A 144179-nucleotide genomic window follows, 5' to 3' on the forward strand; every position below is an offset into this window, starting at 1 on the left:
TTCCTTTCGGGAGATACATGTGTTTCTTCAACTAGGTGAAAAAGGCCTATTAGGAGTATGAGAGCCTATCTTCACCTAGAAACGTCTAAGTTGCAGGAAGTATTCCCTTCAAAACCTTAGTCAATTCTCATAGGAATACATGTGCTACATGCTACTGCTTCAAGCACAGATGGTTTTCATTAGAGTGATACATGTGTTTTGTCTCCTTAGCAGAAGAGGCATGTTTGGAATGAAATGAGCCTTTCTCCACCTTGAAATCTATGATTTGGAGGAAGTATTCCTTTCCAAAACTAATTCAGTTTTCACAGGGAAGTAATGTGTTAGATACCCCTGCTTCTAACACAGAAGGTGGTCTTTGGAGAGAACCCTGTGTTTCTTCAGTATAGATGAATATTCCAATTGGAAGTCAAAAGAGCCTATCAGCACCTGGAAACACCTAATTGGCAGGAACTATTCCATTGAAATCTAACTCCATTCTCACAGCGAAGCCATGTGCTAGATACCACTGCTTCTAACACAAGTGTGTTTCTTTTGAGAGATACAGGTGTTTCATCAAGACAGCCAAATAGGCCAATTTGGTATAAAATGAGCCTAAGTCCACCTTGAAAATTCTGATTTGCAGGAAGTATTCCTTTCCAAGACTAGCTCAGTTCTCATAGGGAAACAATGTGGGACATGCTCTTCTTTCTAACACAGATGTTCTCTCTTGATAAATACATGTGTTTCTTAAGTTTAGTTGAATAGGCCTATTTGGAACAAAAGGAGCCTTTGTCCACCTTGAAAATTGGATTGGCAGGAAGTGCTCCTTCTCCAAACACACAAAAATCTCACTGGGAAACAATGTGTTAGATGCTCTGCTCTAACACAGATGGTTTTCCTCCATAGACAGATGACTTTCATCAACTCAGCTGAATAGGCCCATTTGAAACAGAATGACCATTCCTCTGCCTAGATAACTTTGATTATCAGGAATTCTCCCCTTTCAAAACTATCTCATTTCTCACTGGGAAACAATGTGGGTAGATGCGACTGCTTTTACCACCCATGGGTTTCTTTCGAGACATATATGTATTTTTTTCTCTTATGTGAGTATGCCTCTTGGAAGCAAAAGGAGCCTATCACCACCTTGGGAAACCTATTTGCAGGAAGTATTCCGTTCAAAAGCGAACTCAATTCCCACAGAGAAACATTGTGCTAGTTGCTTCTAAGTTACGTGGTTTTCTTTGGAGAGTTTCATGTGTTTCTTCCATTCAGTGGAATAGGCCCATTAGGATCATCAGAGTCTATCTCCACCTAGAAAATCTAAGTGGCAGGAAGTAGTCCTTTCAAAAAGTAATTCAATTCTCAAAAGGAAATAATATGCTTGGTGCTCCTGCTTCTAACACAGCAGCAGCTATGTATCTCTTCAGAGAGATACATGTCTTTCTTCAACATAGCTGAAGGGACATATTGGGAACCAAATCAGCCTTTCTCCACCTTGAAAACTATGACTTGCAGGAAATATTCCTTGCAAACCCGAACTCAATTTCCACAGGGAAGCAATGTGTTCGATGCTTCTAACACAGAAGGTGTTCTTGGGCGAGAAACCTGTGTCTCTTCAGTAAAGCTGTATAGGCCAAATTGAAGTAAAAAGAGCCTATCTCCACTTTGAAACAGCCAAGTTGTGGGATGCATTTCTTGAAAAACTAACTCAATTCTAAAAGTGAAACAGTGTGCTTGATGTTCCTGCTTGTAACACAGATGGTTTTCTTTTGAGACATACATGTGTTTCTTCAACTGAGATGAATAGGCCTCTTTTTGCCCAACACAGGCTATCTCCACCTTGAAACCCCTAAGTTGCAGGAAATACTCCTCCAAAACTACCTCCATTTTAGGAGGGAAACAGTGTGCAAGGTAGTCGTGCTTCCAACACCGATGGTCAATTTTTGAGATACATGTGTTACTTCACCCTAGCTGCATATGACTATTTCGAATAAAGTGAGCCATTCAGCACCTTGCTGGAAATATTCCTTTCATACACTGACTCAATTCTCAAAAGAAAGCAATGTCCTAAATGCTACTTCTTCTAACACACATGGTTTCCTTTCCAGACATATTTGTGCTTCATCAACTCAGCAGTACAGGCCTGTTGGTTGCAAGGAAAGCCTATCTGCCTATCTACACCTTGGGAAAACCCACTTCTCTGGAAGTACTCCCTTCAAAAACTAACTCAGTTGTCACAGGGAAGCAACGTGATAGATTCCCCTGCTTCTAACACAGAAGGTATTCTTTGGAGAGAGACTTGTGTTTATTCAACTCAGCTGAATAGGCCTATTTGTAGCCAACAGAGCCAACCTCCACCTTGAATATATCAATTCCAGGAAGTAATCCCTTCAAAAACGAACTCGATTTTCACAGGGAAATAATGCGCTAGATGTTGCAGCATTTACTATAGATGGTGCTCTTCGGAGAGATGCATGTGTTTCCTCAACTTAGCTGAACAAGCCTGTTGGCAACAAAGTGAGTCTTTCTCCTCCGGGAAATTTCTGATTTGCATGAAGTAGTACTTTCAGAAACTACCCCAATTCTCATAGGGAAACAATGTGCTAGATGCTGCAGATTCTAACACACACGATTTCTTGGAATATGGACATATGTTTCTTCAAGTCAGCTGAATAGGCCAATTTCGAGCAAATGGAACCTATGTCCACCTGCAAACAGGTAAAGAGCAGGAAGAAGTCCTTTCAAAGACAAACTCAATTCTCACTGGGAAATAGTGTGCTAGATGCTCTGGCTTCTAACACAGATGGTTTCCCTTTAGCAAGGAATGTGTTTCGTCAACTCAGCTGAATAGGCCTTTTTGAATCACATGCACATTAATCCACGTTGAGAACTATGATTTGCAGGAGGAATTCCTTCCAAAACCAGCTCAATTCTCCCTGGCAGGCAGTGTGCTCCATGCTACTCCTTCTAACAAATATGCGTTTGTGTCTAGAGATATGTGTTTCTTTCATTGAACTCAATAAGAAAACTTGAAATGAAAAGAGTGTATCACCAAGTTGAAACACCTACGTTGCAGGAAGTATTCCTTTCAAAAACTCATTCGGGTTTCACAGAGAAGCAAGGTGTTAGATACCCCTTCTTCTTACACAGAAGGTGTTCTTTGCAGAGAAACATGTGTTTCTTCAGTACAGCTGAATAGGCCAATTTGAAGCACAAAGAGCCTATCAACACCTTGAAACACCTACGTGGCAGAAAATATTCCTTTCAAAAACTACCTCATTTCTCACAAGGAAACCATGGGTTCAGAGCCCCTGCTTCTCTCAAAAATTGGTTTCTTTGGAGAGATACAGGTGTTTCATCCTCTCAGCTGAATAGGCCTATTTGGAACAAAGAGAGCCTATCTCCACGTTGAAAATCATCATTTGCAGGAAGGATTCCATTAAACACTAACTCAACTGTAACATGGAAACAATTTGCTAGGTGGTGCTGCTGCTGAAACCGTTGGATTTTGTCAGCAGACACCTGTGTTTCTACAACTCATCTGAATAGACTATTTGGAAACGATGAGCCTGTCTCCTCCTTGAAAATTCTGATTTGAAGGTACTTTTCCTTTCAAAAACAAACTCAGTTCTCACAGAGAACCAATTTGCCAAGTGCTGTAGCTTCTAAGATGGTTTTCTGTGGAGAGATTCATGTGTTTCTGGAACTCAGCAAAACAGGCCTATTAGGAGCATCAGAGCCTATCTCCACCTAGAAACATACAAGGTGCAGGAAGTATTCCATTCAGAGCTAATTCAATACTCTCCAGGAAACAATGTGCCACATGCTCCTCCTTCTAACCCAGATGATTTTCTTTAAGGAGATACATGTGTTTCTTCACCTTAGCTGAACAGGCCCAATAAAATAATGAGCCTTCTCCACATGAAAGACTATTACTTGCAGGAAGTATTCCTCTCAAAAACTAAGTTCTCAAAGGCAAACAAAGTGCTAGCGCTCCATCTTCTAACACACATGGTTTTCTTTGGAGAGATACGTGTGTTTCTTTACTTTAGCGGAATAGGCCTGTTTGGAAGAAAATGAGCCTTTGTGCACCTTGAAACATCTAAATTGCAGGAAGTATTCCTGTAAAAACAAACCCAATTCTCCCAAGGAAACAATGTGCTGGATGCTCTGCCTCGAACACTTATGGTTTTCTTCCAGGGACACATGTGGTTTATCACCTCAGCTGAATAGTCCCATTTGAAACAGAATGCACCTTCCTCTACGTATATAACTATGATGAGTAGGAGTTCCTCAATTAAATATTGACTCAATTCTCACAGCTGAATAGGCCTACGTGAAACAAAGAAAACCCATCTCCACATTGAAAAACACAAGTACCAGGAAGCATTCCTTGAAAACCTAACTCAATTCTACCAGGGAACCAAGGTGCTAGATGTTCCTGCTTGTAACAAGATGGTTTCCTTTCGGGAGATACATGTGTTTCTTCAACTAGGTGAAAAAGGCCTATTAGGAGTATGAGAGCCTATCTTCACCTAGAAACGTCTAAGTTGCAGGAAGTATTCCCTTCAAAACCTTAGTCAATTCTCATAGGAATACATGTGCTACATGCTACTGCTTCAAGCACAGATGGTTTTCTTTAGAGTGATACATGTGTTTTGTCTCCTTAGCAGAAGAGGCATGTTTGGAATGAAATGAGCCTTTCTCCACCTTGAAATCTATGATTTGGAGGAAGTATTCCTTTCCAAAACTAATTCAGTTTTCACAGGGAAGTAATGTGTTAGATACCCCTGCTTCTAACACAGAAGGTGGTCTTTGGAGAGAACCCTGTGTTTCTTCAGTATAGATGAATATTCCAATTGGAAGTCAAAAGAGCCTATCAGCACCTGGAAACACCTAATTGGCAGGAACTATTCCATTGAAATCTAACTCCATTCTCACAGCGAAGCCATGTGCTAGATACCACTGCTTCTAACACAAGTGTGTTTCTTTTGAGAGATACAGGTGTTTCATCAAGACAGCCAAATAGGCCAATTTGGTGTAAAATGAGCCTAAGTCCACCTTGAAAATTCTGATTTGCAGGAAGTATTCCTTTCCAAGACTAGCTCAGTTCTCATAGGGAAACAATGTGGGACATGCTCTTCTTTCTAACACAGATGTTCTCTCTTGATAAATACATGTGTTTCTTAAGTTTAGTTGAATAGGCCTATTTGGAACAAAAGGAGCCTTTGTCCACCTTGAAAATTGGATTGGCAGGAAGTGCTCCTTCTCCAAACACACAAAAATCTCACTGGGAAACAATGTGTTAGATGCTCTGCTCTAACACAGATGGTTTTCCTCCATAGACAGATGACTTTCATCAACTCAGCTGAATAGGCCCATTTGAAACAGAATGACCATTCCTCTGCCTAGATAACTTTGATTATCAGGAATTCTCCCCTTTCAAAACTATCTCATTTCTCACTGGGAAACAATGTGGGTAGATGCGACTGCTTTTACCACCCATGGGTTTCTTTCGAGACATATATGTATTTTTTTCTCTTATGTGAGTATGCCTCTTGGAAGCAAAAGGAGCCTATCACCACCTTGGGAAACCTATTTGCAGGAAGTATTCCGTTCAAAAGCGAACTCAATTCCCACAGAGAAACATTGTGCTAGTTGCTTCTAAGTTACGTGGTTTTCTTTGGAGAGTTTCATGTGTTTCTTCCATTCAGTGGAATAGGCCCATTAGGATCATCAGAGTCTATCTCCACCTAGAAAATCTAAGTGGCAGGAAGTAGTCCTTTCAAAAAGTAATTCAATTCTCAAAAGGAAATAATATGCTTGGTGCTCCTGCTTCTAACACAGCAGCAGCTATGTATCTCTTCAGAGAGATACATGTCTTTCTTCAACATAGCTGAAGGGACATATTGGGAACCAAATCAGCCTTTCTCCACCTTGAAAACTATGACTTGCAGGAAACATTCCTTGCAAACCCGAACTCAATTTCCACAGGGAAGCAATGTGTTCGATGCTTCTAACACAGAAGGTGTTCTTGGGCGAGAAACCTGTGTCTCTTCAGTAAAGCTGTATAGGCCAAATTGAAGTAAAAAGAGCCTATCTCCACTTTGAAACAGCCAAGTTGTGGGATGCATTTCTTGAAAAACTAACTCAATTCTAAAAGTGAAACAGTGTGCTTGATGTTCCTGCTTGTAACACAGATGGTTTTCTTTTGAGACATACATGTGTTTCTTCAACTGAGATGAATAGGCCTCTTTTTGCCCAACACAGGCTATCTCCACCTTGAAACCCCTAAGTTGCAGGAAATACTCCTCCAAAACTACCTCCATTTTAGGAGGGAAACAGTGTGCAAGGTAGTCGTGCTTCCAACACCGATGGTCAATTTTTGAGATACATGTGTTACTTCACCCTAGCTGCATATGACTATTTCGAATAAAGTGAGCCATTCAGCACCTTGCTGGAAATATTCCTTTCATACACTGACTCAATTCTCAAAAGAAAGCAATGTCCTAAATGCTACTTCTTCTAACACACATGGTTTCCTTTCCAGACATATTTGTGCTTCATCAACTCAGCAGTACAGGCCTGTTGGTTGCAAGGAAAGCCTATCTGCCTATCTACACCTTGGGAAAACCCACTTCTCTGGAAGTACTCCCTTCAAAAACTAACTCAGTTGTCACAGGGAAGCAACGTGATAGATTCCCCTGCTTCTAACACAGAAGGTATTCTTTGGAGAGAGACTTGTGTTTATTCAACTCAGCTGAATAGGCCTATTTGTAGCCAACAGAGCCAACCTCCACCTTGAATATATCAATTCCAGGAAGTAATCCCTTCAAAAACGAACTCGATTTTCACAGGGAAATAATGCGCTAGATGTTGCAGCATTTACTATAGATGGTGCTCTTCGGAGAGATGCATGTGTTTCCTCAACTTAGCTGAACAAGCCTGTTGGCAACAAAGTGAGTCTTTCTCCTCCTGGAAATTTCTGATTTGCATGAAGTAGTACTTTCAGAAACTACCCCAATTCTCATAGGGAAACAATGTGCTAGATGCTGCAGATTCTAACACACACGATTTCTTGGAATATGGACATATGTTTCTTCAAGTCAGCTGAATAGGCCAATTTCGAGCAAATGGAACCTATGTCCACCTGCAAACAGGTAAAGAGCAGGAAGAAGTCCTTTCAAAGACAAACTCAATTCTCACTGGGAAATAGTGTGCTAGATGCTCTGGCTTCTAACACAGATGGTTTCCCTTTAGCAAGGAATGTGTTTCGTCAACTCAGCTGAATAGGCCTTTTTGAATCACATGCACATTAATCCACGTTGAGAACTATGATTTGCAGGAGGAATTCCTTCCAAAACCAGCTCAATTCTCCCTGGCAGGCAGTGTGCTCCATGCTACTCCTTCTAACAAATATGCGTTTGTGTCTAGAGATATGTGTTTCTTTCATTGAACTCAATAAGAAAACTTGAAATGAAAAGAGTGTATCACCAAGTTGAAACACCTACGTTGCAGGAAGTATTCCTTTCAAAAACTCATTCGGGTTTCACAGAGAAGCAAGGTGTTAGATACCCCTTCTTCTTACACAGAAGGTGTTCTTTGCAGAGAAACATGTGTTTCTTCAGTACAGCTGAATAGGCCAATTTGAAGCACAAAGAGCCTATCAACACCTTGAAACACCTACGTGGCAGAAAATATTCCTTTCAAAAACTACCTCATTTCTCACAAGGAAACCATGGGTTCAGAGCCCCTGCTTCTCTCAAAAATTGGTTTCTTTGGAGAGATACAGGTGTTTCATCCTCTCAGCTGAATAGGCCTATTTGGAACAAAGAGAGCCTATCTCCACGTTGAAAATCATCATTTGCAGGAAGGATTCCATTAAACACTAACTCAACTGTAACATGGAAACAATTTGCTAGGTGGTGCTGCTGCTGAAACCGTTGGATTTTGTCAGCAGACACCTGTGTTTCTACAACTCATCTGAATAGACTATTTGGAAACGATGAGCCTGTCTCCTCCTTGAAAATTCTGATTTGAAGGTACTTTTCCTTTCAAAAACAAACTCAGTTCTCACAGAGAACCAATTTGCCAAGTGCTGTAGCTTCTAAGATGGTTTTCTGTGGAGAGATTCATGTGTTTCTGGAACTCAGCAAAACAGGCCTATTAGGAGCATCAGAGCCTATCTCCACCTAGAAACATACAAGGTGCAGGAAGTATTCCATTCAGAGCTAATTCAATACTCTCCAGGAAACAATGTGCCACATGCTCCTCCTTCTAACCCAGATGATTTTCTTTAAGGAGATACATGTGTTTCTTCACCTTAGCTGAACAGGCCCAATAAAATAATGAGCCTTCTCCACATGAAAGACTATTACTTGCAGGAAGTATTCCTCTCAAAAACTAAGTTCTCAAAGGCAAACAAAGTGCTAGCGCTCCATCTTCTAACACACATGGTTTTCTTTGGAGAGATACGTGTGTTTCTTTACTTTAGCGGAATAGGCCTGTTTGGAAGAAAATGAGCCTTTGTGCACCTTGAAACATCTAAATTGCAGGAAGTATTCCTGTAAAAACAAACCCAATTCTCCCAAGGAAACAATGTGCTGGATGCTCTGCCTCGAACACTTATGGTTTTCTTCCAGGGACACATGTGGTTTATCACCTCAGCTGAATAGTCCCATTTGAAACAGAATGCACCTTCCTCTACGTAGATAACTATGATGAGTAGGAGTTCCTCAATTAAATATTGACTCAATTCTCACAGCTGAATAGGCCTACGTGAAACAAAGAAAACCCATCTCCACATTGAAAAACACAAGTACCAGGAAGCATTCCTTGAAAACCTAACTCAATTCTACCAGGGAACCAAGGTGCTAGATGTTCCTGCTTGTAACAAGATGGTTTCCTTTCGGGAGATACATGTGTTTCTTCAACTAGGTGAAAAAGGCCTATTAGGAGTATGAGAGCCTATCTTCACCTAGAAACGTCTAAGTTGCAGGAAGTATTCCCTTCAAAACCTTAGTCAATTCTCATAGGAATACATGTGCTACATGCTACTGCTTCAAGCACAGATGGTTTTCTTTAGAGTGATACATGTGTTTTGTCTCCTTAGCAGAAGAGGCATGTTTGGAATGAAATGAGCCTTTCTCCACCTTGAAATCTATGATTTGGAGGAAGTATTCCTTTCCAAAACTAATTCAGTTTTCACAGGGAAGTAATGTGTTAGATACCCCTGCTTCTAACACAGAAGGTGGTCTTTGGAGAGAACCCTGTGTTTCTTCAGTATAGATGAATATTCCAATTGGAAGTCAAAAGAGCCTATCAGCACCTGGAAACACCTAATTGGCAGGAACTATTCCATTGAAATCTAACTCCATTCTCACAGCGAAGCCATGTGCTAGATACCACTGCTTCTAACACAAGTGTGTTTCTTTTGAGAGATACAGGTGTTTCATCAAGACAGCCGAATAGGCCAATTTGGTATAAAATGAGCCTAAGTCCACCTTGAAAATTCTGATTTGCAGGAAGTATTCCTTTCCAAGACTAGCTCAGTTCTCATAGGGAAACAATGTGGGACATGCTCTTCTTTCTAACACAGATGTTCTCTCTTGATAAATACATGTGTTTCTTAAGTTTAGTTGAATAGGCCTATTTGGAACAAAAGGAGCCTTTGTCCACCTTGAAAATTGGATTGGCAGGAAGTGCTCCTTCTCCAAACACACAAAAATCTCACTGGGAAACAATGTGTTAGATGCTCTGCTCTAACACAGATGGTTTTCCTCCATAGACAGATGACTTTCATCAACTCAGCTGAATAGGCCCATTTGAAACAGAATGACCATTCCTCTGCCTAGATAACTTTGATTATCAGGAATTCTCCCCTTTCAAAACTATCTCATTTCTCACTGGGAAACAATGTGGGTAGATGCGACTGCTTTTACCACCCATGGGTTTCTTTCGAGACATATATGTATTTTTTTCTCTTATGTGAGTATGCCTCTTGGAAGCAAAAGGAGCCTATCACCACCTTGGGAAACCTATTTGCAGGAAGTATTCCATTCAAAAGCGAACTCAATTCCCACAGAGAAACATTGTGCTAGTTGCTTCTAAGTTACGTGGTTTTCTTTGGAGAGTTTCATGTGTTTCTTCCATTCAGTGGAATAGGCCCATTAGGATCATCAGAGTCTATCTCCACCTAGAAAATCTAAGTGGCAGGAAGTAGTCCTTTCAAAAAGTAATTCAATTCTCAAAAGGAAATAATATGCTTGGTGCTCCTGCTTCTAACACAGCAGCAGCTATGTATCTCTTTAGAGAGATACATGTCTTTCTTCAACATAGCTGAAGGGACATATTGGGAACCAAATCAGCCTTTCTCCACCTTGAAAACTATGACTTGCAGGAAACCTTCCTTGCAAACCCGAACTCAATTTCCACAGGGAAGCAATGTGTTCGATGCTTCTAACACAGAAGGTGTTCTTGGGCGAGAAACCTGTGTCTCTTCAGTAAAGCTGTATAGGCCAAATTGAAGTAAAAAGAGCCTATCTCCACTTTGAAACAGCCAAGTTGTGGGATGCATTTCTTGAAAAACTAACTCAATTCTAAAAGTGAAACAGTGTGCTTGATGTTCCTGCTTGTAACACAGATGGTTTTCTTTTGAGACATACATGTGTTTCTTCAACTGAGATGAATAGGCCTCTTTTTGCCCAACACAGGCTATCTCCACCTTGAAACCCCTAAGTTGCAGGAAATACTCCTCCAAAACTACCTCCATTTTAGGAGGGAAACAGTGTGCAAGGTAGTCGTGCTTCCAACACCGATGGTCAATTTTTGAGATACATGTGTTACTTCACCCTAGCTGCATATGACTATTTCGAATAAAGTGAGCCATTCAGCACCTTGCTGGAAATATTCCTTTCATACACTGACTCAATTCTCAAAAGAAAGCAATGTCCTAAATGCTACTTCTTCTAACACACATGGTTTCCTTTCCAGACATATTTGTGCTTCATCAACTCAGCAGTACAGGCCTGTTGGTTGCAAGGAAAGCCTATCTGCCTATCTACACCTTGGGAAAACCCACTTCTCTGGAAGTACTCCCTTCAAAAACTAACTCAGTTGTCACAGGGAAGCAACGTGATAGATTCCCCTGCTTCTAACACAGAAGGTATTCTTTGGAGAGAGACTTGTGTTTATTCAACTCAGCTGAATAGGCCTATTTGTAGCCAACAGAGCCAACCTCCACCTTGAATATATCAATTCCAGGAAGTAATCCCTTCAAAAACGAACTCGATTTTCACAGGGAAATAATGCGCTAGATGTTGCAGCATTTACTATAGATGGTGCTCTTCGGAGAGATGCATGTGTTTCCTCAACTTAGCTGAACAAGCCTGTTGGCAACAAAGTGAGTCTTTCTCCTCCTGGAAATTTCTGATTTGCATGAAGTAGTACTTTCAGAAACTACCCCAATTCTCATAGGGAAACAATGTGCTAGATGCTGCAGATTCTAACACACACGATTTCTTGGAATATGGACATATGTTTCTTCAAGTCAGCTGAATAGGCCAATTTCGAGCAAATGGAACCTATGTCCACCTGCAAACAGGTAAAGAGCAGGAAGAAGTCCTTTCAAAGACAAACTCAATTCTCACTGGGAAATAGTGTGCTAGATGCTCTGGCTTCTAACACAGATGGTTTCCCTTTAGCAAGGAATGTGTTTCGTCAACTCAGCTGAATAGGCCTTTTTGAATCACATGCACATTAATCCACGTTGAGAACTATGATTTGCAGGAGGAATTCCTTCCAAAACCAGCTCAATTCTCCCTGGCAGGCAGTGTGCTCCATGCTACTCCTTCTAACAAATATGCGTTTGTGTCTAGAGATATGTGTTTCTTTCATTGAACTCAATAAGAAAACTTGAAATGAAAAGAGTGTATCACCAAGTTGAAACACCTACGTTGCAGGAAGTATTCCTTTCAAAAACTCATTCGGGTTTCACAGAGAAGCAAGGTGTTAGATACCCCTTCTTCTTACACAGAAGGTGTTCTTTGCAGAGAAACATGTGTTTCTTCAGTACAGCTGAATAGGCCAATTTGAAGCACAAAGAGCCTATCAACACCTTGAAACACCTACGTGGCAGAAAATATTCCTTTCAAAAACTACCTCATTTCTCACAAGGAAACCATGGGTTCAGAGCCCCTGCTTCTCTCAAAAATTGGTTTCTTTGGAGAGATACAGGTGTTTCATCCTCTCAGCTGAATAGGCCTATTTGGAACAAAGAGAGCCTATCTCCACGTTGAAAATCATCATTTGCAGGAAGGATTCCATTAAACACTAACTCAACTGTAACATGGAAACAATTTGCTAGGTGGTGCTGCTGCTGAAACCGTTGGATTTTGTCAGCAGACACCTGTGTTTCTACAACTCATCTGAATAGACTATTTGGAAACGATGAGCCTGTCTCCTCCTTGAAAATTCTGATTTGAAGGTACTTTTCCTTTCAAAAACAAACTCAGTTCTCACAGAGAACCAATTTGCCAAGTGCTGTAGCTTCTAAGATGGTTTTCTGTGGAGAGATTCATGTGTTTCTGGAACTCAGCAAAACAGGCCTATTAGGAGCATCAGAGCCTATCTCCACCTAGAAACATACAAGGTGCAGGAAGTATTCCATTCAGAGCTAATTCAATACTCTCCAGGAAACAATGTGCCACATGCTCCTCCTTCTAACCCAGATGATTTTCTTTAAGGAGATACATGTGTTTCTTCACCTTAGCTGAACAGGCCCAATAAAATAATGAGCCTTCTCCACATGAAAGACTATTACTTGCAGGAAGTATTCCTCTCAAAAACTAAGTTCTCAAAGGCAAACAAAGTGCTAGCGCTCCATCTTCTAACACACATGGTTTTCTTTGGAGAGATACGTGTGTTTCTTTACTTTAGCGGAATAGGCCTGTTTGGAAGAAAATGAGCCTTTGTGCACCTTGAAACATCTAAATTGCAGGAAGTATTCCTGTAAAAACAAACCCAATTCTCCCAAGGAAACAATGTGCTGGATGCTCTGCCTCGAACACTTATGGTTTTCTTCCAGGGACACATGTGGTTTATCACCTCAGCTGAATAGTCCCATTTGAAACAGAATGCACCTTCCTCTACGTATATAACTATGATGAGTAGGAGTTCCTCAATTAAATATTGACTCAATTCTCACAGCTGAATAGGCCTACGTGAAACAAAGAAAACCCATCTCCACATTGAAAAACACAAGTACCAGGAAGCATTCCTTGAAAACCTAACTCAATTCTACCAGGGAACCAAGGTGCTAGATGTTCCTGCTTGTAACAAGATGGTTTCCTTTCGGGAGATACATGTGTTTCTTCAACTAGGTGAAAAAGGCCTATTAGGAGTATGAGAGCCTATCTTCACCTAGAAACGTCTAAGTTGCAGGAAGTATTCCCTTCAAAACCTTAGTCAATTCTCATAGGAATACATGTGCTACATGCTACTGCTTCAAGCACAGATGGTTTTCTTTAGAGTGATACATGTGTTTTGTCTCCTTAGCAGAAGAGGCATGTTTGGAATGAAATGAGCCTTTCTCCACCTTGAAATCTATGATTTGGAGGAAGTATTCCTTTCCAAAACTAATTCAGTTTTCACAGGGAAGTAATGTGTTAGATACCCCTGCTTCTAACACAGAAGGTGGTCTTTGGAGAGAACCCTGTGTTTCTTCAGTATAGATGAATATTCCAATTGGAAGTCAAAAGAGCCTATCAGCACCTGGAAACACCTAATTGGCAGGAACTATTCCATTGAAATCTAACTCCATTCTCACAGCGAAGCCATGTGCTAGATACCACTGCTTCTAACACAAGTGTGTTTCTTTTGAGAGATACAGGTGTTTCATCAAGACAGCCGAATAGGCCAATTTGGTATAAAATGAGCCTAAGTCCACCTTGAAAATTCTGATTTGCAGGAAGTATTCCTTTCCAAGACTAGCTCAGTTCTCATAGGGAAACAATGTGGGACATGCTCTTCTTTCTAACACAGATGTTCTCTCTTGATAAATACATGTGTTTCTTAAGTTTAGTTGAATAGGCCTATTTGGAACAAAAGGAGCCTTTGTCCACCTTGAAAATTGGATTGGCAGGAAGTGCTCCTTCTCCAAACACACAAAAATCTCACTGGGAAACAATGTGTTAGATGCTCTGCTCTAACACAGATGGTTTTCCTCCATAGACAGATGACTTTCATCAACTCAGCTGAATAGGCCCATTTGAAACAGAATGACCATTCCTCTGCCTAGATAACTTTGATTATCAGGAATTCTCCCCTTTCAAAACTATCTCATTTCTCACTGGGAAACAATGTGGGTAGATGCGACTGCTTTTACCACCCATGGGTTTCTTTCGAGACATATATGTATTTTTTTCTCTTATGTGAGTATGCCTCTTGGAAGCAAAAGGAGCCTATCACCACCTTGGGAAACCTATTTGCAGGAAGTATTCCATTCAAAAGCGAACTCAATTCCCACAGAGAAACATTGTGCTAGTTGCTTCTAAGTTACGTGGTTTTCTTTGGAGAGTTTCATGTGTTTCTTCCATTCAGTGGAATAGGCCCATTAGGATCATCAGAGTCTATCTCCACCTAGAAAATCTAAGTGGCAGGAAGTAGTCCTTTCAAAAAGTAATTCAATTCTCAAAAGGAAATAATATGCTTGGTGCTCCTGCTTCTAACACAGCAGCAGCTATGTATCTCTTTAGAGAGATACATGTCTTTCTTCAACATAGCTGAAGGGACATATTGGGAACCAAATCAGCCTTTCTCCACCTTGAAAACTATGACTTGCAGGAAACATTCCTTGCAAACCCGAACTCAATTTCCACAGGGAAGCAATGTGTTCGATGCTTCTAACACAGAAGGTGTTCTTGGGCGAGAAACCTGTGTCTCTTCAGTAAAGCTGTATAGGCCAAATTGAAGTAAAAAGAGCCTATCTCCACTTTGAAACAGCCAAGTTGTGGGATGCATTTCTTGAAAAACTAACTCAATTCTAAAAGTGAAACAGTGTGCTTGATGTTCCTGCTTGTAACACAGATGGTTTTCTTTTGAGACATACATGTGTTTCTTCAACTGAGATGAATAGGCCTCTTTTTGCCCAACACAGGCTATCTCCACCTTGAAACCCCTAAGTTGCAGGAAATACTCCTCCAAAACTACCTCCATTTTAGGAGGGAAACAGTGTGCAAGGTAGTCGTGCTTCCAACACCGATGGTCAATTTTTGAGATACATGTGTTACTTCACCCTAGCTGCATATGACTATTTCGAATAAAGTGAGCCATTCAGCACCTTGCTGGAAATATTCCTTTCATACACTGACTCAATTCTCAAAAGAAAGCAATGTCCTAAATGCTACTTCTTCTAACACACATGGTTTCCTTTCCAGACATATTTGTGCTTCATCAACTCAGCAGTACAGGCCTGTTGGTTGCAAGGAAAGCCTATCTGCCTATCTACACCTTGGGAAAACCCACTTCTCTGGAAGTACTCCCTTCAAAAACTAACTCAGTTGTCACAGGGAAGCAACGTGATAGATTCCCCTGCTTCTAACACAGAAGGTATTCTTTGGAGAGAGACTTGTGTTTATTCAACTCAGCTGAATAGGCCTATTTGTAGCCAACAGAGCCAACCTCCACCTTGAATATATCAATTCCAGGAAGTAATCCCTTCAAAAACGAACTCGATTTTCACAGGGAAATAATGCGCTAGATGTTGCAGCATTTACTATAGATGGTGCTCTTCGGAGAGATGCATGTGTTTCCTCAACTTAGCTGAACAAGCCTGTTGGCAACAAAGTGAGTCTTTCTCCTCCTGGAAATTTCTGATTTGCATGAAGTAGTACTTTCAGAAACTACCCCAATTCTCATAGGGAAACAATGTGCTAGATGCTGCAGATTCTAACACACACGATTTCTTGGAATATGGACATATGTTTCTTCAAGTCAGCTGAATAGGCCAATTTCGAGCAAATGGAACCTATGTCCACCTGCAAACAGGTAAAGAGCAGGAAGAAGTCCTTTCAAAGACAAACTCAATTCTCACTGGGAAATAGTGTGCTAGATGCTCTGGCTTCTAACACAGATGGTTTCCCTTTAGCAAGGAATGTGTTTCGTCAACTCAGCTGAATAGGCCTTTTTGAATCACATGCACATTAATCCACGTTGAGAACTATGATTTGCAGGAGGAATTCCTTCCAAAACCAGCTCAATTCTCCCTGGCAGGCAGTGTGCTCCATGCTACTCCTTCTAACAAATATGCGTTTGTGTCTAGAGATATGTGTTTCTTTCATTGAACTCAATAAGAAAACTTGAAATGAAAAGAGTGTATCACCAAGTTGAAACACCTACGTTGCAGGAAGTATTCCTTTCAAAAACTCATTCGGGTTTCACAGAGAAGCAAGGTGTTAGATACCCCTTCTTCTTACACAGAAGGTGTTCTTTGCAGAGAAACATGTGTTTCTTCAGTACAGCTGAATAGGCCAATTTGAAGCACAAAGAGCCTATCAACACCTTGAAACACCTACGTGGCAGAAAATATTCCTTTCAAAAACTACCTCATTTCTCACAAGGAAACCATGGGTTCAGAGCCCCTGCTTCTCTCAAAAATTGGTTTCTTTGGAGAGATACAGGTGTTTCATCCTCTCAGCTGAATAGGCCTATTTGGAACAAAGAGAGCCTATCTCCACGTTGAAAATCATCATTTGCAGGAAGGATTCCATTAAACACTAACTCAACTGTAACATGGAAACAATTTGCTAGGTGGTGCTGCTGCTGAAACCGTTGGATTTTGTCAGCAGACACCTGTGTTTCTACAACTCATCTGAATAGACTATTTGGAAACGATGAGCCTGTCTCCTCCTTGAAAATTCTGATTTGAAGGTACTTTTCCTTTCAAAAACAAACTCAGTTCTCACAGAGAACCAATTTGCCAAGTGCTGTAGCTTCTAAGATGGTTTTCTGTGGAGAGATTCATGTGTTTCTGGAACTCAGCAAAACAGGCCTATTAGGAGCATCAGAGCCTATCTCCACCTAGAAACATACAAGGTGCAGGAAGTATTCCATTCAGAGCTAATTCAATACTCTCCAGGAAACAATGTGCCACATGCTCCTCCTTCTAACCCAGATGATTTTCTTTAAGGAGATACATGTGTTTCTTCACCTTAGCTGAACAGGCCCAATAAAATAATGAGCCTTCTCCACATGAAAGACTATTACTTGCAGGAAGTATTCCTCTCAAAAACTAAGTTCTCAAAGGCAAACAAAGTGCTAGCGCTCCATCTTCTAACACACATGGTTTTCTTTGGAGAGATACGTGTGTTTCTTTACTTTAGCGGAATAGGCCTGTTTGGAAGAAAATGAGCCTTTGTGCACCTTGAAACATCTAAATTGCAGGAAGTATTCCTGTAAAAACAAACCCAATTCTCCCAAGGAAACAATGTGCTGGATGCTCTGCCTCGAACACTTATGGTTTTCTTCCAGGGACACATGTGGTTTATCACCTCAGCTGAATAGTCCCATTTGAAACAGAATGCACCTTCCTCTACGTAGATAACTATGATGAGTAGGAGTTCCTCAATTAAATATTGACTCAATTCTCACAGCTGAATAGGCCTACGTGAAACAAAGAAAACCCATCTCCACATTGAAAAACACAAGTACCAGGAAGCATTCCTTGAAAACCTAACTCAATTCTACCAGGGAACCAAGGTGCTAGATGTTCCTGCTTGTAACAAGATGGTTTCCTTTCGGGAGATACATGTGTTTCTTCAACTAGGTGAAAAAGGCCTATTAGGAGTATGAGAGCCTATCTTCACCTAGAAACGTCTAAGTTGCAGGAAGTATTCCCTTCAAAACCTTAGTCAATTCTCATAGGAATACATGTGCTACATGCTACTGCTTCAAGCACAGATGGTTTTCTTTAGAGTGATACATGTGTTTTGTCTCCTTAGCAGAAGAGGCATGTTTGGAATGAAATGAGCCTTTCTCCACCTTGAAATCTATGATTTGGAGGAAGTATTCCTTTCCAAAACTAATTCAGTTTTCACAGGGAAGTAATGTGTTAGATACCCCTGCTTCTAACACAGAAGGTGGTCTTTGGAGAGAACCCTGTGTTTCTTCAGTATAGATGAATATTCCAATTGGAAGTCAAAAGAGCCTATCAGCACCTGGAAACACCTAATTGGCAGGAACTATTCCATTGAAATCTAACTCCATTCTCACAGCGAAGCCATGTGCTAGATACCACTGCTTCTAACACAAGTGTGTTTCTTTTGAGAGATACAGGTGTTTCATCAAGACAGCCGAATAGGCCAATTTGGTATAAAATGAGCCTAAGTCCACCTTGAAAATTCTGATTTGCAGGAACTATTCCTTTCCAAGACTAGCTCAGTTCTCATAGGGAAACAATGTGGGACATGCTCTTCTTTCTAACACAGATGTTCTCTCTTGATAAATACATGTGTTTCTTAAGTTTAGTTGAATAGGCCTATTTGGAACAAAAGGAGCCTTTGTCCACCTTGAAAATTGGATTGGCAGGAAGTGCTCCTTCTCCAAACACACAAAAATCTCACTGGGAAACAATGTGTTAGATGCTCTGCTCTAACACAGATGGTTTTCCTCCATAGACAGATGACTTTCATCAACTCAGCTGAATAGGCCCATTTGAAACAGAATGACCATTCCTCTGCCTAGATAACTTTGATTATCAGGAATTCTCCCCTTTCAAAACTATCTCATTTCTCACTGGGAAACAATGTGGGTAGATGCGACTGCTTTTACCACCCATGGGTTTCTTTCGAGACATATATGTATTTTTTTCTCTTATGTGAGTATGCCTCTTGGAAGCAAAAGGAGCCTATCACCACCTTGGGAAACCTATTTGCAGGAAGTATTCCATTCAAAAGCGAACTCAATTCCCACAGAGAAACATTGTGCTAGTTGCTTCTAAGTTACGTGGTTTTCTTTGGAGAGTTTCATGTGTTTCTTCCATTCAGTGGAATAGGCCCATTAGGATCATCAGAGTCTATCTCCACCTAGAAAATCTAAGTGGCAGGAAGTAGTCCTTTCAAAAAGTAATTCAATTCTCAAAAGGAAATAATATGCTTGGTGCTCCTGCTTCTAACACAGCAGCAGCTATGTATCTCTTTAGAGAGATACATGTCTTTCTTCAACATAGCTGAAGGGACATATTGGGAACCAAATCAGCCTTTCTCCACCTTGAAAACTATGACTTGCAGGAAATATTCCTTGCAAACCCGAACTCAATTTCCACAGGGAAGCAATGTGTTCGATGCTTCTAACACAGAAGGTGTTCTTGGGCGAGAAACCTGTGTCTCTTCAGTAAAGCTGTATAGGCCAAATTGAAGTAAAAAGAGCCTATCTCCACTTTGAAACAGCCAAGTTGTGGGATGCATTTCTTGAAAAACTAACTCAATTCTAAAAGTGAAACAGTGTGCTTGATGTTCCTGCTTGTAACACAGATGGTTTTCTTTTGAGACATACATGTGTTTCTTCAACTGAGATGAATAGGCCTCTTTTTGCCCAACACAGGCTATCTCCACCTTGAAACCCCTAAGTTGCAGGAAATACTCCTCCAAAACTACCTCCATTTTAGGAGGGAAACAGTGTGCAAGGTAGTCGTGCTTCCAACACCGATGGTCAATTTTTGAGATACATGTGTTACTTCACCCTAGCTGCATATGACTATTTCGAATAAAGTGAGCCATTCAGCACCTTGCTGGAAATATTCCTTTCATACACTGACTCAATTCTCAAAAGAAAGCAATGTCCTAAATGCTACTTCTTCTAACACACATGGTTTCCTTTCCAGACATATTTGTGCTTCATCAACTCAGCAGTACAGGCCTGTTGGTTGCAAGGAAAGCCTATCTGCCTATCTACACCTTGGGAAAACCCACTTCTCTGGAAGTACTCCCTTCAAAAACTAACTCAGTTGTCACAGGGAAGCAACGTGATAGATTCCCCTGCTTCTAACACAGAAGGTATTCTTTGGAGAGAGACTTGTGTTTATTCAACTCAGCTGAATAGGCCTATTTGTAGCCAACAGAGCCAACCTCCACCTTGAATATATCAATTCCAGGAAGTAATCCCTTCAAAAACGAACTCGATTTTCACAGGGAAATAATGCGCTAGATGTTGCAGCATTTACTATAGATGGTGCTCTTCGGAGAGATGCATGTGTTTCCTCAACTTAGCTGAACAAGCCTGTTGGCAACAAAGTGAGTCTTTCTCCTCCTGGAAATTTCTGATTTGCATGAAGTAGTACTTTCAGAAACTACCCCAATTCTCATAGGGAAACAATGTGCTAGATGCTGCAGATTCTAACACACACGATTTCTTGGAATATGGACATATGTTTCTTCAAGTCAGCTGAATAGGCCAATTTCGAGCAAATGGAACCTATGTCCACCTGCAAACAGGTAAAGAGCAGGAAGAAGTCCTTTCAAAGACAAACTCAATTCTCACTGGGAAATAGTGTGCTAGATGCTCTGGCTTCTAACACAGATGGTTTCCCTTTAGCAAGGAATGTGTTTCGTCAACTCAGCTGAATAGGCCTTTTTGAATCACATGCACATTAATCCACGTTGAGAACTATGATTTGCAGGAGGAATTCCTTCCAAAACCAGCTCAATTCTCCCTGGCAGGCAGTGTGCTCCATGCTACTCCTTCTAACAAATATGCATTTGTGTCTAGAGATATGTGTTTCTTTCATTGAACTCAATAAGAAAACTTGAAATGAAAAGAGTGTATCACCAAGTTGAAACACCTACGTTGCAGGAAGTATTCCTTTCAAAAACTCATTCGGGTTTCACAGAGAAGCAAGGTGTTAGATACCCCTTCTTCTTACACAGAAGGTGTTCTTTGCAGAGAAACATGTGTTTCTTCAGTACAGCTGAATAGGCCAATTTGAAGCACAAAGAGCCTATCAACACCTTGAAACACCTACGTGGCAGAAAATATTCCTTTCAAAAACTACCTCATTTCTCACAAGGAAACCATGGGTTCAGAGCCCCTGCTTCTCTCAAAAATTGGTTTCTTTGGAGAGATACAGGTGTTTCATCCTCTCAGCTGAATAGGCCTATTTGGAACAAAGAGAGCCTATCTCCACGTTGAAAATCATCATTTGCAGGAAGGATTCCATTAAACACTAACTCAACTGTAACATGGAAACAATTTGCTAGGTGGTGCTGCTGCTGAAACCGTTGGATTTTGTCAGCAGACACCTGTGTTTCTACAACTCATCTGAATAGACTATTTGGAAACGATGAGCCTGTCTCCTCCTTGAAAATTCTGATTTGAAGGTACTTTTCCTTTCAAAAACAAACTCAGTTCTCACAGAGAACCAATTTGCCAAGTGCTGTAGCTTCTAAGATGGTTTTCTGTGGAGAGATTCATGTGTTTCTGGAACTCAGCAAAACAGGCCTATTAGGAGCATCAGAGCCTATCTCCACCTAGAAACATACAAGGTGCAGGAAGTATTCCATTCAGAGCTAATTCAATACTCTCCAGGAAACAATGTGCCACATGCTCCTCCTTCTAACCCAGATGATTTTCTTTAAGGAGATACATGTGTTTCTTCACCTTAGCTGAACAGGCCCAATAAAATAATGAGCCTTCTCCACATGAAAGACTATTACTTGCAGGAAGTATTCCTCTCAAAAACTAAGTTCTCAAAGGCAAACAAAGTGCTAGCGCTCCATCTTCTAACACACATGGTTTTCTTTGGAGAGATACGTGTGTTTCTTTACTTTAGCGGAATAGGCCTGTTTGGAAGAAAATGAGCCTTTGTGCACCTTGAAACATCTAAATTGCAGGAAGTATTCCTGTAAAAACAAACCCAATTCTCCCAAGGAAACAATGTGCTGGATGCTCTGCCTCGAACACTTATGGTTTTCTTCCAGGGACACATGTGGTTTATCACCTCAGCTGAATAGTCCCATTTGAAACAGAATGCACCTTCCTCTACGTATATAACTATGATGAGTAGGAGTTCCTCAATTAAATATTGACTCAATTCTCACAGCTGAATAGGCCTACGTGAAACAAAGAAAACCCATCTCCACATTGAAAAACACAAGTACCAGGAAGCATTCCTTGAAAACCTAACTCAATTCTACCAGGGAACCAAGGTGCTAGATGTTCCTGCTTGTAACAAGATGGTTTCCTTTCGGGAGATACATGTGTTTCTTCAACTAGGTGAAAAAGGCCTATTAGGAGTATGAGAGCCTATCTTCACCTAGAAACGTCTAAGTTGCAGGAAGTATTCCCTTCAAAACCTTAGTCAATTCTCATAGGAATACATGTGCTACATGCTACTGCTTCAAGCACAGATGGTTTTCTTTAGAGTGATACATGTGTTTTGTCTCCTTAGCAGAAGAGGCATGTTTGGAATGAAATGAGCCTTTCTCCACCTTGAAATCTATGATTTGGAGGAAGTATTCCTTTCCAAAACTAATTCAGTTTTCACAGGGAAGTAATGTGTTAGATACCCCTGCTTCTAACACAGAAGGTGGTCTTTGGAGAGAACCCTGTGTTTCTTCAGTATAGATGAATATTCCAATTGGAAGTCAAAAGAGCCTATCAGCACCTGGAAACACCTAATTGGCAGGAACTATTCCATTGAAATCTAACTCCATTCTCACAGCGAAGCCATGTGCTAGATACCACTGCTTCTAACACAAGTGTGTTTCTTTTGAGAGATACAGGTGTTTCATCAAGACAGCCGAATAGGCCAATTTGGTATAAAATGAGCCTAAGTCCACCTTGAAAATTCTGATTTGCAGGAAGTATTCCTTTCCAAGACTAGCTCAGTTCTCATAGGGAAACAATGTGGGACATGCTCTTCTTTCTAACACAGATGTTCTCTCTTGATAAATACATGTGTTTCTTAAGTTTAGTTGAATAGGCCTATTTGGAACAAAAGGAGCCTTTGTCCACCTTGAAAATTGGATTGGCAGGAAGTGCTCCTTCTCCAAACACACAAAAATCTCACTGGGAAACAATGTGTTAGATGCTCTGCTCTAACACAGATGGTTTTCCTCCATAGACAGATGACTTTCATCAACTCAGCTGAATAGGCCCATTTGAAACAGAATGACCATTCCTCTGCCTAGATAACTTTGATTATCAGGAATTCTCCCCTTTCAAAACTATCTCATTTCTCACTGGGAAACAATGTGGGTAGATGCGACTGCTTTTACCACCCATGGGTTTCTTTCGAGACATATATGTATTTTTTTCTCTTATGTGAGTATGCCTCTTGGAAGCAAAAGGAGCCTATCACCACCTTGGGAAACCTATTTGCAGGAAGTATTCCATTCAAAAGCGAACTCAATTCCCACAGAGAAACATTGTGCTAGTTGCTTCTAAGTTACGTGGTTTTCTTTGGAGAGTTTCATGTGTTTCTTCCATTCAGTGGAATAGGCCCATTAGGATCATCAGAGTCTATCTCCACCTAGAAAATCTAAGTGGCAGGAAGTAGTCCTTTCAAAAAGTAATTCAATTCTCAAAAGGAAATAATATGCTTGGTGCTCCTGCTTCTAACACAGCAGCAGCTATGTATCTCTTTAGAGAGATACATGTCTTTCTTCAACATAGCTGAAGGGACATATTGGGAACCAAATCAGCCTTTCTCCACCTTGAAAACTATGACTTGCAGGAAATATTCCTTGCAAACCCGAACTCAATTTCCACAGGGAAGCAATGTGTTCGATGCTTCTAACACAGAAGGTGTTCTTGGGCGAGAAACCTGTGTCTCTTCAGTAAAGCTGTATAGGCCAAATTGAAGTAAAAAGAGCCTATCTCCACTTTGAAACAGCCAAGTTGTGGGATGCATTTCTTGAAAAACTAACTCAATTCTAAAAGTGAAACAGTGTGCTTGATGTTCCTGCTTGTAACACAGATGGTTTTCTTTTGAGACATACATGTGTTTCTTCAACTGAGATGAATAGGCCTCTTTTTGCCCAACACAGGCTATCTCCACCTTGAAACCCCTAAGTTGCAGGAAATACTCCTCCAAAACTACCTCCATTTTAGGAGGGAAACAGTGTGCAAGGTAGTCGTGCTTCCAACACCGATGGTCAATTTTTGAGATACATGTGTTACTTCACCCTAGCTGCATATGACTATTTCGAATAAAGTGAGCCATTCAGCACCTTGCTGGAAATATTCCTTTCATACACTGACTCAATTCTCAAAAGAAAGCAATGTCCTAAATGCTACTTCTTCTAACACACATGGTTTCCTTTCCAGACATATTTGTGCTTCATCAACTCAGCAGTACAGGCCTGTTGGTTGCAAGGAAAGCCTATCTGCCTATCTACACCTTGGGAAAACCCACTTCTCTGGAAGTACTCCCTTCAAAAACTAACTCAGTTGTCACAGGGAAGCAACGTGATAGATTCCCCTGCTTCTAACACAGAAGGTATTCTTTGGAGAGAGACTTGTGTTTATTCAACTCAGCTGAATAGGCCTATTTGTAGCCAACAGAGCCAACCTCCACCTTGAATATATCAATTCCAGGAAGTAATCCCTTCAAAAACGAACTCGATTTTCACAGGGAAATAATGCGCTAGATGTTCCAGCATTTACTATAGATGGTGCTCTTCGGAGAGATGCATGTGTTTCCTCAACTTAGCTGAACAAGCCTGTTGGCAACAAAGTGAGTCTTTCTCCTCCTGGAAATTTCTGATTTGCATGAAGTAGTACTTTCAGAAACTACCCCAATTCTCATAGGGAAACAATGTGCTAGATGCTGCAGATTCTAACACACACGATTTCTTGGAATATGGACATATGTTTCTTCAAGTCAGCTGAATAGGCCAATTTCGAGCAAATGGAACCTATGTCCACCTGCAAACAGGTAAAGAGCAGGAAGAAGTCCTTTCAAAGACAAACTCAATTCTCACTGGGAAATAGTGTGCTAGATGCTCTGGCTTCTAACACAGATGGTTTCCCTTTAGCAAGGAATGTGTTTCGTCAACTCAGCTGAATAGGCCTTTTTGAATCACATGCACATTAATCCACGTTGAGAACTATGATTTGCAGGAGGAATTCCTTCCAAAACCAGCTCAATTCTCCCTGGCAGGCAGTGTGCTCCATGCTACTCCTTCTAACAAATATGCGTTTGTGTCTAGAGATACGTGTTTCTTTCATTGAACTCAATAAGAAAACTTGAAATGAAAAGAGTGTATCACCAAGTTGAAACACCTACGTTGCAGGAAGTATTCCTTTCAAAAACTCATTCGGGTTTCACAGAGAAGCAAGGTGTTAGATACCCCTTCTTCTTACACAGAAGGTGTTCTTTGCAGAGAAACATGTGTTTCTTCAGTACAGCTGAATAGGCCAATTTGAAGCACAAAGAGCCTATCAACACCTTGAAACACCTACGTGGCAGAAAATATTCCTTTCAAAAACTACCTCATTTCTCACAAGGAAACCATGGGTTCAGAGCCCCTGCTTCTCTCAAAAATTGGTTTCTTTGGAGAGATACAGGTGTTTCATCCTCTCAGCTGAATAGGCCTATTTGGAACAAAGAGAGCCTATCTCCACGTTGAAAATCATCATTTGCAGGAAGGATTCCATTAAACACTAACTCAACTGTAACATGGAAACAATTTGCTAGGTGGTGCTGCTGCTGAAACCGTTGGATTTTGTCAGCAGACACCTGTGTTTCTACAACTCATCTGAATAGACTATTTGGAAACGATGAGCCTGTCTCCTCCTTGAAAATTCTGATTTGAAGGTACTTTTCCTTTCAAAAACAAACTCAGTTCTCACAGAGAACCAATTTGCCAAGTGCTGTAGCTTCTAAGATGGTTTTCTGTGGAGAGATTCATGTGTTTCTGGAACTCAGCAAAACAGGCCTATTAGGAGCATCAGAGCCTATCTCCACCTAGAAACATACAAGGTGCAGGAAGTATTCCATTCAGAGCTAATTCAATACTCTCCAGGAAACAATGTGCCACATGCTCCTCCTTCTAACCCAGATGATTTTCTTTAAGGAGATACATGTGTTTCTTCACCTTAGCTGAACAGGCCCAATAAAATAATGAGCCTTCTCCACATGAAAGACTATTACTTGCAGGAAGTATTCCTCTCAAAAACTAAGTTCTCAAAGGCAAACAAAGTGCTAGCGCTCCATCTTCTAACACACATGGTTTTCTTTGGAGAGATACGTGTGTTTCTTTACTTTAGCGGAATAGGCCTGTTTGGAAGAAAATGAGCCTTTGTGCACCTTGAAACATCTAAATTGCAGGAAGTATTCCTGTAAAAACAAACCCAATTCTCCCAAGGAAACAATGTGCTGGATGCTCTGCCTCGAACACTTATGGTTTTCTTCCAGGGACACATGTGGTTTATCACCTCAGCTGAATAGTCCCATTTGAAACAGAATGCACCTTCCTCTACGTATATAACTATGATGAGTAGGAGTTCCTCAATTAAATATTGACTCAATTCTCACAGCTGAATAGGCCTACGTGAAACAAAGAAAACCCATCTCCACATTGAAAAACACAAGTACCAGGAAGCATTCCTTGAAAACCTAACTCAATTCTACCAGGGAACCAAGGTGCTAGATGTTCCTGCTTGTAACAAGATGGTTTCCTTTCGGGAGATACATGTGTTTCTTCAACTAGGTGAAAAAGGCCTATTAGGAGTATGAGAGCCTATCTTCACCTAGAAACGTCTAAGTTGCAGGAAGTATTCCCTTCAAAACCTTAGTCAATTCTCATAGGAATACATGTGCTACATGCTACTGCTTCAAGCACAGATGGTTTTCTTTAGAGTGATACATGTGTTTTGTCTCCTTAGCAGAAGAGGCATGTTTGGAATGAAATGAGCCTTTCTCCACCTTGAAATCTATGATTTGGAGGAAGTATTCCTTTCCAAAACTAATTCAGTTTTCACAGGGAAGTAATGTGTTAGATACCCCTGCTTCTAACACAGAAGGTGGTCTTTGGAGAGAACCCTGTGTTTCTTCAGTATAGATGAATATTCCAATTGGAAGTCAAAAGAGCCTATCAGCACCTGGAAACACCTAATTGGCAGGAACTATTCCATTGAAATCTAACTCCATTCTCACAGCGAAGCCATGTGCTAGATACCACTGCTTCTAACACAAGTGTGTTTCTTTTGAGAGATACAGGTGTTTCATCAAGACAGCCGAATAGGCCAATTTGGTATAAAATGAGCCTAAGTCCACCTTGAAAATTCTGATTTGCAGGAAGTATTCCTTTCCAAGACTAGCTCAGTTCTCATAGGGAAACAATGTGGGACATGCTCTTCTTTCTAACACAGATGTTCTCTCTTGATAAATACATGTGTTTCTTAAGTTTAGTTGAATAGGCCTATTTGGAACAAAAGGAGCCTTTGTCCACCTTGAAAATTGGATTGGCAGGAAGTGCTCCTTCTCCAAACACACAAAAATCTCACTGGGAAACAATGTGTTAGATGCTCTGCTCTAACACAGATGGTTTTCCTCCATAGACAGATGACTTTCATCAACTCAGCTGAATAGGCCCATTTGAAACAGAATGACCATTCCTCTGCCTAGATAACTTTGATTATCAGGAATTCTCCCCTTTCAAAACTATCTCATTTCTCACTGGGAAACAATGTGGGTAGATGCGACTGCTTTTACCACCCATGGGTTTCTTTCGAGACATATATGTATTTTTTTCTCTTATGTGAGTATGCCTCTTGGAAGCAAAAGGAGCCTATCACCACCTTGGGAAACCTATTTGCAGGAAGTATTCCATTCAAAAGCGAACTCAATTCCCACAGAGAAACATTGTGCTAGTTGCTTCTAAGTTACGTGGTTTTCTTTGGAGAGTTTCATGTGTTTCTTCCATTCAGTGGAATAGGCCCATTAGGATCATCAGAGTCTATCTCCACCTAGAAAATCTAAGTGGCAGGAAGTAGTCCTTTCAAAAAGTAATTCAATTCTCAAAAGGAAATAATATGCTTGGTGCTCCTGCTTCTAACACAGCAGCAGCTATGTATCTCTTTAGAGAGATACATGTCTTTCTTCAACATAGCTGAAGGGACATATTGGGAACCAAATCAGCCTTTCTCCACCTTGAAAACTATGACTTGCAGGAAATATTCCTTGCAAACCCGAACTCAATTTCCACAGGGAAGCAATGTGTTCGATGCTTCTAACACAGAAGGTGTTCTTGGGCGAGAAACCTGTGTCTCTTCAGTAAAGCTGTATAGGCCAAATTGAAGTAAAAAGAGCCTATCTCCACTTTGAAACAGCCAAGTTGTGGGATGCATTTCTTGAAAAACTAACTCAATTCTAAAAGTGAAACAGTGTGCTTGATGTTCCTGCTTGTAACACAGATGGTTTTCTTTTGAGACATACATGTGTTTCTTCAACTGAGATGAATAGGCCTCTTTTTGCCCAACACAGGCTATCTCCACCTTGAAACCCCTAAGTTGCAGGAAATACTCCTCCAAAACTACCTCCATTTTAGGAGGGAAACAGTGTGCAAGGTAGTCGTGCTTCCAACACCGATGGTCAATTTTTGAGATACATGTGTTACTTCACCCTAGCTGCATATGACTATTTCGAATAAAGTGAGCCATTCAGCACCTTGCTGGAAATATTCCTTTCATACACTGACTCAATTCTCAAAAGAAAGCAATGTCCTAAATGCTACTTCTTCTAACACACATGGTTTCCTTTCCAGACATATTTGTGCTTCATCAACTCAGCAGTACAGGCCTGTTGGTTGCAAGGAAAGCCTATCTGCCTATCTACACCTTGGGAAAACCCACTTCTCTGGAAGTACTCCCTTCAAAAACTAACTCAGTTGTCACAGGGAAGCAACGTGATAGATTCCCCTGCTTCTAACACAGAAGGTATTCTTTGGAGAGAGACTTGTGTTTATTCAACTCAGCTGAATAGGCCTATTTGTAGCCAACAGAGCCAACCTCCACCTTGAATATATCAATTCCAGGAAGTAATCCCTTCAAAAACGAACTCGATTTTCACAGGGAAATAATGCGCTAGATGTTCCAGCATTTACTATAGATGGTGCTCTTCGGAGAGATGCATGTGTTTCCTCAACTTAGCTGAACAAGCCTGTTGGCAACAAAGTGAGTCTTTCTCCTCCGGGAAATTTCTGATTTGCATGAAGTAGTACTTTCAGAAACTACCCCAATTCTCATAGGGAAACAATGTGCTAGATGCTGCAGATTCTAACACACACGATTTCTTGGAATATGGACATATGTTTCTTCAAGTCAGCTGAATAGGCCAATTTCGAGCAAATGGAACCTATGTCCACCTGCAAACAGGTAAAGAGCAGGAAGAAGTCCTTTCAAAGACAAACTCAATTCTCACTGGGAAATAGTGTGCTAGATGCTCTGGCTTCTAACACAGATGGTTTCCCTTTAGCAAGGAATGTGTTTCGTCAACTCAGCTGAATAGGCCTTTTTGAATCACATGCACATTAATCCACGTTGAGAACTATGATTTGCAGGAGGAATTCCTTCCAAAACCAGCTCAATTCTCCCTGGCAGGCAGTGTGCTCCATGCTACTCCTTCTAACAAATATGCGTTTGTGTCTAGAGATATGTGTTTCTTTCATTGAACTCAATAAGAAAACTTGAAATGAAAAGAGTGTATCACCAAGTTGAAACACCTACGTTGCAGGAAGTATTCCTTTCAAAAACTCATTCGGGTTTCACAGAGAAGCAAGGTGTTAGATACCCCTTCTTCTTACACAGAAGGTGTTCTTTGCAGAGAAACATGTGTTTCTTCAGTACAGCTGAATAGGCCAATTTGAAGCACAAAGAGCCTATCAACACCTTGAAACACCTACGTGGCAGAAAATATTCCTTTCAAAAACTACCTCATTTCTCACAAGGAAACCATGGGTTCAGAGCCCCTGCTTCTCTCAAAAATTGGTTTCTTTGGAGAGATACAGGTGTTTCATCCTCTCAGCTGAATAGGCCTATTTGGAACAAAGAGAGCCTATCTCCACGTTGAAAATCATCATTTGCAGGAAGGATTCCATTAAACACTAACTCAACTGTAACATGGAAACAATTTGCTAGGTGGTGCTGCTGCTGAAACCGTTGGATTTTGTCAGCAGACACCTGTGTTTCTACAACTCATCTGAATAGACTATTTGGAAACGATGAGCCTGTCTCCTCCTTGAAAATTCTGATTTGAAGGTACTTTTCCTTTCAAAAACAAACTCAGTTCTCACAGAGAACCAATTTGCCAAGTGCTGTAGCTTCTAAGATGGTTTTCTGTGGAGAGATTCATGTGTTTCTGGAACTCAGCAAAACAGGCCTATTAGGAGCATCAGAGCCTATCTCCACCTAGAAACATACAAGGTGCAGGAAGTATTCCATTCAGAGCTAATTCAATACTCTCCAGGAAACAATGTGCCACATGCTCCTCCTTCTAACCCAGATGATTTTCTTTAAGGAGATACATGTGTTTCTTCACCTTAGCTGAACAGGCCCAATAAAATAATGAGCCTTCTCCACATGAAAGACTATTACTTGCAGGAAGTATTCCTCTCAAAAACTAAGTTCTCAAAGGCAAACAAAGTGCTAGCGCTCCATCTTCTAACACACATGGTTTTCTTTGGAGAGATACGTGTGTTTCTTTACTTTAGCGGAATAGGCCTGTTTGGAAGAAAATGAGCCTTTGTGCACCTTGAAACATCTAAATTGCAGGAAGTATTCCTGTAAAAACAAACCCAATTCTCCCAAGGAAACAATGTGCTGGATGCTCTGCCTCGAACACTTATGGTTTTCTTCCAGGGACACATGTGGTTTATCACCTCAGCTGAATAGTCCCATTTGAAACAGAATGCACCTTCCTCTACGTATATAACTATGATGAGTAGGAGTTCCTCAATTAAATATTGACTCAATTCTCACAGCTGAATAGGCCTACGTGAAACAAAGAAAACCCATCTCCACATTGAAAAACACAAGTACCAGGAAGCATTCCTTGAAAACCTAACTCAATTCTACCAGGGAACCAAGGTGCTAGATGTTCCTGCTTGTAACAAGATGGTTTCCTTTCGGGAGATACATGTGTTTCTTCAACTAGGTGAAAAAGGCCTATTAGGAGTATGAGAGCCTATCTTCACCTAGAAACGTCTAAGTTGCAGGAAGTATTCCCTTCAAAACCTTAGTCAATTCTCATAGGAATACATGTGCTACATGCTACTGCTTCAAGCACAGATGGTTTTCTTTAGAGTGATACATGTGTTTTGTCTCCTTAGCAGAAGAGGCATGTTTGGAATGAAATGAGCCTTTCTCCACCTTGAAATCTATGATTTGGAGGAAGTATTCCTTTCCAAAACTAATTCAGTTTTCACAGGGAAGTAATGTGTTAGATACCCCTGCTTCTAACACAGAAGGTGGTCTTTGGAGAGAACCCTGTGTTTCTTCAGTATAGATGAATATTCCAATTGGAAGTCAAAAGAGCCTATCAGCACCTGGAAACACCTAATTGGCAGGAACTATTCCATTGAAATCTAACTCCATTCTCACAGCGAAGCCATGTGCTAGATACCACTGCTTCTAACACAAGTGTGTTTCTTTTGAGAGATACAGGTGTTTCATCAAGACAGCCGAATAGGCCAATTTGGTATAAAATGAGCCTAAGTCCACCTTGAAAATTCTGATTTGCAGGAAGTATTCCTTTCCAAGACTAGCTCAGTTCTCATAGGGAAACAATGTGGGACATGCTCTTCTTTCTAACACAGATGTTCTCTCTTGATAAATACATGTGTTTCTTAAGTTTAGTTGAATAGGCCTATTTGGAACAAAAGGAGCCTTTGTCCACCTTGAAAATTGGATTGGCAGGAAGTGCTCCTTCTCCAAACACACAAAAATCTCACTGGGAAACAATGTGTTAGATGCTCTGCTCTAACACAGATGGTTTTCCTCCATAGACAGATGACTTTCATCAACTCAGCTGAATAGGCCCATTTGAAACAGAATGACCATTCCTCTGCCTAGATAACTTTGATTATCAGGAATTCTCCCCTTTCAAAACTATCTCATTTCTCACTGGGAAACAATGTGGGTAGATGCGACTGCTTTTACCACCCATGGGTTTCTTTCGAGACATATATGTATTTTTTTCTCTTATGTGAGTATGCCTCTTGGAAGCAAAAGGAGCCTATCACCACCTTGGGAAACCTATTTGCAGGAAGTATTCCATTCAAAAGCGAACTCAATTCCCACAGAGAAACATTGTGCTAGTTGCTTCTAAGTTACGTGGTTTTCTTTGGAGAGTTTCATGTGTTTCTTCCATTCAGTGGAATAGGCCCATTAGGATCATCAGAGTCTATCTCCACCTAGAAAATCTAAGTGGCAGGAAGTAGTCCTTTCAAAAAGTAATTCAATTCTCAAAAGGAAATAATATGCTTGGTGCTCCTGCTTCTAACACAGCAGCAGCTATGTATCTCTTTAGAGAGATACATGTCTTTCTTCAACATAGCTGAAGGGACATATTGGGAACCAAATCAGCCTTTCTCCACCTTGAAAACTATGACTTGCAGGAAATATTCCTTGCAAACCCGAACTCAATTTCCACAGGGAAGCAATGTGTTCGATGCTTCTAACACAGAAGGTGTTCTTGGGCGAGAAACCTGTGTCTCTTCAGTAAAGCTGTATAGGCCAAATTGAAGTAAAAAGAGCCTATCTCCACTTTGAAACAGCCAAGTTGTGGGATGCATTTCTTGAAAAACTAACTCAATTCTAAAAGTGAAACAGTGTGCTTGATGTTCCTGCTTGTAACACAGATGGTTTTCTTTTGAGACATACATGTGTTTCTTCAACTGAGATGAATAGGCCTCTTTTTGCCCAACACAGGCTATCTCCACCTTGAAACCCCTAAGTTGCAGGAAATACTCCTCCAAAACTACCTCCATTTTAGGAGGGAAACAGTGTGCAAGGTAGTCGTGCTTCCAACACCGATGGTCAATTTTTGAGATACATGTGTTACTTCACCCTAGCTGCATATGACTATTTCGAATAAAGTGAGCCATTCAGCACCTTGCTGGAAATATTCCTTTCATACACTGACTCAATTCTCAAAAGAAAGCAATGTCCTAAATGCTACTTCTTCTAACACACATGGTTTCCTTTCCAGACATATTTGTGCTTCATCAACTCAGCAGTACAGGCCTGTTGGTTGCAAGGAAAGCCTATCTGCCTATCTACACCTTGGGAAAACCCACTTCTCTGGAAGTACTCCCTTCAAAAACTAACTCAGTTGTCACAGGGAAGCAACGTGATAGATTCCCCTGCTTCTAACACAGAAGGTATTCTTTGGAGAGAGACTTGTGTTTATTCAACTCAGCTGAATAGGCCTATTTGTAGCCAACAGAGCCAACCTCCACCTTGAATATATCAATTCCAGGAAGTAATCCCTTCAAAAACGAACTCGATTTTCACAGGGAAATAATGCGCTAGATGTTCCAGCATTTACTATAGATGGTGCTCTTCGGAGAGATGCATGTGTTTCCTCAACTTAGCTGAACAAGCCTGTTGGCAACAAAGTGAGTCTTTCTCCTCCGGGAAATTTCTGATTTGCATGAAGTAGTACTTTCAGAAACTACCCCAATTCTCATAGGGAAACAATGTGCTAGATGCTGCAGATTCTAACACACACGATTTCTTGGAATATGGACATATGTTTCTTCAAGTCAGCTGAATAGGCCAATTTCGAGCAAATGGAACCTATGTCCACCTGCAAACAGGTAAAGAGCAGGAAGAAGTCCTTTCAAAGACAAACTCAATTCTCACTGGGAAATAGTGTGCTAGATGCTCTGGCTTCTAACACAGATGGTTTCCCTTTAGCAAGGAATGTGTTTCGTCAACTCAGCTGAATAGGCCTTTTTGAATCACATGCACATTAATCCACGTTGAGAACTATGATTTGCAGGAGGAATTCCTTCCAAAACCAGCTCAATTCTCCCTGGCAGGCAGTGTGCTCCATGCTACTCCTTCTAACAAATATGCGTTTGTGTCTAGAGATACGTGTTTCTTTCATTGAACTCAATAAGAAAACTTGAAATGAAAAGAGTGTATCACCAAGTTGAAACACCTACGTTGCAGGAAGTATTCCTTTCAAAAACTCATTCGGGTTTCACAGAGAAGCAAGGTGTTAGATACCCCTTCTTCTTACACAGAAGGTGTTCTTTGCAGAGAAACATGTGTTTCTTCAGTACAGCTGAATAGGCCAATTTGAAGCACAAAGAGCCTATCAACACCTTGAAACACCTACGTGGCAGAAAATATTCCTTTCAAAAACTACCTCATTTCTCACAAGGAAACCATGGGTTCAGAGCCCCTGCTTCTCTCAAAAATTGGTTTCTTTGGAGAGATACAGGTGTTTCATCCTCTCAGCTGAATAGGCCTATTTGGAACAAAGAGAGCCTATCTCCACGTTGAAAATCATCATTTGCAGGAAGGATTCCATTAAACACTAACTCAACTGTAACATGGAAACAATTTGCTAGGTGGTGCTGCTGCTGAAACCGTTGGATTTTGTCAGCAGACACCTGTGTTTCTACAACTCATCTGAATAGACTATTTGGAAACGATGAGCCTGTCTCCTCCTTGAAAATTCTGATTTGAAGGTACTTTTCCTTTCAAAAACAAACTCAGTTCTCACAGAGAACCAATTTGCCAAGTGCTGTAGCTTCTAAGATGGTTTTCTGTGGAGAGATTCATGTGTTTCTGGAACTCAGCAAAACAGGCCTATTAGGAGCATCAGAGCCTATCTCCACCTAGAAACATACAAGGTGCAGGAAGTATTCCATTCAGAGCTAATTCAATACTCTCCAGGAAACAATGTGCCACATGCTCCTCCTTCTAACCCAGATGATTTTCTTTAAGGAGATACATGTGTTTCTTCACCTTAGCTGAACAGGCCCAATAAAATAATGAGCCTTCTCCACATGAAAGACTATTACTTGCAGGAAGTATTCCTCTCAAAAACTAAGTTCTCAAAGGCAAACAAAGTGCTAGCGCTCCATCTTCTAACACACATGGTTTTCTTTGGAGAGATACGTGTGTTTCTTTACTTTAGCGGAATAGGCCTGTTTGGAAGAAAATGAGCCTTTGTGCACCTTGAAACATCTAAATTGCAGGAAGTATTCCTGTAAAAACAAACCCAATTCTCCCAAGGAAACAATGTGCTGGATGCTCTGCCTCGAACACTTATGGTTTTCTTCCAGGGACACATGTGTTTTATCACCTCAGCTGAATAGTCCCATTTGAAACAGAATGCACCTTCCTCTACGTATATAACTATGATGAGTAGGAGTTCCTCAATTAAATATTGACTCAATTCTCACAGCTGAATAGGCCTACGTGAAACAAAGAAAACCCATCTCCACATTGAAAAACACAAGTACCAGGAAGCATTCCTTGAAAACCTAACTCAATTCTACCAGGGAACCAAGGTGCTAGATGTTCCTGCTTGTAACAAGATGGTTTCCTTTCGGGAGATACATGTGTTTCTTCAACTAGGTGAAAAAGGCCTATTAGGAGTATGAGAGCCTATCTTCACCTAGAAACGTCTAAGTTGCAGGAAGTATTCCCTTCAAAACCTTAGTCAATTCTCATAGGAATACATGTGCTACATGCTACTGCTTCAAGCACAGATGGTTTTCTTTAGAGTGATACATGTGTTTTGTCTCCTTAGCAGAAGAGGCATGTTTGGAATGAAATGAGCCTTTCTCCACCTTGAAATCTATGATTTGGAGGAAGTATTCCTTTCCAAAACTAATTCAGTTTTCACAGGGAAGTAATGTGTTAGATACCCCTGCTTCTAACACAGAAGGTGGTCTTTGGAGAGAACCCTGTGTTTCTTCAGTATAGATGAATATTCCAATTGGAAGTCAAAAGAGCCTATCAGCACCTGGAAACACCTAATTGGCAGGAACTATTCCATTGAAATCTAACTCCATTCTCACAGCGAAGCCATGTGCTAGATACCACTGCTTCTAACACAAGTGTGTTTCTTTTGAGAGATACAGGTGTTTCATCAAGACAGCCGAATAGGCCAATTTGGTATAAAATGAGCCTAAGTCCACCTTGAAAATTCTGATTTGCAGGAAGTATTCCTTTCCAAGACTAGCTCAGTTCTCATAGGGAAACAATGTGGGACATGCTCTTCTTTCTAACACAGATGTTCTCTCTTGATAAATACATGTGTTTCTTAAGTTTAGTTGAATAGGCCTATTTGGAACAAAAGGAGCCTTTGTCCACCTTGAAAATTGGATTGGCAGGAAGTGCTCCTTCTCCAAACACACAAAAATCTCACTGGGAAACAATGTGTTAGATGCTCTGCTCTAACACAGATGGTTTTCCTCCATAGACAGATGACTTTCATCAACTCAGCTGAATAGGCCCATTTGAAACAGAATGACCATTCCTCTGCCTAGATAACTTTGATTATCAGGAATTCTCCCCTTTCAAAACTATCTCATTTCTCACTGGGAAACAATGTGGGTAGATGCGACTGCTTTTACCACCCATGGGTTTCTTTCGAGACATATATGTATTTTTTTCTCTTATGTGAGTATGCCTCTTGGAAGCAAAAGGAGCCTATCACCACCTTGGGAAACCTATTTGCAGGAAGTATTCCATTCAAAAGCGAACTCAATTCCCACAGAGAAACATTGTGCTAGTTGCTTCTAAGTTACGTGGTTTTCTTTGGAGAGTTTCATGTGTTTCTTCCATTCAGTGGAATAGGCCCATTAGGATCATCAGAGTCTATCTCCACCTAGAAAATCTAAGTGGCAGGAAGTAGTCCTTTCAAAAAGTAATTCAATTCTCAAAAGGAAATAATATGCTTGGTGCTCCTGCTTCTAACACAGCAGCAGCTATGTATCTCTTTAGAGAGATACATGTCTTTCTTCAACATAGCTGAAGGGACATATTGGGAACCAAATCAGCCTTTCTCCACCTTGAAAACTATGACTTGCAGGAAATATTCCTTGCAAACCCGAACTCAATTTCCACAGGGAAGCAATGTGTTCGATGCTTCTAACACAGAAGGTGTTCTTGGGCGAGAAACCTGTGTCTCTTCAGTAAAGCTGTATAGGCCAAATTGAAGTAAAAAGAGCCTATCTCCACTTTGAAACAGCCAAGTTGTGGGATGCATTTCTTGAAAAACTAACTCAATTCTAAAAGTGAAACAGTGTGCTTGATGTTCCTGCTTGTAACACAGATGGTTTTCTTTTGAGACATACATGTGTTTCTTCAACTGAGATGAATAGGCCTCTTTTTGCCCAACACAGGCTATCTCCACCTTGAAACCCCTAAGTTGCAGGAAATACTCCTCCAAAACTACCTCCATTTTAGGAGGGAAACAGTGTGCAAGGTAGTCGTGCTTCCAACACCGATGGTCAATTTTTGAGATACATGTGTTACTTCACCCTAGCTGCATATGACTATTTCGAATAAAGTGAGCCATTCAGCACCTTGCTGGAAATATTCCTTTCATACACTGACTCAATTCTCAAAAGAAAGCAATGTCCTAAATGCTACTTCTTCTAACACACATGGTTTCCTTTCCAGACATATTTGTGCTTCATCAACTCAGCAGTACAGGCCTGTTGGTTGCAAGGAAAGCCTATCTGCCTATCTACACCTTGGGAAAACCCACTTCTCTGGAAGTACTCCCTTCAAAAACTAACTCAGTTGTCACAGGGAAGCAACGTGATAGATTCCCCTGCTTCTAACACAGAAGGTATTCTTTGGAGAGAGACTTGTGTTTATTCAACTCAGCTGAATAGGCCTATTTGTAGCCAACAGAGCCAACCTCCACCTTGAATATATCAATTCCAGGAAGTAATCCCTTCAAAAACGAACTCGATTTTCACAGGGAAATAATGCGCTAGATGTTCCAGCATTTACTATAGATGGTGCTCTTCGGAGAGATGCATGTGTTTCCTCAACTTAGCTGAACAAGCCTGTTGGCAACAAAGTGAGTCTTTCTCCTCCGGGAAATTTCTGATTTGCATGAAGTAGTACTTTCAGAAACTACCCCAATTCTCATAGGGAAACAATGTGCTAGATGCTGCAGATTCTAACACACACGATTTCTTGGAATATGGACATATGTTTCTTCAAGTCAGCTGAATAGGCCAATTTCGAGCAAATGGAACCTATGTCCACCTGCAAACAGGTAAAGAGCAGGAAGAAGTCCTTTCAAAGACAAACTCAATTCTCACTGGGAAATAGTGTGCTAGATGCTCTGGCTTCTAACACAGATGGTTTCCCTTTAGCAAGGAATGTGTTTCGTCAACTCAGCTGAATAGGCCTTTTTGAATCACATGCACATTAATCCACGTTGAGAACTATGATTTGCAGGAGGAATTCCTTCCAAAACCAGCTCAATTCTCCCTGGCAGGCAGTGTGCTCCATGCTACTCCTTCTAACAAATATGCGTTTGTGTCTAGAGATATGTGTTTCTTTCATTGAACTCAATAAGAAAACTTGAAATGAAAAGAGTGTATCACCAAGTTGAAACACCTACGTTGCAGGAAGTATTCCTTTCAAAAACTCATTCGGGTTTCACAGAGAAGCAAGGTGTTAGATACCCCTTCTTCTTACACAGAAGGTGTTCTTTGCAGAGAAACATGTGTTTCTTCAGTACAGCTGAATAGGCCAATTTGAAGCACAAAGAGCCTATCAACACCTTGAAACACCTACGTGGCAGAAAATATTCCTTTCAAAAACTACCTCATTTCTCACAAGGAAACCATGGGTTCAGAGCCCCTGCTTCTCTCAAAAATTGGTTTCTTTGGAGAGATACAGGTGTTTCATCCTCTCAGCTGAATAGGCCTATTTGGAACAAAGAGAGCCTATCTCCACGTTGAAAATCATCATTTGCAGGAAGGATTCCATTAAACACTAACTCAACTGTAACATGGAAACAATTTGCTAGGTGGTGCTGCTGCTGAAACCGTTGGATTTTGTCAGCAGACACCTGTGTTTCTACAACTCATCTGAATAGACTATTTGGAAACGATGAGCCTGTCTCCTCCTTGAAAATTCTGATTTGAAGGTACTTTTCCTTTCAAAAACAAACTCAGTTCTCACAGAGAACCAATTTGCCAAGTGCTGTAGCTTCTAAGATGGTTTTCTGTGGAGAGATTCATGTGTTTCTGGAACTCAGCAAAACAGGCCTATTAGGAGCATCAGAGCCTATCTCCACCTAGAAACATACAAGGTGCAGGAAGTATTCCATTCAGAGCTAATTCAATACTCTCCAGGAAACAATGTGCCACATGCTCCTCCTTCTAACCCAGATGATTTTCTTTAAGGAGATACATGTGTTTCTTCACCTTAGCTGAACAGGCCCAATAAAATAATGAGCCTTCTCCACATGAAAGACTATTACTTGCAGGAAGTATTCCTCTCAAAAACTAAGTTCTCAAAGGCAAACAAAGTGCTAGCGCTCCATCTTCTAACACACATGGTTTTCTTTGGAGAGATACGTGTGTTTCTTTACTTTAGCGGAATAGGCCTGTTTGGAAGAAAATGAGCCTTTGTGCACCTTGAAACATCTAAATTGCAGGAAGTATTCCTGTAAAAACAAACCCAATTCTCCCAAGGAAACAATGTGCTGGATGCTCTGCCTCGAACACTTATGGTTTTCTTCCAGGGACACATGTGGTTTATCACCTCAGCTGAATAGTCCCATTTGAAACAGAATGCACCTTCCTCTACGTATATAACTATGATGAGTAGGAGTTCCTCAATTAAATATTGACTCAATTCTCACAGCTGAATAGGCCTACGTGAAACAAAGAAAACCCATCTCCACATTGAAAAACACAAGTACCAGGAAGCATTCCTTGAAAACCTAACTCAATTCTACCAGGGAACCAAGGTGCTAGATGTTCCTGCTTGTAACAAGATGGTTTCCTTTCGGGAGATACATGTGTTTCTTCAACTAGGTGAAAAAGGCCTATTAGGAGTATGAGAGCCTATCTTCACCTAGAAACGTCTAAGTTGCAGGAAGTATTCCCTTCAAAACCTTAGTCAATTCTCATAGGAATACATGTGCTACATGCTACTGCTTCAAGCACAGATGGTTTTCTTTAGAGTGATACATGTGTTTTGTCTCCTTAGCAGAAGAGGCATGTTTGGAATGAAATGAGCCTTTCTCCACCTTGAAATCTATGATTTGGAGGAAGTATTCCTTTCCAAAACTAATTCAGTTTTCACAGGGAAGTAATGTGTTAGATACCCCTGCTTCTAACACAGAAGGTGGTCTTTGGAGAGAACCCTGTGTTTCTTCAGTATAGATGAATATTCCAATTGGAAGTCAAAAGAGCCTATCAGCACCTGGAAACACCTAATTGGCAGGAACTATTCCATTGAAATCTAACTCCATTCTCACAGCGAAGCCATGTGCTAGATACCACTGCTTCTAACACAAGTGTGTTTCTTTTGAGAGATACAGGTGTTTCATCAAGACAGCCGAATAGGCCAATTTGGTATAAAATGAGCCTAAGTCCACCTTGAAAATTCTGATTTGCAGGAAGTATTCCTTTCCAAGACTAGCTCAGTTCTCATAGGGAAACAATGTGGGACATGCTCTTCTTTCTAACACAGATGTTCTCTCTTGATAAATACATGTGTTTCTTAAGTTTAGTTGAATAGGCCTATTTGGAACAAAAGGAGCCTTTGTCCACCTTGAAAATTGGATTGGCAGGAAGTGCTCCTTCTCCAAACACACAAAAATCTCACTGGGAAACAATGTGTTAGATGCTCTGCTCTAACACAGATGGTTTTCCTCCATAGACAGATGACTTTCATCAACTCAGCTGAATAGGCCCATTTGAAACAGAATGACCATTCCTCTGCCTAGATAACTTTGATTATCAGGAATTCTCCCCTTTCAAAACTATCTCATTTCTCACTGGGAAACAATGTGGGTAGATGCGACTGCTTTTACCACCCATGGGTTTCTTTCGAGACATATATGTATTTTTTTCTCTTATGTGAGTATGCCTCTTGGAAGCAAAAGGAGCCTATCACCACCTTGGGAAACCTATTTGCAGGAAGTATTCCATTCAAAAGCGAACTCAATTCCCACAGAGAAACATTGTGCTAGTTGCTTCTAAGTTACGTGGTTTTCTTTGGAGAGTTTCATGTGTTTCTTCCATTCAGTGGAATAGGCCCATTAGGATCATCAGAGTCTATCTCCACCTAGAAAATCTAAGTGGCAGGAAGTAGTCCTTTCAAAAAGTAATTCAATTCTCAAAAGGAAATAATATGCTTGGTGCTCCTGCTTCTAACACAGCAGCAGCTATGTATCTCTTTAGAGAGATACATGTCTTTCTTCAACATAGCTGAAGGGACATATTGGGAACCAAATCAGCCTTTCTCCACCTTGAAAACTATGACTTGCAGGAAATATTCCTTGCAAACCCGAACTCAATTTCCACAGGGAAGCAATGTGTTCGATGCTTCTAACACAGAAGGTGTTCTTGGGCGAGAAACCTGTGTCTCTTCAGTAAAGCTGTATAGGCCAAATTGAAGTAAAAAGAGCCTATCTCCACTTTGAAACAGCCAAGTTGTGGGATGCATTTCTTGAAAAACTAACTCAATTCTAAAAGTGAAACAGTGTGCTTGATGTTCCTGCTTGTAACACAGATGGTTTTCTTTTGAGACATACATGTGTTTCTTCAACTGAGATGAATAGGCCTCTTTTTGCCCAACACAGGCTATCTCCACCTTGAAACCCCTAAGTTGCAGGAAATACTCCTCCAAAACTACCTCCATTTTAGGAGGGAAACAGTGTGCAAGGTAGTCGTGCTTCCAACACCGATGGTCAATTTTTGAGATACATGTGTTACTTCACCCTAGCTGCATATGACTATTTCGAATAAAGTGAGCCATTCAGCACCTTGCTGGAAATATTCCTTTCATACACTGACTCAATTCTCAAAAGAAAGCAATGTCCTAAATGCTACTTCTTCTAACACACATGGTTTCCTTTCCAGACATATTTGTGCTTCATCAACTCAGCAGTACAGGCCTGTTGGTTGCAAGGAAAGCCTATCTGCCTATCTACACCTTGGGAAAACCCACTTCTCTGGAAGTACTCCCTTCAAAAACTAACTCAGTTGTCACAGGGAAGCAACGTGATAGATTCCCCTGCTTCTAACACAGAAGGTATTCTTTGGAGAGAGACTTGTGTTTATTCAACTCAGCTGAATAGGCCTATTTGTAGCCAACAGAGCCAACCTCCACCTTGAATATATCAATTCCAGGAAGTAATCCCTTCAAAAACGAACTCGATTTTCACAGGGAAATAATGCGCTAGATGTTGCAGCATTTACTATAGATGGTGCTCTTCGGAGAGATGCATGTGTTTCCTCAACTTAGCTGAACAAGCCTGTTGGCAACAAAGTGAGTCTTTCTCCTCCTGGAAATTTCTGATTTGCATGAAGTAGTACTTTCAGAAACTACCCCAATTCTCATAGGGAAACAATGTGCTAGATGCTGCAGATTCTAACACACACGATTTCTTGGAATATGGACATATGTTTCTTCAAGTCAGCTGAATAGGCCAATTTCGAGCAAATGGAACCTATGTCCACCTGCAAACAGGTAAAGAGCAGGAAGAAGTCCTTTCAAAGACAAACTCAATTCTCACTGGGAAATAGTGTGCTAGATGCTCTGGCTTCTAACACAGATGGTTTCCCTTTAGCAAGGAATGTGTTTCGTCAACTCAGCTGAATAGGCCTTTTTGAATCACATGCACATTAATCCACGTTGAGAACTATGATTTGCAGGAGGAATTCCTTCCAAAACCAGCTCAATTCTCCCTGGCAGGCAGTGTGCTCCATGCTACTCCTTCTAACAAATATGCGTTTGTGTCTAGAGATATGTGTTTCTTTCATTGAACTCAATAAGAAAACTTGAAATGAAAAGAGTGTATCACCAAGTTGAAACACCTACGTTGCAGGAAGTATTCCTTTCAAAAACTCATTCGGGTTTCACAGAGAAGCAAGGTGTTAGATACCCCTTCTTCTTACACAGAAGGTGTTCTTTGCAGAGAAACATGTGTTTCTTCAGTACAGCTGAATAGGCCAATTTGAAGCACAAAGAGCCTATCAACACCTTGAAACACCTACGTGGCAGAAAATATTCCTTTCAAAAACTACCTCATTTCTCACAAGGAAACCATGGGTTCAGAGCCCCTGCTTCTCTCAAAAATTGGTTTCTTTGGAGAGATACAGGTGTTTCATCCTCTCAGCTGAATAGGCCTATTTGGAACAAAGAGAGCCTATCTCCACGTTGAAAATCATCATTTGCAGGAAGGATTCCATTAAACACTAACTCAACTGTAACATGGAAACAATTTGCTAGGTGGTGCTGCTGCTGAAACCGTTGGATTTTGTCAGCAGACACCTGTGTTTCTACAACTCATCTGAATAGACTATTTGGAAACGATGAGCCTGTCTCCTCCTTGAAAATTCTGATTTGAAGGTACTTTTCCTTTCAAAAACAAACTCAGTTCTCACAGAGAACCAATTTGCCAAGTGCTGTAGCTTCTAAGATGGTTTTCTGTGGAGAGATTCATGTGTTTCTGGAACTCAGCAAAACAGGCCTATTAGGAGCATCAGAGCCTATCTCCACCTAGAAACATACAAGGTGCAGGAAGTATTCCATTCAGAGCTAATTCAATACTCTCCAGGAAACAATGTGCCACATGCTCCTCCTTCTAACCCAGATGATTTTCTTTAAGGAGATACATGTGTTTCTTCACCTTAGCTGAACAGGCCCAATAAAATAATGAGCCTTCTCCACATGAAAGACTATTACTTGCAGGAAGTATTCCTCTCAAAAACTAAGTTCTCAAAGGCAAACAAAGTGCTAGCGCTCCATCTTCTAACACACATGGTTTTCTTTGGAGAGATACGTGTGTTTCTTTACTTTAGCGGAATAGGCCTGTTTGGAAGAAAATGAGCCTTTGTGCACCTTGAAACATCTAAATTGCAGGAAGTATTCCTGTAAAAACAAACCCAATTCTCCCAAGGAAACAATGTGCTGGATGCTCTGCCTCGAACACTTATGGTTTTCTTCCAGGGACACATGTGGTTTATCACCTCAGCTGAATAGTCCCATTTGAAACAGAATGCACCTTCCTCTACGTATATAACTATGATGAGTAGGAGTTCCTCAATTAAATATTGACTCAATTCTCACAGCTGAATAGGCCTACGTGAAACAAAGAAAACCCATCTCCACATTGAAAAACACAAGTACCAGGAAGCATTCCTTGAAAACCTAACTCAATTCTACCAGGGAACCAAGGTGCTAGATGTTCCTGCTTGTAACAAGATGGTTTCCTTTCGGGAGATACATGTGTTTCTTCAACTAGGTGAAAAAGGCCTATTAGGAGTATGAGAGCCTATCTTCACCTAGAAACGTCTAAGTTGCAGGAAGTATTCCCTTCAAAACCTTAGTCAATTCTCATAGGAATACATGTGCTACATGCTACTGCTTCAAGCACAGATGGTTTTCTTTAGAGTGATACATGTGTTTTGTCTCCTTAGCAGAAGAGGCATGTTTGGAATGAAATGAGCCTTTCTCCACCTTGAAATCTATGATTTGGAGGAAGTATTCCTTTCCAAAACTAATTCAGTTTTCACAGGGAAGTAATGTGTTAGATACCCCTGCTTCTAACACAGAAGGTGGTCTTTGGAGAGAACCCTGTGTTTCTTCAGTATAGATGAATATTCCAATTGGAAGTCAAAAGAGCCTATCAGCACCTGGAAACACCTAATTGGCAGGAACTATTCCATTGAAATCTAACTCCATTCTCACAGCGAAGCCATGTGCTAGATACCACTGCTTCTAACACAAGTGTGTTTCTTTTGAGAGATACAGGTGTTTCATCAAGACAGCCGAATAGGCCAATTTGGTATAAAATGAGCCTAAGTCCACCTTGAAAATTCTGATTTGCAGGAAGTATTCCTTTCCAAGACTAGCTCAGTTCTCATAGGGAAACAATGTGGGACATGCTCTTCTTTCTAACACAGATGTTCTCTCTTGATAAATACATGTGTTTCTTAAGTTTAGTTGAATAGGCCTATTTGGAACAAAAGGAGCCTTTGTCCACCTTGAAAATTGGATTGGCAGGAAGTGCTCCTTCTCCAAACACACAAAAATCTCACTGGGAAACAATGTGTTAGATGCTCTGCTCTAACACAGATGGTTTTCCTCCATAGACAGATGACTTTCATCAACTCAGCTGAATAGGCCCATTTGAAACAGAATGACCATTCCTCTGCCTAGATAACTTTGATTATCAGGAATTCTCCCCTTTCAAAACTATCTCATTTCTCACTGGGAAACAATGTGGGTAGATGCGACTGCTTTTACCACCCATGGGTTTCTTTCGAGACATATATGTATTTTTTTCTCTTATGTGAGTATGCCTCTTGGAAGCAAAAGGAGCCTATCACCACCTTGGGAAACCTATTTGCAGGAAGTATTCCATTCAAAAGCGAACTCAATTCCCACAGAGAAACATTGTGCTAGTTGCTTCTAAGTTACGTGGTTTTCTTTGGAGAGTTTCATGTGTTTCTTCCATTCAGTGGAATAGGCCCATTAGGATCATCAGAGTCTATCTCCACCTAGAAAATCTAAGTGGCAGGAAGTAGTCCTTTCAAAAAGTAATTCAATTCTCAAAAGGAAATAATATGCTTGGTGCTCCTGCTTCTAACACAGCAGCAGCTATGTATCTCTTTAGAGAGATACATGTCTTTCTTCAACATAGCTGAAGGGACATATTGGGAACCAAATCAGCCTTTCTCCACCTTGAAAACTATGACTTGCAGGAAATATTCCTTGCAAACCCGAACTCAATTTCCACAGGGAAGCAATGTGTTCGATGCTTCTAACACAGAAGGTGTTCTTGGGCGAGAAACCTGTGTCTCTTCAGTAAAGCTGTATAGGCCAAATTGAAGTAAAAAGAGCCTATCTCCACTTTGAAACAGCCAAGTTGTGGGATGCATTTCTTGAAAAACTAACTCAATTCTAAAAGTGAAACAGTGTGCTTGATGTTCCTGCTTGTAACACAGATGGTTTTCTTTTGAGACATACATGTGTTTCTTCAACTGAGATGAATAGGCCTCTTTTTGCCCAACACAGGCTATCTCCACCTTGAAACCCCTAAGTTGCAGGAAATACTCCTCCAAAACTACCTCCATTTTAGGAGGGAAACAGTGTGCAAGGTAGTCGTGCTTCCAACACCGATGGTCAATTTTTGAGATACATGTGTTACTTCACCCTAGCTGCATATGACTATTTCGAATAAAGTGAGCCATTCAGCACCTTGCTGGAAATATTCCTTTCATACACTGACTCAATTCTCAAAAGAAAGCAATGTCCTAAATGCTACTTCTTCTAACACACATGGTTTCCTTTCCAGACATATTTGTGCTTCATCAACTCAGCAGTACAGGCCTGTTGGTTGCAAGGAAAGCCTATCTGCCTATCTACACCTTGGGAAAACCCACTTCTCTGGAAGTACTCCCTTCAAAAACTAACTCAGTTGTCACAGGGAAGCAACGTGATAGATTCCCCTGCTTCTAACACAGAAGGTATTCTTTGGAGAGAGACTTGTGTTTATTCAACTCAGCTGAATAGGCCTATTTGTAGCCAACAGAGCCAACCTCCACCTTGAATATATCAATTCCAGGAAGTAATCCCTTCAAAAACGAACTCGATTTTCACAGGGAAATAATGCGCTAGATGTTCCAGCATTTACTATAGATGGTGCTCTTCGGAGAGATGCATGTGTTTCCTCAACTTAGCTGAACAAGCCTGTTGGCAACAAAGTGAGTCTTTCTCCTCCGGGAAATTTCTGATTTGCATGAAGTAGTACTTTCAGAAACTACCCCAATTCTCATAGGGAAACAATGTGCTAGATGCTGCAGATTCTAACACACACGATTTCTTGGAATATGGACATATGTTTCTTCAAGTCAGCTGAATAGGCCAATTTCGAGCAAATGGAACCTATGTCCACCTGCAAACAGGTAAAGAGCAGGAAGAAGTCCTTTCAAAGACAAACTCAATTCTCACTGGGAAATAGTGTGCTAGATGCTCTGGCTTCTAACACAGATGGTTTCCCTTTAGCAAGGAATGTGTTTCGTCAACTCAGCTGAATAGGCCTTTTTGAATCACATGCACATTAATCCACGTTGAGAACTATGATTTGCAGGAGGAATTCCTTCCAAAACCAGCTCAATTCTCCCTGGCAGGCAGTGTGCTCCATGCTACTCCTTCTAACAAATATGCGTTTGTGTCTAGAGATATGTGTTTCTTTCATTGAACTCAATAAGAAAACTTGAAATGAAAAGAGTGTATCACCAAGTTGAAACACCTACGTTGCAGGAAGTATTCCTTTCAAAAACTCATTCGGGTTTCACAGAGAAGCAAGGTGTTAGATACCCCTTCTTCTTACACAGAAGGTGTTCTTTGCAGAGAAACATGTGTTTCTTCAGTACAGCTGAATAGGCCAATTTGAAGCACAAAGAGCCTATCAACACCTTGAAACACCTACGTGGCAGAAAATATTCCTTTCAAAAACTACCTCATTTCTCACAAGGAAACCATGGGTTCAGAGCCCCTGCTTCTCTCAAAAATTGGTTTCTTTGGAGAGATACAGGTGTTTCATCCTCTCAGCTGAATAGGCCTATTTGGAACAAAGAGAGCCTATCTCCACGTTGAAAATCATCATTTGCAGGAAGGATTCCATTAAACACTAACTCAACTGTAACATGGAAACAATTTGCTAGGTGGTGCTGCTGCTGAAACCGTTGGATTTTGTCAGCAGACACCTGTGTTTCTACAACTCATCTGAATAGACTATTTGGAAACGATGAGCCTGTCTCCTCCTTGAAAATTCTGATTTGAAGGTACTTTTCCTTTCAAAAACAAACTCAGTTCTCACAGAGAACCAATTTGCCAAGTGCTGTAGCTTCTAAGATGGTTTTCTGTGGAGAGATTCATGTGTTTCTGGAACTCAGCAAAACAGGCCTATTAGGAGCATCAGAGCCTATCTCCACCTAGAAACATACAAGGTGCAGGAAGTATTCCATTCAGAGCTAATTCAATACTCTCCAGGAAACAATGTGCCACATGCTCCTCCTTCTAACCCAGATGATTTTCTTTAAGGAGATACATGTGTTTCTTCACCTTAGCTGAACAGGCCCAATAAAATAATGAGCCTTCTCCACATGAAAGACTATTACTTGCAGGAAGTATTCCTCTCAAAAACTAAGTTCTCAAAGGCAAACAAAGTGCTAGCGCTCCATCTTCTAACACACATGGTTTTCTTTGGAGAGATACGTGTGTTTCTTTACTTTAGCGGAATAGGCCTGTTTGGAAGAAAATGAGCCTTTGTGCACCTTGAAACATCTAAATTGCAGGAAGTATTCCTGTAAAAACAAACCCAATTCTCCCAAGGAAACAATGTGCTGGATGCTCTGCCTCGAACACTTATGGTTTTCTTCCAGGGACACATGTGTTTTATCACCTCAGCTGAATAGTCCCATTTGAAACAGAATGCACCTTCCTCTACGTATATAACTATGATGAGTAGGAGTTCCTCAATTAAATATTGACTCAATTCTCACAGCTGAATAGGCCTACGTGAAACAAAGAAAACCCATCTCCACATTGAAAAACACAAGTACCAGGAAGCATTCCTTGAAAACCTAACTCAATTCTACCAGGGAACCAAGGTGCTAGATGTTCCTGCTTGTAACAAGATGGTTTCCTTTCGGGAGATACATGTGTTTCTTCAACTAGGTGAAAAAGGCCTATTAGGAGTATGAGAGCCTATCTTCACCTAGAAACGTCTAAGTTGCAGGAAGTATTCCCTTCAAAACCTTAGTCAATTCTCATAGGAATACATGTGCTACATGCTACTGCTTCAAGCACAGATGGTTTTCTTTAGAGAGATACATGTGTTTTGTCTCCTTAGCAGAAGAGGCATGTTTGGAATGAAATGAGCCTTTCTCCACCTTGAAATCTATGATTTGGAGGAAGTATTCCTTTCCAAAACTAATTCAGTTTTCACAGGGAAGTAATGTGTTAGATACCCCTGCTTCTAACACAGAAGGTGGTCTTTGGAGAGAACCCTGTGTTTCTTCAGTATAGATGAATATTCCAATTGGAAGTCAAAAGAGCCTATCAGCACCTGGAAACACCTAATTGGCAGGAACTATTCCATTGAAATCTAACTCCATTCTCACAGCGAAGCCATGTGCTAGATACCACTGCTTCTAACACAAGTGTGTTTCTTTTGAGAGATACAGGTGTTTCATCAAGACAGCCGAATAGGCCAATTTGGTATAAAATGAGCCTAAGTCCACCTTGAAAATTCTGATTTGCAGGAAGTATTCCTTTCCAAGACTAGCTCAGTTCTCATAGGGAAACAATGTGGGACATGCTCTTCTTTCTAACACAGATGTTCTCTCTTGATAAATACATGTGTTTCTTAAGTTTAGTTGAATAGGCCTATTTGGAACAAAAGGAGCCTTTGTCCACCTTGAAAATTGGATTGGCAGGAAGTGCTCCTTCTCCAAACACACAAAAATCTCACTGGGAAACAATGTGTTAGATGCTCTGCTCTAACACAGATGGTTTTCCTCCATAGACAGATGACTTTCATCAACTCAGCTGAATAGGCCCATTTGAAACAGAATGACCATTCCTCTGCCTAGATAACTTTGATTATCAGGAATTCTCCCCTTTCAAAACTATCTCATTTCTCACTGGGAAACAATGTGGGTAGATGCGACTGCTTTTACCACCCATGGGTTTCTTTCGAGACATATATGTATTTTTTTCTCTTATGTGAGTATGCCTCTTGGAAGCAAAAGGAGCCTATCACCACCTTGGGAAACCTATTTGCAGGAAGTATTCCATTCAAAAGCGAACTCAATTCCCACAGAGAAACATTGTGCTAGTTGCTTCTAAGTTACGTGGTTTTCTTTGGAGAGTTTCATGTGTTTCTTCCATTCAGTGGAATAGGCCCATTAGGATCATCAGAGTCTATCTCCACCTAGAAAATCTAAGTGGCAGGAAGTAGTCCTTTCAAAAAGTAATTCAATTCTCAAAAGGAAATAATATGCTTGGTGCTCCTGCTTCTAACACAGCAGCAGCTATGTATCTCTTTAGAGAGATACATGTCTTTCTTCAACATAGCTGAAGGGACATATTGGGAACCAAATCAGCCTTTCTCCACCTTGAAAACTATGACTTGCAGGAAATATTCCTTGCAAACCCGAACTCAATTTCCACAGGGAAGCAATGTGTTCGATGCTTCTAACACAGAAGGTGTTCTTGGGCGAGAAACCTGTGTCTCTTCAGTAAAGCTGTATAGGCCAAATTGAAGTAAAAAGAGCCTATCTCCACTTTGAAACAGCCAAGTTGTGGGATGCATTTCTTGAAAAACTAACTCAATTCTAAAAGTGAAACAGTGTGCTTGATGTTCCTGCTTGTAACACAGATGGTTTTCTTTTGAGACATACATGTGTTTCTTCAACTGAGATGAATAGGCCTCTTTTTGCCCAACACAGGCTATCTCCACCTTGAAACCCCTAAGTTGCAGGAAATACTCCTCCAAAACTACCTCCATTTTAGGAGGGAAACAGTGTGCAAGGTAGTCGTGCTTCCAACACCGATGGTCAATTTTTGAGATACATGTGTTACTTCACCCTAGCTGCATATGACTATTTCGAATAAAGTGAGCCATTCAGCACCTTGCTGGAAATATTCCTTTCATACACTGACTCAATTCTCAAAAGAAAGCAATGTCCTAAATGCTACTTCTTCTAACACACATGGTTTCCTTTCCAGACATATTTGTGCTTCATCAACTCAGCAGTACAGGCCTGTTGGTTGCAAGGAAAGCCTATCTGCCTATCTACACCTTGGGAAAACCCACTTCTCTGGAAGTACTCCCTTCAAAAACTAACTCAGTTGTCACAGGGAAGCAACGTGATAGATTCCCCTGCTTCTAACACAGAAGGTATTCTTTGGAGAGAGACTTGTGTTTATTCAACTCAGCTGAATAGGCCTATTTGTAGCCAACAGAGCCAACCTCCACCTTGAATATATCAATTCCAGGAAGTAATCCCTTCAAAAACGAACTCGATTTTCACAGGGAAATAATGCGCTAGATGTTGCAGCATTTACTATAGATGGTGCTCTTCGGAGAGATGCATGTGTTTCCTCAACTTAGCTGAACAAGCCTGTTGGCAACAAAGTGAGTCTTTCTCCTCCTGGAAATTTCTGATTTGCATGAAGTAGTACTTTCAGAAACTACCCCAATTCTCATAGGGAAACAATGTGCTAGATGCTGCAGATTCTAACACACACGATTTCTTGGAATATGGACATATGTTTCTTCAAGTCAGCTGAATAGGCCAATTTCGAGCAAATGGAACCTATGTCCACCTGCAAACAGGTAAAGAGCAGGAAGAAGTCCTTTCAAAGACAAACTCAATTCTCCCTGGGAAATAGTGTGCTAGATGCTCTGGCTTCTAACACAGATGGTTTCCCTTTAGCAAGGAATGTGTTTCGTCAACTCAGCTGAATAGGCCTTTTTGAATCACATGCACATTAATCCACGTTGAGAACTATGATTTGCAGGAGGAATTCCTTCCAAAACCAGCTCAATTCTCCCTGGCAGGCAGTGTGCTCCATGCTACTCCTTCTAACAAATATGCGTTTGTGTCTAGAGATATGTGTTTCTTTCATTGAACTCAATAAGAAAACTTGAAATGAAAAGAGTGTATCACCAAGTTGAAACACCTACGTTGCAGGAAGTATTCCTTTCAAAAACTCATTCGGGTTTCACAGAGAAGCAAGGTGTTAGATACCCCTTCTTCTTACACAGAAGGTGTTCTTTGCAGAGAAACATGTGTTTCTTCAGTACAGCTGAATAGGCCAATTTGAAGCACAAAGAGCCTATCAACACCTTGAAACACCTACGTGGCAGAAAATATTCCTTTCAAAAACTACCTCATTTCTCACAAGGAAACCATGGGTTCAGAGCCCCTGCTTCTCTCAAAAATTGGTTTCTTTGGAGAGATACAGGTGTTTCATCCTCTCAGCTGAATAGGCCTATTTGGAACAAAGAGAGCCTATCTCCACGTTGAAAATCATCATTTGCAGGAAGGATTCCATTAAACACTAACTCAACTGTAACATGGAAACAATTTGCTAGGTGGTGCTGCTGCTGAAACCGTTGGATTTTGTCAGCAGACACCTGTGTTTCTACAACTCATCTGAATAGACTATTTGGAAACGATGAGCCTGTCTCCTCCTTGAAAATTCTGATTTGAAGGTACTTTTCCTTTCAAAAACAAACTCAGTTCTCACAGAGAACCAATTTGCCAAGTGCTGTAGCTTCTAAGATGGTTTTCTGTGGAGAGATTCATGTGTTTCTGGAACTCAGCAAAACAGGCCTATTAGGAGCATCAGAGCCTATCTCCACCTAGAAACATACAAGGTGCAGGAAGTATTCCATTCAGAGCTAATTCAATACTCTCCAGGAAACAATGTGCCACATGCTCCTCCTTCTAACCCAGATGATTTTCTTTAAGGAGATACATGTGTTTCTTCACCTTAGCTGAACAGGCCCAATAAAATAATGAGCCTTCTCCACATGAAAGACTATTACTTGCAGGAAGTATTCCTCTCAAAAACTAAGTTCTCAAAGGCAAACAAAGTGCTAGCGCTCCATCTTCTAACACACATGGTTTTCTTTGGAGAGATACGTGTGTTTCTTTACTTTAGCGGAATAGGCCTGTTTGGAAGAAAATGAGCCTTTGTGCACCTTGAAACATCTAAATTGCAGGAAGTATTCCTGTAAAAACAAACCCAATTCTCCCAAGGAAACAATGTGCTGGATGCTCTGCCTCGAACACTTATGGTTTTCTTCCAGGGACACATGTGTTTTATCACCTCAGCTGAATAGTCCCATTTGAAACAGAATGCACCTTCCTCTACGTATATAACTATGATGAGTAGGAGTTCCTCAATTAAATATTGACTCAATTCTCACAGCTGAATAGGCCTACGTGAAACAAAGAAAACCCATCTCCACATTGAAAAACACAAGTACCAGGAAGCATTCCTTGAAAACCTAACTCAATTCTACCAGGGAACCAAGGTGCTAGATGTTCCTGCTTGTAACAAGATGGTTTCCTTTCGGGAGATACATGTGTTTCTTCAACTAGGTGAAAAAGGCCTATTAGGAGTATGAGAGCCTATCTTCACCTAGAAACGTCTAAGTTGCAGGAAGTATTCCCTTCAAAACCTTAGTCAATTCTCATAGGAATACATGTGCTACATGCTACTGCTTCAAGCACAGATGGTTTTCTTTAGAGAGATACATGTGTTTTGTCTCCTTAGCAGAAGAGGCATGTTTGGAATGAAATGAGCCTTTCTCCACCTTGAAATCTATGATTTGGAGGAAGTATTCCTTTCCAAAACTAATTCAGTTTTCACAGGGAAGTAATGTGTTAGATACCCCTGCTTCTAACACAGAAGGTGGTCTTTGGAGAGAACCCTGTGTTTCTTCAGTATAGATGAATATTCCAATTGGAAGTCAAAAGAGCCTATCAGCACCTGGAAACACCTAATTGGCAGGAACTATTCCATTGAAATCTAACTCCATTCTCACAGCGAAGCCATGTGCTAGATACCACTGCTTCTAACACAAGTGTGTTTCTTTTGAGAGATACAGGTGTTTCATCAAGACAGCCGAATAGGCCAATTTGGTATAAAATGAGCCTAAGTCCACCTTGAAAATTCTGATTTGCAGGAAGTATTCCTTTCCAAGACTAGCTCAGTTCTCATAGGGAAACAATGTGGGACATGCTCTTCTTTCTAACACAGATGTTCTCTCTTGATAAATACATGTGTTTCTTAAGTTTAGTTGAATAGGCCTATTTGGAACAAAAGGAGCCTTTGTCCACCTTGAAAATTGGATTGGCAGGAAGTGCTCCTTCTCCAAACACACAAAAATCTCACTGGGAAACAATGTGTTAGATGCTCTGCTCTAACACAGATGGTTTTCCTCCATAGACAGATGACTTTCATCAACTCAGCTGAATAGGCCCATTTGAAACAGAATGACCATTCCTCTGCCTAGATAACTTTGATTATCAGGAATTCTCCCCTTTCAAAACTATCTCATTTCTCACTGGGAAACAATGTGGGTAGATGCGACTGCTTTTACCACCCATGGGTTTCTTTCGAGACATATATGTATTTTTTTCTCTTATGTGAGTATGCCTCTTGGAAGCAAAAGTAGCCTATCACCACCTTGGGAAACCTATTTGCAGGAAGTATTCCATTCAAAAGCGAACTCAATTCCCACAGAGAAACATTGTGCTAGTTGCTTCTAAGTTACGTGGTTTTCTTTGGAGAGTTTCATGTGTTTCTTCCATTCAGTGGAATAGGCCCATTAGGATCATCAGAGTCTATCTCCACCTAGAAAATCTAAGTGGCAGGAAGTAGTCCTTTCAAAAAGTAATTCAATTCTCAAAAGGAAATAATATGCTTGGTGCTCCTGCTTCTAACACAGCAGCAGCTATGTATCTCTTTAGAGAGATACATGTCTTTCTTCAACATAGCTGAAGGGACATATTGGGAACCAAATCAGCCTTTCTCCACCTTGAAAACTATGACTTGCAGGAAATATTCCTTGCAAACCCGAACTCAATTTCCACAGGGAAGCAATGTGTTCGATGCTTCTAACACAGAAGGTGTTCTTGGGCGAGAAACCTGTGTCTCTTCAGTAAAGCTGTATAGGCCAAATTGAAGTAAAAAGAGCCTATCTCCACTTTGAAACAGCCAAGTTGTGGGATGCATTTCTTGAAAAACTAACTCAATTCTAAAAGTGAAACAGTGTGCTTGATGTTCCTGCTTGTAACACAGATGGTTTTCTTTTGAGACATACATGTGTTTCTTCAACTGAGATGAATAGGCCTCTTTTTGCCCAACACAGGCTATCTCCACCTTGAAACCCCTAAGTTGCAGGAAATACTCCTCCAAAACTACCTCCATTTTAGGAGGGAAACAGTGTGCAAGGTAGTCGTGCTTCCAACACCGATGGTCAATTTTTGAGATACATGTGTTACTTCACCCTAGCTGCATATGACTATTTCGAATAAAGTGAGCCATTCAGCACCTTGCTGGAAATATTCCTTTCATACACTGACTCAATTCTCAAAAGAAAGCAATGTCCTAAATGCTACTTCTTCTAACACACATGGTTTCCTTTCCAGACATATTTGTGCTTCATCAACTCAGCAGTACAGGCCTGTTGGTTGCAAGGAAAGCCTATCTGCCTATCTACACCTTGGGAAAACCCACTTCTCTGGAAGTACTCCCTTCAAAAACTAACTCAGTTGTCACAGGGAAGCAACGTGATAGATTCCCCTGCTTCTAACACAGAAGGTATTCTTTGGAGAGAGACTTGTGTTTATTCAACTCAGCTGAATAGGCCTATTTGTAGCCAACAGAGCCAACCTCCACCTTGAATATATCAATTCCAGGAAGTAATCCCTTCAAAAACGAACTCGATTTTCACAGGGAAATAATGCGCTAGATGTTGCAGCATTTACTATAGATGGTGCTCTTCGGAGAGATGCATGTGTTTCCTCAACTTAGCTGAACAAGCCTGTTGGCAACAAAGTGAGTCTTTCTCCTCCTGGAAATTTCTGATTTGCATGAAGTAGTACTTTCAGAAACTACCCCAATTCTCATAGGGAAACAATGTGCTAGATGCTGCAGATTCTAACACACACGATTTCTTGGAATATGGACATATGTTTCTTCAAGTCAGCTGAATAGGCCAATTTCGAGCAAATGGAACCTATGTCCACCTGCAAACAGGTAAAGAGCAGGAAGAAGTCCTTTCAAAGACAAACTCAATTCTCCCTGGGAAATAGTGTGCTAGATGCTCTGGCTTCTAACACAGATGGTTTCCCTTTAGCAAGGAATGTGTTTCGTCAACTCAGCTGAATAGGCCTTTTTGAATCACATGCACATTAATCCACGTTGAGAACTATGATTTGCAGGAGGAATTCCTTCCAAAACCAGCTCAATTCTCCCTGGCAGGCAGTGTGCTCCATGCTACTCCTTCTAACAAATATGCGTTTGTGTCTAGAGATATGTGTTTCTTTCATTGAACTCAATAAGAAAACTTGAAATGAAAAGAGTGTATCACCAAGTTGAAACACCTACGTTGCAGGAAGTATTCCTTTCAAAAACTCATTCGGGTTTCACAGAGAAGCAAGGTGTTAGATACCCCTTCTTCTTACACAGAAGGTGTTCTTTGCAGAGAAACATGTGTTTCTTCAGTACAGCTGAATAGGCCAATTTGAAGCACAAAGAGCCTATCAACACCTTGAAACACCTACGTGGCAGAAAATATTCCTTTCAAAAACTACCTCATTTCTCACAAGGAAACCATGGGTTCAGAGCCCCTGCTTCTCTCAAAAATTGGTTTCTTTGGAGAGATACAGGTGTTTCATCCTCTCAGCTGAATAGGCCTATTTGGAACAAAGAGAGCCTATCTCCACGTTGAAAATCATCATTTGCAGGAAGGATTCCATTAAACACTAACTCAACTGTAACATGGAAACAATTTGCTAGGTGGTGCTGCTGCTGAAACCGTTGGATTTTGTCAGCAGACACCTGTGTTTCTACAACTCATCTGAATAGACTATTTGGAAACGATGAGCCTGTCTCCTCCTTGAAAATTCTGATTTGAAGGTACTTTTCCTTTCAAAAACAAACTCAGTTCTCACAGAGAACCAATTTGCCAAGTGCTGTAGCTTCTAAGATGGTTTTCTGTGGAGAGATTCATGTGTTTCTGGAACTCAGCAAAACAGGCCTATTAGGAGCATCAGAGCCTATCTCCACCTAGAAACATACAAGGTGCAGGAAGTATTCCATTCAGAGCTAATTCAATACTCTCCAGGAAACAATGTGCCACATGCTCCTCCTTCTAACCCAGATGATTTTCTTTAAGGAGATACATGTGTTTCTTCACCTTAGCTGAACAGGCCCAATAAAATAATGAGCCTTCTCCACATGAAAGACTATTACTTGCAGGAAGTATTCCTCTCAAAAACTAAGTTCTCAAAGGCAAACAAAGTGCTAGCGCTCCATCTTCTAACACACATGGTTTTCTTTGGAGAGATACGTGTGTTTCTTTACTTTAGCGGAATAGGCCTGTTTGGAAGAAAATGAGCCTTTGTGCACCTTGAAACATCTAAATTGCAGGAAGTATTCCTGTAAAAACAAACCCAATTCTCCCAAGGAAACAATGTGCTGGATGCTCTGCCTCGAACACTTATGGTTTTCTTCCAGGGACACATGTGGTTTATCACCTCAGCTGAATAGTCCCATTTGAAACAGAATGCACCTTCCTCTACGTATATAACTATGATGAGTAGGAGTTCCTCAATTAAATATTGACTCAATTCTCACAGCTGAATAGGCCTACGTGAAACAAAGAAAACCCATCTCCACATTGAAAAACACAAGTACCAGGAAGCATTCCTTGAAAACCTAACTCAATTCTACCAGGGAACCAAGGTGCTAGATGTTCCTGCTTGTAACAAGATGGTTTCCTTTCGGGAGATACATGTGTTTCTTCAACTAGGTGAAAAAGGCCTATTAGGAGTATGAGAGCCTATCTTCACCCAGAAACGTCTAAGTTGCAGGAAGTATTCCCTTCAAAACCTTAGTCAATTCTCATAGGAATACATGTGCTACATGCTACTGCTTCAAGCACAGATGGTTTTCTTTAGAGTGATACATGTGTTTTGTCTCCTTAGCAGAAGAGGCATGTTTGGAATGAAATGAGCCTTTCTCCACCTTGAAATCTATGATTTGGAGGAAGTATTCCTTTCCAAAACTAATTCAGTTTTCACAGGGAAGTAATGTGTTAGATACCCCTGCTTCTAACACAGAAGGTGGTCTTTGGAGAGAACCCTGTGTTTCTTCAGTATAGATGAATATTCCAATTGGAAGTCAAAAGAGCCTATCAGCACCTGGAAACACCTAATTGGCAGGAACTATTCCATTGAAATCTAACTCCATTCTCACAGCGAAGCCATGTGCTAGATACCACTGCTTCTAACACAAGTGTGTTTCTTTTGAGAGATACAGGTGTTTCATCAAGACAGCCGAATAGGCCAATTTGGTATAAAATGAGCCTAAGTCCACCTTGAAAATTCTGATTTGCAGGAAGTATTCCTTTCCAAGACTAGCTCAGTTCTCATAGGGAAACAATGTGGGACATGCTCTTCTTTCTAACACAGATGTTCTCTCTTGATAAATACATGTGTTTCTTAAGTTTAGTTGAATAGGCCTATTTGGAACAAAAGGAGCCTTTGTCCACCTTGAAAATTGGATTGGCAGGAAGTGCTTCTTCTCCAAACACACAAAAATCTCACTGGGAAACAATGTGTTAGATGCTCTGCTCTAACACAGATGGTTTTCCTCCATAGACAGATGACTTTCATCAACTCAGCTGAATAGGCCCATTTGAAACAGAATGACCATTCCTCTGCCTAGATAACTTTGATTATCAGGAATTCTCCCCTTTCAAAACTATCTCATTTCTCACTGGGAAACAATGTGGGTAGATGCGACTGCTTTTACCACCCATGGGTTTCTTTCGAGACATATATGTATTTTTTTCTCTTATGTGAGTATGCCTCTTGGAAGCAAAAGGAGCCTATCACCACCTTGGGAAACCTATTTGCAGGAAGTATTCCATTCAAAAGCGAACTCAATTCCCACAGAGAAACATTGTGCTAGTTGCTTCTAAGTTACGTGGTTTTCTTTGGAGAGTTTCATGTGTTTCTTCCATTCAGTGGAATAGGCCCATTAGGATCATCAGAGTCTATCTCCACCTAGAAAATCTAAGTGGCAGGAAGTAGTCCTTTCAAAAAGTAATTCAATTCTCAAAAGGAAATAATATGCTTGGTGCTCCTGCTTCTAACACAGCAGCAGCTATGTATCTCTTTAGAGAGATACATGTCTTTCTTCAACATAGCTGAAGGGACATATTGGGAACCAAATCAGCCTTTCTCCACCTTGAAAACTATGACTTGCAGGAAATATTCCTTGCAAACCCGAACTCAATTTCCACAGGGAAGCAATGTGTTCGATGCTTCTAACACAGAAGGTGTTCTTGGGCGAGAAACCTGTGTCTCTTCAGTAAAGCTGTATAGGCCAAATTGAAGTAAAAAGAGCCTATCTCCACTTTGAAACAGCCAAGTTGTGGGATGCATTTCTTGAAAAACTAACTCAATTCTAAAAGTGAAACAGTGTGCTTGATGTTCCTGCTTGTAACACAGATGGTTTTCTTTTGAGACATACATGTGTTTCTTCAACTGAGATGAATAGGCCTCTTTTTGCCCAACACAGGCTATCTCCACCTTGAAACCCCTAAGTTGCAGGAAATACTCCTCCAAAACTACCTCCATTTTAGGAGGGAAACAGTGTGCAAGGTAGTCGTGCTTCCAACACCGATGGTCAATTTTTGAGATACATGTGTTACTTCACCCTAGCTGCATATGACTATTTCGAATAAAGTGAGCCATTCAGCACCTTGCTGGAAATATTCCTTTCATACACTGACTCAATTCTCAAAAGAAAGCAATGTCCTAAATGCTACTTCTTCTAACACACATGGTTTCCTTTCCAGACATATTTGTGCTTCATCAACTCAGCAGTACAGGCCTGTTGGTTGCAAGGAAAGCCTATCTGCCTATCTACACCTTGGGAAAACCCACTTCTCTGGAAGTACTCCCTTCAAAAACTAACTCAGTTGTCACAGGGAAGCAACGTGATAGATTCCCCTGCTTCTAACACAGAAGGTATTCTTTGGAGAGAGACTTGTGTTTATTCAACTCAGCTGAATAGGCCTATTTGTAGCCAACAGAGCCAACCTCCACCTTGAATATATCAATTCCAGGAAGTAATCCCTTCAAAAACGAACTCGATTTTCACAGGGAAATAATGCGCTAGATGTTGCAGCATTTACTATAGATGGTGCTCTTCGGAGAGATGCATGTGTTTCCTCAACTTAGCTGAACAAGCCTGTTGGCAACAAAGTGAGTCTTTCTCCTCCGGGAAATTTCTGATTTGCATGAAGTAGTACTTTCAGAAACTACCCCAATTCTCATAGGGAAACAATGTGCTAGATGCTGCAGATTCTAACACACACGATTTCTTGGAATATGGACATATGTTTCTTCAAGTCAGCTGAATAGGCCAATTTCGAGCAAATGGAACCTATGTCCACCTGCAAACAGGTAAAGAGCAGGAAGAAGTCCTTTCAAAGACAAACTCAATTCTCCCTGGGAAATAGTGTGCTAGATGCTCTGGCTTCTAACACAGATGGTTTCCCTTTAGCAAGGAATGTGTTTCGTCAACTCAGCTGAATAGGCCTTTTTGAATCACATGCACATTAATCCACGTTGAGAACTATGATTTGCAGGAGGAATTCCTTCCAAAACCAGCTCAATTCTCCCTGGCAGGCAGTGTGCTCCATGCTACTCCTTCTAACAAATATGCGTTTGTGTCTAGAGATATGTGTTTCTTTCATTGAACTCAATAAGAAAACTTGAAATGAAAAGAGTGTATCACCAAGTTGAAACACCTACGTTGCAGGAAGTATTCCTTTCAAAAACTCATTCGGGTTTCACAGAGAAGCAAGGTGTTAGATACCCCTTCTTCTTACACAGAAGGTGTTCTTTGCAGAGAAACATGTGTTTCTTCAGTACAGCTGAGTAGGCCAATTTGAAGCACAAAGAGCCTATCAACACCTTGAAACACCTACGTGGCAGAAAATATTCCTTTCAAAAACTACCTCATTTCTCACAAGGAAACCATGGGTTCAGAGCCCCTGCTTCTCTCAAAAATTGGTTTCTTTGGAGAGATACAGGTGTTTCATCCTCTCAGCTGAATAGGCCTATTTGGAACAAAGAGAGCCTATCTCCACGTTGAAAATCATCATTTGCAGGAAGGATTCCATTAAACACTAACTCAACTGTAACATGGAAACAATTTGCTAGGTGGTGCTGCTGCTGAAACCGTTGGATTTTGTCAGCAGACACCTGTGTTTCTACAACTCATCTGAATAGACTATTTGGAAACGATGAGCCTGTCTCCTCCTTGAAAATTCTGATTTGAAGGTACTTTTCCTTTCAAAAACAAACTCAGTTCTCACAGAGAACCAATTTGCCAAGTGCTGTAGCTTCTAAGATGGTTTTCTGTGGAGAGATTCATGTGTTTCTGGAACTCAGCAAAACAGGCCTATTAGGAGCATCAGAGCCTATCTCCACCTAGAAACATACAAGGTGCAGGAAGTATTCCATTCAGAGCTAATTCAATACTCTCCAGGAATCAATGTGCCACATGCTCCTCCTTCTAACCCAGATGATTTTCTTTAAGGAGATACATGTGTTTCTTCACCTTAGCTGAACAGGCCCAATAAAATAATGAGCCTTCTCCACATGAAAGACTATTACTTGCAGGAAGTATTCCTCTCAAAAACTAAGTTCTCAAAGGCAAACAAAGTGCTAGCGCTCCATCTTCTAACACACATGGTTTTCTTTGGAGAGATACGTGTGTTTCTTTACTTTAGCGGAATAGGCCTGTTTGGAAGAAAATGAGCCTTTGTGCACCTTGAAACATCTAAATTGCAGGAAGTATTCCTGTAAAAACAAACCCAATTCTCCCAAGGAAACAATGTGCTGGATGCTCTGCCTCGAACACTTATGGTTTTCTTCCAGGGACACATGTGGTTTATCACCTCAGCTGAATAGTCCCATTTGAAACAGAATGCACCTTCCTCTACGTATATAACTATGATGAGTAGGAGTTCCTCAATTAAATATTGACTCAATTCTCACAGCTGAATAGGCCTACGTGAAACAAAGAAAACCCATCTCCACATTGAAAAACACAAGTACCAGGAAGCATTCCTTGAAACCTAACTCAATTCTACCAGGGAACCAAGGTGCTAGATGTTCCTGCTTGTAACAAGATGGTTTCCTTTCGGGAGATACATGTGTTTCTTCAACTAGGTGAAAAAGGCCTATTAGGAGTATGAGAGCCTATCTTCACCTAGAAACGTCTAAGTTGCAGGAAGTATTCCCTTCAAAACCTTAGTCAATTCTCATAGGAATACATGTGCTACATGCTACTGCTTCAAGCACAGATGGTTTTCTTTAGAGTGATACATGTGTTTTGTCTCCTTAGCAGAAGAGGCATGTTTGGAATGAAATGAGCCTTTCTCCACCTTGAAATCTATGATTTGGAGGAAGTATTCCTTTCCAAAACTAATTCAGTTTTCACAGGGAAGTAATGTGTTAGATACCCCTGCTTCTAACACAGAAGGTGGTCTTTGGAGAGAACCCTGTGTTTCTTCAGTATAGATGAATATTCCAATTGGAAGTCAAAAGAGCCTATCAGCACCTGGAAACACCTAATTGGCAGGAACTATTCCATTGAAATCTAACTCCATTCTCACAGCGAAGCCATGTGCTAGATACCACTGCTTCTAACACAAGTGTGTTTCTTTTGAGAGATACAGGTGTTTCATCAAGACAGCCGAATAGGCCAATTTGGTATAAAATGAGCCTAAGTCCACCTTGAAAATTCTGATTTGCAGGAACTATTCCTTTCCAAGACTAGCTCAGTTCTCATAGGGAAACAATGTGGGACATGCTCTTCTTTCTAACACAGATGTTCTCTCTTGATAAATACATGTGTTTCTTAAGTTTAGTTGAATAGGCCTATTTGGAACAAAAGGAGCCTTTGTCCACCTTGAAAATTGGATTGGCAGGAAGTGCTCCTTCTCCAAACACACAAAAATCTCACTGGGAAACAATGTGTTAGATGCTCTGCTCTAACACAGATGGTTTTCCTCCATAGACAGATGACTTTCATCAACTCAGCTGAATAGGCCCATTTGAAACAGAATGACCATTCCTCTGCCTAGATAACTTTGATTATCAGGAATTCTCCCCTTTCAAAACTATCTCATTTCTCACTGGGAAACAATGTGGGTAGATGCGACTGCTTTTACCACCCATGGGTTTCTTTCGAGACATATATGTATTTTTTTCTCTTATGTGAGTATGCCTCTTGGAAGCAAAAGGAGCCTATCACCACCTTGGGAAACCTATTTGCAGGAAGTATTCCATTCAAAAGCGAACTCAATTCCCACAGAGAAACATTGTGCTAGTTGCTTCTAAGTTACGTGGTTTTCTTTGGAGAGTTTCATGTGTTTCTTCCATTCAGTGGAATAGGCCCATTAGGATCATCAGAGTCTATCTCCACCTAGAAAATCTAAGTGGCAGGAAGTAGTCCTTTCAAAAAGTAATTCAATTCTCAAAAGGAAATAATATGCTTGGTGCTCCTGCTTCTAACACAGCAGCAGCTATGTATCTCTTTAGAGAGATACATGTCTTTCTTCAACATAGCTGAAGGGACATATTGGGAACCAAATCAGCCTTTCTCCACCTTGAAAACTATGACTTGCAGGAAATATTCCTTGCAAACCCGAACTCAATTTCCACAGGGAAGCAATGTGTTCGATGCTTCTAACACAGAAGGTGTTCTTGGGCGAGAAACCTGTGTCTCTTCAGTAAAGCTGTATAGGCCAAATTGAAGTAAAAAGAGCCTATCTCCACTTTGAAACAGCCAAGTTGTGGGATGCATTTCTTGAAAAACTAACTCAATTCTAAAAGTGAAACAGTGTGCTTGATGTTCCTGCTTGTAACACAGATGGTTTTCTTTTGAGACATACATGTGTTTCTTCAACTGAGATGAATAGGCCTCTTTTTGCCCAACACAGGCTATCTCCACCTTGAAACCCCTAAGTTGCAGGAAATACTCCTCCAAAACTACCTCCATTTTAGGAGGGAAACAGTGTGCAAGGTAGTCGTGCTTCCAACACCGATGGTCAATTTTTGAGATACATGTGTTACTTCACCCTAGCTGCATATGACTATTTCGAATAAAGTGAGCCATTCAGCACCTTGCTGGAAATATTCCTTTCATACACTGACTCAATTCTCAAAAGAAAGCAATGTCCTAAATGCTACTTCTTCTAACACACATGGTTTCCTTTCCAGACATATTTGTGCTTCATCAACTCAGCAGTACAGGCCTGTTGGTTGCAAGGAAAGCCTATCTGCCTATCTACACCTTGGGAAAACCCACTTCTCTGGAAGTACTCCCTTCAAAAACTAACTCAGTTGTCACAGGGAAGCAACGTGATAGATTCCCCTGCTTCTAACACAGAAGGTATTCTTTGGAGAGAGACTTGTGTTTATTCAACTCAGCTGAATAGGCCTATTTGTAGCCAACAGAGCCAACCTCCACCTTGAATATATCAATTCCAGGAAGTAATCCCTTCAAAAACGAACTCGATTTTCACAGGGAAATAATGCGCTAGATGTTGCAGCATTTACTATAGATGGTGCTCTTCGGAGAGATGCATGTGTTTCCTCAACTTAGCTGAACAAGCCTGTTGGCAACAAAGTGAGTCTTTCTCCTCCTGGAAATTTCTGATTTGCATGAAGTAGTACTTTCAGAAACTACCCCAATTCTCATAGGGAAACAATGTGCTAGATGCTGCAGATTCTAACACACACGATTTCTTGGAATATGGACATATGTTTCTTCAAGTCAGCTGAATAGGCCAATTTCGAGCAAATGGAACCTATGTCCACCTGCAAACAGGTAAAGAGCAGGAAGAAGTCCTTTCAAAGACAAACTCAATTCTCCCTGGGAAATAGTGTGCTAGATGCTCTGGCTTCTAACACAGATGGTTTCCCTTTAGCAAGGAATGTGTTTCGTCAACTCAGCTGAATAGGCCTTTTTGAATCACATGCACATTAATCCACGTTGAGAACTATGATTTGCAGGAGGAATTCCTTCCAAAACCAGCTCAATTCTCCCTGGCAGGCAGTGTGCTCCATGCTACTCCTTCTAACAAATATGCGTTTGTGTCTAGAGATATGTGTTTCTTTCATTGAACTCAATAAGAAAACTTGAAATGAAAAGAGTGTATCACCAAGTTGAAACACCTACGTTGCAGGAAGTATTCCTTTCAAAAACTCATTCGGGTTTCACAGAGAAGCAAGGTGTTAGATACCCCTTCTTCTTACACAGAAGGTGTTCTTTGCAGAGAAACATGTGTTTCTTCAGTACAGCTGAATAGGCCAATTTGAAGCACAAAGAGCCTATCAACACCTTGAAACACCTACGTGGCAGAAAATATTCCTTTCAAAAACTACCTCATTTCTCACAAGGAAACCATGGGTTCAGAGCCCCTGCTTCTCTCAAAAATTGGTTTCTTTGGAGAGATACAGGTGTTTCATCCTCTCAGCTGAATAGGCCTATTTGGAACAAAGAGAGCCTATCTCCACGTTGAAAATCATCATTTGCAGGAAGGATTCCATTAAACACTAACTCAACTGTAACATGGAAACAATTTGCTAGGTGGTGCTGCTGCTGAAACCGTTGGATTTTGTCAGCAGACACCTGTGTTTCTACAACTCATCTGAATAGACTATTTGGAAACGATGAGCCTGTCTCCTCCTTGAAAATTCTGATTTGAAGGTACTTTTCCTTTCAAAAACAAACTCAGTTCTCACAGAGAACCAATTTGCCAAGTGCTGTAGCTTCTAAGATGGTTTTCTGTGGAGAGATTCATGTGTTTCTGGAACTCAGCAAAACAGGCCTATTAGGAGCATCAGAGCCTATCTCCACCTAGAAACATACAAGGTGCAGGAAGTATTCCATTCAGAGCTAATTCAATACTCTCCAGGAAACAATGTGCCACATGCTCCTCCTTCTAACCCAGATGATTTTCTTTAAGGAGATACATGTGTTTCTTCACCTTAGCTGAACAGGCCCAATAAAATAATGAGCCTTCTCCACATGAAAGACTATTACTTGCAGGAAGTATTCCTCTCAAAAACTAAGTTCTCAAAGGCAAACAAAGTGCTAGCGCTCCATCTTCTAACACACATGGTTTTCTTTGGAGAGATACGTGTGTTTCTTTACTTTAGCGGAATAGGCCTGTTTGGAAGAAAATGAGCCTTTGTGCACCTTGAAACATCTAAATTGCAGGAAGTATTCCTGTAAAAACAAACCCAATTCTCCCAAGGAAACAATGTGCTGGATGCTCTGCCTCGAACACTTATGGTTTTCTTCCAGGGACACATGTGTTTTATCACCTCAGCTGAATAGTCCCATTTGAAACAGAATGCACCTTCCTCTACGTATATAACTATGATGAGTAGGAGTTCCTCAATTAAATATTGACTCAATTCTCACAGCTGAATAGGCCTACGTGAAACAAAGAAAACCCATCTCCACATTGAAAAACACAAGTACCAGGAAGCATTCCTTGAAAACCTAACTCAATTCTACCAGGGAACCAAGGTGCTAGATGTTCCTGCTTGTAACAAGATGGTTTCCTTTCGGGAGATACATGTGTTTCTTCAACTAGGTGAAAAAGGCCTATTAGGAGTATGAGAGCCTATCTTCACCTAGAAACGTCTAAGTTGCAGGAAGTATTCCCTTCAAAACCTTAGTCAATTCTCATAGGAATACATGTGCTACATGCTACTGCTTCAAGCACAGATGGTTTTCTTTAGAGAGATACATGTGTTTTGTCTCCTTAGCAGAAGAGGCATGTTTGGAATGAAATGAGCCTTTCTCCACCTTGAAATCTATGATTTGGAGGAAGTATTCCTTTCCAAAACTAATTCAGTTTTCACAGGGAAGTAATGTGTTAGATACCCCTGCTTCTAACACAGAAGGTGGTCTTTGGAGAGAACCCTGTGTTTCTTCAGTATAGATGAATATTCCAATTGGAAGTCAAAAGAGCCTATCAGCACCTGGAAACACCTAATTGGCAGGAACTATTCCATTGAAATCTAACTCCATTCTCACAGCGAAGCCATGTGCTAGATACCACTGCTTCTAACACAAGTGTGTTTCTTTTGAGAGATACAGGTGTTTCATCAAGACAGCCGAATAGGCCAATTTGGTATAAAATGAGCCTAAGTCCACCTTGAAAATTCTGATTTGCAGGAAGTATTCCTTTCCAAGACTAGCTCAGTTCTCATAGGGAAACAATGTGGGACATGCTCTTCTTTCTAACACAGATGTTCTCTCTTGATAAATACATGTGTTTCTTAAGTTTAGTTGAATAGGCCTATTTGGAACAAAAGGAGCCTTTGTCCACCTTGAAAATTGGATTGGCAGGAAGTGCTCCTTCTCCAAACACACAAAAATCTCACTGGGAAACAATGTGTTAGATGCTCTGCTCTAACACAGATGGTTTTCCTCCATAGACAGATGACTTTCATCAACTCAGCTGAATAGGCCCATTTGAAACAGAATGACCATTCCTCTGCCTAGATAACTTTGATTATCAGGAATTCTCCCCTTTCAAAACTATCTCATTTCTCACTGGGAAACAATGTGGGTAGATGCGACTGCTTTTACCACCCATGGGTTTCTTTCGAGACATATATGTATTTTTTTCTCTTATGTGAGTATGCCTCTTGGAAGCAAAAGTAGCCTATCACCACCTTGGGAAACCTATTTGCAGGAAGTATTCCATTCAAAAGCGAACTCAATTCCCACAGAGAAACATTGTGCTAGTTGCTTCTAAGTTACGTGGTTTTCTTTGGAGAGTTTCATGTGTTTCTTCCATTCAGTGGAATAGGCCCATTAGGATCATCAGAGTCTATCTCCACCTAGAAAATCTAAGTGGCAGGAAGTAGTCCTTTCAAAAAGTAATTCAATTCTCAAAAGGAAATAATATGCTTGGTGCTCCTGCTTCTAACACAGCAGCAGCTATGTATCTCTTTAGAGAGATACATGTCTTTCTTCAACATAGCTGAAGGGACATATTGGGAACCAAATCAGCCTTTCTCCACCTTGAAAACTATGACTTGCAGGAAATATTCCTTGCAAACCCGAACTCAATTTCCACAGGGAAGCAATGTGTTCGATGCTTCTAACACAGAAGGTGTTCTTGGGCGAGAAACCTGTGTCTCTTCAGTAAAGCTGTATAGGCCAAATTGAAGTAAAAAGAGCCTATCTCCACTTTGAAACAGCCAAGTTGTGGGATGCATTTCTTGAAAAACTAACTCAATTCTAAAAGTGAAACAGTGTGCTTGATGTTCCTGCTTGTAACACAGATGGTTTTCTTTTGAGACATACATGTGTTTCTTCAACTGAGATGAATAGGCCTCTTTTTGCCCAACACAGGCTATCTCCACCTTGAAACCCCTAAGTTGCAGGAAATACTCCTCCAAAACTACCTCCATTTTAGGAGGGAAACAGTGTGCAAGGTAGTCGTGCTTCCAACACCGATGGTCAATTTTTGAGATACATGTGTTACTTCACCCTAGCTGCATATGACTATTTCGAATAAAGTGAGCCATTCAGCACCTTGCTGGAAATATTCCTTTCATACACTGACTCAATTCTCAAAAGAAAGCAATGTCCTAAATGCTACTTCTTCTAACACACATGGTTTCCTTTCCAGACATATTTGTGCTTCATCAACTCAGCAGTACAGGCCTGTTGGTTGCAAGGAAAGCCTATCTGCCTATCTACACCTTGGGAAAACCCACTTCTCTGGAAGTACTCCCTTCAAAAACTAACTCAGTTGTCACAGGGAAGCAACGTGATAGATTCCCCTGCTTCTAACACAGAAGGTATTCTTTGGAGAGAGACTTGTGTTTATTCAACTCAGCTGAATAGGCCTATTTGTAGCCAACAGAGCCAACCTCCACCTTGAATATATCAATTCCAGGAAGTAATCCCTTCAAAAACGAACTCGATTTTCACAGGGAAATAATGCGCTAGATGTTGCAGCATTTACTATAGATGGTGCTCTTCGGAGAGATGCATGTGTTTCCTCAACTTAGCTGAACAAGCCTGTTGGCAACAAAGTGAGTCTTTCTCCTCCTGGAAATTTCTGATTTGCATGAAGTAGTACTTTCAGAAACTACCCCAATTCTCATAGGGAAACAATGTGCTAGATGCTGCAGATTCTAACACACACGATTTCTTGGAATATGGACATATGTTTCTTCAAGTCAGCTGAATAGGCCAATTTCGAGCAAATGGAACCTATGTCCACCTGCAAACAGGTAAAGAGCAGGAAGAAGTCCTTTCAAAGACAAACTCAATTCTCCCTGGGAAATAGTGTGCTAGATGCTCTGGCTTCTAACACAGATGGTTTCCCTTTAGCAAGGAATGTGTTTCGTCAACTCAGCTGAATAGGCCTTTTTGAATCACATGCACATTAATCCACGTTGAGAACTATGATTTGCAGGAGGAATTCCTTCCAAAACCAGCTCAATTCTCCCTGGCAGGCAGTGTGCTCCATGCTACTCCTTCTAACAAATATGCGTTTGTGTCTAGAGATATGTGTTTCTTTCATTGAACTCAATAAGAAAACTTGAAATGAAAAGAGTGTATCACCAAGTTGAAACACCTACGTTGCAGGAAGTATTCCTTTCAAAAACTCATTCGGGTTTCACAGAGAAGCAAGGTGTTAGATACCCCTTCTTCTTACACAGAAGGTGTTCTTTGCAGAGAAACATGTGTTTCTTCAGTACAGCTGAATAGGCCAATTTGAAGCACAAAGAGCCTATCAACACCTTGAAACACCTACGTGGCAGAAAATATTCCTTTCAAAAACTACCTCATTTCTCACAAGGAAACCATGGGTTCAGAGCCCCTGCTTCTCTCAAAAATTGGTTTCTTTGGAGAGATACAGGTGTTTCATCCTCTCAGCTGAATAGGCCTATTTGGAACAAAGAGAGCCTATCTCCACGTTGAAAATCATCATTTGCAGGAAGGATTCCATTAAACACTAACTCAACTGTAACATGGAAACAATTTGCTAGGTGGTGCTGCTGCTGAAACCGTTGGATTTTGTCAGCAGACACCTGTGTTTCTACAACTCATCTGAATAGACTATTTGGAAACGATGAGCCTGTCTCCTCCTTGAAAATTCTGATTTGAAGGTACTTTTCCTTTCAAAAACAAACTCAGTTCTCACAGAGAACCAATTTGCCAAGTGCTGTAGCTTCTAAGATGGTTTTCTGTGGAGAGATTCATGTGTTTCTGGAACTCAGCAAAACAGGCCTATTAGGAGCATCAGAGCCTATCTCCACCTAGAAACATACAAGGTGCAGGAAGTATTCCATTCAGAGCTAATTCAATACTCTCCAGGAAACAATGTGCCACATGCTCCTCCTTCTAACCCAGATGATTTTCTTTAAGGAGATACATGTGTTTCTTCACCTTAGCTGAACAGGCCCAATAAAATAATGAGCCTTCTCCACATGAAAGACTATTACTTGCAGGAAGTATTCCTCTCAAAAACTAAGTTCTCAAAGGCAAACAAAGTGCTAGCGCTCCATCTTCTAACACACATGGTTTTCTTTGGAGAGATACGTGTGTTTCTTTACTTTAGCGGAATAGGCCTGTTTGGAAGAAAATGAGCCTTTGTGCACCTTGAAACATCTAAATTGCAGGAAGTATTCCTGTAAAAACAAACCCAATTCTCCCAAGGAAACAATGTGCTGGATGCTCTGCCTCGAACACTTATGGTTTTCTTCCAGGGACACATGTGGTTTATCACCTCAGCTGAATAGTCCCATTTGAAACAGAATGCACCTTCCTCTACGTATATAACTATGATGAGTAGGAGTTCCTCAATTAAATATTGACTCAATTCTCACAGCTGAATAGGCCTACGTGAAACAAAGAAAACCCATCTCCACATTGAAAAACACAAGTACCAGGAAGCATTCCTTGAAAACCTAACTCAATTCTACCAGGGAACCAAGGTGCTAGATGTTCCTGCTTGTAACAAGATGGTTTCCTTTCGGGAGATACATGTGTTTCTTCAACTAGGTGAAAAAGGCCTATTAGGAGTATGAGAGCCTATCTTCACCCAGAAACGTCTAAGTTGCAGGAAGTATTCCCTTCAAAACCTTAGTCAATTCTCATAGGAATACATGTGCTACATGCTACTGCTTCAAGCACAGATGGTTTTCTTTAGAGTGATACATGTGTTTTGTCTCCTTAGCAGAAGAGGCATGTTTGGAATGAAATGAGCCTTTCTCCACCTTGAAATCTATGATTTGGAGGAAGTATTCCTTTCCAAAACTAATTCAGTTTTCACAGGGAAGTAATGTGTTAGATACCCCTGCTTCTAACACAGAAGGTGGTCTTTGGAGAGAACCCTGTGTTTCTTCAGTATAGATGAATATTCCAATTGGAAGTCAAAAGAGCCTATCAGCACCTGGAAACACCTAATTGGCAGGAACTATTCCATTGAAATCTAACTCCATTCTCACAGCGAAGCCATGTGCTAGATACCACTGCTTCTAACACAAGTGTGTTTCTTTTGAGAGATACAGGTGTTTCATCAAGACAGCCGAATAGGCCAATTTGGTATAAAATGAGCCTAAGTCCACCTTGAAAATTCTGATTTGCAGGAAGTATTCCTTTCCAAGACTAGCTCAGTTCTCATAGGGAAACAATGTGGGACATGCTCTTCTTTCTAACACAGATGTTCTCTCTTGATAAATACATGTGTTTCTTAAGTTTAGTTGAATAGGCCTATTTGGAACAAAAGGAGCCTTTGTCCACCTTGAAAATTGGATTGGCAGGAAGTGCTTCTTCTCCAAACACACAAAAATCTCACTGGGAAACAATGTGTTAGATGCTCTGCTCTAACACAGATGGTTTTCCTCCATAGACAGATGACTTTCATCAACTCAGCTGAATAGGCCCATTTGAAACAGAATGACCATTCCTCTGCCTAGATAACTTTGATTATCAGGAATTCTCCCCTTTCAAAACTATCTCATTTCTCACTGGGAAACAATGTGGGTAGATGCGACTGCTTTTACCACCCATGGGTTTCTTTCGAGACATATATGTATTTTTTTCTCTTATGTGAGTATGCCTCTTGGAAGCAAAAGGAGCCTATCACCACCTTGGGAAACCTATTTGCAGGAAGTATTCCATTCAAAAGCGAACTCAATTCCCACAGAGAAACATTGTGCTAGTTGCTTCTAAGTTACGTGGTTTTCTTTGGAGAGTTTCATGTGTTTCTTCCATTCAGTGGAATAGGCCCATTAGGATCATCAGAGTCTATCTCCACCTAGAAAATCTAAGTGGCAGGAAGTAGTCCTTTCAAAAAGTAATTCAATTCTCAAAAGGAAATAATATGCTTGGTGCTCCTGCTTCTAACACAGCAGCAGCTATGTATCTCTTTAGAGAGATACATGTCTTTCTTCAACATAGCTGAAGGGACATATTGGGAACCAAATCAGCCTTTCTCCACCTTGAAAACTATGACTTGCAGGAAATATTCCTTGCAAACCCGAACTCAATTTCCACAGGGAAGCAATGTGTTCGATGCTTCTAACACAGAAGGTGTTCTTGGGCGAGAAACCTGTGTCTCTTCAGTAAAGCTGTATAGGCCAAATTGAAGTAAAAAGAGCCTATCTCCACTTTGAAACAGCCAAGTTGTGGGATGCATTTCTTGAAAAACTAACTCAATTCTAAAAGTGAAACAGTGTGCTTGATGTTCCTGCTTGTAACACAGATGGTTTTCTTTTGAGACATACATGTGTTTCTTCAACTGAGATGAATAGGCCTCTTTTTGCCCAACACAGGCTATCTCCACCTTGAAACCCCTAAGTTGCAGGAAATACTCCTCCAAAACTACCTCCATTTTAGGAGGGAAACAGTGTGCAAGGTAGTCGTGCTTCCAACACCGATGGTCAATTTTTGAGATACATGTGTTACTTCACCCTAGCTGCATATGACTATTTCGAATAAAGTGAGCCATTCAGCACCTTGCTGGAAATATTCCTTTCATACACTGACTCAATTCTCAAAAGAAAGCAATGTCCTAAATGCTACTTCTTCTAACACACATGGTTTCCTTTCCAGACATATTTGTGCTTCATCAACTCAGCAGTACAGGCCTGTTGGTTGCAAGGAAAGCCTATCTGCCTATCTACACCTTGGGAAAACCCACTTCTCTGGAAGTACTCCCTTCAAAAACTAACTCAGTTGTCACAGGGAAGCAACGTGATAGATTCCCCTGCTTCTAACACAGAAGGTATTCTTTGGAGAGAGACTTGTGTTTATTCAACTCAGCTGAATAGGCCTATTTGTAGCCAACAGAGCCAACCTCCACCTTGAATATATCAATTCCAGGAAGTAATCCCTTCAAAAACGAACTCGATTTTCACAGGGAAATAATGCGCTAGATGTTGCAGCATTTACTATAGATGGTGCTCTTCGGAGAGATGCATGTGTTTCCTCAACTTAGCTGAACAAGCCTGTTGGCAACAAAGTGAGTCTTTCTCCTCCGGGAAATTTCTGATTTGCATGAAGTAGTACTTTCAGAAACTACCCCAATTCTCATAGGGAAACAATGTGCTAGATGCTGCAGATTCTAACACACACGATTTCTTGGAATATGGACATATGTTTCTTCAAGTCAGCTGAATAGGCCAATTTCGAGCAAATGGAACCTATGTCCACCTGCAAACAGGTAAAGAGCAGGAAGAAGTCCTTTCAAAGACAAACTCAATTCTCACTGGGAAATAGTGTGCTAGATGCTCTGGCTTCTAACACAGATGGTTTCCCTTTAGCAAGGAATGTGTTTCGTCAACTCAGCTGAATAGGCCTTTTTGAATCACATGCACATTAATCCACGTTGAGAACTATGATTTGCAGGAGGAATTCCTTCCAAAACCAGCTCAATTCTCCCTGGCAGGCAGTGTGCTCCATGCTACTCCTTCTAACAAATATGCGTTTGTGTCTAGAGATATGTGTTTCTTTCATTGAACTCAATAAGAAAACTTGAAATGAAAAGAGTGTATCACCAAGTTGAAACACCTACGTTGCAGGAAGTATTCCTTTCAAAAACTCATTCGGGTTTCACAGAGAAGCAAGGTGTTAGATACCCCTTCTTCTTACACAGAAGGTGTTCTTTGCAGAGAAACATGTGTTTCTTCAGTACAGCTGAGTAGGCCAATTTGAAGCACAAAGAGCCTATCAACACCTTGAAACACCTACGTGGCAGAAAATATTCCTTTCAAAAACTACCTCATTTCTCACAAGGAAACCATGGGTTCAGAGCCCCTGCTTCTCTCAAAAATTGGTTTCTTTGGAGAGATACAGGTGTTTCATCCTCTCAGCTGAATAGGCCTATTTGGAACAAAGAGAGCCTATCTCCACGTTGAAAATCATCATTTGCAGGAAGGATTCCATTAAACACTAACTCAACTGTAACATGGAAACAATTTGCTAGGTGGTGCTGCTGCTGAAACCGTTGGATTTTGTCAGCAGACACCTGTGTTTCTACAACTCATCTGAATAGACTATTTGGAAACGATGAGCCTGTCTCCTCCTTGAAAATTCTGATTTGAAGGTACTTTTCCTTTCAAAAACAAACTCAGTTCTCACAGAGAACCAATTTGCCAAGTGCTGTAGCTTCTAAGATGGTTTTCTGTGGAGAGATTCATGTGTTTCTGGAACTCAGCAAAACAGGCCTATTAGGAGCATCAGAGCCTATCTCCACCTAGAAACATACAAGGTGCAGGAAGTATTCCATTCAGAGCTAATTCAATACTCTCCAGGAATCAATGTGCCACATGCTCCTCCTTCTAACCCAGATGATTTTCTTTAAGGAGATACATGTGTTTCTTCACCTTAGCTGAACAGGCCCAATAAAATAATGAGCCTTCTCCACATGAAAGACTATTACTTGCAGGAAGTATTCCTCTCAAAAACTAAGTTCTCAAAGGCAAACAAAGTGCTAGCGCTCCATCTTCTAACACACATGGTTTTCTTTGGAGAGATACGTGTGTTTCTTTACTTTAGCGGAATAGGCCTGTTTGGAAGAAAATGAGCCTTTGTGCACCTTGAAACATCTAAATTGCAGGAAGTATTCCTGTAAAAACAAACCCAATTCTCCCAAGGAAACAATGTGCTGGATGCTCTGCCTCGAACACTTATGGTTTTCTTCCAGGGACACATGTGGTTTATCACCTCAGCTGAATAGTCCCATTTGAAACAGAATGCACCTTCCTCTACGTATATAACTATGATGAGTAGGAGTTCCTCAATTAAATATTGACTCAATTCTCACAGCTGAATAGGCCTACGTGAAACAAAGAAAACCCATCTCCACATTGAAAAACACAAGTACCAGGAAGCATTCCTTGAAACCTAACTCAATTCTACCAGGGAACCAAGGTGCTAGATGTTCCTGCTTGTAACAAGATGGTTTCCTTTCGGGAGATACATGTGTTTCTTCAACTAGGTGAAAAAGGCCTATTAGGAGTATGAGAGCCTATCTTCACCTAGAAACGTCTAAGTTGCAGGAAGTATTCCCTTCAAAACCTTAGTCAATTCTCATAGGAATACATGTGCTACATGCTACTGCTTCAAGCACAGATGGTTTTCTTTAGAGTGATACATGTGTTTTGTCTCCTTAGCAGAAGAGGCATGTTTGGAATGAAATGAGCCTTTCTCCACCTTGAAATCTATGATTTGGAGGAAGTATTCCTTTCCAAAACTAATTCAGTTTTCACAGGGAAGTAATGTGTTAGATACCCCTGCTTCTAACACAGAAGGTGGTCTTTGGAGAGAACCCTGTGTTTCTTCAGTATAGATGAATATTCCAATTGGAAGTCAAAAGAGCCTATCAGCACCTGGAAACACCTAATTGGCAGGAACTATTCCATTGAAATCTAACTCCATTCTCACAGCGAAGCCATGTGCTAGATACCACTGCTTCTAACACAAGTGTGTTTCTTTTGAGAGATACAGGTGTTTCATCAAGACAGCCGAATAGGCCAATTTGGTATAAAATGAGCCTAAGTCCACCTTGAAAATTCTGATTTGCAGGAAGTATTCCTTTCCAAGACTAGCTCAGTTCTCATAGGGAAACAATGTGGGACATGCTCTTCTTTCTAACACAGATGTTCTCTCTTGATAAATACATGTGTTTCTTAAGTTTAGTTGAATAGGCCTATTTGGAACAAAAGGAGCCTTTGTCCACCTTGAAAATTGGATTGGCAGGAAGTGCTCCTTCTCCAAACACACAAAAATCTCACTGGGAAACAATGTGTTAGATGCTCTGCTCTAACACAGATGGTTTTCCTCCATAGACAGATGACTTTCATCAACTCAGCTGAATAGGCCCATTTGAAACAGAATGACCATTCCTCTGCCTAGATAACTTTGATTATCAGGAATTCTCCCCTTTCAAAACTATCTCATTTCTCACTGGGAAACAATGTGGGTAGATGCGACTGCTTTTACCACCCATGGGTTTCTTTCGAGACATATATGTATTTTTTTCTCTTATGTGAGTATGCCTCTTGGAAGCAAAAGGAGCCTATCACCACCTTGGGAAACCTATTTGCAGGAAGTATTCCATTCAAAAGCGAACTCAATTCCCACAGAGAAACATTGTGCTAGTTGCTTCTAAGTTACGTGGTTTTCTTTGGAGAGTTTCATGTGTTTCTTCCATTCAGTGGAATAGGCCCATTAGGATCATCAGAGTCTATCTCCACCTAGAAAATCTAAGTGGCAGGAAGTAGTCCTTTCAAAAAGTAATTCAATTCTCAAAAGGAAATAATATGCTTGGTGCTCCTGCTTCTAACACAGCAGCAGCTATGTATCTCTTTAGAGAGATACATGTCTTTCTTCAACATAGCTGAAGGGACATATTGGGAACCAAATCAGCCTTTCTCCACCTTGAAAACTATGACTTGCAGGAAATATTCCTTGCAAACCCGAACTCAATTTCCACAGGGAAGCAATGTGTTCGATGCTTCTAACACAGAAGGTGTTCTTGGGCGAGAAACCTGTGTCTCTTCAGTAAAGCTGTATAGGCCAAATTGAAGTAAAAAGAGCCTATCTCCACTTTGAAACAGCCAAGTTGTGGGATGCATTTCTTGAAAAACTAACTCAATTCTAAAAGTGAAACAGTGTGCTTGATGTTCCTGCTTGTAACACAGATGGTTTTCTTTTGAGACATACATGTGTTTCTTCAACTGAGATGAATAGGCCTCTTTTTGCCCAACACAGGCTATCTCCACCTTGAAACCCCTAAGTTGCAGGAAATACTCCTCCAAAACTACCTCCATTTTAGGAGGGAAACAGTGTGCAAGGTAGTCGTGCTTCCAACACCGATGGTCAATTTTTGAGATACATGTGTTACTTCACCCTAGCTGCATATGACTATTTCGAATAAAGTGAGCCATTCAGCACCTTGCTGGAAATATTCCTTTCATACACTGACTCAATTCTCAAAAGAAAGCAATGTCCTAAATGCTACTTCTTCTAACACACATGGTTTCCTTTCCAGACATATTTGTGCTTCATCAACTCAGCAGTACAGGCCTGTTGGTTGCAAGGAAAGCCTATCTGCCTATCTACACCTTGGGAAAACCCACTTCTCTGGAAGTACTCCCTTCAAAAACTAACTCAGTTGTCACAGGGAAGCAACGTGATAGATTCCCCTGCTTCTAACACAGAAGGTATTCTTTGGAGAGAGACTTGTGTTTATTCAACTCAGCTGAATAGGCCTATTTGTAGCCAACAGAGCCAACCTCCACCTTGAATATATCAATTCCAGGAAGTAATCCCTTCAAAAACGAACTCGATTTTCACAGGGAAATAATGCGCTAGATGTTGCAGCATTTACTATAGATGGTGCTCTTCGGAGAGATGCATGTGTTTCCTCAACTTAGCTGAACAAGCCTGTTGGCAACAAAGTGAGTCTTTCTCCTCCTGGAAATTTCTGATTTGCATGAAGTAGTACTTTCAGAAACTACCCCAATTCTCATAGGGAAACAATGTGCTAGATGCTGCAGATTCTAACACACACGATTTCTTGGAATATGGACATATGTTTCTTCAAGTCAGCTGAATAGGCCAATTTCGAGCAAATGGAACCTATGTCCACCTGCAAACAGGTAAAGAGCAGGAAGAAGTCCTTTCAAAGACAAACTCAATTCTCCCTGGGAAATAGTGTGCTAGATGCTCTGGCTTCTAACACAGATGGTTTCCCTTTAGCAAGGAATGTGTTTCGTCAACTCAGCTGAATAGGCCTTTTTGAATCACATGCACATTAATCCACGTTGAGAACTATGATTTGCAGGAGGAATTCCTTCCAAAACCAGCTCAATTCTCCCTGGCAGGCAGTGTGCTCCATGCTACTCCTTCTAACAAATATGCGTTTGTGTCTAGAGATATGTGTTTCTTTCATTGAACTCAATAAGAAAACTTGAAATGAAAAGAGTGTATCACCAAGTTGAAACACCTACGTTGCAGGAAGTATTCCTTTCAAAAACTCATTCGGGTTTCACAGAGAAGCAAGGTGTTAGATACCCCTTCTTCTTACACAGAAGGTGTTCTTTGCAGAGAAACATGTGTTTCTTCAGTACAGCTGAATAGGCCAATTTGAAGCACAAAGAGCCTATCAACACCTTGAAACACCTACGTGGCAGAAAATATTCCTTTCAAAAACTACCTCATTTCTCACAAGGAAACCATGGGTTCAGAGCCCCTGCTTCTCTCAAAAATTGGTTTCTTTGGAGAGATACAGGTGTTTCATCCTCTCAGCTGAATAGGCCTATTTGGAACAAAGAGAGCCTATCTCCACGTTGAAAATCATCATTTGCAGGAAGGATTCCATTAAACACTAACTCAACTGTAACATGGAAACAATTTGCTAGGTGGTGCTGCTGCTGAAACCGTTGGATTTTGTCAGCAGACACCTGTGTTTCTACAACTCATCTGAATAGACTATTTGGAAACGATGAGCCTGTCTCCTCCTTGAAAATTCTGATTTGAAGGTACTTTTCCTTTCAAAAACAAACTCAGTTCTCACAGAGAACCAATTTGCCAAGTGCTGTAGCTTCTAAGATGGTTTTCTGTGGAGAGATTCATGTGTTTCTGGAACTCAGCAAAACAGGCCTATTAGGAGCATCAGAGCCTATCTCCACCTAGAAACATACAAGGTGCAGGAAGTATTCCATTCAGAGCTAATTCAATACTCTCCAGGAAACAATGTGCCACATGCTCCTCCTTCTAACCCAGATGATTTTCTTTAAGGAGATACATGTGTTTCTTCACCTTAGCTGAACAGGCCCAATAAAATAATGAGCCTTCTCCACATGAAAGACTATTACTTGCAGGAAGTATTCCTCTCAAAAACTAAGTTCTCAAAGGCAAACAAAGTGCTAGCGCTCCATCTTCTAACACACATGGTTTTCTTTGGAGAGATACGTGTGTTTCTTTACTTTAGCGGAATAGGCCTGTTTGGAAGAAAATGAGCCTTTGTGCACCTTGAAACATCTAAATTGCAGGAAGTATTCCTGTAAAAACAAACCCAATTCTCCCAAGGAAACAATGTGCTGGATGCTCTGCCTCGAACACTTATGGTTTTCTTCCAGGGACACATGTGGTTTATCACCTCAGCTGAATAGTCCCATTTGAAACAGAATGCACCTTCCTCTACGTATATAACTATGATGAGTAGGAGTTCCTCAATTAAATATTGACTCAATTCTCACAGCTGAATAGGCCTACGTGAAACAAAGAAAACCCATCTCCACATTGAAAAACACAAGTACCAGGAAGCATTCCTTGAAAACCTAACTCAATTCTACCAGGGAACCAAGGTGCTAGATGTTCCTGCTTGTAACAAGATGGTTTCCTTTCGGGAGATACATGTGTTTCTTCAACTAGGTGAAAAAGGCCTATTAGGAGTATGAGAGCCTATCTTCACCCAGAAACGTCTAAGTTGCAGGAAGTATTCCCTTCAAAACCTTAGTCAATTCTCATAGGAATACATGTGCTACATGCTACTGCTTCAAGCACAGATGGTTTTCTTTAGAGTGATACATGTGTTTTGTCTCCTTAGCAGAAGAGGCATGTTTGGAATGAAATGAGCCTTTCTCCACCTTGAAATCTATGATTTGGAGGAAGTATTCCTTTCCAAAACTAATTCAGTTTTCACAGGGAAGTAATGTGTTAGATACCCCTGCTTCTAACACAGAAGGTGGTCTTTGGAGAGAACCCTGTGTTTCTTCAGTATAGATGAATATTCCAATTGGAAGTCAAAAGAGCCTATCAGCACCTGGAAACACCTAATTGGCAGGAACTATTCCATTGAAATCTAACTCCATTCTCACAGCGAAGCCATGTGCTAGATACCACTGCTTCTAACACAAGTGTGTTTCTTTTGAGAGATACAGGTGTTTCATCAAGACAGCCGAATAGGCCAATTTGGTATAAAATGAGCCTAAGTCCACCTTGAAAATTCTGATTTGCAGGAAGTATTCCTTTCCAAGACTAGCTCAGTTCTCATAGGGAAACAATGTGGGACATGCTCTTCTTTCTAACACAGATGTTCTCTCTTGATAAATACATGTGTTTCTTAAGTTTAGTTGAATAGGCCTATTTGGAACAAAAGGAGCCTTTGTCCACCTTGAAAATTGGATTGGCAGGAAGTGCTTCTTCTCCAAACACACAAAAATCTCACTGGGAAACAATGTGTTAGATGCTCTGCTCTAACACAGATGGTTTTCCTCCATAGACAGATGACTTTCATCAACTCAGCTGAATAGGCCCATTTGAAACAGAATGACCATTCCTCTGCCTAGATAACTTTGATTATCAGGAATTCTCCCCTTTCAAAACTATCTCATTTCTCACTGGGAAACAATGTGGGTAGATGCGACTGCTTTTACCACCCATGGGTTTCTTTCGAGACATATATGTATTTTTTTCTCTTATGTGAGTATGCCTCTTGGAAGCAAAAGGAGCCTATCACCACCTTGGGAAACCTATTTGCAGGAAGTATTCCATTCAAAAGCGAACTCAATTCCCACAGAGAAACATTGTGCTAGTTGCTTCTAAGTTACGTGGTTTTCTTTGGAGAGTTTCATGTGTTTCTTCCATTCAGTGGAATAGGCCCATTAGGATCATCAGAGTCTATCTCCACCTAGAAAATCTAAGTGGCAGGAAGTAGTCCTTTCAAAAAGTAATTCAATTCTCAAAAGGAAATAATATGCTTGGTGCTCCTGCTTCTAACACAGCAGCAGCTATGTATCTCTTTAGAGAGATACATGTCTTTCTTCAACATAGCTGAAGGGACATATTGGGAACCAAATCAGCCTTTCTCCACCTTGAAAACTATGACTTGCAGGAAATATTCCTTGCAAACCCGAACTCAATTTCCACAGGGAAGCAATGTGTTCGATGCTTCTAACACAGAAGGTGTTCTTGGGCGAGAAACCTGTGTCTCTTCAGTAAAGCTGTATAGGCCAAATTGAAGTAAAAAGAGCCTATCTCCACTTTGAAACAGCCAAGTTGTGGGATGCATTTCTTGAAAAACTAACTCAATTCTAAAAGTGAAACAGTGTGCTTGATGTTCCTGCTTGTAACACAGATGGTTTTCTTTTGAGACATACATGTGTTTCTTCAACTGAGATGAATAGGCCTCTTTTTGCCCAACACAGGCTATCTCCACCTTGAAACCCCTAAGTTGCAGGAAATACTCCTCCAAAACTACCTCCATTTTAGGAGGGAAACAGTGTGCAAGGTAGTCGTGCTTCCAACACCGATGGTCAATTTTTGAGATACATGTGTTACTTCACCCTAGCTGCATATGACTATTTCGAATAAAGTGAGCCATTCAGCACCTTGCTGGAAATATTCCTTTCATACACTGACTCAATTCTCAAAAGAAAGCAATGTCCTAAATGCTACTTCTTCTAACACACATGGTTTCCTTTCCAGACATATTTGTGCTTCATCAACTCAGCAGTACAGGCCTGTTGGTTGCAAGGAAAGCCTATCTGCCTATCTACACCTTGGGAAAACCCACTTCTCTGGAAGTACTCCCTTCAAAAACTAACTCAGTTGTCACAGGGAAGCAACGTGATAGATTCCCCTGCTTCTAACACAGAAGGTATTCTTTGGAGAGAGACTTGTGTTTATTCAACTCAGCTGAATAGGCCTATTTGTAGCCAACAGAGCCAACCTCCACCTTGAATATATCAATTCCAGGAAGTAATCCCTTCAAAAACGAACTCGATTTTCACAGGGAAATAATGCGCTAGATGTTGCAGCATTTACTATAGATGGTGCTCTTCGGAGAGATGCATGTGTTTCCTCAACTTAGCTGAACAAGCCTGTTGGCAACAAAGTGAGTCTTTCTCCTCCGGGAAATTTCTGATTTGCATGAAGTAGTACTTTCAGAAACTACCCCAATTCTCATAGGGAAACAATGTGCTAGATGCTGCAGATTCTAACACACACGATTTCTTGGAATATGGACATATGTTTCTTCAAGTCAGCTGAATAGGCCAATTTCGAGCAAATGGAACCTATGTCCACCTGCAAACAGGTAAAGAGCAGGAAGAAGTCCTTTCAAAGACAAACTCAATTCTCACTGGGAAATAGTGTGCTAGATGCTCTGGCTTCTAACACAGATGGTTTCCCTTTAGCAAGGAATGTGTTTCGTCAACTCAGCTGAATAGGCCTTTTTGAATCACATGCACATTAATCCACGTTGAGAACTATGATTTGCAGGAGGAATTCCTTCCAAAACCAGCTCAATTCTCCCTGGCAGGCAGTGTGCTCCATGCTACTCCTTCTAACAAATATGCGTTTGTGTCTAGAGATATGTGTTTCTTTCATTGAACTCAATAAGAAAACTTGAAATGAAAAGAGTGTATCACCAAGTTGAAACACCTACGTTGCAGGAAGTATTCCTTTCAAAAACTCATTCGGGTTTCACAGAGAAGCAAGGTGTTAGATACCCCTTCTTCTTACACAGAAGGTGTTCTTTGCAGAGAAACATGTGTTTCTTCAGTACAGCTGAGTAGGCCAATTTGAAGCACAAAGAGCCTATCAACACCTTGAAACACCTACGTGGCAGAAAATATTCCTTTCAAAAACTACCTCATTTCTCACAAGGAAACCATGGGTTCAGAGCCCCTGCTTCTCTCAAAAATTGGTTTCTTTGGAGAGATACAGGTGTTTCATCCTCTCAGCTGAATAGGCCTATTTGGAACAAAGAGAGCCTATCTCCACGTTGAAAATCATCATTTGCAGGAAGGATTCCATTAAACACTAACTCAACTGTAACATGGAAACAATTTGCTAGGTGGTGCTGCTGCTGAAACCGTTGGATTTTGTCAGCAGACACCTGTGTTTCTACAACTCATCTGAATAGACTATTTGGAAACGATGAGCCTGTCTCCTCCTTGAAAATTCTGATTTGAAGGTACTTTTCCTTTCAAAAACAAACTCAGTTCTCACAGAGAACCAATTTGCCAAGTGCTGTAGCTTCTAAGATGGTTTTCTGTGGAGAGATTCATGTGTTTCTGGAACTCAGCAAAACAGGCCTATTAGGAGCATCAGAGCCTATCTCCACCTAGAAACATACAAGGTGCAGGAAGTATTCCATTCAGAGCTAATTCAATACTCTCCAGGAAACAATGTGCCACATGCTCCTCCTTCTAACCCAGATGATTTTCTTTAAGGAGATACATGTGTTTCTTCACCTTAGCTGAACAGGCCCAATAAAATAATGAGCCTTCTCCACATGAAAGACTATTACTTGCAGGAAGTATTCCTCTCAAAAACTAAGTTCTCAAAGGCAAACAAAGTGCTAGCGCTCCATCTTCTAACACACATGGTTTTCTTTGGAGAGATACGTGTGTTTCTTTACTTTAGCGGAATAGGCCTGTTTGGAAGAAAATGAGCCTTTGTGCACCTTGAAACATCTAAATTGCAGGAAGTATTCCTGTAAAAACAAACCCAATTCTCCCAAGGAAACAATGTGCTGGATGCTCTGCCTCGAACACTTATGGTTTTCTTCCAGGGACACATGTGGTTTATCACCTCAGCTGAATAGTCCCATTTGAAACAGAATGCACCTTCCTCTACGTATATAACTATGATGAGTAGGAGTTCCTCAATTAAATATTGACTCAATTCTCACAGCTGAATAGGCCTACGTGAAACAAAGAAAACCCATCTCCACATTGAAAAACACAAGTACCAGGAAGCATTCCTTGAAACCTAACTCAATTCTACCAGGGAACCAAGGTGCTAGATGTTCCTGCTTGTAACAAGATGGTTTCCTTTCGGGAGATACATGTGTTTCTTCAACTAGGTGAAAAAGGCCTATCAGGAGTATGAGAGCCTATCTTCACCTAGAAACGTCTAAGTTGCAGGAAGTATTCCCTTCAAAACCTTAGTCAATTCTCATAGGAATACATGTGCTACATGCTACTGCTTCAAGCACAGATGGTTTTCTTTAGAGTGATACATGTGTTTTGTCTCCTTAGCAGAAGAGGCATGTTTGGAATGAAATGAGCCTTTCTCCACCTTGAAATCTATGATTTGGAGGAAGTATTCCTTTCCAAAACTAATTCAGTTTTCACAGGGAAGTAATGTGTTAGATACCCCTGCTTCTAACACAGAAGGTGGTCTTTGGAGAGAACCCTGTGTTTCTTCAGTATAGATGAATATTCCAATTGGAAGTCAAAAGAGCCTATCAGCACCTGGAAACACCTAATTGGCAGGAACTATTCCATTGAAATCTAACTCCATTCTCACAGCGAAGCCATGTGCTAGATACCACTGCTTCTAACACAAGTGTGTTTCTTTTGAGAGATACAGGTGTTTCATCAAGACAGCCGAATAGGCCAATTTGGTATAAAATGAGCCTAAGTCCACCTTGAAAATTCTGATTTGCAGGAAGTATTCCTTTCCAAGACTAGCTCAGTTCTCATAGGGAAACAATGTGGGACATGCTCTTCTTTCTAACACAGATGTTCTCTCTTGATAAATACATGTGTTTCTTAAGTTTAGTTGAATAGGCCTATTTGGAACAAAAGGAGCCTTTGTCCACCTTGAAAATTGGATTGGCAGGAAGTGCTCCTTCTCCAAACACACAAAAATCTCACTGGGAAACAATGTGTTAGATGCTCTGCTCTAACACAGATGGTTTTCCTCCATAGACAGATGACTTTCATCAACTCAGCTGAATAGGCCCATTTGAAACAGAATGACCATTCCTCTGCCTAGATAACTTTGATTATCAGGAATTCTCCCCTTTCAAAACTATCTCATTTCTCACTGGGAAACAATGTGGGTAGATGCGACTGCTTTTACCACCCATGGGTTTCTTTCGAGACATATATGTATTTTTTTCTCTTATGTGAGTATGCCTCTTGGAAGCAAAAGGAGCCTATCACCACCTTGGGAAACCTATTTGCAGGAAGTATTCCATTCAAAAGCGAACTCAATTCCCACAGAGAAACATTGTGCTAGTTGCTTCTAAGTTACGTGGTTTTCTTTGGAGAGTTTCATGTGTTTCTTCCATTCAGTGGAATAGGCCCATTAGGATCATCAGAGTCTATCTCCACCTAGAAAATCTAAGTGGCAGGAAGTAGTCCTTTCAAAAAGTAATTCAATTCTCAAAAGGAAATAATATGCTTGGTGCTCCTGCTTCTAACACAGCAGCAGCTATGTATCTCTTTAGAGAGATACATGTCTTTCTTCAACATAGCTGAAGGGACATATTGGGAACCAAATCAGCCTTTCTCCACCTTGAAAACTATGACTTGCAGGAAATATTCCTTGCAAACCCGAACTCAATTTCCACAGGGAAGCAATGTGTTCGATGCTTCTAACACAGAAGGTGTTCTTGGGCGAGAAACCTGTGTCTCTTCAGTAAAGCTGTATAGGCCAAATTGAAGTAAAAAGAGCCTATCTCCACTTTGAAACAGCCAAGTTGTGGGATGCATTTCTTGAAAAACTAACTCAATTCTAAAAGTGAAACAGTGTGCTTGATGTTCCTGCTTGTAACACAGATGGTTTTCTTTTGAGACATACATGTGTTTCTTCAACTGAGATGAATAGGCCTCTTTTTGCCCAACACAGGCTATCTCCACCTTGAAACCCCTAAGTTGCAGGAAATACTCCTCCAAAACTACCTCCATTTTAGGAGGGAAACAGTGTGCAAGGTAGTCGTGCTTCCAACACCGATGGTCAATTTTTGAGATACATGTGTTACTTCACCCTAGCTGCATATGACTATTTCGAATAAAGTGAGCCATTCAGCACCTTGCTGGAAATATTCCTTTCATACACTGACTCAATTCTCAAAAGAAAGCAATGTCCTAAATGCTACTTCTTCTAACACACATGGTTTCCTTTCCAGACATATTTGTGCTTCATCAACTCAGCAGTACAGGCCTGTTGGTTGCAAGGAAAGCCTATCTGCCTATCTACACCTTGGGAAAACCCACTTCTCTGGAAGTACTCCCTTCAAAAACTAACTCAGTTGTCACAGGGAAGCAACGTGATAGATTCCCCTGCTTCTAACACAGAAGGTATTCTTTGGAGAGAGACTTGTGTTTATTCAACTCAGCTGAATAGGCCTATTTGTAGCCAACAGAGCCAACCTCCACCTTGAATATATCAATTCCAGGAAGTAATCCCTTCAAAAACGAACTCGATTTTCACAGGGAAATAATGCGCTAGATGTTGCAGCATTTACTATAGATGGTGCTCTTCGGAGAGATGCATGTGTTTCCTCAACTTAGCTGAACAAGCCTGTTGGCAACAAAGTGAGTCTTTCTCCTCCTGGAAATTTCTGATTTGCATGAAGTAGTACTTTCAGAAACTACCCCAATTCTCATAGGGAAACAATGTGCTAGATGCTGCAGATTCTAACACACACGATTTCTTGGAATATGGACATATGTTTCTTCAAGTCAGCTGAATAGGCCAATTTCGAGCAAATGGAACCTATGTCCACCTGCAAACAGGTAAAGAGCAGGAAGAAGTCCTTTCAAAGACAAACTCAATTCTCACTGGGAAATAGTGTGCTAGATGCTCTGGCTTCTAACACAGATGGTTTCCCTTTAGCAAGGAATGTGTTTCGTCAACTCAGCTGAATAGGCCTTTTTGAATCACATGCACATTAATCCACGTTGAGAACTATGATTTGCAGGAGGAATTCCTTCCAAAACCAGCTCAATTCTCCCTGGCAGGCAGTGTGCTCCATGCTACTCCTTCTAACAAATATGCGTTTGTGTCTAGAGATATGTGTTTCTTTCATTGAACTCAATAAGAAAACTTGAAATGAAAAGAGTGTATCACCAAGTTGAAACACCTACGTTGCAGGAAGTATTCCTTTCAAAAACTCATTCGGGTTTCACAGAGAAGCAAGGTGTTAGATACCCCTTCTTCTTACACAGAAGGTGTTCTTTGCAGAGAAACATGTGTTTCTTCAGTACAGCTGAATAGGCCAATTTGAAGCACAAAGAGCCTATCAACACCTTGAAACACCTACGTGGCAGAAAATATTCCTTTCAAAAACTACCTCATTTCTCACAAGGAAACCATGGGTTCAGAGCCCCTGCTTCTCTCAAAAATTGGTTTCTTTGGAGAGATACAGGTGTTTCATCCTCTCAGCTGAATAGGCCTATTTGGAACAAAGAGAGCCTATCTCCACGTTGAAAATCATCATTTGCAGGAAGGATTCCATTAAACACTAACTCAACTGTAACATGGAAACAATTTGCTAGGTGGTGCTGCTGCTGAAACCATTGGATTTTGTCAGCAGACACCTGTGTTTCTACAACTCATCTGAATAGACTATTTGGAAACGATGAGCCTGTCTCCTCCTTGAAAATTCTGATTTGAAGGTACTTTTCCTTTCAAAAACAAACTCAGTTCTCACAGAGAACCAATTTGCCAAGTGCTGTAGCTTCTAAGATGGTTTTCTGTGGAGAGATTCTTGTGTTTCTGGAACTCAGCAAAACAGGCCTATTAGGAGCATCAGAGCCTATCTCCACCTAGAAACATACAAGGTGCAGGAAGTATTCCATTCAGAGCTAATTCAATACTCTCCAGGAAACAATGTGCCACATGCTCCTCCTTCTAACCCAGATGATTTTCTTTAAGGAGATACATGTGTTTCTTCACCTTAGCTGAACAGGCCCAATAAAATAATGAGCCTTCTCCACATGAAAGACTATTACTTGCAGGAAGTATTCCTCTCAAAAACTAAGTTCTCAAAGGCAAACAAAGTGCTAGCGCTCCATCTTCTAACACACATGGTTTTCTTTGGAGAGATACGTGTGTTTCTTTACTTTAGCGGAATAGGCCTGTTTGGAAGAAAATGAGCCTTTGTGCACCTTGAAACATCTAAATTGCAGGAAGTATTCCTGTAAAAACAAACCCAATTCTCCCAAGGAAACAATGTGCTGGATGCTCTGCCTCGAACACTTATGGTTTTCTTCCAGGGACACATGTGGTTTATCACCTCAGCTGAATAGTCCCATTTGAAACAGAATGCACCTTCCTCTACGTATATAACTATGATGAGTAGGAGTTCCTCAATTAAATATTGACTCAATTCTCACAGCTGAATAGGCCTACGTGAAACAAAGAAAACCCATCTCCACATTGAAAAACACAAGTACCAGGAAGCATTCCTTGAAACCTAACTCAATTCTACCAGGGAACCAAGGTGCTAGATGTTCCTGCTTGTAACAAGATGGTTTCCTTTCGGGAGATACATGTGTTTCTTCAACTAGGTGAAAAAGGCCTATTAGGAGTATGAGAGCCTATCTTCACCTAGAAACGTCTAAGTTGCAGGAAGTATTCCCTTCAAAACCTTAGTCAATTCTCATAGGAATACATGTGCTACATGCTACTGCTTCAAGCACAGATGGTTTTCTTTAGAGAGATACATGTGTTTTGTCTCCTTAGCAGAAGAGGCATGTTTGGAATGAAATGAGCCTTTCTCCACCTTGAAATCTATGATTTGGAGGAAGTATTCCTTTCCAAAACTAATTCAGTTTTCACAGGGAAGTAATGTGTTAGATACCCCTGCTTCTAACACAGAAGGTGGTCTTTGGAGAGAACCCTGTGTTTCTTCAGTATAGATGAATATTCCAATTGGAAGTCAAAAGAGCCTATCAGCACCTGGAAACACCTAATTGGCAGGAACTATTCCATTGAAATCTAACTCCATTCTCACAGCGAAGCCATGTGCTAGATACCACTGCTTCTAACACAAGTGTGTTTCTTTTGAGAGATACAGGTGTTTCATCAAGACAGCCGAATAGGCCAATTTGGTATAAAATGAGCCTAAGTCCACCTTGAAAATTCTGATTTGCAGGAAGTATTCCTTTCCAAGACTAGCTCAGTTCTCATAGGGAAACAATGTGGGACATGCTCTTCTTTCTAACACAGATGTTCTCTCTTGATAAATACATGTGTTTCTTAAGTTTAGTTGAATAGGCCTATTTGGAACAAAAGGAGCCTTTGTCCACCTTGAAAATTGGATTGGCAGGAAGTGCTCCTTCTCCAAACACACAAAAATCTCACTGGGAAACAATGTGTTAGATGCTCTGCTCTAACACAGATGGTTTTCCTCCATAGACAGATGACTTTCATCAACTCAGCTGAATAGGCCCATTTGAAACAGAATGACCATTCCTCTGCCTAGATAACTTTGATTATCAGGAATTCTCCCCTTTCAAAACTATCTCATTTCTCACTGGGAAACAATGTGGGTAGATGCGACTGCTTTTACCACCCATGGGTTTCTTTCGAGACATATATGTATTTTTTTCTCTTATGTGAGTATGCCTCTTGGAAGCAAAAGGAGCCTATCACCACCTTGGGAAACCTATTTGCAGGAAGTATTCCATTCAAAAGCGAACTCAATTCCCACAGAGAAACATTGTGCTAGTTGCTTCTAAGTTACGTGGTTTTCTTTGGAGAGTTTCATGTGTTTCTTCCATTCAGTGGAATAGGCCCATTAGGATCATCAGAGTCTATCTCCACCTAGAAAATCTAAGTGGCAGGAAGTAGTCCTTTCAAAAAGTAATTCAATTCTCAAAAGGAAATAATATGTTTGGTGCTCCTGCTTCTAACACAGCAGCAGCTATGTATCTCTTTAGAGAGATACATGTCTTTCTTCAACATAGCTGAAGGGACATATTGGGAACCAAATCAGCCTTTCTCCACCTTGAAAACTATGACTTGCAGGAAATATTCCTTGCAAACCCGAACTCAATTTCCACAGGGAAGCAATGTGTTCGATGCTTCTAACACAGAAGGTGTTCTTGGGCGAGAAACCTGTGTCTCTTCAGTAAAGCTGTATAGGCCAAATTGAAGTAAAAAGAGCCTATCTCCACTTTGAAACAGCCAAGTTGTGGGATGCATTTCTTGAAAAACTAACTCAATTCTAAAAGTGAAACAGTGTGCTTGATGTTCCTGCTTGTAACACAGATGGTTTTCTTTTGAGACATACATGTGTTTCTTCAACTGAGATGAATAGGCCTCTTTTTGCCCAACACAGGCTATCTCCACCTTGAAACCCCTAAGTTGCAGGAAATACTCCTCCAAAACTACCTCCATTTTAGGAGGGAAACAGTGTGCAAGGTAGTCGTGCTTCCAACACCGATGGTCAATTTTTGAGATACATGTGTTACTTCACCCTAGCTGCATATGACTATTTCGAATAAAGTGAGCCATTCAGCACCTTGCTGGAAATATTCCTTTCATACACTGACTCAATTCTCAAAAGAAAGCAATGTCCTAAATGCTACTTCTTCTAACACACATGGTTTCCTTTCCAGACATATTTGTGCTTCATCAACTCAGCAGTACAGGCCTGTTGGTTGCAAGGAAAGCCTATCTGCCTATCTACACCTTGGGAAAACCCACTTCTCTGGAAGTACTCCCTTCAAAAACTAACTCAGTTGTCACAGGGAAGCAACGTGATAGATTCCCCTGCTTCTAACACAGAAGGTATTCTTTGGAGAGAGACTTGTGTTTATTCAACTCAGCTGAATAGGCCTATTTGTAGCCAACAGAGCCAACCTCCACCTTGAATATATCAATTCCAGGAAGTAATCCCTTCAAAAACGAACTCGATTTTCACAGGGAAATAATGCGCTAGATGTTGCAGCATTTACTATAGATGGTGCTCTTCGGAGAGATGCATGTGTTTCCTCAACTTAGCTGAACAAGCCTGTTGGCAACAAAGTGAGTCTTTCTCCTCCTGGAAATTTCTGATTTGCATGAAGTAGTACTTTCAGAAACTACCCCAATTCTCATAGGGAAACAATGTGCTAGATGCTGCAGATTCTAACACACACGATTTCTTGGAATATGGACATATGTTTCTTCAAGTCAGCTGAATAGGCCAATTTCGAGCAAATGGAACCTATGTCCACCTGCAAACAGGTAAAGAGCAGGAAGAAGTCCTTTCAAAGACAAACTCAATTCTCACTGGGAAATAGTGTGCTAGATGCTCTGGCTTCTAACACAGATGGTTTCCCTTTAGCAAGGAATGTGTTTCGTCAACTCAGCTGAATAGGCCTTTTTGAATCACATGCACATTAATCCACGTTGAGAACTATGATTTGCAGGAGGAATTCCTTCCAAAACCAGCTCAATTCTCCCTGGCAGGCAGTGTGCTCCATGCTACTCCTTCTAACAAATATGCGTTTGTGTCTAGAGATATGTGTTTCTTTCATTGAACTCAATAAGAAAACTTGAAATGAAAAGAGTGTATCACCAAGTTGAAACACCTACGTTGCAGGAAGTATTCCTTTCAAAAACTCATTCGGGTTTCACAGAGAAGCAAGGTGTTAGATACCCCTTCTTCTTACACAGAAGGTGTTCTTTGCAGAGAAACATGTGTTTCTTCAGTACAGCTGAATAGGCCAATTTGAAGCACAAAGAGCCTATCAACACCTTGAAACACCTACGTGGCAGAAAATATTCCTTTCAAAAACTACCTCATTTCTCACAAGGAAACCATGGGTTCAGAGCCCCTGCTTCTCTCAAAAATTGGTTTCTTTGGAGAGATACAGGTGTTTCATCCTCTCAGCTGAATAGGCCTATTTGGAACAAAGAGAGCCTATCTCCACGTTGAAAATCATCATTTGCAGGAAGGATTCCATTAAACACTAACTCAACTGTAACATGGAAACAATTTGCTAGGTGGTGCTGCTGCTGAAACCGTTGGATTTTGTCAGCAGACACCTGTGTTTCTACAACTCATCTGAATAGACTATTTGGAAACGATGAGCCTGTCTCCTCCTTGAAAATTCTGATTTGAAGGTACTTTTCCTTTCAAAAACAAACTCAGTTCTCACAGAGAACCAATTTGCCAAGTGCTGTAGCTTCTAAGATGGTTTTCTGTGGAGAGATTCATGTGTTTCTGGAACTCAGCAAAACAGGCCTATTAGGAGCATCAGAGCCTATCTCCACCTAGAAACATACAAGGTGCAGGAAGTATTCCATTCAGAGCTAATTCAATACTCTCCAGGAAACAATGTGCCACATGCTCCTCCTTCTAACCCAGATGATTTTCTTTAAGGAGATACATGTGTTTCTTCACCTTAGCTGAACAGGCCCAATAAAATAATGAGCCTTCTCCACATGAAAGACTATTACTTGCAGGAAGTATTCCTCTCAAAAACTAAGTTCTCAAAGGCAAACAAAGTGCTAGCGCTCCATCTTCTAACACACATGGTTTTCTTTGGAGAGATACGTGTGTTTCTTTACTTTAGCGGAATAGGCCTGTTTGGAAGAAAATGAGCCTTTGTGCACCTTGAAACATCTAAATTGCAGGAAGTATTCCTGTAAAAACAAACCCAATTCTCCCAAGGAAACAATGTGCTGGATGCTCTGCCTCGAACACTTATGGTTTTCTTCCAGGGACACATGTGGTTTATCACCTCAGCTGAATAGTCCCATTTGAAACAGAATGCACCTTCCTCTACGTATATAACTATGATGAGTAGGAGTTCCTCAATTAAATATTGACTCAATTCTCACAGCTGAATAGGCCTACGTGAAACAAAGAAAACCCATCTCCACATTGAAAAACACAAGTACCAGGAAGCATTCCTTGAAACCTAACTCAATTCTACCAGGGAACCAAGGTGCTAGATGTTCCTGCTTGTAACAAGATGGTTTCCTTTCGGGAGATACATGTGTTTCTTCAACTAGGTGAAAAAGGCCTATTAGGAGTATGAGAGCCTATCTTCACCTAGAAACGTCTAAGTTGCAGGAAGTATTCCCTTCAAAACCTTAGTCAATTCTCATAGGAATACATGTGCTACATGCTACTGCTTCAAGCACAGATGGTTTTCTTTAGAGTGATACATGTGTTTTGTCTCCTTAGCAGAAGAGGCATGTTTGGAATGAAATGAGCCTTTCTCCACCTTGAAATCTATGATTTGGAGGAAGTATTCCTTTCCAAAACTAATTCAGTTTTCACAGGGAAGTAATGTGTTAGATACCCCTGCTTCTAACACAGAAGGTGGTCTTTGGAGAGAACCCTGTGTTTCTTCAGTATAGATGAATATTCCAATTGGAAGTCAAAAGAGCCTATCAGCACCTGGAAACACCTAATTGGCAGGAACTATTCCATTGAAATCTAACTCCATTCTCACAGCGAAGCCATGTGCTAGATACCACTGCTTCTAACACAAGTGTGTTTCTTTTGAGAGATACAGGTGTTTCATCAAGACAGCCGAATAGGCCAATTTGGTATAAAATGAGCCTAAGTCCACCTTGAAAATTCTGATTTGCAGGAAGTATTCCTTTCCAAGACTAGCTCAGTTCTCATAGGGAAACAATGTGGGACATGCTCTTCTTTCTAACACAGATGTTCTCTCTTGATAAATACATGTGTTTCTTAAGTTTAGTTGAATAGGCCTATTTGGAACAAAAGGAGCCTTTGTCCACCTTGAAAATTGGATTGGCAGGAAGTGCTCCTTCTCCAAACACACAAAAATCTCACTGGGAAACAATGTGTTAGATGCTCTGCTCTAACACAGATGGTTTTCCTCCATAGACAGATGACTTTCATCAACTCAGCTGAATAGGCCCATTTGAAACAGAATGACCATTCCTCTGCCTAGATAACTTTGATTATCAGGAATTCTCCCCTTTCAAAACTATCTCATTTCTCACTGGGAAACAATGTGGGTAGATGCGACTGCTTTTACCACCCATGGGTTTCTTTCGAGACATATATGTATTTTTTTCTCTTATGTGAGTATGCCTCTTGGAAGCAAAAGGAGCCTATCACCACCTTGGGAAACCTATTTGCAGGAAGTATTCCATTCAAAAGCGAACTCAATTCCCACAGAGAAACATTGTGCTAGTTGCTTCTAAGTTACGTGGTTTTCTTTGGAGAGTTTCATGTGTTTCTTCCATTCAGTGGAATAGGCCCATTAGGATCATCAGAGTCTATCTCCACCTAGAAAATCTAAGTGGCAGGAAGTAGTCCTTTCAAAAAGTAATTCAATTCTCAAAAGGAAATAATATGCTTGGTGCTCCTGCTTCTAACACAGCAGCAGCTATGTATCTCTTTAGAGAGATACATGTCTTTCTTCAACATAGCTGAAGGGACATATTGGGAACCAAATCAGCCTTTCTCCACCTTGAAAACTATGACTTGCAGGAAATATTCCTTGCAAACCCGAACTCAATTTCCACAGGGAAGCAATGTGTTCGATGCTTCTAACACAGAAGGTGTTCTTGGGCGAGAAACCTGTGTCTCTTCAGTAAAGCTGTATAGGCCAAATTGAAGTAAAAAGAGCCTATCTCCACTTTGAAACAGCCAAGTTGTGGGATGCATTTCTTGAAAAACTAACTCAATTCTAAAAGTGAAACAGTGTGCTTGATGTTCCTGCTTGTAACACAGATGGTTTTCTTTTGAGACATACATGTGTTTCTTCAACTGAGATGAATAGGCCTCTTTTTTGCCCAACACAGGCTATCTCCACCTTGAAACCCCTAAGTTGCAGGAAATACTCCTCCAAAACTACCTCCATTTTAGGAGGGAAACAGTGTGCAAGGTAGTCGTGCTTCCAACACCGATGGTCAATTTTTGAGATACATGTGTTACTTCACCCTAGCTGCATATGACTATTTCGAATAAAGTGAGCCATTCAGCACCTTGCTGGAAATATTCCTTTCATACACTGACTCAATTCTCAAAAGAAAGCAATGTCCTAAATGCTACTTCTTCTAACACACATGGTTTCCTTTCCAGACATATTTGTGCTTCATCAACTCAGCAGTACAGGCCTGTTGGTTGCAAAGAAAGCCTATCTGCCTATCTACACCTTGGGAAAACCCACTTCTCTGGAAGTACTCCCTTCAAAAACTAACTCAGTTGTCACAGGGAAGCAACGTGATAGATTCCCCTGCTTCTAACACAGAAGGTATTCTTTGGAGAGAGACTTGTGTTTATTCAACTCAGCTGAATAGGCCTATTTGTAGCCAACAGAGCCAACCTCCACCTTGAATATATCAATTCCAGGAAGTAATCCCTTCAAAAACGAACTCGATTTTCACAGGGAAATAATGCGCTAGATGTTGCAGCATTTACTATAGATGGTGCTCTTCGGAGAGATGCATGTGTTTCCTCAACTTAGCTGAACAAGCCTGTTGGCAACAAAGTGAGTCTTTCTCCTCCGGGAAATTTCTGATTTGCATGAAGTAGTACTTTCAGAAACTACCCCAATTCTCATAGGGAAACAATGTGCTAGATGCTGCAGATTCTAACACACACGATTTCTTGGAATATGGACATATGTTTCTTCAAGTCAGCTGAATAGGCCAATTTCGAGCAAATGGAACCTATGTCCACCTGCAAACAGGTAAAGAGCAGGAAGAAGTCCTTTCAAAGACAAACTCAATTCTCACTGGGAAATAGTGTGCTAGATGCTCTGGCTTCTAACACAGATGGTTTCCCTTTAGCAAGGAATGTGTTTCGTCAACTCAGCTGAATAGGCCTTTTTGAATCACATGCACATTAATCCACGTTGAGAACTATGATTTGCAGGAGGAATTCCTTCCAAAACCAGCTCAATTCTCCCTGGCAGGCAGTGTGCTCCATGCTACTCCTTCTAACAAATATGCGTTTGTGTCTAGAGATATGTGTTTCTTTCATTGAACTCAATAAGAAAACTTGAAATGAAAAGAGTGTATCACCAAGTTGAAACACCTACGTTGCAGGAAGTATTCCTTTCAAAAACTCATTCGGGTTTCACAGAGAAGCAAGGTGTTAGATACCCCTTCTTCTTACACAGAAGGTGTTCTTTGCAGAGAAACATGTGTTTCTTCAGTACAGCTGAATAGGCCAATTTGAAGCACAAAGAGCCTATCAACACCTTGAAACACCTACGTGGCAGAAAATATTCCTTTCAAAAACTACCTCATTTCTCACAAGGAAACCATGGGTTCAGAGCCCCTGCTTCTCTCAAAAATTGGTTTCTTTGGAGAGATACAGGTGTTTCATCCTCTCAGCTGAATAGGCCTATTTGGAACAAAGAGAGCCTATCTCCACGTTGAAAATCATCATTTGCAGGAAGGATTCCATTAAACACTAACTCAACTGTAACATGGAAACAATTTGCTAGGTGGTGCTGCTGCTGAAACCGTTGGATTTTGTCAGCAGACACCTGTGTTTCTACAACTCATCTGAATAGACTATTTGGAAAGGATGAGCCTGTCTCCTCCTTGAAAATTCTGATTTGAAGGTACTTTTCCTTTCAAAAACAAACTCAGTTCTCACAGAGAACCAATTTGCCAAGTGCTGTAGCTTCTAAGATGGTTTTCTGTGGAGAGATTCTTGTGTTTCTGGAACTCAGCAAAACAGGCCTATTAGGAGCATCAGAGCCTATCTCCACCTAGAAACATACAAGGTGCAGGAAGTATTCCATTCAGAGCTAATTCAATACTCTCCAGGAAACAATGTGCCACATGCTCCTCCTTCTAACCCAGATGATTTTCTTTAAGGAGATACATGTGTTTCTTCACCTTAGCTGAACAGGCCCAATAAAATAATGAGCCTTCTCCACATGAAAGACTATTACTTGCAGGAAGTATTCCTCTCAAAAACTAAGTTCTCAAAGGCAAACAAAGTGCTAGCGCTCCATCTTCTAACACACATGGTTTTCTTTGGAGAGATACGTGTGTTTCTTTACTTTAGCGGAATAGGCCTGTTTGGAAGAAAATGAGCCTTTGTGCACCTTGAAACATCTAAATTCAGGAAGTATTCCTGTAAAAACAAACCCAATTCTCCCAAGGAAACAATGTGCTGGATGCTCTGCCTCGAACACTTATGGTTTTCTTCCAGGGACACATGTGGTTTATCACCTCAGCTGAATAGTCCCATTTGAAACAGAATGCACCTTCCTCTACGTATATAACTATGATGAGTAGGAGTTCCTCAATTAAATATTGACTCAATTCTCACAGCTGAATAGGCCTACGTGAAACAAAGAAAACCCATCTCCACATTGAAAAACACAAGTACCAGGAAGCATTCCTTGAAAACCTAACTCAATTCAACCAGGGAACCAAGGTGCTAGATGTTCCTGCTTGTAACAAGATGGTTTCCTTTCGGGAGATACATGTGTTTCTTCAACTAGGTGAAAAAGGCCTATTAGGAGTATGAGAGCCTATCTTCACCTAGAAACGTCTAAGTTGCAGGAAGTATTCCCTTCAAAACCTTAGTCAATTCTCATAGGAATACATGTGCTACATGCTACTGCTTCAAGCACAGATGGTTTTCTTTAGAGAGATACATGTGTTTTGTCTCCTTAGCAGAAGAGGCATGTTTGGAATGAAATGAGCCTTTCTCCACCTTGAAATCTATGATTTGGAGGAAGTATTCCTTTCCAAAACTAATTCAGTTTTCACAGGGAAGTAATGTGTTAGATACCCCTGCTTCTAACACAGAAGGTGGTCTTTGGAGAGAACCCTGTGTTTCTTCAGTATAGATGAATATTCCAATTGGAAGTCAAAAGAGCCTATCAGCACCTGGAAACACCTAATTGGCAGGAACTATTCCATTGAAATCTAACTCCATTCTCACAGCGAAGCCATGTGCTAGATACCACTGCTTCTAACACAAGTGTGTTTCTTTTGAGAGATACAGGTGTTTCATCAAGACAGCCGAATAGGCCAATTTGGTATAAAATGAGCCTAAGTCCACCTTGAAAATTCTGATTTGCAGGAAGTATTCCTTTCCAAGACTAGCTCAGTTCTCATAGGGAAACAATGTGGGACATGCTCTTCTTTCTAACACAGATGTTCTCTCTTGATAAATACATGTGTTTCTTAAGTTTAGTTGAATAGGCCTATTTGGAACAAAAGGAGCCTTTGTCCACCTTGAAAATTGGATTGGCAGGAAGTGCTCCTTCTCCAAACACACAAAAATCTCACTGGGAAACAATGTGTTAGATGCTCTGCTCTAACACAGATGGTTTTCCTCCATAGACAGATGACTTTCATCAACTCAGCTGAATAGGCCCATTTGAAACAGAATGACCATTCCTCTGCCTAGATAACTTTGATTATCAGGAATTCTCCCCTTTCAAAACTATCTCATTTCTCACTGGGAAACAATGTGGGTAGATGCGACTGCTTTTACCACCCATGGGTTTCTTTCGAGACATATATGTATTTTTTTCTCTTATGTGAGTATGCCTCTTGGAAGCAAAAGGAGCCTATCACCACCTTGGGAAACCTATTTGCAGGAAGTATTCCATTCAAAAGCGAACTCAATTCCCACAGAGAAACATTGTGCTAGTTGCTTCTAAGTTACGTGGTTTTCTTTGGAGAGTTTCATGTGTTTCTTCCATTCAGTGGAATAGGCCCATTAGGATCATCAGAGTCTATCTCCACCTAGAAAATCTAAGTGGCAGGAAGTAGTCCTTTCAAAAAGTAATTCAATTCTCAAAAGGAAATAATATGCTTGGTGCTCCTGCTTCTAACACAGCAGCAGCTATGTATCTCTTTAGAGAGATACATGTCTTTCTTCAACATAGCTGAAGGGACATATTGGGAACCAAATCAGCCTTTCTCCACCTTGAAAACTATGACTTGCAGGAAATATTCCTTGCAAACCCGAACTCAATTTCCACAGGGAAGCAATGTGTTCGATGCTTCTAACACAGAAGGTGTTCTTGGGCGAGAAACCTGTGTCTCTTCAGTAAAGCTGTATAGGCCAAATTGAAGTAAAAAGAGCCTATCTCCACTTTGAAACAGCCAAGTTGTGGGATGCATTTCTTGAAAAACTAACTCAATTCTAAAAGTGAAACAGTGTGCTTGATGTTCCTGCTTGTAACACAGATGGTTTTCTTTTGAGACATACATGTGTTTCTTCAACTGAGATGAATAGGCCTCTTTTTTGCCCAACACAGGCTATCTCCACCTTGAAACCCCTAAGTTGCAGGAAATACTCCTCCAAAACTACCTCCATTTTAGGAGGGAAACAGTGTGCAAGGTAGTCGTGCTTCCAACACCGATGGTCAATTTTTGAGATACATGTGTTACTTCACCCTAGCTGCATATGACTATTTCGAATAAAGTGAGCCATTCAGCACCTTGCTGGAAATATTCCTTTCATACACTGACTCAATTCTCAAAAGAAAGCAATGTCCTAAATGCTACTTCTTCTAACACACATGGTTTCCTTTCCAGACATATTTGTGCTTCATCAACTCAGCAGTACAGGCCTGTTGGTTGCAAAGAAAGCCTATCTGCCTATCTACACCTTGGGAAAACCCACTTCTCTGGAAGTACTCCCTTCAAAAACTAACTCAGTTGTCACAGGGAAGCAACGTGATAGATTCCCCTGCTTCTAACACAGAAGGTATTCTTTGGAGAGAGACTTGTGTTTATTCAACTCAGCTGAATAGGCCTATTTGTAGCCAACAGAGCCAACCTCCACCTTGAATATATCAATTCCAGGAAGTAATCCCTTCAAAAACGAACTCGATTTTCACAGGGAAATAATGCGCTAGATGTTGCAGCATTTACTATAGATGGTGCTCTTCGGAGAGATGCATGTGTTTCCTCAACTTAGCTGAACAAGCCTGTTGGCAACAAAGTGAGTCTTTCTCCTCCGGGAAATTTCTGATTTGCATGAAGTAGTACTTTCAGAAACTACCCCAATTCTCATAGGGAAACAATGTGCTAGATGCTGCAGATTCTAACACACACGATTTCTTGGAATATGGACATATGTTTCTTCAAGTCAGCTGAATAGGCCAATTTCGAGCAAATGGAACCTATGTCCACCTGCAAACAGGTAAAGAGCAGGAAGAAGTCCTTTCAAAGACAAACTCAATTCTCACTGGGAAATAGTGTGCTAGATGCTCTGGCTTCTAACACAGATGGTTTCCCTTTAGCAAGGAATGTGTTTCGTCAACTCAGCTGAATAGGCCTTTTTGAATCACATGCACATTAATCCACGTTGAGAACTATGATTTGCAGGAGGAATTCCTTCCAAAACCAGCTCAATTCTCCCTGGCAGGCAGTGTGCTCCATGCTACTCCTTCTAACAAATATGCGTTTGTGTCTAGAGATATGTGTTTCTTTCATTGAACTCAATAAGAAAACTTGAAATGAAAAGAGTGTATCACCAAGTTGAAACACCTACGTTGCAGGAAGTATTCCTTTCAAAAACTCATTCGGGTTTCACAGAGAAGCAAGGTGTTAGATACCCCTTCTTCTTACACAGAAGGTGTTCTTTGCAGAGAAACATGTGTTTCTTCAGTACAGCTGAATAGGCCAATTTGAAGCACAAAGAGCCTATCAACACCTTGAAACACCTACGTGGCAGAAAATATTCCTTTCAAAAACTACCTCATTTCTCACAAGGAAACCATGGGTTCAGAGCCCCTGCTTCTCTCAAAAATTGGTTTCTTTGGAGAGATACAGGTGTTTCATCCTCTCAGCTGAATAGGCCTATTTGGAACAAAGAGAGCCTATCTCCACGTTGAAAATCATCATTTGCAGGAAGGATTCCATTAAACACTAACTCAACTGTAACATGGAAACAATTTGCTAGGTGGTGCTGCTGCTGAAACCATTGGATTTTGTCAGCAGACACCTGTGTTTCTACAACTCATCTGAATAGACTATTTGGAAAGGATGAGCCTGTCTCCTCCTTGAAAATTCTGATTTGAAGGTACTTTTCCTTTCAAAAACAAACTCAGTTCTCACAGAGAACCAATTTGCCAAGTGCTGTAGCTTCTAAGATGGTTTTCTGTGGAGAGATTCTTGTGTTTCTGGAACTCAGCAAAACAGGCCTATTAGGAGCATCAGAGCCTATCTCCACCTAGAAACATACAAGGTGCAGGAAGTATTCCATTCAGAGCTAATTCAATACTCTCCAGGAAACAATGTGCCACATGCTCCTCCTTCTAACCCAGATGATTTTCTTTAAGGAGATACATGTGTTTCTTCACCTTAGCTGAACAGGCCCAATAAAATAATGAGCCTTCTCCACATGAAAGACTATTACTTGCAGGAAGTATTCCTCTCAAAAACTAAGTTCTCAAAGGCAAACAAAGTGCTAGCGCTCCATCTTCTAACACACATGGTTTTCTTTGGAGAGATACGTGTGTTTCTTTACTTTAGCGGAATAGGCCTGTTTGGAAGAAAATGAGCCTTTGTGCACCTTGAAACATCTAAATTCAGGAAGTATTCCTGTAAAAACAAACCCAATTCTCCCAAGGAAACAATGTGCTGGATGCTCTGCCTCGAACACTTATGGTTTTCTTCCAGGGACACATGTGGTTTATCACCTCAGCTGAATAGTCCCATTTGAAACAGAATGCACCTTCCTCTACGTATATAACTATGATGAGTAGGAGTTCCTCAATTAAATATTGACTCAATTCTCACAGCTGAATAGGCCTACGTGAAACAAAGAAAACCCATCTCCACATTGAAAAACACAAGTACCAGGAAGCATTCCTTGAAAACCTAACTCAATTCAACCAGGGAACCAAGGTGCTAGATGTTCCTGCTTGTAACAAGATGGTTTCCTTTCGGGAGATACATGTGTTTCTTCAACTAGGTGAAAAAGGCCTATTAGGAGTATGAGAGCCTATCTTCACCTAGAAACGTCTAAGTTGCAGGAAGTATTCCCTTCAAAACCTTAGTCAATTCTCATAGGAATACATGTGCTACATGCTACTGCTTCAAGCACAGATGGTTTTCTTTAGAGAGATACATGTGTTTTGTCTCCTTAGCAGAAGAGGCATGTTTGGAATGAAATGAGCCTTTCTCCACCTTGAAATCTATGATTTGGAGGAAGTATTCCTTTCCAAAACTAATTCAGTTTTCACAGGGAAGTAATGTGTTAGATACCCCTGCTTCTAACACAGAAGGTGGTCTTTGGAGAGAACCCTGTGTTTCTTCAGTATAGATGAATATTCCAATTGGAAGTCAAAAGAGCCTATCAGCACCTGGAAACACCTAATTGGCAGGAACTATTCCATTGAAATCTAACTCCATTCTCACAGCGAAGCCATGTGCTAGATACCACTGCTTCTAACACAAGTGTGTTTCTTTTGAGAGATACAGGTGTTTCATCAAGACAGCCGAATAGGCCAATTTGGTATAAAATGAGCCTAAGTCCACCTTGAAAATTCTGATTTGCAGGAAGTATTCCTTTCCAAGACTAGCTCAGTTCTCATAGGGAAACAATGTGGGACATGCTCTTCTTTCTAACACAGATGTTCTCTCTTGATAAATACATGTGTTTCTTAAGTTTAGTTGAATAGGCCTATTTGGAACAAAAGGAGCCTTTGTCCACCTTGAAAATTGGATTGGCAGGAAGTGCTCCTTCTCCAAACACACAAAAATCTCACTGGGAAACAATGTGTTAGATGCTCTGCTCTAACACAGATGGTTTTCCTCCATAGACAGATGACTTTCATCAACTCAGCTGAATAGGCCCATTTGAAACAGAATGACCATTCCTCTGCCTAGATAACTTTGATTATCAGGAATTCTCCCCTTTCAAAACTATCTCATTTCTCACTGGGAAACAATGTGGGTAGATGCGACTGCTTTTACCACCCATGGGTTTCTTTCGAGACATATATGTATTTTTTTCTCTTATGTGAGTATGCCTCTTGGAAGCAAAAGGAGCCTATCACCACCTTGGGAAACCTATTTGCAGGAAGTATTCCATTCAAAAGCGAACTCAATTCCCACAGAGAAACATTGTGCTAGTTGCTTCTAAGTTACGTGGTTTTCTTTGGAGAGTTTCATGTGTTTCTTCCATTCAGTGGAATAGGCCCATTAGGATCATCAGAGTCTATCTCCACCTAGAAAATCTAAGTGGCAGGAAGTAGTCCTTTCAAAAAGTAATTCAATTCTCAAAAGGAAATAATATGCTTGGTGCTCCTGCTTCTAACACAGCAGCAGCTATGTATCTCTTTAGAGAGATACATGTCTTTCTTCAACATAGCTGAAGGGACATATTGGGAACCAAATCAGCCTTTCTCCACCTTGAAAACTATGACTTGCAGGAAATATTCCTTGCAAACCCGAACTCAATTTCCACAGGGAAGCAATGTGTTCGATGCTTCTAACACAGAAGGTGTTCTTGGGCGAGAAACCTGTGTCTCTTCAGTAAAGCTGTATAGGCCAAATTGAAGTAAAAAGAGCCTATCTCCACTTTGAAACAGCCAAGTTGTGGGATGCATTTCTTGAAAAACTAACTCAATTCTAAAAGTGAAACAGTGTGCTTGATGTTCCTGCTTGTAACACAGATGGTTTTCTTTTGAGACATACATGTGTTTCTTCAACTGAGATGAATAGGCCTCTTTTTTGCCCAACACAGGCTATCTCCACCTTGAAACCCCTAAGTTGCAGGAAATACTCCTCCAAAACTACCTCCATTTTAGGAGGGAAACAGTGTGCAAGGTAGTCGTGCTTCCAACACCGATGGTCAATTTTTGAGATACATGTGTTACTTCACCCTAGCTGCATATGACTATTTCGAATAAAGTGAGCCATTCAGCACCTTGCTGGAAATATTCCTTTCATACACTGACTCAATTCTCAAAAGAAAGCAATGTCCTAAATGCTACTTCTTCTAACACACATGGTTTCCTTTCCAGACATATTTGTGCTTCATCAACTCAGCAGTACAGGCCTGTTGGTTGCAAAGAAAGCCTATCTGCCTATCTACACCTTGGGAAAACTCACTTCTCTGGAAGTACTCCCTTCAAAAACTAACTCAGTTGTCACAGGGAAGCAACGTGATAGATTCCCCTGCTTCTAACACAGAAGGTATTCTTTGGAGAGAGACTTGTGTTTATTCAACTCAGCTGAATAGGCCTATTTGTAGCCAACAGAGCCAACCTCCACCTTGAATATATCAATTCCAGGAAGTAATCCCTTCAAAAACGAACTCGATTTTCACAGGGAAATAATGCGCTAGATGTTGCAGCATTTACTATAGATGGTGCTCTTCGGAGAGATGCATGTGTTTCCTCAACTTAGCTGAACAAGCCTGTTGGCAACAAAGTGAGTCTTTCTCCTCCGGGAAATTTCTGATTTGCATGAAGTAGTACTTTCAGAAACTACCCCAATTCTCATAGGGAAACAATGTGCTAGATGCTGCAGATTCTAACACACACGATTTCTTGGAATATGGACATATGTTTCTTCAAGTCAGCTGAATAGGCCAATTTCGAGCAAATGGAACCTATGTCCACCTGCAAACAGGTAAAGAGCAGGAAGAAGTCCTTTCAAAGACAAACTCAATTCTCACTGGGAAATAGTGTGCTAGATGCTCTGGCTTCTAACACAGATGGTTTCCCTTTAGCAAGGAATGTGTTTCGTCAACTCAGCTGAATAGGCCTTTTTGAATCACATGCACATTAATCCACGTTGAGAACTATGATTTGCAGGAGGAATTCCTTCCAAAACCAGCTCAATTCTCCCTGGCAGGCAGTGTGCTCCATGCTACTCCTTCTAACAAATATGCGTTTGTGTCTAGAGATATGTGTTTCTTTCATTGAACTCAATAAGAAAACTTGAAATGAAAAGAGTGTATCACCAAGTTGAAACACCTACGTTGCAGGAAGTATTCCTTTCAAAAACTCATTCGGGTTTCACAGAGAAGCAAGGTGTTAGATACCCCTTCTTCTTACACAGAAGGTGTTCTTTGCAGAGAAACATGTGTTTCTTCAGTACAGCTGAATAGGCCAATTTGAAGCACAAAGAGCCTATCAACACCTTGAAACACCTACGTGGCAGAAAATATTCCTTTCAAAAACTACCTCATTTCTCACAAGGAAACCATGGGTTCAGAGCCCCTGCTTCTCTCAAAAATTGGTTTCTTTGGAGAGATACAGGTGTTTCATCCTCTCAGCTGAATAGGCCTATTTGGAACAAAGAGAGCCTATCTCCACGTTGAAAATCATCATTTGCAGGAAGGATTCCATTAAACACTAACTCAACTGTAACATGGAAACAATTTGCTAGGTGGTGCTGCTGCTGAAACCATTGGATTTTGTCAGCAGACACCTGTGTTTCTACAACTCATCTGAATAGACTATTTGGAAAGGATGAGCCTGTCTCCTCCTTGAAAATTCTGATTTGAAGGTACTTTTCCTTTCAAAAACAAACTCAGTTCTCACAGAGAACCAATTTGCCAAGTGCTGTAGCTTCTAAGATGGTTTTCTGTGGAGAGATTCTTGTGTTTCTGGAACTCAGCAAAACAGGCCTATTAGGAGCATCAGAGCCTATCTCCACCTAGAAACATACAAGGTGCAGGAAGTATTCCATTCAGAGCTAATTCAATACTCTCCAGGAAACAATGTGCCACATGCTCCTCCTTCTAACCCAGATGATTTTCTTTAAGGAGATACATGTGTTTCTTCACCTTAGCTGAACAGGCCCAATAAAATAATGAGCCTTCTCCACATGAAAGACTATTACTTGCAGGAAGTATTCCTCTCAAAAACTAAGTTCTCAAAGGCAAACAAAGTGCTAGCGCTCCATCTTCTAACACACATGGTTTTCTTTGGAGAGATACGTGTGTTTCTTTACTTTAGCGGAATAGGCCTGTTTGGAAGAAAATGAGCCTTTGTGCACCTTGAAACATCTAAATTCAGGAAGTATTCCTGTAAAAACAAACCCAATTCTCCCAAGGAAACAATGTGCTGGATGCTCTGCCTCGAACACTTATGGTTTTCTTCCAGGGACACATGTGGTTTATCACCTCAGCTGAATAGTCCCATTTGAAACAGAATGCACCTTCCTCTACGTATATAACTATGATGAGTAGGAGTTCCTCAATTAAATATTGACTCAATTCTCACAGCTGAATAGGCCTACGTGAAACAAAGAAAACCCATCTCCACATTGAAAAACACAAGTACCAGGAAGCATTCCTTGAAAACCTAACTCAATTCAACCAGGGAACCAAGGTGCTAGATGTTCCTGCTTGTAACAAGATGGTTTCCTTTCGGGAGATACATGTGTTTCTTCAACTAGGTGAAAAAGGCCTATTAGGAGTATGAGAGCCTATCTTCACCTAGAAACGTCTAAGTTGCAGGAAGTATTCCCTTCAAAACCTTAGTCAATTCTCATAGGAATACATGTGCTACATGCTACTGCTTCAAGCACAGATGGTTTTCTTTAGAGAGATACATGTGTTTTGTCTCCTTAGCAGAAGAGGCATGTTTGGAATGAAATGAGCCTTTCTCCACCTTGAAATCTATGATTTGGAGGAAGTATTCCTTTCCAAAACTAATTCAGTTTTCACAGGGAAGTAATGTGTTAGATACCCCTGCTTCTAACACAGAAGGTGGTCTTTGGAGAGAACCCTGTGTTTCTTCAGTATAGATGAATATTCCAATTGGAAGTCAAAAGAGCCTATCAGCACCTGGAAACACCTAATTGGCAGGAACTATTCCATTGAAATCTAACTCCATTCTCACAGCGAAGCCATGTGCTAGATACCACTGCTTCTAACACAAGTGTGTTTCTTTTGAGAGATACAGGTGTTTCATCAAGACAGCCGAATAGGCCAATTTGGTATAAAATGAGCCTAAGTCCACCTTGAAAATTCTGATTTGCAGGAAGTATTCCTTTCCAAGACTAGCTCAGTTCTCATAGGGAAACAATGTGGGACATGCTCTTCTTTCTAACACAGATGTTCTCTCTTGATAAATACATGTGTTTCTTAAGTTTAGTTGAATAGGCCTATTTGGAACAAAAGGAGCCTTTGTCCACCTTGAAAATTGGATTGGCAGGAAGTGCTCCTTCTCCAAACACACAAAAATCTCACTGGGAAACAATGTGTTAGATGCTCTGCTCTAACACAGATGGTTTTCCTCCATAGACAGATGACTTTCATCAACTCAGCTGAATAGGCCCATTTGAAACAGAATGACCATTCCTCTGCCTAGATAACTTTGATTATCAGGAATTCTCCCCTTTCAAAACTATCTCATTTCTCACTGGGAAACAATGTGGGTAGATGCGACTGCTTTTACCACCCATGGGTTTCTTTCGAGACATATATGTATTTTTTTCTCTTATGTGAGTATGCCTCTTGGAAGCAAAAGGAGCCTATCACCACCTTGGGAAACCTATTTGCAGGAAGTATTCCATTCAAAAGCGAACTCAATTCCCACAGAGAAACATTGTGCTAGTTGCTTCTAAGTTACGTGGTTTTCTTTGGAGAGTTTCATGTGTTTCTTCCATTCAGTGGAATAGGCCCATTAGGATCATCAGAGTCTATCTCCACCTAGAAAATCTAAGTGGCAGGAAGTAGTCCTTTCAAAAAGTAATTCAATTCTCAAAAGGAAATAATATGCTTGGTGCTCCTGCTTCTAACACAGCAGCAGCTATGTATCTCTTTAGAGAGATACATGTCTTTCTTCAACATAGCTGAAGGGACATATTGGGAACCAAATCAGCCTTTCTCCACCTTGAAAACTATGACTTGCAGGAAATATTCCTTGCAAACCCGAACTCAATTTCCACAGGGAAGCAATGTGTTCGATGCTTCTAACACAGAAGGTGTTCTTGGGCGAGAAACCTGTGTCTCTTCAGTAAAGCTGTATAGGCCAAATTGAAGTAAAAAGAGCCTATCTCCACTTTGAAACAGCCAAGTTGTGGGATGCATTTCTTGAAAAACTAACTCAATTCTAAAAGTGAAACAGTGTGCTTGATGTTCCTGCTTGTAACACAGATGGTTTTCTTTTGAGACATACATGTGTTTCTTCAACTGAGATGAATAGGCCTCTTTTTTGCCCAACACAGGCTATCTCCACCTTGAAACCCCTAAGTTGCAGGAAATACTCCTCCAAAACTACCTCCATTTTAGGAGGGAAACAGTGTGCAAGGTAGTCGTGCTTCCAACACCGATGGTCAATTTTTGAGATACATGTGTTACTTCACCCTAGCTGCATATGACTATTTCGAATAAAGTGAGCCATTCAGCACCTTGCTGGAAATATTCCTTTCATACACTGACTCAATTCTCAAAAGAAAGCAATGTCCTAAATGCTACTTCTTCTAACACACATGGTTTCCTTTCCAGACATATTTGTGCTTCATCAACTCAGCAGTACAGGCCTGTTGGTTGCAAAGAAAGCCTATCTGCCTATCTACACCTTGGGAAAACTCACTTCTCTGGAAGTACTCCCTTCAAAAACTAACTCAGTTGTCACAGGGAAGCAACGTGATAGATTCCCCTGCTTCTAACACAGAAGGTATTCTTTGGAGAGAGACTTGTGTTTATTCAACTCAGCTGAATAGGCCTATTTGTAGCCAACAGAGCCAACCTCCACCTTGAATATATCAATTCCAGGAAGTAATCCCTTCAAAAACGAACTCGATTTTCACAGGGAAATAATGCGCTAGATGTTGCAGCATTTACTATAGATGGTGCTCTTCGGAGAGATGCATGTGTTTCCTCAACTTAGCTGAACAAGCCTGTTGGCAACAAAGTGAGTCTTTCTCCTCCGGGAAATTTCTGATTTGCATGAAGTAGTACTTTCAGAAACTACCCCAATTCTCATAGGGAAACAATGTGCTAGATGCTGCAGATTCTAACACACACGATTTCTTGGAATATGGACATATGTTTCTTCAAGTCAGCTGAATAGGCCAATTTCGAGCAAATGGAACCTATGTCCACCTGCAAACAGGTAAAGAGCAGGAAGAAGTCCTTTCAAAGACAAACTCAATTCTCACTGGGAAATAGTGTGCTAGATGCTCTGGCTTCTAACACAGATGGTTTCCCTTTAGCAAGGAATGTGTTTCGTCAACTCAGCTGAATAGGCCTTTTTGAATCACATGCACATTAATCCACGTTGAGAACTATGATTTGCAGGAGGAATTCCTTCCAAAACCAGCTCAATTCTCCCTGGCAGGCAGTGTGCTCCATGCTACTCCTTCTAACAAATATGCGTTTGTGTCTAGAGATATGTGTTTCTTTCATTGAACTCAATAAGAAAACTTGAAATGAAAAGAGTGTATCACCAAGTTGAAACACCTACGTTGCAGGAAGTATTCCTTTCAAAAACTCATTCGGGTTTCACAGAGAAGCAAGGTGTTAGATACCCCTTCTTCTTACACAGAAGGTGTTCTTTGCAGAGAAACATGTGTTTCTTCAGTACAGCTGAATAGGCCAATTTGAAGCACAAAGAGCCTATCAACACCTTGAAACACCTACGTGGCAGAAAATATTCCTTTCAAAAACTACCTCATTTCTCACAAGGAAACCATGGGTTCAGAGCCCCTGCTTCTCTCAAAAATTGGTTTCTTTGGAGAGATACAGGTGTTTCATCCTCTCAGCTGAATAGGCCTATTTGGAACAAAGAGAGCCTATCTCCACGTTGAAAATCATCATTTGCAGGAAGGATTCCATTAAACACTAACTCAACTGTAACATGGAAACAATTTGCTAGGTGGTGCTGCTGCTGAAACCGTTGGATTTTGTCAGCAGACACCTGTGTTTCTACAACTCATCTGAATAGACTATTTGGAAAGGATGAGCCTGTCTCCTCCTTGAAAATTCTGATTTGAAGGTACTTTTCCTTTCAAAAACAAACTCAGTTCTCACAGAGAACCAATTTGCCAAGTGCTGTAGCTTCTAAGATGGTTTTCTGTGGAGAGATTCTTGTGTTTCTGGAACTCAGCAAAACAGGCCTATTAGGAGCATCAGAGCCTATCTCCACCTAGAAACATACAAGGTGCAGGAAGTATTCCATTCAGAGCTAATTCAATACTCTCCAGGAAACAATGTGCCACATGCTCCTCCTTCTAACCCAGATGATTTTCTTTAAGGAGATACATGTGTTTCTTCACCTTAGCTGAACAGGCCCAATAAAATAATGAGCCTTCTCCACATGAAAGACTATTACTTGCAGGAAGTATTCCTCTCAAAAACTAAGTTCTCAAAGGCAAACAAAGTGCTAGCGCTCCATCTTCTAACACACATGGTTTTCTTTGGAGAGATACGTGTGTTTCTTTACTTTAGCGGAATAGGCCTGTTTGGAAGAAAATGAGCCTTTGTGCACCTTGAAACATCTAAATTCAGGAAGTATTCCTGTAAAAACAAACCCAATTCTCCCAAGGAAACAATGTGCTGGATGCTCTGCCTCGAACACTTATGGTTTTCTTCCAGGGACACATGTGGTTTATCACCTCAGCTGAATAGTCCCATTTGAAACAGAATGCACCTTCCTCTACGTATATAACTATGATGAGTAGGAGTTCCTCAATTAAATATTGACTCAATTCTCACAGCTGAATAGGCCTACGTGAAACAAAGAAAACCCATCTCCACATTGAAAAACACAAGTACCAGGAAGCATTCCTTGAAAACCTAACTCAATTCAACCAGGGAACCAAGGTGCTAGATGTTCCTGCTTGTAACAAGATGGTTTCCTTTCGGGAGATACATGTGTTTCTTCAACTAGGTGAAAAAGGCCTATTAGGAGTATGAGAGCCTATCTTCACCTAGAAACGTCTAAGTTGCAGGAAGTATTCCCTTCAAAACCTTAGTCAATTCTCATAGGAATACATGTGCTACATGCTACTGCTTCAAGCACAGATGGTTTTCTTTAGAGAGATACATGTGTTTTGTCTCCTTAGCAGAAGAGGCATGTTTGGAATGAAATGAGCCTTTCTCCACCTTGAAATCTATGATTTGGAGGAAGTATTCCTTTCCAAAACTAATTCAGTTTTCACAGGGAAGTAATGTGTTAGATACCCCTGCTTCTAACACAGAAGGTGGTCTTTGGAGAGAACCCTGTGTTTCTTCAGTATAGATGAATATTCCAATTGGAAGTCAAAAGAGCCTATCAGCACCTGGAAACACCTAATTGGCAGGAACTATTCCATTGAAATCTAACTCCATTCTCACAGCGAAGCCATGTGCTAGATACCACTGCTTCTAACACAAGTGTGTTTCTTTTGAGAGATACAGGTGTTTCATCAAGACAGCCGAATAGGCCAATTTGGTATAAAATGAGCCTAAGTCCACCTTGAAAATTCTGATTTGCAGGAAGTATTCCTTTCCAAGACTAGCTCAGTTCTCATAGGGAAACAATGTGGGACATGCTCTTCTTTCTAACACAGATGTTCTCTCTTGATAAATACATGTGTTTCTTAAGTTTAGTTGAATAGGCCTATTTGGAACAAAAGGAGCCTTTGTCCACCTTGAAAATTGGATTGGCAGGAAGTGCTCCTTCTCCAAACACACAAAAATCTCACTGGGAAACAATGTGTTAGATGCTCTGCTCTAACACAGATGGTTTTCCTCCATAGACAGATGACTTTCATCAACTCAGCTGAATAGGCCCATTTGAAACAGAATGACCATTCCTCTGCCTAGATAACTTTGATTATCAGGAATTCTCCCCTTTCAAAACTATCTCATTTCTCACTGGGAAACAATGTGGGTAGATGCGACTGCTTTTACCACCCATGGGTTTCTTTCGAGACATATATGTATTTTTTTCTCTTATGTGAGTATGCCTCTTGGAAGCAAAAGGAGCCTATCACCACCTTGGGAAACCTATTTGCAGGAAGTATTCCATTCAAAAGCGAACTCAATTCCCACAGAGAAACATTGTGCTAGTTGCTTCTAAGTTACGTGGTTTTCTTTGGAGAGTTTCATGTGTTTCTTCCATTCAGTGGAATAGGCCCATTAGGATCATCAGAGTCTATCTCCACCTAGAAAATCTAAGTGGCAGGAAGTAGTCCTTTCAAAAAGTAATTCAATTCTCAAAAGGAAATAATATGCTTGGTGCTCCTGCTTCTAACACAGCAGCAGCTATGTATCTCTTTAGAGAGATACATGTCTTTCTTCAACATAGCTGAAGGGACATATTGGGAACCAAATCAGCCTTTCTCCACCTTGAAAACTATGACTTGCAGGAAATATTCCTTGCAAACCCGAACTCAATTTCCACAGGGAAGCAATGTGTTCGATGCTTCTAACACAGAAGGTGTTCTTGGGCGAGAAACCTGTGTCTCTTCAGTAAAGCTGTATAGGCCAAATTGAAGTAAAAAGAGCCTATCTCCACTTTGAAACAGCCAAGTTGTGGGATGCATTTCTTGAAAAACTAACTCAATTCTAAAAGTGAAACAGTGTGCTTGATGTTCCTGCTTGTAACACAGATGGTTTTCTTTTGAGACATACATGTGTTTCTTCAACTGAGATGAATAGGCCTCTTTTTTGCCCAACACAGGCTATCTCCACCTTGAAACCCCTAAGTTGCAGGAAATACTCCTCCAAAACTACCTCCATTTTAGGAGGGAAACAGTGTGCAAGGTAGTCGTGCTTCCAACACCGATGGTCAATTTTTGAGATACATGTGTTACTTCACCCTAGCTGCATATGACTATTTCGAATAAAGTGAGCCATTCAGCACCTTGCTGGAAATATTCCTTTCATACACTGACTCAATTCTCAAAAGAAAGCAATGTCCTAAATGCTACTTCTTCTAACACACATGGTTTCCTTTCCAGACATATTTGTGCTTCATCAACTCAGCAGTACAGGCCTGTTGGTTGCAAAGAAAGCCTATCTGCCTATCTACACCTTGGGAAAACTCACTTCTCTGGAAGTACTCCCTTCAAAAACTAACTCAGTTGTCACAGGGAAGCAACGTGATAGATTCCCCTGCTTCTAACACAGAAGGTATTCTTTGGAGAGAGACTTGTGTTTATTCAACTCAGCTGAATAGGCCTATTTGTAGCCAACAGAGCCAACCTCCACCTTGAATATATCAATTCCAGGAAGTAATCCCTTCAAAAACGAACTCGATTTTCACAGGGAAATAATGCGCTAGATGTTGCAGCATTTACTATAGATGGTGCTCTTCGGAGAGATGCATGTGTTTCCTCAACTTAGCTGAACAAGCCTGTTGGCAACAAAGTGAGTCTTTCTCCTCCGGGAAATTTCTGATTTGCATGAAGTAGTACTTTCAGAAACTACCCCAATTCTCATAGGGAAACAATGTGCTAGATGCTGCAGATTCTAACACACACGATTTCTTGGAATATGGACATATGTTTCTTCAAGTCAGCTGAATAGGCCAATTTCGAGCAAATGGAACCTATGTCCACCTGCAAACAGGTAAAGAGCAGGAAGAAGTCCTTTCAAAGACAAACTCAATTCTCACTGGGAAATAGTGTGCTAGATGCTCTGGCTTCTAACACAGATGGTTTCCCTTTAGCAAGGAATGTGTTTCGTCAACTCAGCTGAATAGGCCTTTTTGAATCACATGCACATTAATCCACGTTGAGAACTATGATTTGCAGGAGGAATTCCTTCCAAAACCAGCTCAATTCTCCCTGGCAGGCAGTGTGCTCCATGCTACTCCTTCTAACAAATATGCGTTTGTGTCTAGAGATATGTGTTTCTTTCATTGAACTCAATAAGAAAACTTGAAATGAAAAGAGTGTATCACCAAGTTGAAACACCTACGTTGCAGGAAGTATTCCTTTCAAAAACTCATTCGGGTTTCACAGAGAAGCAAGGTGTTAGATACCCCTTCTTCTTACACAGAAGGTGTTCTTTGCAGAGAAACATGTGTTTCTTCAGTACAGCTGAATAGGCCAATTTGAAGCACAAAGAGCCTATCAACACCTTGAAACACCTACGTGGCAGAAAATATTCCTTTCAAAAACTACCTCATTTCTCACAAGGAAACCATGGGTTCAGAGCCCCTGCTTCTCTCAAAAATTGGTTTCTTTGGAGAGATACAGGTGTTTCATCCTCTCAGCTGAATAGGCCTATTTGGAACAAAGAGAGCCTATCTCCACGTTGAAAATCATCATTTGCAGGAAGGATTCCATTAAACACTAACTCAACTGTAACATGGAAACAATTTGCTAGGTGGTGCTGCTGCTGAAACCATTGGATTTTGTCAGCAGACACCTGTGTTTCTACAACTCATCTGAATAGACTATTTGGAAAGGATGAGCCTGTCTCCTCCTTGAAAATTCTGATTTGAAGGTACTTTTCCTTTCAAAAACAAACTCAGTTCTCACAGAGAACCAATTTGCCAAGTGCTGTAGCTTCTAAGATGGTTTTCTGTGGAGAGATTCTTGTGTTTCTGGAACTCAGCAAAACAGGCCTATTAGGAGCATCAGAGCCTATCTCCACCTAGAAACATACAAGGTGCAGGAAGTATTCCATTCAGAGCTAATTCAATACTCTCCAGGAAACAATGTGCCACATGCTCCTCCTTCTAACCCAGATGATTTTCTTTAAGGAGATACATGTGTTTCTTCACCTTAGCTGAACAGGCCCAATAAAATAATGAGCCTTCTCCACATGAAAGACTATTACTTGCAGGAAGTATTCCTCTCAAAAACTAAGTTCTCAAAGGCAAACAAAGTGCTAGCGCTCCATCTTCTAACACACATGGTTTTCTTTGGAGAGATACGTGTGTTTCTTTACTTTAGCGGAATAGGCCTGTTTGGAAGAAAATGAGCCTTTGTGCACCTTGAAACATCTAAATTCAGGAAGTATTCCTGTAAAAACAAACCCAATTCTCCCAAGGAAACAATGTGCTGGATGCTCTGCCTCGAACACTTATGGTTTTCTTCCAGGGACACATGTGGTTTATCACCTCAGCTGAATAGTCCCATTTGAAACAGAATGCACCTTCCTCTACGTATATAACTATGATGAGTAGGAGTTCCTCAATTAAATATTGACTCAATTCTCACAGCTGAATAGGCCTACGTGAAACAAAGAAAACCCATCTCCACATTGAAAAACACAAGTACCAGGAAGCATTCCTTGAAAACCTAACTCAATTCAACCAGGGAACCAAGGTGCTAGATGTTCCTGCTTGTAACAAGATGGTTTCCTTTCGGGAGATACATGTGTTTCTTCAACTAGGTGAAAAAGGCCTATTAGGAGTATGAGAGCCTATCTTCACCTAGAAACGTCTAAGTTGCAGGAAGTATTCCCTTCAAAACCTTAGTCAATTCTCATAGGAATACATGTGCTACATGCTACTGCTTCAAGCACAGATGGTTTTCTTTAGAGAGATACATGTGTTTTGTCTCCTTAGCAGAAGAGGCATGTTTGGAATGAAATGAGCCTTTCTCCACCTTGAAATCTATGATTTGGAGGAAGTATTCCTTTCCAAAACTAATTCAGTTTTCACAGGGAAGTAATGTGTTAGATACCCCTGCTTCTAACACAGAAGGTGGTCTTTGGAGAGAACCCTGTGTTTCTTCAGTATAGATGAATATTCCAATTGGAAGTCAAAAGAGCCTATCAGCACCTGGAAACACCTAATTGGCAGGAACTATTCCATTGAAATCTAACTCCATTCTCACAGCGAAGCCATGTGCTAGATACCACTGCTTCTAACACAAGTGTGTTTCTTTTGAGAGATACAGGTGTTTCATCAAGACAGCCGAATAGGCCAATTTGGTATAAAATGAGCCTAAGTCCACCTTGAAAATTCTGATTTGCAGGAAGTATTCCTTTCCAAGACTAGCTCAGTTCTCATAGGGAAACAATGTGGGACATGCTCTTCTTTCTAACACAGATGTTCTCTCTTGATAAATACATGTGTTTCTTAAGTTTAGTTGAATAGGCCTATTTGGAACAAAAGGAGCCTTTGTCCACCTTGAAAATTGGATTGGCAGGAAGTGCTCCTTCTCCAAACACACAAAAATCTCACTGGGAAACAATGTGTTAGATGCTCTGCTCTAACACAGATGGTTTTCCTCCATAGACAGATGACTTTCATCAACTCAGCTGAATAGGCCCATTTGAAACAGAATGACCATTCCTCTGCCTAGATAACTTTGATTATCAGGAATTCTCCCCTTTCAAAACTATCTCATTTCTCACTGGGAAACAATGTGGGTAGATGCGACTGCTTTTACCACCCATGGGTTTCTTTCGAGACATATATGTATTTTTTTCTCTTATGTGAGTATGCCTCTTGGAAGCAAAAGGAGCCTATCACCACCTTGGGAAACCTATTTGCAGGAAGTATTCCATTCAAAAGCGAACTCAATTCCCACAGAGAAACATTGTGCTAGTTGCTTCTAAGTTACGTGGTTTTCTTTGGAGAGTTTCATGTGTTTCTTCCATTCAGTGGAATAGGCCCATTAGGATCATCAGAGTCTATCTCCACCTAGAAAATCTAAGTGGCAGGAAGTAGTCCTTTCAAAAAGTAATTCAATTCTCAAAAGGAAATAATATGCTTGGTGCTCCTGCTTCTAACACAGCAGCAGCTATGTATCTCTTTAGAGAGATACATGTCTTTCTTCAACATAGCTGAAGGGACATATTGGGAACCAAATCAGCCTTTCTCCACCTTGAAAACTATGACTTGCAGGAAATATTCCTTGCAAACCCGAACTCAATTTCCACAGGGAAGCAATGTGTTCGATGCTTCTAACACAGAAGGTGTTCTTGGGCGAGAAACCTGTGTCTCTTCAGTAAAGCTGTATAGGCCAAATTGAAGTAAAAAGAGCCTATCTCCACTTTGAAACAGCCAAGTTGTGGGATGCATTTCTTGAAAAACTAACTCAATTCTAAAAGTGAAACAGTGTGCTTGATGTTCCTGCTTGTAACACAGATGGTTTTCTTTTGAGACATACATGTGTTTCTTCAACTGAGATGAATAGGCCTCTTTTTTGCCCAACACAGGCTATCTCCACCTTGAAACCCCTAAGTTGCAGGAAATACTCCTCCAAAACTACCTCCATTTTAGGAGGGAAACAGTGTGCAAGGTAGTCGTGCTTCCAACACCGATGGTCAATTTTTGAGATACATGTGTTACTTCACCCTAGCTGCATATGACTATTTCGAATAAAGTGAGCCATTCAGCACCTTGCTGGAAATATTCCTTTCATACACTGACTCAATTCTCAAAAGAAAGCAATGTCCTAAATGCTACTTCTTCTAACACACATGGTTTCCTTTCCAGACATATTTGTGCTTCATCAACTCAGCAGTACAGGCCTGTTGGTTGCAAAGAAAGCCTATCTGCCTATCTACACCTTGGGAAAACCCACTTCTCTGGAAGTACTCCCTTCAAAAACTAACTCAGTTGTCACAGGGAAGCAACGTGATAGATTCCCCTGCTTCTAACACAGAAGGTATTCTTTGGAGAGAGACTTGTGTTTATTCAACTCAGCTGAATAGGCCTATTTGTAGCCAACAGAGCCAACCTCCACCTTGAATATATCAATTCCAGGAAGTAATCCCTTCAAAAACGAACTCGATTTTCACAGGGAAATAATGCGCTAGATGTTGCAGCATTTACTATAGATGGTGCTCTTCGGAGAGATGCATGTGTTTCCTCAACTTAGCTGAACAAGCCTGTTGGCAACAAAGTGAGTCTTTCTCCTCCGGGAAATTTCTGATTTGCATGAAGTAGTACTTTCAGAAACTACCCCAATTCTCATAGGGAAACAATGTGCTAGATGCTGCAGATTCTAACACACACGATTTCTTGGAATATGGACATATGTTTCTTCAAGTCAGCTGAATAGGCCAATTTCGAGCAAATGGAACCTATGTCCACCTGCAAACAGGTAAAGAGCAGGAAGAAGTCCTTTCAAAGACAAACTCAATTCTCACTGGGAAATAGTGTGCTAGATGCTCTGGCTTCTAACACAGATGGTTTCCCTTTAGCAAGGAATGTGTTTCGTCAACTCAGCTGAATAGGCCTTTTTGAATCACATGCACATTAATCCACGTTGAGAACTATGATTTGCAGGAGGAATTCCTTCCAAAACCAGCTCAATTCTCCCTGGCAGGCAGTGTGCTCCATGCTACTCCTTCTAACAAATATGCGTTTGTGTCTAGAGATATGTGTTTCTTTCATTGAACTCAATAAGAAAACTTGAAATGAAAAGAGTGTATCACCAAGTTGAAACACCTACGTTGCAGGAAGTATTCCTTTCAAAAACTCATTCGGGTTTCACAGAGAAGCAAGGTGTTAGATACCCCTTCTTCTTACACAGAAGGTGTTCTTTGCAGAGAAACATGTGTTTCTTCAGTACAGCTGAATAGGCCAATTTGAAGCACAAAGAGCCTATCAACACCTTGAAACACCTACGTGGCAGAAAATATTCCTTTCAAAAACTACCTCATTTCTCACAAGGAAACCATGGGTTCAGAGCCCCTGCTTCTCTCAAAAATTGGTTTCTTTGGAGAGATACAGGTGTTTCATCCTCTCAGCTGAATAGGCCTATTTGGAACAAAGAGAGCCTATCTCCACGTTGAAAATCATCATTTGCAGGAAGGATTCCATTAAACACTAACTCAACTGTAACATGGAAACAATTTGCTAGGTGGTGCTGCTGCTGAAACCGTTGGATTTTGTCAGCAGACACCTGTGTTTCTACAACTCATCTGAATAGACTATTTGGAAACGATGAGCCTGTCTCCTCCTTGAAAATTCTGATTTGAAGGTACTTTTCCTTTCAAAAACAAACTCAGTTCTCACAGAGAACCAATTTGCCAAGTGCTGTAGCTTCTAAGATGGTTTTCTGTGGAGAGATTCATGTGTTTCTGGAACTCAGCAAAACAGGCCTATTAGGAGCATCAGAGCCTATCTCCACCTAGAAACATACAAGGTGCTGGAAGTATTCCATTCAGAGCTAATTCAATTCTCTCCAGGAAACAATGTGCCACATGCTCCTCCTTCTAACCCAGATGATTTTCTTTAAGGATATACATGTGTTTCTTCACCTTAGCTGAACAGGACCAATAAAATAATGAGCCTTCTCCACATGAAAGACTATTACTTGCAGGAAGTATTCCTCTCAAAAACTAAGTTCTCAAAGGCAAACAAAGTGCTAGCGCTCCATCTTCTAACACACATGGTTTTCTTTGGAGAGATACGTGTGTTTCTTTACTTTAGCGGAATAGGCCTGTTTGGAAGAAAATGAGCCTTTGTGCACCTTGAAACATCTAAATTGCAGGAAGTATTCCTGTAAAAACAAACCCAATTCTCCCAAGGAAACAATGTGCTGGATGCTCTGCCTCGAACACTTATGGTTTTCTTCCAGGGACACATGTGTTTTATCACCTCAGCTGAATAGTCCCATTTGAAACAGAATGCACCTTCCTCTACGTATATAACTATGATGAGTAGGAGTTCCTCAATTAAATATTGACTCAATTCTCACAGCTGAATAGGCCTATGTGAAACAAAGAAAACCCATCTCCACATTGAAAAACACAAGTACCAGGAAGCATTCCTTGAAAAACTAACTCAATTCTACCAGGGAACCAAGGTGCTAGATGTTCCTGCTTGTAACAAGATGGTTTCCTTTCGGGAGATACATGTGTTTCTTCAACTAGGTGAAAAAGGCCTATTAGGAGTATGAGAGCCTATCTTCACCTAGAAACGTCTAAGTTGCAGGAAGTATTCCCTTCAAAACCTTAGTCAATTCTCATAGGAATACATGTGCTACATGCTACTGCTTCAAGCACAGATGGTTTTCTTTAGAGAGATACATGTGTTTTGTCTCCTTAGCAGAAGAGGCATGTTTGGAATGAAATGAGCCTTTCTCCACCTTGAAATCTATGATTTGGAGGAAGTATTCCTTTCCAAAACTAATTCAGTTTTCACAGGGAAGTAATGTGTTAGATACCCCTGCTTCTAACACAGAAGGTGGTCTTTGGAGAGAACCCTGTGTTTCTTCAGTATAGATGAATATTCCAATTGGAAGTCAAAAGAGCCTATCAGCACCTGGAAACACCTAATTGGCAGGAACTATTCCATTGAAATCTAACTCCATTCTCACAGCGAAGCCATGTGCTAGATACCACTGCTTCTAACACAAGTGTGTTTCTTTTGAGAGATACAGGTGTTTCATCAAGACAGCCCAATAGGCCAATTTGGTATAAAATGAGCCTAAGTCCACCTTGAAAATTCTGATTTGCAGGAAGTATTCCTTTCCAAGACTAGCTCAGTTCTCATAGGGAAACAATGTGGGACATGCTCTTCTTTCTAACACAGATGTTCTCTCTTGATAAATACATGTGTTTCTTAAGTTTAGTTGAATAGGCCTATTTGGAACAAAAGGAGCCTTTGTCCACCTTGAAAATTGGATTGGCAGGAAGTGCTCCTTCTCCAAACACACAAAAATCTCACTGGGAAACAATGTGTTAGATGCTCTGCTCTAACACAGATGGTTTTCCTCCATAGACAGATGACTTTCATCAACTCAGCTGAATAGGCCCATTTGAAACAGAATGACCATTCCTCTGCCTAGATAACTTTGATTATCAAGAATTCTCCCCTTTCAAAACTATCTCATTTCTCACTGGGAAACAATGTGGGTAGATGCGACTGCTTTTACCACCCATGGGTTTCTTTCGAGACATATATGTATTTTTTTCTCTTATGTGAGTATGCCTCTTGGAAGCAAAAGGAGCCTATCACCACCTTGGGAAACCTATTTGCAGGAAGTATTCCGTTCAAAAGCGAACTCAATTCCCACAGAGAAACATTGTGCTAGTTGCTTCTAAGTTACGTGGTTTTCTTTGGAGAGTTTCATGTGTTTCTTCCATTCAGTGGAATAGGCCCATTAGGATCATCAGAGTCTATCTCCACCTAGAAAATCTAAGTGGCAGGAAGTAGTCCTTTCAAAAAGTAATTCAATTCTCAAAAGGAAATAATATGCTTGGTGCTCCTGCTTCTAACACAGCAGCAGCTATGTATCTCTTTAGAGAGATACATGTCTTTCTTCAACATAGCTGAAGGGACATATTGGGAACCAAATCAGCCTTTCTCCACCTTGAAAACTATGACTTGCAGGAAATATTCCTTGCAAACCCGAACTCAATTTCCACAGGGAAGCAATGTGTTCGATGCTTCTAACACAGAAGGTGTTCTTGGGCGAGAAACCTGTGTCTCTTCAGTAAAGCTGTATAGGCCAAATTGAAGTAAAAAGAGCCTATCTCCACTTTGAAACAGCCAAGTTGTGGGATGCATTTCTTGAAAAACTAACTCAATTCTAAAAGTGAAACAGTGTGCTTGATGTTCCTGCTTGTAACACAGATGGTTTTCTTTTGAGACATACATGCGTTTCTTCAACTGAGATGAATAGGCCTCTTTTTGCCCAACACAGGCTATCTCCACCTTGAAACCCCTAAGTTGCAGGAAATACTCCTCCAAAACTACCTCCATTTTAGGAGGGAAACAGTGTGCAAGGTAGTCGTGCTTCCAACACCGATGGTCAATTTTTGAGATACATGTGTTACTTCACCCTAGCTGCATATGACTATTTCGAATAAAGTGAGCCATTCAGCACCTTGCTGGAAATATTCCTTTCATACACTGACTCAATTCTCAAAAGAAAGCAATGTCCTAAATGCTACTTCTTCTAACACACATGGTTTCCTTTCCAGACATATTTGTGCTTCATCAACTCAGCAGTACAGGCCTGTTGGTTGCAAAGAAAGCCTATCTGCCTATCTACACCTTGGGAAAACCCACTTCTCTGGAAGTATTCCCTTCAAAAACTAACTCAGTTGTCACAGGGAAGCAACGTGATAGATTCCCCTGCTTCTAACACAGAAGGTATTCTTTGGAGAGAGACTTGTGTTTATTCAACTCAGCTGAATAGGCCTATTTGTAGCCAACAGAGCCAACCTCCACCTTGAATATATCAATTCCAGGAAGTAATCCCTTCAAAAACGAACTCGATTTTCACAGGGAAATAATGCGCTAGATGTTGCAGCATTTACTATAGATGGTGCTCTTCGGAGAGATGCATGTGTTTCCTCAACTTAGCTGAACAAGCCTGTTGGCAACAAAGTGAGTCTTTCTCCTCCGGGAAATTTCTGATTTGCATGAAGTAGTACTTTCAGAAACTACCCCAATTCTCATAGGGAAACAATGTGCTAGATGGTGCAGATTCTAACACACACGATTTCTTGGAATATGGACATATGTTTCTTCAAGTCAGCTGAATAGGCCAATTTCGAGCAAATGGAACCTATGTCCACCTGCAAACAGGTAAAGAGCAGGAAGAAGTCCTTTCAAAGACAAACTCAATTCTCACTGGGAAATAGTGTGCTAGATGCTCTGGCTTCTAACACAGATGGTTTCCCTTTAGCAAGGAATGTGTTTCGTCAACTCAGCTGAATAGGCCTTTTTGAATCACATGCACATTAATCCACGTTGAGAACTATGATTTGCAGGAGGAATTCCTTCCAAAACCAGCTCAATTCTCCCTGGCAGGCAGTGTGCTCCATGCTACTCCTTGTAACAAATATGCGTTTGTGTCTAGAGATATGTGTTTCTTTCATTGAACTCAATAAGAAAACTTGAAATGAAAAGAGTGTATCACCAAGTTGAAACACCTACGTTGCAGGAAGTATTCCTTTCAAAAACTCATTCGGGTTTCACAGAGAAGCAAGGTGTTAGATACCCCTTCTTCTTACACAGAAGGTGTTCTTTGCAGAGAAACATGTGTTTCTTCAGTACAGCTGAATAGGCCAATTTGAAGCACAAAGAGCCTATCAACACCTTGAAACACCTACGTGGCAGAAAATATTCCTTTCAAAAACTACCTCATTTCTCACAAGGAAACCATGGGTTCAGAGCCCCTGCTTCTCTCAAAAATTGGTTTCTTTGGAGAGATACAGGTGTTTCATCCTCTCAGCTGAATAGGCCTATTTGGAACAAAGAGAGCCTATCTCCACGTTGAAAATCATCATTTGCAGGAAGGATTCCATTAAACACTAACTCAACTGTAACATGGAAACAATTTGCTAGGTGGTGCTGCTGCTGAAACCGTTGGATTTTGTCAGCAGACACCTGTGTTTCTACAACTCATCTGAATAGACTATTTGGAAACGATGAGCCTGTCTCCTCCTTGAAAATTCTGATTTGAAGGTACTTTTCCTTTCAAAAACAAACTCAGTTCTCACAGAGAACCAATTTGCCAAGTGCTGTAGCTTCTAAGATGGTTTTCTGTGGAGAGATTCATGTGTTTCTGGAACTCAGCAAAACAGGCCTATTAGGAGCATCAGAGCCTATCTCCACCTAGAAACATACAAGGTGCAGGAAGTATTCCATTCAGAGCTAATTCAATTCTCTCCAGGAAACAATGTGCCACATGCTCCTCCTTCTAACCCAGATGATTTTCTTTAAGGAGATACATGTGTTTCTTCACCTTAGCTGAACAGGCCCAATAAAATAATGAGCCTTCTCCACATGAAAGACTATTACTTGCAGGAAGTATTCCTCTCAAAAACTAAGTTCTCAAAGGCAAACAAAGTGCTAGCGCTCCATCTTCTAACACACATGGTTTTCTTTGGAGAGATACGTGTGTTTCTTTACTTTAGCGGAATAGGCCTGTTTGGAAGAAAATGAGCCTTTGTGCACCTTGAAACATCTAAATTGCAGGAAGTATTCCTGTAAAAACAAACCCAATTCTCCCAAGGAAACAATGTGCTGGATGCTCTGCCTCGAACACTTATGGTTTTCTTCCAGGGACACATGTGTTTTATCACTTCAGCTGAATAGTCCCATTTGAAACAGAATGCACCTTCCTCTACGTATGTAACTATGATGAGTAGGAGTTCCTCAATTAAATATTGACTCAATTCTCACTCCTGAATAGGCCTACGTGAAACAATGAAAACCCATCTCCACATTGAAAAACACAAGTACCAGGAAGCATTCCTTGAAAAACTAACTCAATTCTACCAGGGAACCAAGGTGCTAGATGTTCCTGCTTGTGACAAGATGGTTTTCTTACAGGATATACATGTGTTTCTTCATCTAGGTGAAAAAGGCCTATTAGGAGTATGAGAGCCTATCTTCACCTAGAAACGGCTAAGTTGCAGGAAGTATTCCCTTCAAAACCTTAGTCAATTCTCATAGGAATACATGTGCTACATGCTACTGCTTCAAGCACAGATGGTTTTCTTTAGAGAGATACGTGTGTTTTGTCTCCTTAGCAGAAGAGGCATGTTTGGAATGAAATGAGCCTTTCTCCACCTTGAAATCTGTGATTTGGAGGAAGTACTACTTTCCAAAACTAATTCAGTTTTCACAGGAATGTAATGTGTTAGATACCCCTGCTTCTAACACAGAAGGTGGTCTTTGGAGAGAACCCTGTGTTTCTTCAGTATAGATGAATATTCCAATTGATAGTCAAAAGAGCCTATCAGCACCTGGAAACACCTAATTGGCAGGAACTATTCCATTGAAATCTAACTCCATTCTCACAGCGAAGCCATGTGCTTGCTACCACTGCTTCTAACACAAGTGTGTTTCTTTCGAGAGATACAGGTGTTTCATCAACACAGCTGAAGAGGCCAATTTGGCATAAAATGAGCCTAAGTCCACCTTGAAAATTCTGATTTGCAGGAAGTATTCCTTTCCAAGACTAGCTCAGTTCTCATAGGGAAACAATGTGGGACATGCTCTTCTTTCTAACACAGATGTTCTCTCTTGATAAATACATGTGTTTCTTAAGTTTAGTTGAATAGGCCTATTTGGAACAAAAGGAGCCTTTGTCCACCTTGAAAATTGGATTGGCAGGAAGTGCTCCTTCTCAAAACACACAAAAGTCTCACTGGGAAACAATGTGTTAGATGCTCTGCTCTAACACAGATGGTTTTCCTCCATAGACAGATGACTTTCATTAACTCAGCTGAATAGGCCCATTTGAAACAGAATGACCATTCCTCTGCCTAGATAACTTTGATTATCAAGAATTCTCCCCTTTCAAAACTATCTCATTTCTCACTGGGAAACAATGTGGGTAGATGCGACTGCTTTTACCACCCATGGGTTTCTTTCGAGACATATATGTATTTTTTTCTCTTATGTGAGTATGCCTCTTGGAAGCAAAAGGAGCCTATCACCACCTTGGGAAACCTATTTGCAGGAAGTATTCCGTTCAAAAGCGAACTCAATTCCCACAGAGAAACATTGTGCTAGTTGCTTCTAAGTTACGTGGTTTTCTTTGGAGAGTTTCATGTGTTTCTTCCATTCAGTGGAATAGGCCCATTAGGATCATCAGAGTCTATCTCCACCTAGAAAATCTAAGTGGCAGGAAGTAGTCCTTTCAAAAAGTAATTCAATTCTCAAAAGGAAATAATATGCTTGGTGCTCCTGCTTCTAACACAGCAGCAGCTATGTATCTCTTTAGAGAGATACATGTCTTTCTTCAACATAGCTGAAGGGACATATTGGGAACCAAATCAGCCTTTCTCCACCTTGAAAACTATGACTTGCAGGAAATATTCCTTGCAAACCCGAACTCAATTTCCACAGGGAAGCAATGTGTTCGATGCTTCTAACACAGAAGGTGTTCTTGGGCGAGAAACCTGTGTCTCTTCAGTAAAGCTGTATAGGCCAAATTGAAGTAAAAAGAGCCTATCTCCACTTTGAAACAGCCAAGTTGTGGGATGCATTTCTTGAAAAACTAACTCAATTCTAAAAGTGAAACAGTGTGCTTGATGTTCCTGCTTGTAACACAGATGGTTTTCTTTTGAGACATACATGTGTTTCTTCAACTGAGATGAATAGGCCTCTTTTTGCCCAACACAGGCTATCTCCACCTTGAAACCCCTAAGTTGCAGGAAATACTCCTCCAAAACTACCTCCATTTTAGGAGGGAAACAGTGTGCAAGGTAGTCGTGCTTCCAACACCGATGGTCAATTTTTGAGATACATGTGTTACTTCACCCTAGCTGCATATGACTATTTCGAATAAAGTGAGCCATTCAGCACCTTGCTGGAAATATTCCTTTCATACACTGACTCAATTCTCAAAAGAAAGCAATGTCCTAAATGCTACTTCTTCTAACACACATGGTTTCCTTTCCAGACATATTTGTGCTTCATCAACTCAGCAGTACAGGCCTGTTGGTTGCAAAGAAAGCCTATCTGCCTATCTACACCTTGGGAAAACCCACTTCTCTGGAAGTATTCCCTTCAAAAACTAACTCAGTTGTCACAGGGAAGCAACGTGATAGATTCCCCTGCTTCTAACACAGAAGGTATTCTTTGGAGAGAGACTTGTGTTTATTCAACTCAGCTGAATAGGCCTATTTGTAGCCAACAGAGCCAACCTCCACCTTGAATATATCAATTCCAGGAAGTAATCCCTTCAAAAACGAACTCGATTTTCACAGGGAAATAATGCGCTAGATGTTGCAGCATTTACTATAGATGGTGCTCTTCGGAGAGATGCATGTGTTTCCTCAACTTAGCTGAACAAGCCTGTTGGCAACAAAGTGAGTCTTTCTCCTCCGGGAAATTTCTGATTTGCATGAAGTAGTACTTTCAGAAACTACCCCAATTCTCATAGGGAAACAATGTGCTAGATGCTGCAGATTCTAACACACACGATTTCTTGGAATATGGACATATGTTTCTTCAAGTCAGCTGAATAGGCCAATTTCGAGCAAATGGAACCTATGTCCACCTGCAAACAGGTAAAGAGCAGGAAGAAGTCCTTTCAAAGACAAACTCAATTCTCACTGGGAAATAGTGTGCTAGATGCTCTGGCTTCTAACACAGATGGTTTCCCTTTAGCAAGGAATGTGTTTCGTCAACTCAGCTGAATAGGCCTTTTTGAATCACATGCACATTAATCCACGTTGAGAACTATGATTTGCAGGAGGAATTCCTTCCAAAACCAGCTCAATTCTCCCTGGCAGGCAGTGTGCTCCATGCTACTCCTTGTAACAAATATGCGTTTGTGTCTAGAGATATGTGTTTCTTTCATTGAACTCAATAAGAAAACTTGAAATGAAAAGAGTGTATCACCAAGTTGAAACACCTACGTTGCAGGAAGTATTCCTTTCAAAAACTCATTCGGGTTTCACAGAGAAGCAAGGTGTTAGATACCCCTTCTTCTTACACAGAAGGTGTTCTTTGCAGAGAAACATGTGTTTCTTCAGTACAGCTGAATAGGCCAATTTGAAGCACAAAGAGCCTATCAACACCTTGAAACACCTACGTGGCAGAAAATATTCCTTTCAAAAACTACCTCATTTCTCACAAGGAAACCATGGGTTCAGAGCCCCTGCTTCTCTCAAAAATTGGTTTCTTTGGAGAGATACAGGTGTTTCATCCTCTCAGCTGAATAGGCCTATTTGGAACAAAGAGAGCCTATCTCCACGTTGAAAATCATCATTTGCAGGAAGGATTCCATTAAACACTAACTCAACTGTAACATGGAAACAATTTGCTAGGTGGTGCTGCTGCTGAAACCGTTGGATTTTGTCAGCAGACACCTGTGTTTCTACAACTCATCTGAATAGACTATTTGGAAACGATGAGCCTGTCTCCTCCTTGAAAATTCTGATTTGAAGGTACTTTTCCTTTCAAAAACAAACTCAGTTCTCACAGAGAACCAATTTGCCAAGTGCTGTAGCTTCTAAGATGGTTTTCTGTGGAGAGATTCATGTGTTTCTGGAACTCAGCAAAACAGGCCTATTAGGAGCATCAGAGCCTATCTCCACCTAGAAACATACAAGGTGCAGGAAGTATTCCATTCAGAGCTAATTCAATTCTCTCCAGGAAACAATGTGCCACATGCTCCTCCTTCTAACCCAGATGATTTTCTTTAAGGAGATACATGTGTTTCTTCACCTTAGCTGAACAGGCCCAATAAAATAATGAGCCTTCTCCACATGAAAGACTATTACTTGCAGGAAGTATTCCTCTCAAAAACTAAGTTCTCAAAGGCAAACAAAGTGCTAGCGCTCCATCTTCTAACACACATGGTTTTCTTTGGAGAGATACGTGTGTTTCTTTACTTTAGCGGAATAGGCCTGTTTGGAAGAAAATGAGCCTTTGTGCACCTTGAAACATCTAAATTGCAGGAAGTATTCCTGTAAAAACAAACCCAATTCTCCCAAGGAAACAATGTGCTGGATGCTCTGCCTCGAACACTTATGGTTTTCTTCCAGGGACACATGTGTTTTATCACTTCAGCTGAATAGTCCCATTTGAAACAGAATGCACCTTCCTCTACGTATGTAACTATGATGAGTAGGAGTTCCTCAATTAAATATTGACTCAATTCTCACAGCTGAATAGGCCTACGTGAAACAAAGAAAACCCATCTCCACATTGAAAAACACAAGTACCAGGAAGCATTCCTTGAAAAACTAACTCAATTCTACCAGGGAACCAAGGTGCTAGATGTTCCTGCTTGTGACAAGATGGTTTTCTTACAGGATATACATGTGTTTCTTCATCTAGGTGAAAAAGGCCTATTAGGAGTATGAGAGCCTATCTTCACCTAGAAACGTCTAAGTTGCAGGAAGTATTCCCTTCAAAACCTTAGTCAATTCTCATAGGAATACATGTGCTACATGCTACTGCTTCAAGCACAGATGGTTTTCTTTAGAGAGATACGTGTGTTTTGTCTCCTTAGCAGAAGAGGCATGTTTGGAATGAAATGAGCCTTTCTCCACCTTGAAATCTGTGATTTGGAGGAAGTACTACTTTCCAAAACTAATTCAGTTTTCACAGGAATGTAATGTGTTAGATACCCCTGCTTCTAACACAGAAGGTGGTCTTTGGAGAGAACCCTGTGTTTCTTCAGTATAGATGAATATTCCAATTGATAGTCAAAAGAGCCTATCAGCACCTGGAAACACCTAATTGGCAGGAACTATTCCATTGAAATCTAACTCCATTCTCACAGCGAAGCCATGTGCTTGCTACCACTGCTTCTAACACAAGTGTGTTTCTTTCGAGAGATACAGGTGTTTCATCAACACAGCTGAAGAGGCCAATTTGGCATAAAATGAGCCTAAGTCCACCTTGAAAATTCTGATTTGCAGGAAGTATTCCTTTCCAAGACTAGCTCAGTTCTCATAGGGAAACAATGTGGGACATGCTCTTCTTTCTAACACAGATGTTCTCTCTTGATAAATACATGTGTTTCTTAAGTTTAGTTGAATAGGCCTATTTGGAACAAAAGGAGCCTTTGTCCACCTTGAAAATTGGATTGGCAGGAAGTGCTCCTTCTCAAAACACACAAAAGTCTCACTGGGAAACAATGTGTTAGATGCTCTGCTCTAACACAGATGGTTTTCCTCCATAGACAGATGACTTTCATTAACTCAGCTGAATAGGCCCATTTGAAACAGAATGACCATTCCTCTGCCTAGATAACTTTGATTATCAGGAATTCTCCCCTTTCAAAACTATCTCATTTCTCACTGGGAAACAATGTGGGTAGATGCGACTGCTTTTACCACCCATGGGTTTCTTTCGAGACATATATGTATTTTTTTCTCTTATGTGAGTATGCCTCTTGGAAGCAAAAGGAGCCTATCACCACCTTGGGAAACCTATTTGCAGGAAGTATTCCGTTCAAAAGCGAACTCAATTCCCACAGAGAAACATTGTGCTAGTTGCTTCTAAGTTACGTGGTTTTCTTTGGAAAGTTTCATGTGTTTCTTCCATTCAGTGGAATAGGCCCATTAGGATCATCAGAGTCTATCTCCACCTAGAAAATCTAAGTGGCAGGAAGTAGTCCTTTCAAAAAGTAATTCAATTCTCAAAAGGAAATAATATGCTTGGTGCTCCTGCTTCTAACACAGCAGCAGCTATGTATCTCTTTAGAGAGATACATGTCTTTCTTCAACATAGCTGAAGGGACATATTGGGAACCAAATCAGCCTTTCTCCACCTTGAAAACTATGACTTGCAGGAAATATTCCTTGCAAACCCGAACTCAATTTCCACAGGGAAGCAATGTGTTCGATGCTTCTAACACAGAAGGTGTTCTTGGGCGAGAAACCTGTGTCTCTTCAGTAAAGCTGTATAGGCCAAATTGAAGTAAAAAGAGCCTATCTCCACTTTGAAACAGCCAAGTTGTGGGATGCATTTCTTGAAAAACTAACTCAATTCTAAAAGTGAAACAGTGTGCTTGATGTTCCTGCTTGTAACACAGATGGTTTTCTTTTGAGACATACATGCGTTTCTTCAACTGAGATGAATAGGCCTCTTTTTGCCCAACACAGGCTATCTCCACCTTGAAACCCCTAAGTTGCAGGAAATACTCCTCCAAAACTACCTCCATTTTAGGAGGGAAACAGTGTGCAAGGTAGTCGTGCTTCCAACACCGATGGTCAATTTTTGAGATACATGTGTTACTTCACCCTAGCTGCATATGACTATTTCGAATAAAGTGAGCCATTCAGCACCTTGCTGGAAATATTCCTTTCATACACTGACTCAATTCTCAAAAGAAAGCAATGTCCTAAATGCTACTTCTTCTAACACACATGGTTTCCTTTCCAGACATATTTGTGCTTCATCAACTCAGCAGTACAGGCCTGTTGGTTGCAAAGAAAGCCTATCTGCCTATCTACACCTTGGGAAAACCCACTTCTCTGGAAGTATTCCCTTCAAAAACTAACTCAGTTGTCACAGGGAAGCAACGTGATAGATTCCCCTGCTTCTAACACAGAAGGTATTCTTTGGAGAGAGACTTGTGTTTATTCAACTCAGCTGAATAGGCCTATTTGTAGCCAACAGAGCCAACCTCCACCTTGAATATATCAATTCCAGGAAGTAATCCCTTCAAAAACGAACTCGATTTTCACAGGGAAATAATGCGCTAGATGTTGCAGCATTTACTATAGATGGTGCTCTTCGGAGAGATGCATGTGTTTCCTCAACTTAGCTGAACAAGCCTGTTGGCAACAAAGTGAGTCTTTCTCCTCCGGGAAATTTCTGATTTGCATGAAGTAGTACTTTCAGAAACTACCCCAATTCTCATAGGGAAACAATGTGCTAGATGGTGCAGATTCTAACACACACGATTTCTTGGAATATGGACATATGTTTCTTCAAGTCAGCTGAATAGGCCAATTTCGAGCAAATGGAACCTATGTCCACCTGCAAACAGGTAAAGAGCAGGAAGAAGTCCTTTCAAAGACAAACTCAATTCTCACTGGGAAATAGTGTGCTAGATGCTCTGGCTTCTAACACAGATGGTTTCCCTTTAGCAAGGAATGTGTTTCGTCAACTCAGCTGAATAGGCCTTTTTGAATCACATGCACATTAATCCACGTTGAGAACTATGATTTGCAGGAGGAATTCCTTCCAAAACCAGCTCAATTCTCCCTGGCAGGCAGTGTGCTCCATGCTACTCCTTGTAACAAATATGCGTTTGTGTCTAGAGATATGTGTTTCTTTCATTGAACTCAATAAGAAAACTTGAAATGAAAAGAGTGTATCACCAAGTTGAAACACCTACGTTGCAGGAAGTATTCCTTTCAAAAACTCATTCGGGTTTCACAGAGAAGCAAGGTGTTAGATACCCCTTCTTCTTACACAGAAGGTGTTCTTTGCAGAGAAACATGTGTTTCTTCAGTACAGCTGAATAGGCCAATTTGAAGCACAAAGAGCCTATCAACACCTTGAAACACCTACGTGGCAGAAAATATTCCTTTCAAAAACTACCTCATTTCTCACAAGGAAACCATGGGTTCAGAGCCCCTGCTTCTCTCAAAAATTGGTTTCTTTGGAGAGATACAGGTGTTTCATCCTCTCAGCTGAATAGGCCTATTTGGAACAAAGAGAGCCTATCTCCACGTTGAAAATCATCATTTGCAGGAAGGATTCCATTAAACACTAACTCAACTGTAACATGGAAACAATTTGCTAGGTGGTGCTGCTGCTGAAACCGTTGGATTTTGTCAGCAGACACCTGTGTTTCTACAACTCATCTGAATAGACTATTTGGAAACGATGAGCCTGTCTCCTCCTTGAAAATTCTGATTTGAAGGTACTTTTCCTTTCAAAAACAAACTCAGTTCTCACAGAGAACCAATTTGCCAAGTGCTGTAGCTTCTAAGATGGTTTTCTGTGGAGAGATTCATGTGTTTCTGGAACTCAGCAAAACAGGCCTATTAGGAGCATCAGAGCCTATCTCCACCTAGAAACATACAAGGTGCAGGAAGTATTCCATTCAGAGCTAATTCAATACTCTCCAGGAAACAATGTGCCACATGCTCCTCCTTCTAACCCAGATGATTTTCTTTAAGGAGATACATGTGTTTCTTCACCTTAGCTGAACAGGCCCAATAAAATAATGAGCCTTCTCCACATGAAAGACTATTACTTGCAGGAAGTATTCCTCTCAAAAACTAAGTTCTCAAAGGCAAACAAAGTGCTAGCGCTCCATCTTCTAACACACATGGTTTTCTTTGGAGAGATACGTGTGTTTCTTTACTTTAGCGGAATAGGCCTATTTGGAAGAAAATGAGCCTTTGTGCACCTTGAAACATCTAAATTGCAGGAAGTATTCCTGTAAAAACAAACCCAATTCTCCCAAGGAAACAATGTGCTGGATGCTCTGCCTCGAACACTTATGGTTTTCTTCCAGGGACACATGTGTTTTATCACCTCAGCTGAATAGTCCCATTTGAAACAGAATGCACCTTCCTCTACGTATGTAACTATGATGAGTAGGAGTTCCTCAATTAAATATTGACTCAATTCTCACACCTGAATAGGCCTACGTGAAACAATGAAAACCCATCTCCACATTGAAAAACACAAGTACCAGGAAGCATTCCTTGAAAAACTAACTCAATTCTACCAGGGAACCAAGGTGCTAGATGTTCCTGCTTGTGACAAGATGGTTTTCTTACAGGATATACATGTGTTTCTTCATCTAGGTGAAAAAGGCCTATTAGGAGTATGAGAGCCTATCTTCACCTAGAAACGTCTAAGTTGCAGGAAGTATTCCCTTCAAAACCTTAGTCAATTCTCATAGGAATACATGTGCTACATGCTACTGCTTCAAGCACAGATGGTTTTCTTTAGAGAGATACGTGTGTTTTGTCTCCTTAGCAGAAGAGGCATGTTTGGAATGAAATGAGCCTTTCTCCACCTTGAAATCTGTGATTTGGAGGAAGTACTACTTTCCAAAACTAATTCAGTTTTCACAGGAATGTAATGTGTTAGATACCCCTGCTTCTAACACAGAAGGTGGTTTTTGGAGAGAACCCTGTGTTTCTTCAGTATAGATGAATATTCCAATTGATAGTCAAAAGAGCCTATCAGCACCTGGAAACACCTAATTGGCAGGAACTATTCCATTGAAATCTAACTCCATTCTCACAGCGAAGCCATGTGCTTGCTACCTCTGCTTCTAACACAAGTGTGTTTCTTTCGAGAGATACAGGTGTTTCATCAACACAGCTGAAGAGGCCAATTTGGCATAAAATGAGCCTAAGTCCACCTTGAAAATTCTGATTTGCAGGAAGTATTCCTTTCCAAGACTAGCTCAGTTCTCGTAGGGAAACAATGTGGGACATGCTCTTCTTTCTAACACAGATGTTCTCTCTTGATAAATACATGTGTTTCATAAGTTTAGTTGAATAGGCCTATTTGGAACAAAAGGAGCCTTTGTCCACCTTGAAAATTGGATTGGCAGGAAGCGTTCCTTCTCAAAACAAAAAAAAATCTCACTGGGAAACAATGTGTTAGATGCTCTGCTCTAACACAGATGGTTTTCCTCCATAGACAGATGACTTTCATCAACTCAGCTGAATAGGCCCATTTGAAACAGAAAAAACGTTCCTCTGCCTAGATAACTTTGATTTTCAGGAATTCTCCCCTTTCAAAACTATCTCATTTCTCACTGGGAAACAACGTGGGTAGATACGACTGCTTTTACCACCCATGGGTTTCTTTCGAGACATATATGTATTTTTTTCTCTTATCTGTATATGACTCTTGGAAGCAAAGGGAGCCTATCAGCACCTTGGGAAACCTATTTGCAGGAATTCTCTCTGAATTCTCACAGAGAGACATTGTGCTAGGTGCTGTTGCTTCTAAGGTATGTGGTTTTCTTTGGAGAGATTCATGTGTTTCTTCCATTCAGTGGAATAGGCCCATTAGGATCATCAGAGTCTATCTCCACCTAGAAAATCTAAGTGGTAGGAAGTAGTCCTTTCAAAAAGTAATTCAATACTCAAAAGGATATAATGTGCTTGGTGCTCCTGCTTCTAACACAGCAGCAGCTATGTACCTCTTTAGAGAGATGCATGTCTTTCTTCAACATAGCTGAAGGGACATATTGGGAACCAAATCAGCCTTTCTCCACCTTGAAAACTATTACTTGCAGGAAATATTCCTTGCAAAACCCAACTCAATTTTCACAGGGAAGCAATGTGTTCAATGCTTCTAACACAGAACGTGTTCTTGGGTGATAAACTTGTGTCTCTTCAGTAAAGCTGTATAGGCCAAATTGAAGTAAAAAGAGCCTATCTGCACTTTGAAACACCCAGGTTGTGGGATGCATTTCTTGAAAAACTATCTCAAATCTAAAAGTGAAACAGTGTGCTTGATGTTCCTGCTTGTAACACAGATGGTTTTCTTCAAAGAGATACCTGTGTTTCTTTAGTTTTGCTGAATAAGATTCTTTGGAATCAAATGATACTTTCTCCATCTTGAAACACCTAAATTGCAATAAGTGTCCTTTCAAAAACAAACCAAAGTCACACAAGAAATCATTGTGGTCAGTGCTCTGCCTGTGAGAAAGATTGTTTTCATTGAGACACTCATGTGTTTCATCATCTCGGGTATATCGGTCCTTTGAAAGAGAATGCCCCTACCTCTAAATATAAGAATGTGTTTTGTCCGAATTCTTCCCTTACAAAGTAACTCAATTCTCACAGGGAAACAATGTGCTAGATACTACTGCTTCTACTGAAATGTGTTTCTTTTGACAGATATATGGGTTTCTTGAACCTCGATGAATAGATCTCTTTGCAACAAAATGAGCCTTTGTCCAACTTGAAAACTGAGTTTCAGGATGTATTCTTTTCAAAAACTAACTCAATTCTCCAGGTAAAAGATGTGCTTGATAGTGAGGCTTCTAAAATAGATGGTTTTCTTTGCATAGACACATGAGTTTCTTCAACTCACATGAACAGGCCTTTTGTAGGAAATAGAGCCTATCTCTACAATGAAATACCTAAGCTGCAGCAAGTTCTAGTACTTTTTTCATAAACTAACTCAGTTCCCAGAGGGATACAATGTACTAGATGCTCCAGCATCTACCACAGATGGTTTTCTTCAAGAGACACATGTGTTCATCAACTCACCTGAACATACTTAGTTGGAACAAAATGAGCCTTCCTCCACATTGAAAACTAAGATTTTCTGGGAGTATTACTTTCTAAAGTATCTCAATTCTCCAGGGAAACAAAGTGCTATATTCTGAAGCTTGAATCAGAGATGGATTTTGGACTGGTATATATGTATCTTCCACTGAGCTGAGTAGGCCTATTTGGAAAAAATGAGCCTTTCTCCACCTTGAAAACTATGATTTTCTGGCAGTATTACTTTCTAAAAGAAACGTACTTGTCTAGGGAAACAATGTGTTAGATTCCGCAACTTCAAACATAGAAGGTTTCTTTGGAGAGTTTCATGTATTTCTTACCTCAGTTGAATTGGCCTACGTGGAACAAACAGAGTCTATCTCCACCTCGAAACACCAAAATTGGAGGACGTATTTCTTCAAAAACTAAGTCAATTCTAAGAGAGAAACAATGTGCTAGATGCTGCTGCTTCTCACATGGAATGTTTTATTTGGGAGAAAAATGTGTTCAATCTACTTACCTTAATAGGCCTGTGTGAAAGAAAAGAAGACTTTCTCCTTCTGAAACACAAAGATTTGCATGAAGAACACCTTTAAAAGCTACCTCAGTTTGCACAGGGAATCGACATGGTAGATGTCCCTGCTTCTAATATGGATGGTTCACTTTTGAGAGATAAATGTGTTTCCTATATTCTGCTGAATACTTCTACTTTGACAAAAAAAAATTTTTCCATCCAGAAAACTACAATTTGCTCACAGTATTACGTTCATAAAGTGATTCAATTATACAGGGAAACAAGGTGGTAGATGCTGCAGTTTCTAATACACATGGTATCTTTGGAACGATGCATATGTTTCTTCAACTCAGCTGAATAGGCTTACTTGGAGCAAACATAGCCTACGTCAAACTGGAAACACATAACTTGGAGGAAGAACTTCTTTCAAAAACTAACTCAACTCTCCATGAGAAACTATGTGCTAGATGCTGAAGATTCAAACATAGATGGTTCTCTATGGAGTGACACGTGTGTTTCCTAAACTCAGGTGACTAAGCCCTTTTGGAGAAAACAGAGCCTATTTCCACATGAACACATCAAGTTGGGGAAGTATTTCTTAAAAGACCAGGTCAACTGTCACAGAAAAACAATGTGCTAGAAGCTGCAGCTTCCAACATAGATGGTTTTCTTTGGTGAGATACATGTGTTTCTTCAACTCTGTTGAATATCCCTATTTGGAGCCAACAGAGCCAATCTCTACATTGAAACACCAAGTTGGGAAGCTGCAGCTTCCAACATAGATAGTTTTCTTTGGTGAGATACATGTGTTTCTTCAACTCTGTTGAATATCCCTATTTGGAGCCAACAGAGACAATCTCTACATTGAGACACCAAGGTGGGGAAATATTTCAAAAAACTAGATCAATTGTCACAGGAAAACAGTGTGCTAGAAAGTGCAGCTACCAACATAGATGGTTTTATTTGAAGAGATACATGTGTTTCTTCCACTTAGGTGAATGACCCTATCTGGAACAGAATGAGCCTCTCAAAACCTGGAAAATTCTGATTTGCAGGAAGTATTCCTTTCAGAGAGTAACTGAATTCTCACATGGAAACAATGTGCTGCAAACTGAAGCTTCAAGCATAGATGGTTTTCTTCGGAGAGATATTTGTTTTACTTCAACTCAGCTGAAAAGGACTATTTGGATCAAACATAGCCTATCACCTCCTTGCAATGCCCAAGCTGCAGGAAGTATTTCCTATAGAAATACAGTCCATTCTCACATGGAAACAATTTGCTAGATGCCTCTTCTCCTACGGATGGTTTTCTATCAAGAGATATACTAGGTGTGTCAACTCATCTGACGAGGCTTATTTGGAAAATACATGAGCATTTATCCACCTTGAAAACTATGATTTGCTATAAATATTCCCTTCTAACAGAGACTCCGTTCTCACAGGTCAACAATGTGTCAGATGCTCCTGCTTCTAACACGGATCGTCTTCTTTTGAGACATGCATGTGTTTCTACAGTTTAGCTGAGTAGACCTGCTTGCAACAAAAGGAGCCATTCTCACATTGAAAAGTATGATTTGCAGGAAGTATTCCTTCAAGAGCTAAGTCAATTCTCACAGGGAAACAATGTGCCAGAGGCCACAGTTTGTAACACACATGGTTTCTTTGGCGAACTTCATGTGCTTCTGCTGAAATTTCTGCTGAAATGGCCTATTTGGAGCAAACCGAGCTTACGTATACCTTGAAACAACACAGTTACGGGATGTCTTTCTTTTCAAAACAAACAAAATTCTCAGAAGATATCAATGTTCTAGATGTGCCTGCTTCTGACATGGATGGTTTTCTTTCGAGAGATACATGTGTGACTTCCACTTCGTTGAATAGGCCTATTTGCACCAAAATGAGCCTTTCTCCACCTTGAAAATTGTGATTTGCAGAAAGTACGCCTTTCCAAAACTAACTCCATTGTCCCAGGGAAACGATTTGCTAGGTGCTGCAGATTATACCATAGATGATTTTCTTTGGAGAGATACATATGTTTCTTCAACTCAGCTGAATAGTCCCATATAGGGCAAACAGAGCCTATCTCCACCTTGAAACACCTAAGCTGGAGGACGTATTTGTTTTAAAAACTAACTAAATTCTCCATGAGAAACAATGTGCTAGCTGCTGCAGCTTCTAACATAGACGGTTTTCTTTGGAGAGATACACGTGTTTCCCCTATGCAGCTGAATAGGATTGTAGGGAACCAAATGAGCCTTTCCTTCCTTGACAACGGATTTACAGGAAGTACTCCTTTCAAAAACTAACTCAATTCTCACAGGGAAACAAGGTGCTAGACCTGTATCTCAAACTGATGGTTTCATCAAGAGATACATGTCTCTCGTCAACTCACCTGAATAGGTCTCTTTGGAAAAATATGTGCCATTCTCCACCTTGAAACCTATGATTTGCAGAAAGTATTCGTTTCAAACAGCATCTCTATTTGCACAGATAAACAATATGCTAGATGCTCCTGCTTCTAACACTGATGGTTTTCTTTTGAGAGATACATGTCTGTCTTCAACTTGGCTGAATAGATCTATTTGCAATAAAATGAGACTTTGTCCTGCTTGAAAACTGAGTTTAAGGACCTATTCTTTTCAAAAAACTAACTCAATTCTCCAGGTAAATAATGTACTTGATACTGCAGCTTCTAAAATAAATGGTTACCTTTCCCGAGACACATGTGTTTCTTCAACTCACATGAAAAGGTCTTTTGGAGGAATCAGACCCTTTCTCCACCATGAAATACCTAAGCTGCAGCAAGTACTAGTTTCATGAACTAGCTCACTTCTCACAGGGATACAATATGCTTGATGCTCCTGCATCTACCACAGATGGTTTTCCTCAAGAGATGCATGTGTCTCGTCAACTCACCTGAACATGCTTAGTTGGAACAAAATGAGCCTTCCTCCACCTTGAAAACTACGATTTAGTAGGAGTATTACTTCCTAAACTATCTCAATTCTCCAGGGAAACAATGTGCTAGGTACTGAAGCTTCAATCATAGATGGTTTCTTTGGACAGGTACATATGTTTCTTTCACTCAGCTGAGTAGGCCTATTTAGAAAAAAATGAACCTTTCTCCACCTTGAAAACTATGATTTGCTCAGAGTATTACTTTCAAAAACTAACTCAATTCTACAGGGAAACAATGTGGTAAATGCTGCAGCTTCTAACATAGATGGTGTCTTTTGAGAGATATTTGTGTTTCTTCCACTCAGGTGAATAGGCCTATTTGGAGCAAACAGAGACTATCTCCACCTTGAAATACCTTGAAATACCTAAGCTGCATCAAGTACTCGTTTCAGAAACTAACTCAGTTCTCACAGGGATATGATGTGCTAGATGCTCCTGCATCTAATACAGATGGTTTTCTTTGAGAGATACATATGTCTCATCAACTCAGCTGAATATGCTTAGTTGGAACAAAATGACTCTTCCTCCACATTGAAAACTATGATTTGCTGGGAGTCTTACTTTCTAAAAGTAACTCAATTCTCCAGAGAAACAATGTGCTGGATTCTGAAGCTTCAGTCATACATGGTTTCTTGGGAGTGATACATATGTTTCTTCCACTCAGCTGAATAGTCCTATTTGGAACAAAAGGAGCTGTTCTGTACCTTGAAAACTATGAATTTCTGGGAGTATTACTTTCTAAAAGTAACTTAATTGTCCAGGGAATCAATGTTCTAGGTTCTACAGCTTCTAACATAAATGGTTTCTTTGGAGAGGTACATGTGTTTCTTTAACTCAGTTGAATAGGCCTACATGGAACAGAGTCTATCTCCACCTTGAAACACCTAAGTTGGAGGAAGTATTTCTTTACAAAACTCAGCCAATTCTAACAGAGAAACAATGTGTTGATGCTGCTGCTTCTAACATGGATTGCTTTTTTTGGACAGATAAATGTTTATCTTCTACTCAGGTTAATAGGCCTATATGGAACAAAAGGAGCCTTTCTCCACCTTGGAATCTAAGATTTGCAGGAAGAATTCCTTTAAAAAACTAGCTCAATTCTCACAGGGAATAAATGTGCTAGATGTCCTTGCTTCTAATATGGGAGGTTTCCTTTCGAGAGTTAAATGTGTTTCCTACATTCAGCTGAATAGGCCTACTTGGAACAAAAAGAGCCTTTCTCCACCTTGAAAAATATGATTTGCTGGGAGTATTACTTTCAAAAAGTAACTCAATTTTACAGGAAAACAATGTAGTAGATGCTGCAGCTTCTAACATAGATGGTTTCTTTGGAGAGATACATGTGTTTCTTCAACTCAGGTGAAAAGGCCTATTTGGAGCAAACACAGCCTCTCTCCACCTTGAAATTCCTAAGCTGCAGAGAGTATTTCTTTCAAAAAATAAGTCAATTCTCACATGGAAACAATATGCTAGATGCCCGTGCTTCTAATACAGATAGTTTCCTGTCAAGAGATACATGTGTTTTGTCAACTCCCCTGAATAGGCATATTTGGAAAAAAATGAGACTTTATCCACCTTGAAAACTATAATTTGTTTCGAGTATTGCTTTCAAAAGTAACTCAATTCCCACATATAAACAATGTGCTAGATTCTGCAGCTTCTAGCATACATGGTTTTCTTTGGAGAGGTACATGTGTTTCTTCAACTCAGCTGAATAGACCTATTGGGAATAAACAGAGCCTATTTCCACCTTGAAACACTGCAGTTGCAGGATGTATTCCTTTCCAAAACCAAGGGAATTCTCAAGGATAACAATGTGCTTGATGCTCCTGCTACTAACACGGATGGTTTTCTTCATGATATACATGTGTTTTTCAGCTTAGCTGAATAGGCCTATTTGGAACAAAATGAGACTTTTCCTCCACAAAAACTATGGTTTGCCTTAAGTATCCCCTTCCAAATAGACTCAATTTTCACAGGTAAAGAATGAGCTAGATGCTCCTGCTTCTAACACAGATGATTTTCTTTGGAGAGATATATGTGTTTCTACAAATTAGCTGAATAGGCCTGCTTTCAGCAGAATGGGCCATTCTCCACATTGAAAATTATGATTTCCAGGAAGTACTCCTTTCCAAAACTAACTCAATTCTCACAGGGGTACAATGTGCTAGATCCTGCAGCTCATAACATACATGGTTTTCTTTGGAGAGTTACATATGTTTCTTCAATTCAGCTGAATAAGGCTATTTGGAGCAAACAGAGACTATCTATACCTAGAAACACCACTTTTGCAGGATGTCTTCCTTTCCAAAACTAGTACAATTCTCAGAGGATATCAATGTGCTAGATGTTCCTGCTCCTAATGTGGATGTTTTCTTTTCGAGAGATACATGTGTTTCTTCAACATTGCTGAATAGGCATATTTGCAACAAAATGAGCCTTTCCTACCTTGAAAATTGTGATTTGCAGGAAGTACCCCTACCCTAAACTAACTCAATTTTCACAGGGAAACCATGTCCTGGATGCTGCATCTTATAACATAGGTGATTTTCTATGGAGAGATACATGTGTTTCTTCAACTCAGCTGAATAGTCCTACTTGGAGAAAACAGAGCCTAGCTCCACCTTGAAACACCTAAGTGGGAGGACGTATTTTTTTTAAAAACTAACTCAATTCTCCCAGAGAAACAATGTGCTAGATGCTGCAGCTTCTAACATAGATGGTTTTCTTTGTAGAGACACTTGTGTGTCTTCAACTCACCTCTAAAGGCCTTTTGGAGCAAACAGAGCCTATCTTCTCCTTGAAATACCTAAGTTGCAACAAGTACTCCTTTCAAAACTAACTCAATTCTCACAGGGAAACAATGTGCTAGATTCGGCAGCTCCTAGGATACATGGTTTCTTTGGAGTGGTAAATATGTTTTTCCACTCACCTAAATAGGCCAACTTCGAAAAAAATGAGCCATTCTCCACATTGAAAGCTATGATTTGCCTGGATTACTCCTTTCAGAAACAGACTAAATATTCTAGGGACACAATGTGCTGATGCTCCTGCATTTAATACAGATGGTTTTCTTGGAAATATACACTGTTTCTATAAGTGAGCTGAATAGGTCCACTTGCAACAAAATGAGCCATTCACCACATTGAAAACTATGATTTTCAGGAAGTATTCCCTCCAAAACTAACTCAATTCCCCAGAGAAACATTGTGCTAGTTTCTGCATGTTCTAACATAGATGGTTTCTTTGGAGAGATATATGTGTTTCTTCAACTCAGCCAAGTATATGTATGTTGAGCAAACACAGTGTATCTCCACCTTGAAACACCTAAGTTGGAGAAAGTATTTCTTTCAAAAACTAACTTAATTCTAACAGAGAAACAATGTGCTAGGTTCTGTTGCTTCTAACATAGACTGTTTTCTTTGGCGAGATACATGTGACTTTCTACTCAGCTTAATAGGCCAATATGGAACAAAATGAGCCTTTCTCCACCTTGAAAATTAAGATGTGCAGGAAGCATTCCATTAAAGAACTAACTCAAATCTCACAGGGAAAAATGTGCTAGATGCCACTGCTTCTAGTACAGATGGTTTTTTTACGAGAGAAAATATGTTTTTTCTATTCAGCTGAATAGGCTTATTTGGAACAAAAAGAATCTTTATCCACCTTGAAAACTATGAATTACTGGGAGTTTTACTTTCAAAAACTAACCCAATTCTACAGGGAAACAATGTGCTAGATGCTGCTGCTTCCAACATAGATGATAGAGATACATGTGTTTGTTCAATTCAACTGAATAGTTCTATTGGGAGCAAACAGAGAATATCTCCACCTTGAAACACCTAAATGGAACGAAGTATTTCTTTCAAAACTGAGGTCAATTGTCACAGAGGAACAATGTGCTAAATGCTGCAGCTTGTAAAATACACGGTTTTCTTTGGAGAGCTATATGTGTTTCTTCAACTAAGATGAATAAGGTTATTTGTAACAAACAGAGCCTATTTGTACCTGGAAACACGACTTATGCAGGATGTCTTCTTTTCCAAAACTAACATAATTCTCAGAGGATATCAATGTGCTACATGCTCCTGCTTCTAACACGGACATCTTTTTTTTTTTTTTGAGAAATACATGTTTCTTCAACTTAGCTGAATAGGCCTATTTGCAACAAAATGAGTCTTTCTCTACTTTGAAAATTGTGATTTTAAGGAAGTACCCTTCCCAAAACTAATTCATTTCTCACAGGGGAACAATGTGCTAGATACTGCAGCTTATAACATAGATGAATTTCTTTGGAGAGATCATGTGTTTCTTCAACTCAGCTGAATTGTCCTATTTGGAGCAAACAGAGCCTATTTCCACCTTGAAATACCTCAGCGGCAGCATGTACTCCACTCAAAAACTTACTCAATTCTCTCAGGGATACAATGTGCTAGATTCTCCTGCATCAAACACAGATGGATTTCTTTGAGAGATACATGTGTCTCATCAACTCACCTGAATAGGTCAATTTGGAACAAAATGAGCCTTTCTCCACCTTGAAACCTATGATTTGCAGGAAGTATTCCTTTCAAAAACTAACACAATTCTCACAGGGAAACAATGTGCTATATGCTCCTGCTTCTAACACAGATGGTTTTCATTTGAGAGATGCATGTTTTTCTACAAATTAGCTGAATAGGCCTGCTTGCAACAAAATGAGCCATTTGCCACATTGAAACCTATGATTTGCAGGAAGTATTCCTTCCAAAACTAACTCAACTCTCACAGGGAAACAACGTGCCAGATTCTGCAGCTTCTAGAATAGATGGTTTCTTTAGAATGGTACATATGTTTCTTCAACTCAGCTGAATAGGCCTATTTGGAACAAAATGAGCCTTTCTCCACCTTGAAAAGTGTGATTTGCTGTGAGTATTACTTTAAAAACTGACTCAATTATCCAGGGAAACAATGTAGTAGATTCTGAAGCTTCTAACATAGATG

This window comes from Castor canadensis, chromosome 1 (genome assembly GCF_047511655.1).
Source record: "Castor canadensis chromosome 1, mCasCan1.hap1v2, whole genome shotgun sequence".
Classification (NCBI taxonomy): domain Eukaryota; kingdom Metazoa; phylum Chordata; class Mammalia; order Rodentia; family Castoridae; genus Castor; species Castor canadensis.